Genomic DNA, 142,720 nt, shown 5'->3' with positions numbered 1-142,720 from the left:
CGGGGCAATGATGCCTCTAAGGAAGTGTAAGCATTTCTTAACTGGACTCAGGTTATGGGTCATGATATTGGAAGTATTGATTGAGTCCGGGTATGCTGAATAAAGAACCCCGCCTCCTTGTGGAAATCTGAAGACCTTATCTCTCACTGACAGGCGCTAATGATTCCCATGCAGCTAGGACACTTTAGTTCAAAGAGATGATTAGGGTTGTCAATTAGGCCTGGATGCATTGATTTTCTAATTAGCCTTTGGGGTGTGCTGTGGCCTCCTCTCTAGCTAGGCTCTGGAAGCACCCTGGCTGCCGACTGCACTGGGTGACATACTCCTTCCAGTGGGGACGCAGCCAAGCAATTTCCTGTGGGAAACGCTACTTTACGGCAAAAATTATAAATGGACATTTGCTAATTTTTTGATGTAGAACCGTGACCTTTTGTGTAAGTGTAGATCCACTCTTCTGTTCCTCCTCATCTTTCTTCCGTGGAGCACATCGTAAGTCAGCAGCAAGGATGTCTATCCTACCCAAGGACCTGAGAACAATTGTGTAGCAACCTGAACGCAGGGCCCTTGGGATTTTTAGAATTCCTCTTCCTAGACCCACTCTTGCTGATCTTCTAAAGATAAATCAGCCACATCTCAAAAGCTTTTCCCTCCCTTCCTTCCTTCCTTCCTTCCCTCCTTCCTTTCTTCCATCCCATCCAAGCTGTCTTTATGGGCTCTCCCCAAAGTATTGAAGTTAATTTTCATTGAAGCAACTTTTTTTTTTTTGGCTTATTATTTCATCAGTTTACATATTTTTTAAAAAGATTTTATTTATTGGGATGCCTGGGTAGCTCACTCGGTTAAGCATCTGCCTTCAGCTCAGGTTATGATCCCTGGGTCCTGGGAGCAAGTCCCACATCGGGTTCCTTGCTCAGTAGGGAGCCTGCTTCTCCCTCTGCTTTCTGCTCCCCCTGCTTGTGCTCACACACACTCTCTCTCTCTGACAAATAAATAAATAAAGTAAATATATAAATATATAAAATAAGTAGATTTTATTTATTAGAGAGAGACATCACAAGTGGGGGAAGGGCAGAAGGAGAGGCAGATTCCCTTGCTGAGCAGAGCCCAATGGGGGGGCATGACCTCGGGACCCTGAGATCATGACCTGAGCCAGAGGCAGACGCTTAACTGACTGAGCCATTCAGGAGCCCCAGTTTACATAATATTTAAGGAAAAGTATGTATTTACGAAAGAGTACAACTGGCATGAACAGACTGGACCAGACACAGCCGGCTGTAGGTACGCAGGCAGCACGAAGGGTGGGACAGGGTGACTGGCGAGAGGCCACCTCGGTGGGCAGAAGCAATGTCTTTTCCAAGGGAACTCAGGGTGGGTTAAGAGGTGGTGGGCTCAGGGGCCTTCCGCTAAATCCCCTTCCACAGCGGGGGAGCCTGCAGTCTCCCGGACAGAGCCAGACTGATGGCTGACCCCGCTGGAGTCTGGGCAGCACACCGTCCACGTGGATTCCTCGATACCACAGTCCTTTCCCCAGACTCGGAACTGTCCCTTCTCTTGACCATCTTTCGCACTACAGACTGGCCTTGGGAGAGGGAGGGGGCTTCATTACATCTCCGGGGTCTAGGGGGAGTGGGTCAGATTGTCTTTCTTCCTGACAGTGGTCTAGAAACACAGCCTCTCCTAACTGACCAGACTTTGTCCAGGTGCGCCCTCTGGAGGCCGCCATGAGCATGAAGCTGCCCCCGGGGCCGCTGAGGTGGACCTGGCTTCCCAGGCGTGGAGTCTGGGGCTCTGTGCCCACCACGGGAGGTCATAGGGCTCAGGGAGAAGGGCTTCCTGCCACCCTGGCCTCCACTGCTCTGCGGGAAAACGTGGGGGCAGGGAACCCGGGGAGTGTTGCATGAGTGGGTAAGAGACAATCAGCGCCTATCGCTGTTGGCCTTGACTGCTGCAGCTGCCAGGACCGGAGACCGAACTGACCGTGCTCTGCATGACCCCGGTAACCTGGTGTTATTAAAGGGAATTCCTGACATGGGAGTTCTGGATACACAGAGTGGGTGGATTCCTGACTCCCAATTCTAGGATTCTGGCAATGCAAATCTGCTAGGAGAGCGGGGAAAGCGGGCTTGAACATTGCTTTCCTGCAAAGGAAACTCAGACCTCTGGCTTCTCCATTTCTAAGAGCTCCATCCTTGCAGAGGACATTACGAAATGCCTAGAGATGATGGAGGCAGCAGGAAAGACGTAATTCTAGGGGCTGGAACATTTGGGATGTGGGAGAACGTTAGGATTGAGCAGACTGGCTTCGGAGTCAGCAGGCAGGGCTAGGATCACAGCAGCCGAGCGACCTTGGGCTACTTCTTCTACAGCATTAACCTTTGGGACCTGTGCCTCAGTTTCTTCATCAGTAAAATGGGGGAATCCGTACTTACCGTAGTGAGTTAGGAGAAGGATGTAGCAACATAAAAATGTTTAGCACACTGCTGGCTTGTGGGAAGTTTCCCATAAATGCTTGCTTCCTAGAGTGCCAGGAGGGAGATGCTACAGTGTAGAGAGGTGGGGTATACATGTGTAGACCTTTCTAGAATCCTCCCTGCCCATGCCTATATCTCACTAGGGGACAACCTCTTCTGGCCTCAGTTTCCCTTTCCATACCCCAGCAAGGCGCTTTCTGGTGAGGAGGAGGCTACAAACACTAACAGCAAGAGTGACTTGTAGTGTGGGACTCCCTGGGCATCAGTACTGCCTAAGGGAGGTGTTTCTGAGACAACGTCAGAGCCACCTGGCATCTGGGGCTTTCTGTCTTAGGTCACAGGATCCTCCAGTGACAACCTAATCCAACATAATTTTCCAATGTTACCTTCAGATTCCAGGAGGCTTGAGGATGAGACACACACTCTCCCTCCAATTCCTCTTCTGGCTTCCTTCAGCAAATGCGCTGATGCAGACAGAGTTTGCTCAGTGAAGGTGACCAGTAAGCTGGGTGCCCAGGGTCCTCACCAGACACACGAATTCCTCTTCTTCCTCTTCCTCTCCCCAGAGGATGGTGTTCTCCGGGATTCTATCTGCAACTGGGCGGTGATGGGGACGGAGTGTAGGCAAGCACATTCCTAAGGAAGGAGCTCTGTTCATTTTTCAAGGTAATATATTGCGTTGACGATTGCAGACTGATGGCAGTTGGTTAGAAGAGAAAGCAGCGTGAACACAGCACCGCGAGATGAGCTATGGAGAGACATTGGTCAAACGGTGCTACCTTTCCTACACCATCGCCTTTCACCTCCCCCAAACCCTGGGCAAGCACCACTGACGTCAGGGCCTGAATACCTCTCCTCACCTCTCATCTCCCCCTACCTCTGATACTAAGGGAGCTCAAACTCCCATTGCTCCAACGCTCTGTGTTCTGATGACTCCCAGAAGATATTCCCGAGCCCAGTTCCCCACTGTGATGCGGATCCCCTACATCCAACCAGCAACGGATACGTCGTTCAAGGCTGCCCACAGTTTGGTCTGAGCCTCATTCCCACAACCCAACCCCAACCCCTACGTTGGAGCGTGCCTGTTGGAGCTTCTCTGTTACTCCTTGAGGCAGACGCTGCAAGTGATAAGAGAAACAAAGGCAGAGGAAATGTAGATAAAATCACATATCCTTATAACCTGCAGCCCATCGACAAATACTTGGGATAGACAGATGATAGCATTCCTCCAGGATCCCGAGTCTTCTTTAGCATAGGAAGATCCTTTTAGAATTTCCCTTAGCCTTCCTTCTCCCAACCCCCAGGTATATGATCCCTCGCTCCTCACTGTCCCCTGGGTGGCAGGAGCAGCTCTATCTGCCCCCAGGTCCTGTCCCTGTGCTTTAATAAAACCACCACTCTGCACTGAAGACGGCTCAAGGATTCTTTCTCGGCCTTCATCTCTGAAGCCCACCAAGCTCAGCAACACCCCTTCACAAAAAGCGACACCACAAGCTGCTGATTAAAAGGGTTCTGGACCCTGGGGGGCTTGGGTGGCTCAGTGGGTTAAAGTTTCTACCTTTGGCTCAGATCATGATTCCACAGTCCTGGGATCGAGCCCCACGTCAGGCTCTTTGCTCTTCGGGGAGCCTGCTTTCTTCTCTCTCTCTCTCTCTCTCTGCCTCTCTGCCTGCTTGTGATCTCTGTCAAATAAATGATAAAATCTAAAAAAACAAAAATTGTTTAAAAAATGAAAATAAAAATAAAAGGGTTCTGGACCCAATTCCAGTGTGTGGGGGTGGGGGTGGGGGGTAGTTTTCCCACATCAGCAAGCAATGCTTCAACACCAGCGGGCTGTCCTACAATTCAAGTCAGTTTTGAAACTATTTGATCCCACAGGTTTAGGGTTTAGTCCTACAAGACTGCCTCCCACCCATCAGAGGCCAGTGAGAAGTCCAGGTGGTCACCGAAGTTCCAACAACCTCCAGCTTGGGTTCATTTAATTAGCTAGGGTGGCTCACAGAACTCACACACACAAAAAACCAAAAAACTGCATTTAACTTACTAGGTCTTTGGTTTATTATAAAAGGTTTTAACTGAGTAATAGCCAGATGGGAGAGATGCATATTGCAAGCTGTGTAAGAAGATGCAGAGCTTCCCTGCCCTCCCTGAGGATCCTACCCTCCCCAGATGTCCACGTGTGCACACACACACCTCTCCGAACCCAGTCCTGAGTTTTTATGGAGGTTCCTTACCTAGGCATGCTTGATTAAATGGTTGGCCATTACAGATTGCACTCAGTCTCCAGCCTTTCCTCCCTTTCTGGAAGCCACAGGGTGGGACTGAAGTTTCCGACCTTCTAATCAACTTCTAATCACAGGATTGGTTCTCTCCTCTCACCCCCTCACCCCTCCAATCAACCCTCAATCTTTGTTACCGAAGGGCATTCTGGGAATAGCTTCATTAACATAACAAAGACACCTTTACCATTCTTACCACAGGAAAGTCCAAGGATTTTAGGACCTCTGAAAAGGGCATCCAATGTATACTTCTTATCACAAATCACAATATCATATCAATCAAAATCCGTATCCCTTATCCTTTCTGTCTGATTAGAACCCGGCTAAAAGATCACGGTTCCAAACTTCCCTTGCAACTGTATGAGGCCAAGTGACTAAGTTCAGGCCAGTGACATAGAAGCACAAGTGCTGTGTTGGGAATTCCAGAAAGCTACTTAAAGAAAGCTGACCCAACTGGAGGGAGAGGCCTTTGCCCTCCTCCCTGTTCTTATTTCAGCTGCCTAGAACTGGGATGTGATGGCTGGAGCACCAGCAGCCATTCTGGACTGTGAGGTGACCTTGAGAATGAAAGCCAAGTGCTAAGGATGATGGGACAGAAAAATAGAATATTAAAATATATATGGCCTCATTATGTACCTGGTTCTGTTCAAAACACATTTCCAACTGAAATCATTTAATCCTCACAGCAATTCAGTGAGATGGGCCCTTTTATTATCCTCATTTTACAGCTGAGAAAACAGAGGAAAGACATAACCTCCTCCTGGTCTCTTTGCCTGAGAAAGAATTAAAACCCAGACAGTGTGACTCCGGAGTCCATGCTCTAAGCATCTGCCTTATACTGCCTGAGTTCCTGACGACTGTGGAGGGGCTGACATCAGTCAGCTCTGGGCTGCCGGGCTCTGCAGTGCTTTTATGTGAGAGAGAAATAAACCTCAAGCTTGCTTAAGCCCCTGCTATTTTGAGTTTTCTATTGTCAGCTGCCAAGCCGAGGCCTACCTGATACATTCTCCAAATTGATTTTCATGCCTCCAGGCACTTGTTCAAACTGTTCCTTCTGCCTGAAATGCCCTTTTCCTTGTTCACTCCTCTGTTAGCACACCTCTTATGCAGAAAAACATCAGCTACTTGTTTACCCATCTGTCTCCCAGGCTAGAGGGTCACCTCCCGCAGTGGAAGAGCACTGTCTTAGAAAGTCTACACCCATGAAACTTACCCTGGTCTGGCACATAATAAGTGTTCAATAAATGTTTCCAGAATTTAATCAATTGGGGAGTCAATGCCAGCCCTGTACAAAAGCAGGATAAAATAGGGTGACATCAGCTACGTTGGGGTTCCTTACCCTTTCCTCCTCCCCCGTGACCAAGACTGTGCCAAATCTTCTTACTTGCTTATTGACCCTTCAAAAAAGTTGGTCTTTTATTCCACAATGAAATGATACTGACTTTAACGAGCCTTATGTGCACGGTATATGGTATTTGAGTCTCTACAACCCTGAGTGGTTACAGATGACGAAGTTTTGCTCAGAGAGGTCAGGTGATGCTCCCAAGGTCACACAGCTGGTGAGAGGCAGATTCAGATGAACCCAGGACTATCCTCTGTCACACACTCATATTCTTTTTTTTTTTTTTTAAAGATTTTATTTATTTATTTGAGAGAGAGATACAGTGAGAGAGAGCATGAGCGAGGAGAAGGTCAGAGAGCGAAGCAGACTCCCCGTGGAGCTGGGAGCCTGATGTGGGACTCGATCCCGGGACTCCAGGATCACGCCCTGAGCCGGAGGCAGTCGTCCAACCAACTGCGCCACCCAGGCGTCCCGCACACTCATATTCTTATCAGTGACAGCCCATTGGTTAAAAGATGTCACAAGACAGTAAGAGGACTAACTGGGGGATTCCACAGACCTAGTTTCTAATCAAGCCTCTGATCTCTGGCCTCAGTTTCCTCAGCTTGTGGGTGATCTCCAAAGATCCTGCTGGCTCTCACAGTGAATGATTTTACGACTTAAAATCACAGCAATTTTGGGTGATCAAGAGGTTTTTTTCATGTAGGAAAGGCAAGAGGGCAAACAGGTACACCAAGGGAACATCTGGGAGGCTCTGCTTTATCGGCAACGCTGATGTTAATTCTGCCAGACGCTGACTCTGCCGGCCTGGATCACCGGAGTCATCACATCAAGCCCATCCCCCTCCTCCTATCCTATCGGACACAGTCGGCATTCTGAGCCAGTGAAATCACAGCAGGAAGGACATTTGATGGGAGAAGCCTGGGTCTATGAACAGATCGCTTCCATCAGACTCACCGAGGGCTGTGGGGGTGTCTACACCGGCAGGAGCGGGCTCCCAGGGACCTGTGCGTATTGACATTCACCAGGAGAGCTCCCACTGCATCAGGGATTCCAGGAAGGCTGTCACCTTGGGAGTCTGGGAGAGGGACAGTGAGTGTGAACAAATACAGTGTGTGCTCTTGGAGGAACCAGAGCGCCGGAGGAGTCCCAAGGGACTTCCAAGAGCCACAGAATGCTAAATGCACGCAGGCTGGAGGGCTGGCCGGCCACCGCTCTCTCGGACCCACAGCACTCTGCAAGACATCCCTTGGCCTCTGCGCCCCACTCGGGGGCACACCCCAGCCCGTGGTCCTTCCGCTCACAGTCCCAAGTTCCAATCCAGCTCTGACGCCACCTGTCATGTGAATTTGACATTTTAATTTGTTTCTTCCAATTGCTATTTATTATACAAGCAGAATTGCCTAAAGTGATCCTTCTACTCAAATACATTGAGCCTAAGTTGCCACACATACCAGATGCTAACCAACAGTGACTTTAGTGTGGCACTTCCGGCTTGTAAATCACTCTCACAGCCATTACCTCATCTGGGCATCCCCTTCAGCCCTAAGGTGTGAGAGTAATATTGAAGCATATGAAATCGCTGATATTCAATTGTTTTTGACCTACAAAAATGGCACTTTCCTGTCGCTGGGCTTTATATGTGCGCTGTCATCTTGATTTTGCCGACGAGCAAACCGAGACTTGCCCTCACCGTGCGACTTGTCCCGGGTTTCTTAGGGAACAGCAGAACGGGGTCCTCTGTCTCTGACTCCTGGACTTCTGATTCTGATTCCAGACATTGCTTTTTCATCCCATGAGTTTTTTTCTTTTTTAAGATTTTATTTATTTGAGAAAGAGAGCGAGTGTGCAAGCACGTGTGGGGGCCGGTGGGGGCGGTGCAGACGGAGAGGGAGATACTGTCGGGCAGACTTTCCACTGAACCCACGGCTGGCTGTGGGGCCTGATCCCACGACCCTGAGATCAAACCTGAGCTGAAACCCAGGGTCTGATACCTAACCCACTGCTCCACCCAGGAACCCCTCATCCCACCCCTCATCTCCCCTCTTGCTGGGTGCAAAGAGGGGAGAGCATCCTGGTCCTCTTGGCCTGGGCATATGCACATGGTACCAGGGAGCACAGGACCAAGAGCATCGAATTGCAGCAATTAATGAGCACCTACTGAACACCCACACTGCCGGGCACAATTCTAACTTTATCTTTCTGGTTCTATAATCTTATATATTTATGTTTTATTATTGATCAACATAAATGCCTTATTGTTACTAATCCTTGCATATTGATAAATCAAGCCTTGCCTGCTTTACAGGTGAGGAAGATTCACCTGTAACGTGGGCAAGGTGGAGTGACAGAGCGAGGACCGTGGCCCAAGCAGCGTGGTTCCAGAGTCGGTTATGGGAGCTGGCCTGAAACGGCCCCGGGGACAGCGGGGCAGGAGGTGACCTCTGAGCTGGGACCAGGCGGAGGACTAGAGCAGAGTCCTTCTGCAAAGGGAAAAACAGGGAAGCTGAGTTACAGAAAGCAGAGAAAGAAAAGCCTGCTTTGGGAGATCAGCCTGGAGAAACAAGTGTTAAGGAAGGAAAGGTCAGAGGTAGGCTAAACAAACAAGCAAGAAACCGGCTATGTGAAGAGTTTCTGTTTTATCCCATAAGCAATAGGGAGTGGTTAAAATTCTAGTCAGGTAAAGACGTGATCTGATCAGCTTGCTGCAAGATCACTGGGAAGACAAGGTGGGGGCCATATTGGAGATAAGAGGGTCTTGTTATTTGAGGGTAGGCGTCCACTCACAGACCCCTTCTCAAAACCCCTTTGTCACTAAATCTTCTATCTGGTTCTTTTCAAATCCCTGGCCATCGGGCCTGACCCTTCACTACACCTTGTGAATCACTTTAAACACTCACCTTAGACCATCACTTCTCTTGAGAGGAGGGGTCAAAAGATACAGCGGAATGTTCTAGATGGAGTTGAATCTGCCTACATCGGCTATCCTTCAAGGCTGGTTCTGAGGGCAGCTCTGATGCCACAGCCATCCCTTCCCATGCAAGGGCAGCATATCATACAGAGCTTCTTATAAATCAGGCCCCAACACCTCCCCCTGCAGACAGCACATCACAGGGACGTCTCTCTAAGGCTACAGGTGTGTGCTGAGGGTGGGGTGATGGGTAGAACAGAAGCAAGTGTGTTGGGAGCGTGAGCCAGTGAGCCACGTCCAACTTGCTTGTGTCTCCAGGCCCTGCCTGACCCAGGCTCAAATATGCTGCTCCCGCCTGATGGTGGGGTGGCAGTGGGGGCGTCCTTCTTGGCTTATTGATCCAATCCTACCCGGTTCACGATGGGCGATGTGGGCTGCATGGTCGTCTGGAATCCCACGCTCTGGTGTTCAGACTGTGAGGTCTAGTAGAAAGTCAAGAGCTGTTTCTCACATGAATAATTACTGAGCCGAAGAGATGAGATCATTGTTCCAAAACCTCAGAGGCCCTCGCTGTGCTTCTCCCATGGGTGCTCTCATGTCTCCATGCAGAATCCTGATCCACCACACACAGCGATCATCACTCCATCGGCTGGGTCATGGTGGGGGTGGGGGGCGTGCACAGGACCCAGACGCTTACCTTGCGACCTGGACCCACAACAGAACCTTCTCTTGCTCGTAGCTCCTGTCAAAACTGGAAGCTGTTGATGTCCGTATTAATCTCTGCAACTCCCTCATGGCAGTGGGAGGTCTCCAGAGACTCCCATTTGGCCCTTCTGACAGCAATAACCCTTTCTCCACAGATCAGGAGTGAGGGTAGGGATTCTGCCAGTTGCTAAGGTCATCTAGTAATTGTTTAGTCAGAAATTGAGAAAATAACCACGGGATAGGCTAAGAGACTTATTGGGTCTACTGTGAGATTGACTCAGGTAAAAATCCATTTATCAGCTGGGTCCCAAAAGCTTCATGTTGACCAATGGATAAAGTACTGCTTTGGGTCTCTAAGAGTTAATGTTACACCAGAGACAGTGTCCAGGATTCCTTGAAAGGTCTGTGTAATCCAGGTGCTTTGATCAACACATGATTACTCTGTAAGTGGCCACAGATCCTTTAGGCAAGCAGGTCATCAAGCCCTTTTTTAGGGCAGGCATCGAATGCTGGGCTCTGTGCCATATGTGAGCTGTGTGAGGGGCTGGGGAAAAGCGGACCCTGTGGGGACCCCAATGTACATTTCCCTGACCAGGAGATTGACTCTGGCTTACCTCATTTCCCCACCTCCCCTCAGCTCCTGCCAAATGAACTCAACATTGGGCCTCCCACTGCTGGGATGACCTTGGCGGGCCTGCAGTCCTTGGGTGGAGTCATTGACAACTCAAGACCAAGTCCCTTCTGATATGCCCAACCAACTCTTCAGAAAATCATGGATCTTTACCGTATGAAATGGTATGAGTATAGACTAACTGCCCTCTGTCCTCTCCCTCAATACACATACCTCACCCCCTGCCCTCTCCCCTTTGCCCAGGCTTTCTTCCGTTTGTTCAGGTTAGCTGAACAGACATCCAACTAGGACGTAAATGTCAGTCTTCTCTACTTCTTTCTTTACAGGTGATTCTCTGAGAGCACCTCCTCTCCTTACCTTGCCTATAAGAGTGTGAGGGAGGGAATAGCTTCTCATCATGAACATTGCACTGCATTCCTCTGCAAAAGGCTAGCAGATCTCCCTCAGGGATCACGGCACACTGTGGGAGCAGGTAGGGTGTTGGATGGTGACGGTGCCCCTTAGTATGTATGGAATAGAGGAGAGCTGATGACTCTGGATTTAGAATGTCACACTCAGGGACACCTGGGTGGCTCAGTCGGTTAAGCCGCTGCCTTCGGCTTGGGTGGTGATCCCAGGATTCTGGGATCGAGTCCCGCATTGGGCTCCTTGCTCAGCAGGGAGCCTGCTTCTCTTTCCGCCTCTGCCTGCCGCTCTGCTTACTTGTGCTCTCTATCTCTCAAATAAATAAATAAATGAAATGTTAAAAAAAAATGTCATACTTAGCACCTTATATTTTAAACTTTGCCCTTAACCATAATTCCAGGGCAACAAGACAGGTCCCATTAGACATCTTGGTAAATATATATTTCGTGAGACAATGGGAGAAAGTAAGTGACTCACAGAAAGTAAGTGTCTCTCTAAATCCATTTCCACACTTCCACATTTCTGTCCCCCAAATTCTATGCATTTTTTCCTATTGCCCCAAGAATTTCTGCCTCCTCAGCTCCATTTGGTGGGAACCAATGTGGAGTCTATGCCTCTGTCAGCCAAACACAGAATTAGAACTTAGAAGTAGTGGTTTAGGCTAGGACATCAGTCGAGGACTTTCAACTTCAGACAATCTCATACTGTATTCTTTTCTCTTTTGTCTTATTCTCTCATAATTCATTCTCATGTGAATGCTTCAAACTTTGGTGATTCAAATTAATAATAACTTGCCATACTTGGGATGCATATACTTTCTCCTCCAGAGTTTGGCTATGAAATTAACTGCCACCCAGCATGCTGGGGTCTGCCCCTGGTCATTTTTTTCAGTCTGGAGGTAATAAGGAGGGGGACTCCTCCCCTTGCAAAGGAACCACATAAAGTGGGTTCACATAGACAAGGCAGGAACAGGGCCCGGACAAAGCGGGAGGAGCTACTTTTCTGGCAAGAAAGACGCAGTAGGGGTGAGGGTTCAGGGTACTTGAGTTCCCCAAATATTCCTGGTATTCTCATTCCAGCTGTCGGGGCTCCATTATTTTCCTGGTCTGTACCCTATCTTTCCCACCAGAAAGGTAGAGAAGCTGTGATTCTTTTGTCAGAGAGGGAGAGCACCGGCACGAGCACAAGCAGGGGGAGTAGCGGGCAGAGGGAGAAGCAGGCTCCGTGCAGAGCAATGACCTGAGTCGAAGGCAGATGCTTAACCGTTTGAACTACCCAGGCACCCTGAGGAGCTGTGATTTTTTTTTCTTTTTTTAGAGCTGAATTTTTTTTTTAAAGATCTTATTTATTTATTTGACAGAGAGAGAGAGAACACCAGAAGGGGGAGCGGGGGAGGGAGAAGCAGGCTTCCCGCTGAGCAGGGAGCCCAATGTGGGGGTCGATCCCAGAACCCTAGGACCAGGACCCAGTCTGAAGGCAGATGCCTAATGACTGACCCAGGCACCCCAGAAGCTGTGAATTTTAACTAGATTTATTATTTGACCACCAACAGGACAAAGTGCTACTACTGGTCTTGCAACTGAGTTGGAAGAAAGAGTTTTCAGTGAGGTCATCAAAAGTCCCATGGGTCTCTGTCCATGCCTTGGGCTGAAATGAGTGGATGTGAGTTTTCATTCTCTCCTCAAGCTCCCAGGGCTGGCAGAAGCAACTACAGCCTCCTGCCACCCCTTCCCCCGCCCCCACTTCCGGTCTGTTCATTCCTTTCCTCTTCCCACGGTCCCGTCTGTTACTTTGCGCTCTCCTGAAACGCGCTGGAGACTGAGCCTCGCGTGCAGGTAGTTTATCTGGAATTTTCCATCAGGAAGCAGGGACAGTGAGACAGGAAGAGAGAAACGTCAACTGAGGGGGGCCAGGTGCAGCTGCTAAAGGTGAGGGCTCACTTCACAGGGCTTCTGAAGCATGCACACTGGCCCAGGCGCCTCTACATTGTCCTCGAAGGACAAGGAATGGGACTGCTTATCCACCAGTTCTCACCCCCTTTGGGATTTGCCTTCAGGGAGGTTCATTTTCTCCACGGGGGGGGGGGTGCCGGCTGCACTGGTGATGGCCGAATGCTCCTCCATGGCTTTGCAGAAAGCCTTGAGGAAGAGAACAGAGAGAAACTGGCACGTGCTTCAGTGTGGCTGTCCCCCAGCTGCACTGACATCAGGAGGGCAGGAAGCATGTGCCACAGACACCAAGAGCGCCTGCTAGGGGACTGCTGTATCCTTGCCTGGAGCGGGCGCTTCATTCCAGGGACCATGAGGCATCACTTAAGGAGCTGTTTCAGCCCTTGAGCCACAGGTCGCTAGAGTTCTTGGCTGGATTTCTGCTGCCTTCAGCTCCAACCAGGCAGATAACAAATCCTGACGCCCCCTTGTTTCTCTGAAGATCTGTTTCCTGCCACCGTTGAAGACACCAATGGCTGTATTTGTTAGGGGTCCTGATTATAAATATCAGGACTGACTTAAACTGAAATAATTTGAAAAGGGGATTTATTGGGGAAAAAAAACACTAGATAATTCATTTTAAAAATTTCTGAGGAAAAAAAAAAAGGAGACTCAAGCTCCAAAGAAGGCAACCAGACCTCAGTCAAGCCAGCTGTCCATTCCGAATTTATTAAGGGTCTCCCAGGTACTTGCCTGGGGGTGCGGTTCTGAGAGTTCAGGTGAACACATTCAGGAAGAGCTGAACGACACAACCATTGTGTAATACTGGTCTGGAGTCCTCAGGGAAGGAGTCATGCAAGCTTGCAAGCTAGTTAGGTAAGGCATGAGAAACCACCAAGGTCAAGGCCGCCAGAAGACATTCTGCACTCACCATAGCTGTGGATAATGGGAAGAGCTCCTCTTGCTTCTTGGACCTCAGGACATAAGCCCTTCCTTCTTGTGTTCTCATATACCTCTGTTCTAGAGAAGGTTATTAGAATTAATAAGCTCAGTCATTCAGACTGTAAATCTACTTTGCTATGGGGAAAGAAAATCTTTAAAACGTATACACATTAAATCCAGTGGAGTAATTTATAGGTACCCAGCCTGATCATTGAATCAGCTTGGCAACCACATAAGTCTGATTTGTGCAGGTTTAACTTTTAATGGCTCCTTGCTCCCTGTAGGCCTCCCTTCCCCACTCTTTAGTGGGAACTACAAGGTTCTCTAGACCCTAGACACTAGCACTTGAGTCCCATCTGTGTGCTCAACCCTGTCTCAATCTTGGGGTCTCATTTTGACCTCAGTCATGACGAGTTTAAAGAGTCCTACCTAGTTCAGAAGCTCAAGCATACATCACCCAGGTCTGCTCTAACCTAGCTCTCGAGCCTTATCTGGGCCCCAATACCTACCCAGAAAACTTGGCAAGGACCCAGGGCTTCCAAAGCCAAGGCCCAGCTTTACTCCCATCCATCTTCCCAGGATTTTTTATCCCATCATTCCTTCTAAAATCTTGCCCAAAGCCCAGCTTACTCAGAGCCCCCTGATGCTAACTATCTACTCATTTAGCTCTCTCATGGTTCCTGCTTGAAGCACCTCCCACCCCTTATCATAGTCCAGTACTGCTGAGGTTCTCTCTTTTTCCCTTTAAAGTCTTCCCTAAGACCACCATCCACACCATCACTGATGCCCATCCACATATGGTCAGAGTGCAATGCCTGCCTAGATTTCCCCTACAGCCTACAGTCAGACCTTCCCAATCTCCCCCAGTGAGCAGGACTGGTTTTCCTATTCTTTTTTTTTTTTTTTAACATTTATTTATTTAAGAGAGAGAGAATGAGAGGAGGGGCAGAGGGAGAGAATCCCAGGCAGAGTCCCTGCTAAACATGGCGCTCGACTTGGGGCTCCGTCCCACCACCCATGAGATCATGACCTGAGATGAAATCACATGTGAGGCTCTCAACCTTACCCCCAGGTGCCCTTGGTTTTTCTATTCCGACTACTCCTGATATGCCCCTTTCTACTGTTTCCTAAGTTCTATGCTACCATTTGTAACATATTTTCTTTCTTTCCTTGAGCCTGCCTGTTTATAATTTGTGCCAGCCCTAGATAATGGTTCTTTTGTGCTAGTCTCCAGGAATGAACAATCCATTGATTTCAGGTAAAAGCTGTTCTCTTCACAAGAGAATGGCTTCAATCAAGTTGTTTATTCCTATGAGAAAACATCCTTTCTCTTATCTGTATGTTATTACATTTTGTTCATTCACTTAACTCGTAGTTATTGAACAGTACTATATACCAGGTTGTATATTAAGTGATAAGAATCTAGAGGCAATTAAGGCATGGTTCTTACCCCCAAAGGGCTTATAGTCTAGAGGAATAAAAAGTCTTATATTTAAAAGAAAGTACAAAGCAACATAGCAAGTGCTATTTTATTTGAAACATAAGCAAGATCTGATTACTTTTTTAAAATTATTATTATTGTAGGGGATATTTGACTAGGATCACGCATGCAGAAAAGATGGGAACTAGGTCCTAGGAAGTCTTCAAAATGCCCAGGCCTCATGCTGTTGGACAGAAACCATAGGATAGGGGTGGTGAAGTAGCTAGTGGGTGAGAACAGGCATGCTGGGAAGGAAGCTAAGAAGGTTCCAGAAGTGAATGGAAATGAGACTATTAACTAAGTAAAAATAACCAGTCCATGGTGTGTATGTCAATCATCTCTGGTCAGCAAGTGAACTCTGACAGAGAATCACTCTATACCTTAGAAATGTGTTTTATATTATTAGAAACTAAACACAAGGGGGGAGCCCAAGGAGATAAGGGAAAAAAGCCAGTTAATTTCCCTATGTCTTAAAAGGGTATATGGGGTGACATAGGTTGCTGAGTCAGGCCAAGATGTGTACCATCTAACTTGATATGGACCTACAGAATTATGTCATATAGACCAGAAGAATTAACAAAGAGTCATGTGTAAAAGATGGGTTTCAATAAATACAAAAATTTAAAAACCAATCCACCTATTCCTTTTTTTTAGAATCAAGAATTTTTTTTTAATGAGATGAAATTCACATAACCTAAAACTAATCATTTTAAGTCAACAATTCAGTGGCATTTAGTACACTCAGAATGTTGTGCAACCACCACCTCTGGCTACTTCCAAACCATTTTCATTACTCCCAGAGGAGACCCTGTGCATGTAAGCAGTCACTCTCTACTCCACCCCCCTGCACCTTGACAGCCACTAATCTGCTTTCTATCTCTGTAGACTTCCCTAATGGGACATTTCACATAAATGGAATCATGCAATAGGTGACCTTTTTTGTCTGGTTTCTTTTACTTAACATAAGGTTTTGAAGCCCACCCACACTGTAATGGTATATAAGTATTTCATTCCTTTTTATGGCTAATACCCCATTGTATGTATACAGCACACTTTGTTTATCCATTCATTCTATCAATGGGTGTTTGTTTTTTCTACTTTTTGGCTCCTGAGAATAGTACTGCTATAATATACATGTATAAGTACTTGTTGGAGAACTGTTCTAAATGCTTTGGTCTATACCAAGGAGTAGAATTGGAGGGTCATATAATAATGCTATCTTTCACTTTTTGAAAAATCAGCCATGGGGCACGTGGGTGGCTCAGTAGGTTAAAGCCTCTCTGCCTTCGGCTCAGGTCATGATCCCAGGGTCCTGGGATTGAGCCCCGCATCGGTCTCTCTGCTCAGCGGGGAACCTGCTTCCCCCTCTCTCTCTGCCTGCCTCTCTGCCTATTTGTGATCTCTGTCAAATAAATAAATAAAATCTTAAAAAAAAACACAAAAAGAAAAATCAGCCATTTATTCTTAACCAGGAAATGCTGTATACCAGTCAAAAACAGTAGTGAAAAATGACAATGGGACTCTAAAGTCCTATACATGGGGGGATTAGGGCAGATACTCTTGGTTGATGATCAAATCCAATCTTTTGTCTTCCTTGATATACAGCTAGACTACAGTTCCCAGTCTCTCTTGGAGCCTGGTGAGGTCACGTGTCTGTGTTCCTCCCAGGAGAATATGACCAGAAGTAATGTGTGATGATTCCAGGTCTGGTCCATAAAAACCACCACATGCAATCCTCCATGTTCCTTGCTCTTCTTCAGGGTTGATATGGACAAGATGGCAGCTTTAGAAACCACATATCAAAGATGGAGGAACCATCAGATAGAAGGAGCCTAAATTCAGAATCACCACTTGGAGGAGAATTGCTACAAATCAGGAACACTTGTTTTAGACTTGAAGTGAGTGAAAAACAAACTTTTATTGTGTTAAGTCATGGGAGTTTATGAGTATTCCATTATGGCTATTAGCATTATCTTATCCTTACACTAAAGGCAAATGAGAAGATCATACCTTATTCAGACAGACCTGATGCTTGGGCCTAGTGTGTGGAACCAGAGATTAAGAAGAGCCCAGAAGGGGCACCTGGATGGCTCAGTTCATTAAGCAACTGTGTTTGGCTCAGGTCACGATCCTGGAGTCCTGGGATCGAGTCCCACATTAGGCTCCCAGCTCCACCGGGAGTCTGCTTCTCCCTCTGACCTTCTCGCCTCTCATGCTCTCTCTCACTCTCTCTCTCAAATAAATAAATAAATAAAATCTCGAAGAAGAAGAAGAAGAAGGAGGAGGAGGAGAGCCCAGAAGACCAGGGAAGCTTGAGACTGGAGTGGATTTGGACCCACCATTTGTCTGGGTCATACCCAGAGAGAGGTCCAGGAGCTGGCCTCTGAAAAGCTTTCATAGGACGAGGACCAGCCTGAATCATGAATGGCTGTGGCGTCCTTAGAATAGAGAAATGAGGCCTTTGTACCTAGAAAATTATTTCAATAAGAAAAAAATGTGAATTTTTTTAAAAAAGTGCTTCTGTGATTAGACTAAATAGATTTGATCTTCCTTAGATTCTGAAGTCTGTTGATGCTCATCTGTTTTTATGCTTTGTTGCTTTCTTTGATAATTTCCCATCTGTCTTCTCTTAGTTTCTTAAGAAAATTCCACTGGAAAATTCCAAATCAGACTCTGTCTGACAGGGGACTGCTGGCAATCAGGGCAAATTTAGTTCAGCCCAATGAGGAGAAAGAGCACCCCTACAGACCAGGTGAGACGGTGTAGGGATTAAAGTTTTTTAATCTGAGTGTCTTGGTTAATTGAATAGGTAAATCTTTCACGTGCAAGCCTATTCCAAAAACTTCAGAATTCTCAGCATTCTTGTCCCCTTCCATTAAATGACAGTAGGTTTCCAGATATTGTGACAATCAAACTCCCCCAGACACTTCCAAGCATCCCTGGGCTGGGCAGTACTCTAGTCCCCAAGTTGAGAACCATTGAAAGAAAGACTGGAAAACCAGATGAAAGGAGATTTACAAATCTAGGGGGGATTTATCAGGATCCCTGAAAATGTCCCTGACTTCTTCATAGCAGGATACTTCTCTAGAACCTTTGTAAAGACTCTCCCTCTTAAGTCTTTTTATTGACTATCTTTCCCCTGGACCTCTCTATCTGCCTTGTTTGCTCAGCCCCTCACCAGTTCCTTCCACTCTCTAGTGTGAGTCAACATTTTTCTAATTTTCATTGTCTCAAAGATGCTTTTCCCCCACCACTTCCAACCTCAGACCTCAGACCTTCCTGATATCCTGCTGGCTTGTTGTTAGGGCCACCACATAATTGAGTATGTGGATAAAGTCCAACCTTACCGCTCTGTTGACCAGGGGCATCCAAGACCCTTCAGGCTAGGAGAACAGCATCTATAAAAGCTGTTGTCAGGAGGAAGCCTGGAGTGATAGAGAGAGAGTAACACTTTGGCAGTAGATTTTGGAGTGTATTGGGAGAGAAGGTGCGAGAGACAGGCTGGAGGCAAATGGTAATCATCTCACTCAGTCCTCACCTGGAATGGTATTTGGGAAGAGAATGCCCAGCCCTTTTGGAGACAGTCCTGAGGTGTGGGCCTTTGAGGATGGGGACATCATAGGAGATCTGAATCCCTGAGGAACTGAGGGGAGGAACTGAGCTCAGAAGACAATGCCAGATGAAAGAGATAGGCTATCTTCTTGTTTTTAATCCTGGGAATCACCTACTTAGACTCAGATGCCTGTCATGACAGTAAATATGAGGAGTGACTCTTTGGAAGGGGCTCTTTGAGAACTGGCAAAGAATGGGGCATGATAATTGAACTCAAGGCTATTAGGTCATAGGCTAGGGTGCCCTCCCTCCCCCAACACACAAAAATTCCTCACCTAACAAGGTTCTCCCTCACAAAACAGACCAATAAATCATACTGACTGCATTTACTGATGAATTCAATCTGGCAATTTGTTTGACTATCTCCCCGTTATCATTTTCTCTTAATTGAAGTATGCACCTATTTCCCTACACACATTTGAACACTTCTGAAATAGAGATGTGTCTTAAAATAGATGTGCATGTTTATTGTAAAATTTCTTTCTTTTTTGAAGCAGCTATTAAATCAATGGTGCATCTTATAATCAATGGCATATTAGAATTGAGGAAATAGGGTAATTACCAGAATTGATCTCCCATTTTGATGTAGTATAGATAAGATTATTCACTGGGTATCTGGAAACACCTGTGCTTACTCTTACATGCAAAACTGTTTGTGGACAGCCTCAGCAGGGTGTACGCACACACGCGCAGGCGTGCGCGGGCATGCACTCCCTATGGTGCTGGCTGGCTATAGGTTTGGATGCCACTGTATCCTTAGGGACCCCAGAGAAATGCACAATATGTGCTAAATCCCACCCTCTCTTGTAAATGTCATGAAGAAATTGCTTTTGGCTTACTCTGCTCCTGACTGTGCTGCTGATTGGTCTCAGTGAGGGGCAAAGACTCTGTTCTTGGCAGGAGACAAGGCCTGGCCAATGAGATTCAGGCAGGCAGATTTGATGGTCGTTGCCAACACAGAAGTATCCCGAAAGCGGAGGTGCTCCCCATCTGGCACACCAGCCCTGGTCCCCTTGGGGGCTCAGCCCCTCTCCAGGAGCCCCCACTGCTTAACTGTCTGCTCTCAGTCCCTGACATGGCTTAGTTATCTTCCCTCTTCCTAGAAGAAAAGAGGGATGTGGGTGATCAAGGCTTGTCATGAGGAGAACAAGATGATGGATCACCGTTAAACCCCATCAGCTAGGCCAAGGCAGTGGAGAATGTGAGCAGGTGGTCCGACAAGGCAGCAGGCTGCTACTAGAGATTTCAAGAACTTTCCGTCAAGCTGAGTCAAGAGCTGTATGATTCCCATGCTAAAAGCGATGGGAAGTAACTGATGTCTCCAAACCTCTAAGTCCCTAAGCCCTAAATGGGCTTCAGAGTAGGTGCCCTGCCCCAGAGATGTCCTCCTTGGAAGAAGTGGTACCTTGTGGACAAGGACCCCCTCTTCTGAATCTGAAGCCTCTGGGATGCTAAAAGAACCTAGGATCAGGCTATGTGGAGATAAAGAAAGCCTCTCCTGGCACCATTCCACAGTGGCCTCTCTTCCCAGGACACTACTTCAACCCAAATTTTGTGGCCATGGAATTGTCTTAGACGGAGCCTTCTGCCTCTACGTGGCTCCCTTGGAGGGGTGGGTAGCTTTGTGCTATGGGGTGGAGTGGAGTGGGATGGTATAAAGAATTGGACCATGATCCAGACCTGCTTGTTTGGCTCTGTCCCTCCTGCCAGGAGAGGGGAAGACCAATGACGTGGCCCAAGTTCTGCAGCCGCTGGCAGAGAAACAGTGGCAGCCCCGCTGAGGGATCATCCCCACCCTCACTGCACCACTGCCTGCAGAAAAACCCCAAGGAGATTGATCAGCCGGTGTCTCTGCTTTGTAATTTCACTTAATGCTATTAAGGGGGCAGTTTGGGCCATTTGCTAGAGAAGGCTGGCAAGATTCCAGAATCCTTGGCTAATGAATCTCAAGTATTAATCCCATTAGTCTTCTACTGTCTGCCACTTCTAACTAGGTCCCTCCCTCTTCCCCCAATCTTCCTTTCCCTGGAGGAAGCTCCCTGATGCCCGAGGCTCATGGAATGCTCCTGTTAACAAGGACTGGGGTGGCCTTGCTCATCAGGCTAGTTTCAGCAGAAATTGAAAGAGCAGCATGGGCAGTCACTCATACAGGATGACTGGGGCGATTTCCTCAGGAGAATCATCGAGTCTCAGTTTGAAGAGCTCTGAGAGATCACAGAATTCTCCCTTTTTTTCTCTGTATCAGTGATTAACTTACAGGGGCACACGAGGGCGCGCGCGCGCACGCACACACACACACAAAATCACCTTGGTATCTGCATTTCTAACAGACACGTTGAACATTCTTATGCAGGTGGTCCATGGACCATCCCTTCAGAGACCCTGCGTGATAACATTGTTGATGGATGGTTTCTGCTCTCTGATTGGACAGCTCTGCAAGTCTAATCCTTATCTCATGCGACCACCCTTCTGATATTTGGACCTAGGCCACGTAGGCCTGTGTGGCCCAGGAGAAGAGTACCAGCTATGGAGTGACACAAATGTGAGATTAGATTCAGTCCTGCTCTTGACCTCCTGTGTGATTTGCGATCCTGTGGATGGCTGGGGCCCCCACTGCTGGCACTTACAGATTCTTGGGTAGGAGGTGAAGCTACATGGTAATTTTAGTCTGTGTTCTGCTCTGAATTTTGTGATTTTGGACACACGTAAATAAGTCTGTTTCCTCACTTATGAAATGGAAAATATAATGTATTGGGACTTCCACTTCTGGGATGATGGAACAGACATACTTTCCCCCGTTGTTCCTGCTAAATACATCTAAAAATGCTGAACATTGGGACACCTGGGTGGCTCAGTAGTTAAAGCTTCTGCCTTCGGCTTGCGTCATGATCTCAGGGTCCTGGGATTGAGCCCAGCGTCGGGCTCCCTGCTCGGCAGGGAACCTGCTCCCCCCCACCCCCTGTCTCTCTTTGCCTGCCTCTCTGCTCACTTGTGATCTTTGTCTGTCAAATAAATAAATAAAATCTTTTTTTTTAAATGCTGAACATTACATATAACACAAACCTAAGAAAATTCTGAGAGGGGGAGAGAGCTAAAGGCTAGGAATCAGCTAGGGACCTCAAGACATGTACAATGACAAGGTAGTGAGGTCCTTGGGTTTTCTTTTTGCCTCATTCATTCATCCCAGACTCAGAAGAAGCCAGCAGCCTGGAAAAACCAATAGGCACATTAAAAAAAAAACAAACAAACAAACAAACAAACAACAACAACACACCTTAGCAAAAGCCTAGTTCAGTTGAAGGGCCAGGGAAGGGCAAGTCTAGCAATACAGAAAATTTTAAGACAATAACTATTGCACTCCAGCTAATCCCCCACAGAGAAAACCATGGTCCCATTCCTACTCATACCAGCAAAGATTAAATGGGAAGCTGAAACTTCTACTCTCGCAGAACTATAATGAGATGTCTATATAAAATGAGGTTCAGGAGGTAGTCAGAGAAGGCCAGGTAGGGAGATGGGACTTTCATCCCTAACGGCTGGTAATAAGATACAACCTACCTTAGTGTTAGTGGAGATCCCATGGGAAGCCTGGACTGCCACATCTGCCCAGTTGCAATGACGTTCCCTTTCCCTCTACGCTGGAATGGTGTTGGAGACCTAGCGGAAACTCACCACCAGTGAATGATAACAAAATCTCACCACTGTACCAGAGGAGACTGATGTAATGTGGGGTCCAAGAGCCAATGGTCAAGAAAGAATTCTTCATATATTTTTGGTGCAAAAAGGCGGTTTTATTAAAGCATGGGAACAGGACCCGTGGGCAGAAAGAGCTGCACTGGGATTGCGAGGAGCGATTGATTATATACTTCTAAGTGGGTGGAGGTTAGGGATAGCATAAGTCTCTAAGGCTTCCAAGGCCTTGAGGGGCTGGTTGCTGTTAAGATAAGGTTATTTACTACTGTCTAGTAAAACATTAGTCATGAGACCTTTCAGATGTATATCAGTGGGCCATATGTTTGAAGGATGATTACTAACATATATCTTGGCAGGGGTAGAGATACAGGAGGTTTCCAAAGGGATTTTTATATATTAAAGAAGACTTGGTGGGGTTATGGACTTTGGGGAGGGTATGTGCTATGGTGAGCGCTGTGAAGTGTGTAAACCTGGCGATTCACAGACCTGTACCCCTGGGGCTAAAAATACATTATGTGTTTATAAAAATAAATAAATAAAAGAAGAAGACTTGCAGGATCCTGGAGGTCTGGCTAATGTCAGGCTAAGGCTGCTTTTTGCTTCTAGGAAAGCATTAACAATAAGGCAGATGTGAGTTTCTTGAGGAAGATCACTGCCCTTCTCAAGTACTTGTCAAAGGGATGCATGTTGTGCAGAAATTAAATCTACATTTCCTTTGCTTTGTTCTCCACATCAGAGCCCACGTGTGAAAGTGTAATTCCCACCCCTGACCAGTAGCAATGAGGAATCTTCCATCCTTACCTGTCAACAGCGGCTGAGTGGGGAGCCAGACTTTTACCCTCACCTTGCAATAACAAGGTGGTTACCCCATGCCTACCCCATTCCCCTGCCAGAGATTTGAGAAAGCCAGATAAAATAGAAGGTTTAAATAAGATGTGGAGTCTCATAACATAATAAAAAAAAAAAGTATCCAGGTTTCAATAAATCATTTGTCACATCAAAAATAGGAAGATTTCAAACTAAATGAAAATAAAAAGACAATCAATAGATGCCAAAACCAAGATGACAAAGATGTTACAATTATCTGACAAAGATTTGAAAGCACTCATGATAAGATGCTTCAACAAGCAATTATGGACACAGTTAAAACAAGTGAGGAGAAGCCTCAGCAAAGAAATAGAAGGTATAAAAGAGAGCCGAGTGGAAATTTTATAACATAATACAGGACTCAAAAAGCTCAGTGGATGGGTTCAACAACAAAATGAAGGAGACAGAAAAAAGAGTCAGTGTACTTGAAGATACAACAATGGAAATTACCAAATTTAAATAACTGAGGGAAATAGATTGAAAACAACTTAACAGAACCTCAAGAATATGTGGGTCTGTAACAAAGGATCTAGTATCCATGTCACCAAAGTTCCAGAAGAAGGAAAAAAAAGTGTGGGGCTGAAAAAGTACTGGAGGAATCAATGGCTGAAAAGTCCCCAAATTTGACAAAAGATATAAATCTACAGATTCAAGAATCAGAGAGAACCACAAACAAGGCAAGCCAAAAATATACATGTATATCCATACCCAAACACATCACAATTAAGCTTCTGAAAACTAAAGACAAAAAAAAAATCTAGATACAGTTCAGAGAAAAATGGCACTACCTATAGGAGAAAAATAATTTGAATGAGAGTGGATTCCTCATCAGAAGCTATATAGGCCAGAGTAAAGTGACATAATATTTTTCAAGAAATGAAAGAACTGCCAACCTTAGGATCTTATAGACAGTGAAAATATTCGCCAAGAATGAAGGGAAGTTGAGATATTCTCAGATGAAGAAAAACAGAGAATTTGTCCCTAGTGGGTCTACCCTAAAAGCATGGCTAAAGGACATTTTTGAAGCAGGAAGCAAATTATGAAAGAAAGAATCTTGGTATATCAGGAAGGAAAAAGAACAATAGAAAGAGTAAAAATATAATTAAATAAAATATGCTTTCCTTCTTGAGTTTTCTATTATATTTGACAGTTGGAAAAATTATGTCATAGTCTGATGTGGTTCTAAATGTTTGTAGAGGAAATATATAAGAAAATTATATTGTAAATAGGGAGGGTAAAGGGACATGAAATATAGTAAGCTTTCTCTACTATACTCTGATAATACGGTGACACCAATAGACTGTTTTAAGTTATTGTATATCATGCAATGCCTACAGCAATCACTGAAGATATTATGCAAAGGGATACACTCAAAAACACCATCACTACATCAAAAGTGACTTTCTGAAAAGTGTTTGAGTAGTACACAGAAAATCAGGAAAAAGAATACAAAGAAATAAAAACAGAGAGAGCACACAGAAAATGGAAATAAAATGTCAGGTTTAAACCCTTCCATAGCAATAATTACACTTAATGTAAATGGTCTAAATATACCAATTAAAAGACAGAGATTGGCAAAGTGGATTAAAAAACATGACCAGGGGTATCTGGCTGGCTCGGTTGGTAGACATGCAACTCTTGATCTTGGGGTTGTGAGTTCAAGCTCCACATGGCATTTAGAGACTGCTTAAGGAAATTTTTAAAAATTACAAAAAAAAAATGACCAACTATATGCTACCTACAAGAAATTCATTGCAAATTTAACAACATAGTCAGGTTGAAGTTAAAAGGATGGGAAAGGATATATCATGGAAACATTAATCATAAGAAAGTAGATATGGCTGTATTAATATCAGATAAAATTGAGGGACTTTACCTAATGACAAGAGTTCGGTCCATCAAGGAGACACAGCAATACTAAATGTTTGCACACCAAACAATAGAGTTGCAGAATATGTAAAGCAAAACTTGATAGAGCTGAGGAGCAAAATGTAATTATAGTTGAAGATGTTAATATTTCTCTCTCTCAACAACTGATAGAACAACAACACAAAAATCAGCCAGTATATGGGGCCTGGAGACTTTTTTTGGAAGAGTGTTTTAATTATGAATTCAACTTCTTTAACACAGACTTATTCAAATTATCTATTTCGTATTAGGTAAGTGATGGTAGTTTGTGTTTTCCAGAAAGTGGTCTGTTTTATCTAAGTTGTCAAATGTATGTGTACAGAGTTGTTTGCAGCATTCCCTTCTTATCCTTTTGATGTCTGCAGCATTTCCAGGGTTATCTTCTGTTTCATTCTTGATATTGATCATTTGTGTCTTCTCTCTTTTCTTGTCAGTCTTGCTAGAAGTTTTTAAGTTTTACTGTTCTTTTCAAAGAACCAGCTCATTGATTTTCTATATTGTTTTACAGTTTTCAATATTAATAATTTCTACTGTTATCTTTATTATTTCATCTGTCCTGCTTGTTTTGGGTTTATTTCACTTCTCTTTTTCTCAGTTTTTGAGATGAGATCTTTGATTAATGATTTGAGAATTATTTTGTTGGGAATCCAGAGTCTGTAAGAACTGATACTGGGAGCCCCAACTATCCACAGCATTGGGGGGCTGGGTAACTGACTGCATCTCAGTGAGCAGACTTCCAAAGGATGTGGAATCATCTTTTTTAAAAAGGAGGTAACAGTTTCCTTTAAAACATGACAGGTTGATTATACACACTTACCTGAACTTCCTTCCAATATCTGACTAAAGTTAGAGCAGAATAGTTTAAAGTCATAAACCCTCAAGTTCAAAGAGGATAAGAGTTAAAAATTAAAAATAAATGTTTAAAAATTTTTTAGAACTTGAAAAGTTGGTGTGCAAATGATTACTGATTTGGCAGACCAGAAAAACTGAACCTTAGGAAAGCCATTAAGAGGAAGCCAATTAGCACCCCAGAGCCTTGTAAAGATTTTAGCATTGGAGGCATCTGGAGTTTCTGAAGTGGGAGCTGTAGGGTGGGACTGAAATAGGAGGATTGGTTGAAGGTAATTATAAGAAGTATTTAGATTCTCCAGATCCAATCCTCTAGTCGGTTACTATGTACCTACCTCAATCCCACTCTGGCAAATGATGGAGGTTTATTCTCCTAAGAGACTGAACAAGTAGGGCTCTATACTCAGGAATACCAACATAGATGAGCCAAGGGTGAGTAAATTTATATGCCAAAATATGAGTTTCCTGCCTGCCTAGTCCTCCTCTTCCCCACTTGGCTCCTAGAACATTGGCAGACAATCCTAGACCTACTTCCCACCCCCTGGCAAGAGATTAAAGAATTGTTTGTGGTGGAAAAGAGAAAAAAAGAGAAATTTATATTTGATCTTCTTCTCCTTCCTCACAAAAAAGGCAGGATCCCTGTTTAATCATCACTGAAGCCATTAGTTAACAAGCCTAGCTGAGTTTCTAATCAGATTTAAGTCTCTCACTCTTAAATTCAAATGGCTTGTCAAGGATTCACAAACAGAAGGAAAACATCTAGACAAGTCACACTTTTCTCAAAGAAAAACACAGAGGAAAAAAGATAAGGAAGAACACAATGAAAAAAACAAAAGAACACTTAAAACATTTTTAAAAATAGAGATGTAGGAGGCAATATTACATTTTATATTATATTATATATAATTTATTATATTACATCATATATCATCATATAATTGTATAATATATTAATATTGTGATATATTATATTACATCATATTATATTACATTCATGAAGCAAAAGCTGGATTCTATAAAAAAGAACATTCAGAGAATAAGAAAAAGTTCTTAGAAATAGATATATAGCTATATTAAATATAAATATAAATATATATACACACACACACATACACATGCACATATATATATCTATGCCAGAAATTTCAAAATTCAAAAAAAATTTTGAAAAATTAGATTGAGGAGATCTCCTATGAGTCAGAATAAAAAGGGGGGGGGAAGGGGACAATAGAGGAAACATTTAAAAAAACTAGAAGATCAATTCATGAATAACAGGAGTTCAGCAAGGAGAGAACATCAAAATGGGAAATAAATTAGCAAAGAAATAATACTAAAAATTTCTTTCCAGAACTAAAGGAATATATATTTCTAGATTAAAAGTTTTCATATTGACAATTTCCTTAGTATAATAAAAAAAAAGACCTATACCAGAATACATCCTTGAGAAACTTCCATAAATCAGAGATAAATAGAATATAAATGTTTTCAGAGAAAAAGCAAAGCACAGAAAAAGATGACATAAAAGGAGGAGGAAAGAGACTGAAAGAGGATAGAAGAATGCCTTTGGAATGTTAAAACAGAGGTTGGCTGGCAATGGCCTGTGGGCCAAATCCAGGTTACAGCCTGTTCATCTGTGACCCCTGAACTAAGAACTGCTTTTAAATTTTTAAACAGTGTTAGAAACAAAAAACAAAATGAAAGCAAAGAAGAATATGTGCCAGAGACTATGTGTGGACCCTAAAATTCAAAATATTCATTATCTGCTCTTTTACATGTTTGCTAGTTAGCCCATATTCTAAAGAAAAACTCTTTCACCAATCTATTGAACAAGCATATGAAGACATAAAGCACACTTTCCAACTCATTCTATGAAACCAGTATTACCTTGATAGCAAAACCAAAGATTATCACAAGAAAAGAAAACAGGGGCACCTGGGTGGCTCAGTGGGTTAAGCCGCTGCCTTCGGCTCAGGTCATGATCTCGCATCCCGGGATCGAGTCCCGCATCGGGCTCTCTGCTCAGCGGGGAGCCTGCTTCCTCCTCTCTCTCTCTCTCTCTGCCTGCCTCTCTGCCTACTTGTGATCTCTCTCTGTCAAATAAATAAATAAAATCTTTAAAAAAAAAAAAAAAGAAAAGAAAAGGAAACAGACCAATATCTCCTATGGATATAAATGCAAAAATGCTCAACAAATACTAGAAACCAAATATAGCAATATATATGAAGGATTATATACTGTGAGCAAATAAAATTTATCCCAAGAATGCAAGGTTGATTTAGCCTACTAAATCAATCAGTGTAATACAACATAGTAAGAGACTAAAAGATGAAAAGCACATGATCATGTCAAAGAAATGATAAAGAAAAGGCATTGGATAAACTCAACACCCTTTCATGATAAAAACACTCAACAACCTAGGAATAGAAGGGGATTTCCTCAATTTGATAAAAAGCCCTTATGAACAACCGACAGCTGACATCAGACTCAATGGTGAAAGACTGAATGCTTTCTGATGGGGTCCGTGATCAAAGGAGCGAGACTGATACAAAGCGAAGGTCAAGCAAAGCTTTATTTTGCGCCAGCACGGAGAATCAAACTCACTGGCTGGGGCCATGTCTTACCGAGAGAGCAACCCCCCCACCCCAGCCTCACAGACTAGCTTTTATAGAGCAAAGGTCATGTGATTGAGCCTAACCAATGAGATTGTAACACATAGAGAAAGTTGCATAGTCATGCTAGGTCACACATGGGTGGCCAATTGAATTACAATTTACCCTATAGTAGCTGTTTGAACTAGCCTATCACTTTGGTCGGAATTGGCGCCCAAGTTTGGTGCCAAAAGGCGGGGTTTACATTCTTTGGTGGTTAGGGAGATAGTATGTGTGCTTTACTAATTGGATGTCTCCACCTGGCCTGACTCGTCCTTACATTCTGGGCTCTGTTATCTCCACCTGACCTGACACGTCCTTGTATTTGGGCTCTGTTATCAGGGACTGGTGGACCATATTTTATTGGTTTCCCAGACTTGTTTCCAAGTAAGTTCCTCTGCGGGGGCAGGGTCAATTTAAGTTTATTGCACAAACAACAAAATGGCTGTTTTACCAAGATGGAGTCACTCTGGCTAAGTAGGCCCTTACACTTTCCCCTCAAGATCAAGAATAAAACAAGGAAGTTTGCTCTCATTGCTTTTATTCAATATTATACTGAAAGGTCTAGCCAGATCAATTAGTCAACAGAAGGGACTGAAGTGATGTATATTAGAAAGGAAGAAATGAAAATATGCTGGCAGATAACATCATCTGGTATATAGGAAATTCTAAGGAATCCACTAAAAACTAGTAGAATTAAAAAGTGAGTTTATTAAGGTGGAAGGATGCAAGGTCAATATGTTTTAAAAAAACAATTAAATCTCTCTACACTGACAATGAACAGTCAAAATATTAAGACATTATGAAAACAATTCCATTCATAATCACAGCAAAAATAAGAAAATGCCTAGGAATAAACATAACTAAAGAAATGCAAGACTTGAACACCAAAAACTATAAAACATTTTTAAAGAAATTAAAGATCTAAATAAATAGAAAGGAATCCCATATTTATAGATTAGAAGACTTAACATTGTCAAGACAGCAATAGTCCCCAAATTGATCTATAGATTCAATGCAATTACTATCAAAATTCCAGATTCCTTTTGCAGAAATTGACAAGCTGTTCCTAAACTTCATGTGGAAATGCGAGAGATCCAGAGTAACTAAAACAATATTGAAAAAGAGCAAAGTTGGAGGACTTACACTTCTCAAGTCAAAACCTACTACAAAGCCACACTAATCAAGACAATGTAGTACTGGCAAAATGTTTGACATATAGATCAATGGAACAGAATTGAGAGTCCAGAAAATAAACCCTCTCATTTATGGTCAAGTGATTTTCAATAATGGTGCCAAGACAATTCAATGAGGGAAAAGACAGGGTTTTTTGTTTTTGTTTTTGTTTTTTCAACAAATGGTCAGAGAAAACTAAATATCTATATGCAAAAGAAAGAAGTAGACTTTTACCTCACACCATATACAAAATTAACTCAAATATAAGAGCTAGACTATAAATCTCCTAAAAGAAAAAAAAGGAGTAAATTTTTCTAATCTTTGAGTACTTAATGGATTCTTAGATACAACGCTAAAAACAAGTGACAAAAAGAAAAATAGATTAGACTTTATCAAATCTTAAAACCTTTGTGTACCAAAGGATACTAACAAGAAAACAAAAAGGTAATTGAAAGAATGATAAATATTTGCAAATCATATGTATTTAGGATACATAAAAAAAATTCTTAAATATCAAGAATAAAACTCAAATAAGTCATTTTAAAAATTGGCAAATGATGGACACCTGGGTGACTCAGTCAGTTGAGCAACTGACTCTTGATTTCAGCTCAGGATCATGATTGTGAGATTGAGGTTCTCATCTGGCTCCATGCTGGGTGTGGACCCTGCTTGGGATTCTCTCTTTCCCTCTCCCTCCGCCCCTCCCCACCCCCACTCTCTCTCTAAAAGATAAATAAATAAAATAAAAATTGGCAAATGATTTAAATAGACATTTCTCCAAAAAAGATAAATAAGTGATCAAGCAACACATGCAAAAATGTTCAGCATCATTAGTCATTAGGAAAAAGTATACTCAACCACAATGTGATACCACTTCACACTCACTAGGATGGCTAAAATAAAAAATGTCCAAAATGGGCAAATCCATAAGGACAGTTAGTAAATTAGTAGCTACCTAGAATTGGGGCAGGGATTTGGGGAAAGAGAGGTGAGCAGAAATAGTGAATGTCTGCTAATGTGTGCAGGATTTCTTTTTTGGATGTTAAAAATGTTTCAACATTAAATTGTGATGTTTGTACAATTCTGTGAAAATACTAAATACCATTGAACTGTACACTTAAGTGGGTGAATTTTATGGTTTATGAAATACATCTCAATAAAGCTGTAAAAAACACATAAAGACATTTATGTGCAAGTCTTCAAAAAATTAACTTCCCACTTACTATTCACAAGAAGCTACCTGCATGGGGAGGCTGGGTGGCTCAGGGGGTTAAAGCCTCTGCCTTCGGCTCAGGTCATGATCTCAGGGTCCTGGGATCGAGTCCCACATCGGGCTTTCTGCTCAGCAGGGAGCCTGCTTCCTCCTCTCTCTGCCTACTTGTGATCTCTGTCTGTCAAATAAATAAAAAACAAAACCTTAAAAAAAAAAAAGAAGAAGAAGAAGCTACCTGCAGAAGTATTCTGCCAAAAAGAGTGAATAAAGTAAGAAAGAGGAAAACATGAAATACAAAAAACAAGAAACTCAACTTGAGAGGCAGAAGGAATTCTCAGCTTATGATGAAGGGAAGCTCACTATGACAATTGTGCAGCAAGCTTAGAGAGCTACCAGTTAGATGTGACAGAGAGACAAAGAGCACCAGGAGGGGAATCTTTGAAAGGGAGAAAAGAAAAAGTAAGAAACAGACTTCCTAATATGTTAGTACATGTTAGGACAATTTTTATTATGTTACCAGGAATTTGAAATGAATTGGTGATAGATACATGGAAAAGTAAGCAAGCAAACAATGAGGCAACCATTAACTCCAGGTAAAACATAAAATTGTCCAAAAGATAAAATTGTTTTATTGTATCCTATAGGTCAGCATGAATTGCATTTCCATGACCATAACATAGTAAACACTGAACGTTGGTCTCACCTGCAAGGTGACAATACTATATTGGCAGGATGCAAAGAAAGGATTGAATAAATACATTGGGCAGTAGGAGTGTGGTAAAATTTGATGTAAGAGAACATAGTTCTCATCTTCTATTTGGGACCAAAATCTAAAACTGAAAAACCAAAAAAAGAGCGGTATAATCCTGCTATTTAGAAATAAATGGGGGTAGGGTGGGGGCGGCAGAAGAAACAGAGAAGGGAGTTGAAAGCAGTCTGTTCTAGGAAGCAGAAAGTGAAAAAGAGTAGTGCAGAGGACCACAGTTTTTCAATGTAGACTTAATGATACAATTTAATTTTATAAAAGCCATACCCATGCTTTGGTTCATTTAAAAAAAATAGTTTTCAAAATAAGGTAGATATGAGTGGTACTGCACCTTCCTCAAAGCAACCAGACTTTCCAGAAGAGTTCCTGAGCTGTAGCACTCCAACCTGGTCTTCCTTTACTCCAGCCCTCATCAGCTTCCCTCCTCAGTAATTGACCAGCTGTTCCTACTTGCTTCAGTATGGTTTGCTTTGGCTTTTCCACCTGGTATCTCTTGCAGACGTCCAGATCCAATCTCTATCTCTGTCGACCCTCCCTTCTGCTTTAGCATCTTGGAAATGAGCCTGGGCCAGCTTGACTCTGTCAGCCTCAGCCAATTAGTCTGCTCCAGTCTGGTTCTTTTGGTACCTGGCATAGCTGTTGGCCCCTGTGTTCTCCCTGAGCCGAGAGAAGGCACACTAAGCGCAGTTGGGCAGGAGTGGTTTGGCAAGCTGAGCATAAGGTCCTCTCCTGAAATCTGGATGCTGCATCTGCTAAGAAAGCCATGGACCATACAAGTTTATCAGCCACTAGGTCATTCCTCTCATTCATTCTGAGTCCACTAAACTCAGGGTTCTCTCTCAAGCTGTGATGCTAGGTGTCCCCACTTGCAGACTTTCATAATTCACTTTTTAAAAAAAGATTTTATTTATTTATGTATGTGACAGACAGAGATCACAAGTAGGCAGAGAGGCAGGCAGAGAGAGAGAGAGAGAGAGAGAGAGAGGAGGAAGCAGGCTCCCTGCTGAACAGAGAGCCTAATGCTGGGCTACATCCCAGGACCCTGGGATCATGACCTGAGCCGAAGGCAGAGGCTTTAACCCACTGAACCACCAAGGCGCCCCCATAATTCACTTTTTAACCTGCACACAGTCTATTCGCCTAGGTAACACTTTACCCTGTTTTGTTTCTTTAATCTTGTAGTTTTAACTCGTCCATGGAGCCAGGAACAAAAATAAACACTACAGATGACAAACCATGCAGATTCAAAGCAGAAGTCCTCAGGCACATGGCTGGCAAGACAGACAGAGTCCTGCCAGACACTTGCCATCCTATGAAGAGACATGCTTGGGCCACATTGCCTTAGATCTTAATAATGAAGATGGGAAAGTAAAATAAAAAATAAAAATGAAATAGTTTTATTGTATCTCCTAGTTCAGCAGTGAATTACATTTCCATGACTCGAGTGCCATAAAGGCTGAACACTGAAAGAGGAGATTGATCCTGAGCTTTGAAATTTGGGTTATAACCTTGTTGGCATAAGAAGTATCCTGTTCCCCAGTGCAAGTCATGTGAGGACTTTGCATGTCATCATCGGTTCCAATCTCAGTTCCCGGAGCCCTCCTCTAGAGCCCGCATTCTGCTGAGCTATCATCCAGCAGACAATCTAGTTTGGCTCTCCTCATCTAGTCTTTAGACATCTGGATTTGTCAATTTTTGTATTATTCTTTTCCTTTAAGCTTTGTGTCATTTAGTCTTGATCCATGCCACTGATTAAAACACTGGGAAAGTCAAGGTCAATGAAAGAGCCTATTGTATACGTCTGTGATGACAAAAATCAGCACTCCTTCTGACTGTTATATCAACAAGGCTTCCTTCTAATATACTATCATCCAACTTATTCTTCTAGTTTATTCACAAAGATAGTCACAGGAGACTATCCAGTTCCTGCTAAAACCAAGAAACCCCACATTTATCCAGTCCTATCTGTGTCTAGAACAGGACAGGAAAGGGCTGGCCTCAGAGGCAGGGATAAACAAGGGGTTCAGGAAGCCACACCAGGCTGTATGGAGATAGAACTTTCAATTGCCCCCAGGAGATGCTCCCAAGAAGGGAAGAAAACAGAGCTGTGAGGACAGCCTAGTTCACGAGCCCATTGGTATAAGTGTGTTGTTAATGTGCTAATCAGATCTTTCCCTCTAAGATTAGAGAGCACCCAGCACCCCCGCAGACATCCAGAAAGCCTTGACACCTGCAAATGGAGACAACTTGAAAGTGAAGAGGGGGCAGAGAGCTGGGAGGAGGGCTCTTCGCACATTCCGTCTGCTCCCCTCATGTAGTACCTGGTCTCCTCCACGTAGGAAGGTCAGCGCCTGAGTTGTGTGATGTGTTAGTAACTCTCTCGGGAATACCAATTATGTTCAAGCCATAGAAGAGGACAGTGCTTAACCCATATGTCTGAATTCCTCATCCCAGAATTTGGGAGCACTTCAAACCAGACCACAAGGTGACCCATGGCTCAACTTCTATTTCAACGCAGGTTCTGCTCCTGTGTGAGTCCTCCGCACACATTGCTCTTGGACTTATCACGGTGCATTTGCCAAGATTTGTTTACCTGTATCTCACATCTACTAGATTGTCAACAGCTTGATCGATGCCAGTACTGGGCTATTCATCTTTGCCTTCCCAGGGCCCAGCATGCACCAGTGTACTCTGCCCATTTGCATAGTGAAGGCTGGCCCTGGGGGGTCTTGGATAGGGCTAGGTGGCATCATCCCAACCTCCCCTCCCTTCTTCTGCACGCAACCTGACTCAGTAAGCTCAGTGATCGGCATAGGGGCCCACTAAATGTTTGTTGAACAAATGAAAGTAGAATATCTGCCTGCCTCTGAGCAAGATCTAAGGACACCCTTTTAGGGGAAATTTGCAGTATTCATCCCTGCCCACAACCGAGCAAAGCCAACGACAGAGCCCAGAATGTCAGCAATCAACGTGGGTCAGAAAGTTCCCATCAATCTAGGCAATGAAGAGCTGCTTTGCCAAGCTCTCCGGGAGTCTCTGGTGTGGAAGGCAACACGTCCTTGTCACACTTGCTAGCAGTTCTGACATTTGACACATACCGATGGGGCACCTACTAGGCACCAGGCTCTGGAGGTAGAGCTGTGAAGACACAGTTAAATATCCTGCCTTCATGAAGCTTATGTCCTTTCTTAGGGAGGCAGACCATGCAAACAAATATACAATATGCTGGCTGGGGTTGGGGGTTGGGTAGTGGTAAGGGATAGAGTGTTGGGGCCGGGGCTCCGTGCAGTGCAGTGATCATCCAGGAACGTCTCCAAGGGAGGACCATCTGACCTGAGGCTGATTCAGTCATTCATTCATGTGGAACAGGAGCTGCCCTGCTCACTGCTCCTCTCTGCTGCGTGCTCCCCTCTGCTGCGTGCTAGCCACTTCTCCCACAGGCCAGACCCTCCTACCTCAGAGACTTTGCTCTAGTTGTTTCCATGGCCTGTGAATCCTCCTCTTCCACTGTTTCAGGTTTTTGCTTCAATGTTGCCTTCCCAGAGAGGCCTGCCCTGAGCTCCCCATAGACAACTGCCTCACTCTCCCCTGCCTGTCCCCTTTGCTCGGCTCTGTTTTCCCTGCAACACTTAGCCCCTCTAGCAGACATCATTTACTTGTTTGTTTCGTTGGTTGCTTATTGCCCTTCCGCCCTCCCTCAAGCAGGTGCACTGATGCAGGACCTCCTGTGGCTTCGGTTCACTAACATTTCCCAAACCCCTGAAACCCCGGCTGGCACAAGGCAAGGGCACAGTACTTCAAACACCCCCCCGACGCCCATTCAATGCTGGAATGCCTGCCTAACCTGTGCCGGGTGCTGCACATTCTGGGCAACAGGACCCTTCATAATGGGGTGCAATGCGGGAAATACGCCCCCATGTCCTGGGGGCTGGTTTAGGCTGCGGGGGGTGAAGTGCTTGCCTTCTCTCTAGGCTCCACTTTCCTGGCACCTCGATGCCCCTTCCCGCCCTCTTTTTCTCCAGGGCACGTGGCATGGGAACTTTCCCAGATCAGGAACTGGAAATGGGACTGGGAGAGGGAGCGTATGGCCAGAGACCTGGGGCAGAGGATAGCTGGGAGCCCAGGGTGAGGGGCCAGCAGAGGGATGGGGCCTGCCAGGGTGGGCTGGAGTTGAGGCAGAAAGGCACGGAGCCCCCTGCAGAGGCCCAGCGAGGGGAAGCCTTGTCTTTATGGACTCTCTCCGGGATTCTGTAATGAGCCTTGCAACCTATCCCATTGTCAACTCGACAAGTTTCCTGGTGCTCTCGGCGGCGCGTCTGGGAGAATTAACTGCCTGAATGCTTAATGACAGACATGGGGTGCAGAGAGCTTGTGTGTGATGGTGGGAAGCAGCAATGCCTTCTTCTCTCCTCAGCATTGCTACGGTATTGCAGATTTCTGCTTTCCCAGCCTCCGCCTCCCAGCCCCTTGCCACCCCTCTCTGCACCACCACCACCATTCCTGAGTCTCTGCCCAGGGCCCTGGCCTCTCAGTTCTCCCAGGACAGCTTTTCAGAAGCCCTTTCCTCGAGCTTAGCACAAACGCCTGCCATGCCTGGTGGCTTGCTTGCTGGGGCCACTCCAGACCGATGCGGTCACTTTCTCCAAGGGTCCTAGTCACTCCACTGCCAACAAGTGTTCCCTGGGGCTGGTCCGAGCTCAGTCCAGAGCAGTGCATTTCTTCCTTGCTTCCTCCACTTCTGAGCTATGATATTATCCATTGAGCAAATCAATAATTCATCAGATTATCTACATTTAGTCTAAATTAGATCTCCTTCCCTCAGGCTGGACTTTGAAGTCTTGCTTTACCTGACTCCACTATGCAGCCTGCTGTCCAGTAGAGCGCAGCCCGCTCGGTCCCGTGCTGGACTCCTTCTCCCCACGCTGCTACCCCCTGCCCCCGATGTCTTAGCCCAGTCTGATCCCCTGTCCAGAAGCCCACCCTTCTCTCTCTCTCCCTCTCTCTCTTTTTTTAAAAAGATTTTATTTACTTATTTGACAGAGAGATCACAAGTAGGCAGAGAGGCAGGCAGAGAGAGAGAGGGGGAAGCAGGCTCCCTGCCGAGCAGAGAGCCCCATGTGGGGCTGGATCCCAGGACCTTGAGACCATGACCCAAGCCGAAGGCAGAGGCTTAACCCACTGAGACACCCAGGTGCCCCCCCGTTCTCTCTTAACTGTAATCCAGGCTGCTCCTCATGGTCCCGTCTTAACTCCAATCTTGGTCATGAGTTCCCCGGGCTTCTGCTGCAGACAGAAATATTTTGCAATCAGAAGCACACACCTTTGCATGTCATTGCCCTCTGTTTCATGTTTGCAAATTCTTGTCTTTCCCCACAGTTGTTAAGCAACGCAAGAGCGGGACACCACAACAGACCCCCTTATATCTATCCCCTCCCAACGCCAAGCAAGCACATTCAATGAGTACCTGTCGAATTGTATAAACCCATTTCCACCCTTCTTTCCAGCTCCTTTTCTCAACCTACCTTCAGCCCTTCAGCCCTCAATCCCGCTCTTCCCTTCTGTCCTCAGGGATTAGACAACCCAGGGCATAGGATCAGGCTTTGGCTTTGGAGGATCAATCGAGGTCCTCTGAGGAGCTGAGAAATGGGGCCCAAGTAGAGGCAGGCCAGCGGCTACTGCAGGAGGGATGGTGGGAGCTGCCAGGGGTGGAGAGAAGGAGATGGATCATAAAGATAGTCAGCAGGTCATAGGGCGATCTGTGTGTCTCACACCACACAGTTCCCAAAGCAGTCTACTACGTCCTTCATTCGTCTCCCTCGACAGCCATGATACTGAGTGGATGAGATTATCCTCTCAGCGTAGAGGATGGAGAGGAGGCTGCAAAGAGTGGGGTCCATCACCCAAGTGTGCACAGCAGGCTAGGCCAGGCTTGGGGGACTCCTATCCTGTCTCCAGTGTCTGGTGCCGGGGCTCACACTGGAGCTGCCACAGGGGTGGGGGGTGAGGGTGTTAAACTAAGGAATCCTGACTGGGCTACCTTCCTGAGGCTATTTACACAGCTTCAATTGATTTGTTGTAACCTGTAATTATTTTTGCTGAATTTTTTTCATGCTCCATTTGTTTTCTTACTCTCCAGAAGACACACTTCAGGAAAAGGCAGGCTGGTAGGTAAATGGGAGCAGAAGAAACTGCCTGCGGTTCTGGGATACAGGGTAAGTCATTCTAGGTGCCAGTTTTCTGGAGTGTTCTGCTCCCCACCCCCATAGCTCTTTCCCCAGGTTCTCGCCCTCCCCACGCATGGGAGGTGGAAACTCTTGAGCCATGTCTCCCCCCTCAGTGGCTCTTAGGTCTGTCTCTGACCAAAAACCTGCCAGAAGAGGAAAAAGCTCCCCAGAGCCCCTCACCCGCTCCCTGCCATGTGGCCAGCTCCTCCTGGGCACATCTCACAAGACACTGACGTTTGGTGGGGGGAAAAGGAGGGAGCATTGCAAGGGTGGATTGTTAATTTTTTTAATTAAATGTGACTGAGATGTCACCTTCCTAGCTAGCGGGACACCCCACTATGCTTGGAGTAACCCCTTCCCCTATTTGAGGCTGTTTGAGTGTTTGGGATAGTTGGTCAATTCTCCAAGCTTCCGAAAGCTTGGGGAAAGCCTTCTGCCCTTTGTTAAACCCTGTAGGGTTTCTTCAGGGAGGTGGGGGCGGCTCACAGAGTCCAGTCCTTCCATACCGACTTGGCCATAGACCCCGAGACCCCTAAGATGTCCACTCTTGTCCTGGGTAGCTTCATGGGTGTGGAGGGCTAGTCCCCACCACAAGGAGAACCTACCCCTTCCCTCAGTCCTCATTCTCCCCTGGGCTCAAACCACCCCCAGTTCCGTCCTGCCCAAGCAGCAGCCTCCCTGTGGACCCAACTCTTCCTCAGCAAAAGCTTTGCAAAAGTTGGTTTTCTTCCGTTTTGTTCTTCAAAATTAGGATGTGAACACAAAGAAGCTTTTAACACTTTCTAGGAGAGAGAAGAGCTTAAACCTCAGTGCTCAGGGCTTGGATGGCCTTCCTGGAGTAGAGCTGGGGTGAAGTCGGAAATGGCTCCCTGCTTCTGTGACATTCCTATAGTCAGCACAACGGACAGCTCATTTCTCCGTCTGTTTATCCTACCACACCATCATTCGCTAGGTAATTCACCCCTGCAATTTGAGATCCTCACCATGATTATCTCAAGACAGTTACTGTTAACCACATTTGCTATGTAAGGAGGCTCAAAGAAATTAAAAAACAAAAATTTGTCGGGGCGCCTGGGTGACTCAGCCGGTTAACGCCTGACACTTGATTCTAGCTCAGGTCACAATCTCAGGGTCATGAGATCAAGCCCCGCGAGGGGCTGCTTGAGATTTTCTCTCTCCCTCTGTCCCTCCCCTCATGCATGCTCTTTTTCTTTCTCTCTCACTCTCTCTCCAACAAAATGAATAAAAATAAAATCTTTTAAAAATTTTTGTCGAACAGCACACAGCTATGAAGTGATGGAATGGTGACTTAAACCCAGGCCTGACCAGAGGCTGTGTCCACTGCGCCAGTCACCACGGGTGGAACTGCGTTCTCTCCTCCAAAGGAATTTTCATTATCAAAGCTGTGGAAAGGCCAAAGAAAGAAATGCCCACATAAAGTCTTTAGGGGCCAGGGTCATGGGAAGCTATTTTCTGGAGGCACCTTCCAGAGCCTCTCAAATGTATACAAGGTCAAAAAATAAATAAATTAGAGGCATGAACCAATACGGGGCTCTGGTGAATGACAAGGGTTTAGAGGTTAATTGCATTGCTGTCCACAATTTATGCTGAAATGTGTAGAAAACTTAAGAATGGACTGATGGATGGATAGAGGGACAGATAGGCAATAAGGCAAATATAACCAAATGTTAGTTATGGAAATCTGGCTGGTGGACATAGGGAGTTCACCATGGACTTCTTTGAACTCCTCTGGATGCTTAAATTTTTCATAATAATGGAGGGAAAAGAAATCACACAGGTGAGTCACATCCACTTCCCAATTCCCACTGAGGGAGCTCAGACATTAGTCACTGCATTCTCCCCAAGGAAGAGTCCTGGACTAGACCCTTGGGAATATAGGATAATAAACAGAGAGGCAGTCCCTGCTACGTGAAAATTTAGGATACCAGGGGAAAAATAGGACAGAGTCATAAACTCAAGTCGTAAAGACAGTGGGCTCTTTATTTTCTGCCCTAGCGGAAGGGGAACAGGATTACAAATTGTTTGTAAGTACACCTTGTCAAAACGCCTCTCCTGTTTGACTTAGCTGCATAGCAAGGCCCTCTACAGTCAAAGAGCAAAAAATGGCCGGAGGGGAAGGGGACCCATCCGCCCCCGGGGAGTTCGGAGGATCCCACAATGGAGAGTTTACCTTTGAGCCCCTTGAGGTGTCTCCAAGAGCCGGAGGGGCTCCTTCTAGTGACAGGTTGATTTAGTGGAAGGCTTAGCAGACTAGGAGCCAACCCAGTCCCAATTCCATCCATTTAAATCAACCTGAGCAACTCATTGTTCTTCTTCTTTTTTTTAATATTTTATTTATTTATTGGACAGAGAGAGAGAGAGAGAGATCACAAGTAGGCAGAGAGGCAGGCGGGCGGGGGGGTGGGGAGCAGGCTCCCCGCTGAGCAGAGAGCCCCATGCAGGGCTTGATTCCAGGACCCTGAGATCATGACGCGAGCTGAAGGCAGAGGTTTAACCCACTGAGCCACCCAGGCACCCCACATTGTTCTTCTTTCTTGTTAAGATCACTAAATCATTGAGGCACCTGGGTGACTCAGTGGACGAAGTGTTGGACTCTTGATTTTGGCTTATGTCATGAGCTCAGGGTTGTGGATTGAACCCTGGGTCAGGCTCCGCTCCGGATGTGGGGCCTGCTTAAGATGCTCTCATCGGGGGACGCCTGGGTGGCGCAGTTGGTTGGACGACTGCCTTCGGCTCAGGGCGTGATCCTGGAGTACCGGGATCGAGTCCCACATCAGGCTCCCAGCTCCATGGGGAGTCTGCTTCGCTCTCTGACCTTCTCGCTCATGCTCTCTCTCACACTCTCTCTCTCTCAAATAAATAAATAAAATCTTTAAAAAAAAAAAAAAAAGATGCTCTCATCGGGAGGGAGACAAAGCGTAAGTGATTCTTCATCGCACAAAACAAACAGGGTTACCGGGGGTTGGGGGGTGGAAGGGAGGGATAGGGTGGCTGGTGATGGACATCGGGGAGGGTGTGTACTATGGTGAGTGCTGTGAACTGTGTGGGATTGATGATTCACAGACCTGTACCCCTGGGGCAAATACTACATTGTATGTTAATAAAAATATATATATATAAAAAAAAAGACACACACACGCTCTCTCTCCCCCTCCCCGCCCCTCCACCAATCACATTCACAAGCATATGCACGCTTCCTCTTAAAAAAAAAATCCCTAAACCATTGCCTGCAGTCAGAATCTGCCTGCAGCTTGTTTTTATATGTTGTGCAAGTTGAGAATGATTTTTACATTTTGAAATGGTTAAAAAAAATCACAGGAAGAATAATATTTTGTGACACGTGAAAATGATATGAAATTCAAATTTCATTGTCCCTGAGTCAAGTTTATGGGAACAGAGCTGCTCTCGGTCTCTGACGCCTTGTCTGTGGCTGCTCTTCACCTGCAGCCACAGAGTTGAGTGGCTGCCGGAGAGCCCCCGCGGCCTGTGAAGCCCTAACTCTTTTCCTCCCTAGCTCTTGACACAGAAAGTGTGCTGACCTGGGGTGAAGTGGCCCATCCGCTAACTTCACCGCTCCAGCGGCCCCCCTTCACAGAGCTAATATGAGAATCTAGGTTTAGTAAAGTGTACGGCTCCGTAAGATGCAAGCTGTTACCACTGCCTCGATCTTATTTCTCTCCATACATCCCTGCCATGGAGGGAGAATCTGGGTGGGATGTCTTCTATGATAGATGGCAAAACTGAGGTTTTTAAGGGGAGACAAGGGGCGCCTGGGTGGCTCAGTCAGGGACGCATCAGACTCTTGATCTCGCGTCAGGTCTTGATCTCAGGGTTGTGAGTTCGAGTCCTGCATTGGGCTCCATGCTCAGTGTGGCGCCTACTTAAAAAAATTTTAAATTAAAATAATAATAATAAATAAATAAAAAGGAAGACAAAACAGGCATGCAGAAATCAATGTCCCTACTTTAACCACAAGTCTCCCAGAGCAGGGGCCTCAACTATGTACCTCGGCAAATTCTGGCATGTATGGTCCTGTGTGAGAAGGACTGAATGGGGAGGACCATGCATTTTTCAGGAATTCCATGAGACAGTTGCTAAAATACAGCCATTATTATTTTTTTGATTTTATATTTAAATCCAATTTAGTTAACATACCATGTATTACTAGTTTCAGAGTTTGAATTTAATGTTTCATTAGTTGCATAGAATGCCCAGTGCTCATTGCATCATGTGCCCACCTTAATGCCCATCCCCCCATAACCCCATCCCCCTACCCAGCTCCCCTCCGGCAACCCTCAGTTTGTTCCCACAGTTAGGAGTCTCTTATGGTTTGTCTCCCTCTCTGTTTTTATCTAAACACAGCTATTATTGAAAAGAAAATTACACGGTTACAATTAAAGAAATGATAAAAGCAAAGGTGATAAATTCTCAAACTTCATCACTTCCTGATTATTTTACTATGTATTATTATTTCCTCTGTTCTGGCAGTTTTTTATGTCTGTTGTATCTGTGTGTTGGAAATACAATGGAACCGTGCCACTGTGGCTCTCCTCCTGGCTTTGCATTCAGCCACATCACGTTTGGTATCTTGAACTTGGCCATCGTGGGAGTTTACACCTTGGCAACTGGCAAGCCCTACGCATCAGGCGTTCCCCTCACCTTAAGGCTGGGACTTGAACATTTACCTGCACAGCACGGGGACCCGAGCTTCCAGTCACAGGACACTCACAGGACTAGAGGTTGAGCAAGTGAGGGAAGAATGACAGGACAGAGGGCAGACATCATGGGTACAGAAGAAAGGGACAGTCATGGCTGCATTTTTCTTGTTCCAAGAAGACTTTGAGCCAGGAGTATTTGGGGACAAAGGCTCCAATACTCTTCCTGAGGAACCCTAGAGCCTTGCTGTTTGCAACCTTTACTGTGATCCATACTTTTTTTTTGTTACACCCCAGAACAGGGAGGCCCAGAAGAACCTGGCCATGTGGGGGACACTGATGCTGAAAGAGGTGAATGCCTTGCCGGGAGTCAACCAGAGCCTCAGAACCCTGACTCCTTCTCTCGGACTAGCTCTTTGCAGAGCAATGACGCCTCTTGACTGCAAGCCTGCTGTCTTCCCATCACTGAGGACCTGGCTCCCTCCCCTTCTGTCGGCAGGCATCTGGAGGCTTCCCTCAGTCCCAGGAGAGCCTGACCCCCTGCACCCTCCCAAACCCTCTTCCTTTCCTCAAGGCCCCTCAGTCATCTCCCGGGGCTATTTTTTTTTTTTTTTTTTTTTGTCCTGAACACAGACTCATTAAGAACATGGAGATAGGGCGCCTGGGTGGCTCAGTTGGTTGAGCAACTGCCTTTGGCTCAGATCATGATCCCGGACTTCCAGGATCGAGTCATTATTAGGCTCCCAGCTCCGTGAGGAATCTGCTTCTCCCTCTGACCTTCTCCTGTCTCATGCTCTCTCTCACTCATTCTCCCTCAAATAAATAAATAAAATCTTAAAAAAAAAAAAAAAAAAAGAACATGGAGATATGGAGATGTTCAGCCCGTGAGTGTTTGGCACATGGGTGGGGTGACTGACTGTGGCTTTGAGAAGCTCCTGGTGGCTGTCTTGTCAGGCCAGCTGTCAAAGGGTGTCTGTTTTCCAACAAAAGGACTTGGCATATTCACTTCTTTCTTCTTCTTTTCCCATTTATTTGCTTATTTATTTTCTATGTTATAACCTTTTCATTGAGGTGTAACTGACACATAACATCATATTAGTATTGGCCGTACAAGGCCATAATGATCCAATATTTGTATGCATTGCAAAGGGATCACCACAAGGCTACTCACCTGTCATCCTACATAGGTAAGATTTTTTTCCCATTTTGACTTCTTATATATATAATATATATATTATATATATATAAAATAAGTAATATATAAAATTATATATATTATATATACATATATATTATATATATTTTATATATATATATATTCCTTATATTCCTTCAGGAGCAGCCCAGAAAAGAAGGTGCAGAGAAAGGGGCAGGGTGGTGTTCCTGAAGTCGCCTGGTTAGTAAGCCCATGAAATGATATTAGTCATCGCTTCCAGCGTGTAGCATATGACACGGTGGCCTCTTGGAAAGTCCCGGTTGGAAGGAACTCAAGAGATCATCTCATCAGGGACGTCAGATCACAGATGAGGAAACAAGAGCAAAGGTACATTGCTAGCAAGGGGTGGTGCTAGATTCAAACCCAGACCACTCTGAACTTGGTTCTTTTCTCAAAAAGGAGCTAGAACTTGGTCTCTGGACTCCAGACACAATTCAAAATCTATAGGAACCATTACTTTTTTTTTTTTTTAAAGTAATCTTTAGGGGTGCCTGAGTGGCTCAGTAGTTAAGCATCTGCCTTCTACTCAGATCATGATCCCAGGGTCCTGGAATTGAGTTCTGAGTTGGACTCCTGCTCAGTGGGGAAACTGCTTCCCCCTCTCCCTCTGCCTGCCACTCCCCCTGCTTGTGTGCTCTCTCTCTCTCTCTCTCTCTGTCAAATAAGTAAATATATTAAGTCTTTTTTAAAAAAGTAATCTTTATTTTCACTGAAGTATGCTGGGAACTATGAAATGAATTCAATAAATGCTGTTCCTGCAGTGTGTAGTCTGGCTTACACTTCAAGACTGAGAGATGAGGACGGCTGCCTGGGTGGCTCAGTCGGTTAAGCATCTGACTCCTGGTTTTGGCTCAGGTCATGATCTCAGGGTTGTGAGATCAAGCCCTGAACCAGGCTCCATGCTGAGAAGCGTGTCTTTTCGGGTTTCTCTCTCTCCCCCTCTCCCCTTCACCTCACTCATACTCTCTCTATGTCTCAAATAAATAAATAAATCTTTTAAAAAGAAGAAGAAGAAGAAGACTGAGAGATGGACATAGACAGAAAGGGGGTTCGGGCTCAGTGATGGCATATGAAGAGAATTTGCCTTCTCTGACTGGTGGCTGAGTGTCAGCTCGCTGTAGGGAAGACACAGGCTTGAGAAACAGACCTGAGTTGAAATCCTGTCTCCACTGTTCATGAGCTCTGGGATCTTGGGCAAATGACTCAATCTCTCAAAACCTCAGATTCTCTGACTGCAATAATATTTAACAAGGATGTTGTGGGGATTAAGTGAGACGTTTGTAAAGGACTTAGTATAGTACCCGAAGCCTACCAGATGTTCAAATAATGGCAACTTGTATTACGACCTAGAGCATTACAGAGAGCGCAAGGCGTCCCTAGTGGGTAGAGCCCGAAACACGGGAACTGGAGAGGAAAATGCTTTGCTCTCTGGTGTCGGTCACAGGAACCGCAAAAATTCCTCGTCTCTGCCTTTCTCCTCTCCATACACAGAGAGCCTAAGAGACAGAGCAGTGTTGGTCCGGTTTCCCAGGCTCACAGAAGTTAAGATGTGTAGTTCCAGACACGTTCTAGATTAGGGGCTACCGTGATGCACAAGCGAAGACTCATGGAAAATCCAGTCGCCCCAGACTCTGACTCTAAGCCTGGTGTCTCTTCCAGACCTCACTCCTGGGTTCTAGGAAAGGTCCGGAATACTAGAAATGTCCCTGATTTTGTGGAGGAGAAAGGAGGGATGAAGAGGCTGCCACGTGCTGACTCACTGTGTGGCTCTCCACAGCACAGGTGAGGAGCAGGGGTCCCCGACGGGGGCCTCTTCCCTTGATGGCCCTTCCAGAGTTGGCACACACCCATCGCGGGCTCAGGGAGGCTCGTTCCCTCAGGACAATTGCCGCTGGGCTGCTGGGCCGCTGCTCTGGGCTCTGTGCCAGCAGACTCTGGCATTCAACCCAGTCGAAGCCGAGCGCAGAGAACTACAGACAGGACAGGTGCTGCATGTCAATGGCAGCGGGGTGAGTGGGTGGAAAATGCTTCCTGCTCTCCCAGTCCGCGTGTGCCCTGGCCTGGCCTGGCGAGTGCTTGCCGCAGAGAGAGCGAGAGTACGTAGGTGTGCACACGTGGCGCGTGAGCAGACATCCGAGTGACCAGGTCCGGGCAGGAGCCCTCCTGCACGGGGAAAACGGAAGAGGCACGTATGTTTGTGTGCATGGGAATGTGTTTGTGGCATCGGCGTTTGAGTGCGCGCTGTGTGTTGTGAGAACGGTGGGTGGGTGTGAATGTGTGTGTGAGCTGTATACATCCAAGACGTAAATAGATGGCAGAGAGGCTGATGCCGTAAGCCACAGACAGAAACTTTGCAGATGAATGCTCTCAGCAGGAATCTGGGTGTGTGGTCTGTGCTTGCCATTGCTATAGAGGTCTGGTCTGGTCAATGTTCCGTGTGCCTCAGAGTGTGCCCGAGGACACGGGTGAGTGTTGTACGTATGTGTACGTGAGGTTCTACGTGTGAGTGCTCCATGGTATGTGTGCATTTGCATACGTCTGGTTTGGCCTCTGGCCAAGGTTGGGGACAGTCACAGGATTCCTATCTTCCTGTCGGCCTAGGATTCGCTCTCCCATGGTCTGTTACCATCTAGCCAGCCTGAGTGAAACCCTAAAGGTCTAAGGATATCGAATAAGGCTTTGACCCCCAACTGTATCTGCTCGCTGCTCACACCCAAGTCACCCAGGGACACCTCCCTGATGGGTCCCACTACCCGGAGGAGCCTCCGACCCACGGGCTGGGCAGTGCAGGAGGCTGTCTTTTTTAGCCTTCTCTTGTCTGTCCCTCAGTGAGCAGGGCCTGTGGCTGAAACTGAACAGCTTTGCGGTTTGTCGTCGCCAATGTCCCAGTTTCCCACTCAGGGCCTAGAGGGGCTGGTTGGAAGGCCCAGATAATTTCCTCACTACCTTGTCATCTCTTGAAGGCTGCTTGCTCTAACAGGCCCCCTCTGCTCTGGGGCTGACATTCCTTCTTTGCTCATTTCTCTCCGCTTTTGTTTAATGAGGTACAGGAGGTTGCTGAAACTGACAATAGAATTATCTGGGGTGCTAGATTCTGTCAATCTCCATTAGGAGTCCAGGGAGGGAGCAGTCAAAGCCGAGGGACACCTTGGTACTGTTACTGCAATGGGGCTTCTGCGAGGGCAGACAAAACAAACTTTCCCCCAGACACTCACCCTGGGCCAGTGAGTCAACCTGGCTTCCAGCCCAGGCTGCAGCATCTACCTCACCCATGCACGCCAGGCTGGGGAGCCGGAACATAGGAGAAAACTGCATATCCCTGCTGGGGGTGCCTGCAGGTCAGCGAGGCTCTCACCCTTTCCCAGAAGGGCTGCCTGAGCTTGGCTCAACAACCCTTCTGCACCATAATGACTTGTGCAAAGTCCAAAGCCTTTCTGTAATTTCCTGGGTGATGTTCTATAACTTCCAGTTGTATGAGCTGGCCCAGCAAATGAATGGAACCCCTGATTTATAGCCAGTCGGTCAAATGCACAGGTGATAGTCTGGGCTTGTGATTGGCACCTGCAGGGAGAGGGTAGGACGGTCTCGTGGGACTGAGTGAGCCCTTCATCTGTGGGATCTGATGCTATCTCCAGGTGGACAGTGTTATTATTGAGTTAATTACTTGGCGGTGTTGAAAAAAAAATTGGAATTCGTGTCAGAATTGGACGGTTTCAACCAATTGGGAAACTCGGTTTTTTCCTCAGTTGACTAAAAAAGACTACTCAAAAGTTAGTCTTTTCAACAATGGAGCTTAGAACAACGGAATAAACACACCCCAGAAAATGAATCGCAACCTATACTTCACACCTCATAAATAAGTTAACTCAAAATTTGTTTAAAGTGGATCATATAAGTCATTTTCCATTTGGATGGTACATAGAACATCAAACTGTAAAACTTCTAAAAGAAAGCATGGGAGAAAATCTTCATGACCTTGATTAAGTACAGAGTTTTTCAACATAATGCCAAAGGCACGATTCCTTAAAGAAAAAATGATAAATCAGATCTTCTCAAAATTCAAAACTTTGTCCTGCAAATGACACCAGTAAGAGAATAGAAATACAAGCCACAGGGGCACCTGGGTGGTTCAGTGGGTTAAGCTTCTGCCTTCAGCTCGAGTCATGGTCCCGGGGTCCCGGGATCGAGCCCTGCATCGGGCTCTCTGCTCGGCGGGGAGCCTGCTTCCCCCTCTCTCTCTGCCTGCCTCTCTGCCTACTTGTGATCTCACTCTGTGTCAAATAAATTTTAAAAAATCTTAAAAAAAGAAAAAGGTAATACAAGCCACAGATGGGGAGAGAATATTTGAACGTCACATTTTTAAAATTAACGTACAGTGTACTATTTGCCCCAGGAATACAAGTCTGTGAATCATCAGGCTTACACATTTCATAACCCTCACCACAGTACATACCCTCAACCAGTGTCCATCCCCAGCCACCATATCCCTCCTGCCCACCCCCGAGCAATCCTCCGTTTGTTTCGTGAGATTAAGAGTCGCTTATGGGGGGTGCCTGGGTGGCTCAGTGGGTTAAGCCGCTGCCTTCGGCTCAGGTCATGATCTCAGGGTCCTGGGATCGAGTCCCGCATCGGGCTCTCTGCTCAGCAGGGAGCCTGCTTCCCTCTCTCTCTCTCTGCCTGCCTCTCCGACTACTTGTGATTTCTCTCTGTCAAATAAATAAATAAAATCTTTAAAAAAAAAAAAAAAGAGTCGCTCATGGTTGGTCTCCCTCCCGATCCCATCTTGTTTCATTGCTTCCCTCCCCACCCCCCACAACCCCTCACCCTGCTTCCCAAAGTCCTCATAACAGAGAGATCATATGACAGTTGTCCCTCTCTGATGCACATCACGTTTTTGACAAAGGACTCGTATCCACACTACATGAAAAACCCTCAAAATATAATAAGAAGAAAGTAAACTCCTAGTAAGAAAACAGACAAAAAACTAGAAGAGGGAGTTTTCCAGAGAAGACACAGAGATGGCAAAGAGCAGATGGAGAAAGTTTCAACACCACTAGTCATTAGGGAAATGTTACCTTAAAACCACAATGAGGTATCACTTGGAACCTAGTAGAATGGATAAAAATGTTTTAAAAACTTTGACAAAACCGGGGCGCCTGGGTGGCTCAGTGGGTTAAAGCCTCTGCCTTCGGCTCAGGTCATGATCCCAGGGTCCTGGGATCGAGCCCCACATCAGGCTCTCTGCTCAGCGGGGAGCCTGCTTCCTCCTCTCTCTCTCTCTGCCTGCCTCTCTGCTTACTTGTGATCTCTGCCTGTCAAATAAATAAATAAAATCTTTTTAAAACAACAACAACAACAAAAAAAAAACTTTGACAAAACAAAGTGCTAGAAGCTCCTAGAACAACAGAAGCTCTTCCACCCTGCCAGTGAGACAACTGATGGAACGGCCACGTTGGAAAACAGTGGGACAGCTCCAGATAGAGTTAAACATGCATCTACTCTATGGCCCTTTAGTCCCACTTTTCTCTGCTTAGGAGAAGCAGAAACTCACGTTCACACAACAACCTGTTCATGAGTGTTTACAGCAGCTTTATTCAAGATCACCAAGAGCTGGAGCAACCCACGTGTTCTTTAACCAACAAATGGGTAAACTCTGCTCCCCAGAGTGGAGTACGCCTCAGCAGGGAACAGGAACAAAGTACGGATTGACGCACAGCGTGGATGGGTCTTAAATGCATCTGGAAAAGTGAAGGAAGTCGGATCTAGATGGCTCTTATTGTGCGATTCCACTTGTAAGACTTTCTGGAAAAGGCACAACTCTAGGGACAACAAGACTAGAGATGGGGAGAGGGGCCCACTGTAAAGGAGCAGGACACGGGGATTTGGGGAGTCATGGAATTGTTCTGTATCATGTCTGTGGTGGTGGAGACATGACTCTGCATTTTCAAGCCTTGTTACCTCGCGTGCCACCAAGAGTGCATGTCACTGTATGCAAATTAAAAAAAAATAATAACCAGAATGTTGGGGGGAAACCATCATGGACTAGAAACTAAGAGATCAACCAAACGAACGTTATGCGTGATTCAGATTACCCACACTGAAGGGGATGGGAAAGAAGAGAACCAAGAAACTTTGGAAAACAGTTTTGACCACACACTCTAAGGCCGAAGACAAAAGCAACTGTCCTCAGGTTCTGTACTCTAGTTAATAAATTGGCTTCTCACAGGGGTATGGGCTAGCCGTTCTGAAACTATGTCATGTCTGTGCATACTAGGGTTTAGCAAACAACTAAATATAATCGATTCTCCTTATTCACAGTAGTTACGGTCTATTAATCTCTGCAAACACTGAATTAGCAAATACCGAAGCACGGCTCCTGGGGAACTACAGGGTGAGGTTCCTGGGAGCCTCTGTTGCAATGCTTTCATCAATCAATCAATCAGTCCAGAACCTTGTTTTAGGTGTGTTTCTGCGTAAAGATGCCTAATTTAATACATATTGTTGACTCATTAGCATTGAACTCGCAGCCAGCAGCCCTATAACTCACGCCTGAACGAGGCTTATCTAAACACATATTTTCTTCATAAGACACATCCCAGCCTTCTTGAGGTTGGAAACACCAGACACTACTTTAGCACAACGCTTGGGGGCCATTTTAAACAGTGAAATCACCATCAAAAAGCACAAAGGTGTGGAAAATGTAGCACTAAATGGACCATGAAATGAGCATTTATTTACAGTCCGAGAGAGGAGAGAAGAAGGCAGAGGGCTCCTCCTTTGACCTCATCCAGGGCCACGTGCCTTGGGCAACTGAAACTCTTCACCGTTCTGCACGTTTCTGTGAACAACCACCCAAGTGCCCTGAGTGTTGATTTTAGTAGTATAAGCAAATTTTAATGAATAGACACATTTGCAAATACAGAATCCACAGATAACAAGGATCAACTCTATTGCAGATAACAGGGGACGGATAAACAAGGTGGCAACCCAAGTGTTCCCTGAGGTCAGTTCTGTTTCCTGAGTGCCCTAGACTTTCTGGAGGGGGCTGGAAGGGCCTCGGAGCCCAAGCATTGACCCCCTCTTTTACAGGGGAGCAAAGTGAGGCCTGGGGATGGTAAGGAACTCATCTGAGTTACCATTAGCTCTAGCCTGTCTCTGTTTCCCACAGTGACTCTGCTCACATCTCCCAGACCTGAGCCCTTAAGAGTTTTTCAGGAATGGGGGTGGAGGGGATTGGCTGCTTGAAACCTAGGCCTCAGTTTACCCCATTTGCCTCTCCTACTCCACCAATCTGCCAGCAAGACCCTCTAACCACTCTGCCTCGGGGTTCATTCCCAGACCTTTTCTCAACATGGGCAAGTGACCCCGAGGCATCTTCTGACATGATTCTCAAGACTCTTCAGTGCTATCTATCTGCTGATCTGTAGTTCCTGTCCAGAGCTCTTCTGAACTCCAGCCTCCAATTTCCAGCTTTCTTCTCGACATCTCTACCTGGAGACCTAACAGGCTTCGCAAACCTAACATTTCCAAAATGGAACTTTTATCTTTAGCCTGACTTTTATCTACATTCTTTCCCATCTGAGTCAAGGGTAGTTCCAATGGCTCAGGCTCAAACTTTGGCCACCATCCCTCAATCCTTTATCTCATCTTCTACCTCCAATCCAGCAACCAATTGTGTTGGCTCTGGTCGGTCTGCCAAATAGCAGGGGAATTGTCCTTATGTAAAATCGTGCCCTGCCAAACAACAGGGGAATTGTCCTTATGCAAAATCATGCCATATCACTGGTCGTCTCCAGCCCTCCAATGGACTCTCACTCAGAGTAAAATCCAAGAACCATAGACGATGCCCAAGGCCCCCCTGAGCTCTGATCTCTCCTTCCACCCTCCCCGTGGTCCCCCAGCTCCCGCCCCAGGACTCCTCGCTGTTCCTGACCACCCAGGTGTGTTCCCCCAGACCCTGTGCTTCTATCCTTCCCTTTGGGAAACTTTTTCCGGAGAACAGGTTTTTGAGTCTTGAGCACCTCCCCCACCCTGGATCCCGGGCAGATGAAGATCTGGGTGGGAAATCTTTACCTGCCGGCAGGGGGAGTCCTGGAGTCCAGTTAGTTTCCTGGTCTGGAGTCCCTCCCGGGCTGCCACCTGCTAGCCGTCCTCCTCTGCTCGTTCTTTTTCCATTTCAAGGTTGCATTTCCATCTCTTCTCTCCCCACTTTTTGGAAAGTGTCCCTAATCACCAGAGAATCTAATTACCACTCCTTCTAAGAGAGTTCTCAGTCTCTGTTATGCAAATGTGGCTCTAATTGTGTCAGGCAGGTTTTGTTGCCATTTCATCTTTCCTCCCCCCAAATCTCCCCTCACCCTCACTTCATACTGAAGTTTGCAGTTCCCGTTGGCCCCCCAACCCCTTCCCCGAGAAGGCCCCTAAGGTCCCCAGCTCCCTGAGCCATGGAAATCACCTTGATTACCCACTCCAGATCCCTCAAGCCACAATAGGCCTGCCTCCGGGCAAGCAGAAGGGAAAATAAACAGCATTTAGTGGAATTTATTTTATTTCTTTGGAGATGCAAATCAGAAGATTCCAGATGAGCTCTGGGAGTGTCAGGCGGGAGGAAGCTGGCTCTGGGAATGGGAGTGGAGACTGCAGGAGGACAGGCCCCTTTGCAGCCAGAGGGCTGCAGTGAGGTGATGCGGGGCTCTGAGGTGATGTGGGGTGTGGGTGGGGGAGGGAGGGAGAGAGAAGCAGCGCCTCGCCCCAAACCCCAAACTATTGCATTTGTTATCTTGTCTCTGAGCAGGGGCTGTTGGGAACTTCCTGTCCCTGACCTTGGCCTTGGACCTTGGCGGCTATGCTTCCCAGCTTCCTGGGAGGGGGCCAGGACTCTTTCCTCAGATGCCATCTCCTGGTGGCACTCAGTGTCTTCCCCAAAGTGGGCAAGAGCAGGAGGCAGGGAAACTTGTCTGAGCTTCCATTTTTTTCATTCATTCACTCACTCAAGCAAATTGAGCGCCCGCTGTATGCCAGGCGTTGTTCTAGGTACATCGAATGTAGCAGGGAACAAATGAGACATGAGCTTTTTCTTTCTTTTTTTTTATTTTTAAAGATTTTATTTATTTATTTATTTGACAGAAATTGCAAGTAGGCAGAGAGGCAGGCAGAGAGAGAGGGGGAAGCAGGCTCCCTGCTGAGCAGAGAGCCTGATGGGGCTTGATGCGGGGCTCGATCCCAGGACCTTGGGATCATGACCTGAGCCAAAGTTTGAGGTGTTAATCCACTGAGCCACCCAGGTGCCCCCGAAACATGAGCTTCTGATCTAATGAGGACATAGATGGCTCACAAACACACGGATAGATCAGATGAGGTGGCAAGGAGCATCGGGAAGAAAACCCAGGATGAAGGGGCTAGAGAGAGGTGGGAACGATGCAGTTTGGAGAAGGGAGGTGGGGAAGGGAAACTTGAGCACAGCTCTGCAAAAAGGGAGCTGGCCGCCCAGGCCTGACTCCCCCCAGCCCCTGGCCTCTTCCGCTTGTCCCAAACCAGGGCTGAACGGGTTGAGACTGTGGTCTCCGGATCTACCTCTCCAAGGCCCAGCAACGCACCCACAAAGTGGGATCGGGAGGGCTGGTACGAGCGCGTGCAGGTTACACGTGCGGGCAATAGGCTCAGCTGAAAGACATCTTCCCAGGGTGGTCATTCCAGCCACTATGTTGCTACCAGTAGGATAGGAGCTTGACTCCCTGCTCACGGAGGTAGCTTTTATGTAGTTGAAAAGGAGGCTTGCCCCCGGGGGCGGGGGGCTGAGAGGCAGTTTGAGCAAAGATGGAGGAGACGGAAGGCCTCGGGGTGTTAGGAACCCTGGTCTTAGATCCAGCAATCTCACCCTTTCCCTCCCAGTCCCCACTTTCCCCCCTGAAGAAAGCATGCATCATGGGGGTCACCTTGAAAGCACATTGGTGCATCTGTAAAACTCATTTGCAAATGTGGGTCCCTGATCGGTAGTAAGAGGTAATTTGTGTTCTACACCTCCCACTGCCTGGGTTATGAGCTCCTTGATGATGGGGACCAGATTTTTATTATGTTTATTATCATTTCTAATTCCTGGCATTTTGCACATAGTAGGCGATCAGGAAATGCTTAATGAATGGCTCACCATTTTTTTTTTAATATTTTATTTATTTATTTGACAGAGAGAAATCACAAGTAGACAGAGGCAGGCAGAGAGAGAGAGAGGGAAGCAGGCTCCCTGCTGAGCAGAGAGCCCGATGTGGGACTCGATCCCAGGACCCTGAGATCATGACCTGAGCCGAAGGCAGCGGCTTAACCCACTGAGCCACCCAGGCGCCCCAAGGCTCACCATTTTTGACTCTCTCTTCTTCCCTGCTGCTGTGGCATCGGCCAAAGGCAGGAGACTCTCTGAAACCAGAAATCTTAACTTAGGTCTACAACAGGCATGACTCAGCAAAGGATTAAGGGATTTGGGGGACATAATCCTCCATACGTGACTCCAGGGCAACAGTAGGGTGTTGGAACGAAGGCCTCCGGTTTCCGAGAAGAGAGTGCATGGCCCAGGGCTTCTCTAAGAGGGAACAAACTCATCTCAACCTCATGTCTCATCTGGACCCCAATATTAGAAACTAATTGCTCTGATTAGAGAAGACTGCATCAGCGATGGCTCTCCTTCCACAGGGTTATGTGTGTGTGTGTTTTCTTTTAAGTTGTGGTTATGGAAGTAGTTCTGCAAGTCAAGTATTAGCTGAAGCTAAGAGTTTGCGTTCAGCTGGTTGCCGTGGTAACCCCTCAGCTTCCTTGGCTTCGCTCTCTCCCCCTCCGTTACAGAGAGACTCCCTTTCTAACCAGGAGGGCCAAGATTAGGGACAGAAAGCGGCCATTGTCCCCACCAGCCTCATCTGCTCCCAGACATCGAGGCTGAAGAGGTGTTGCTCTAGACCCTTGCACCTGTCCGCCCGCAGCCAGGCTCAGGCTGGTACATGGACGGATGGGCTCCTCGCTCCAAGGTCACCCCCACCCCCATTCCGGTTCAGCCCCTGCCCCACCCTGAGAGCAGGCTGGCACAGCTGTGCCCAGGGACTTCATTACACACTTGGGATGCGGTTCTCTCCAAGACCAGGTATTAGTTTTTAAAATAGAAGGGCGGCAAGGGATTGGAAGGAAGACAGGAGCTGGTGAGAGGCAAAGGTATCTAGGAGGAATGACAGACAGACAGAGCTGGAAAAAGAGCACAGTCACCTTTTAATCTTTGGCTATTTTGAGCAAACAACAGTCCCCAGAGGTCACAGGTAAAGTAAGGGAAGCCAAGGTCAGGCTCAGAACCAACGTAGCCTTAGCCCAGACATTTGCCAGCGTGCAGGTTACCGCTTGATGGAAGAAAGCAGAAGAACCCACACCTCCCTCTCCCCTGCACTGTATAGGTAAAGGGCCCCACCCTTTCTCTGAATATTTTCCAGTATAGTTACCTTCTTAGAGCAAGGGGACAGATGCAAAGAATCATAGACTTGAGGTTCTGTTTAGACGAGATGACTGTGTCCCAGACACTGTTCTCGTGCTATCACAGGTATTGACTCATTTCATCCCTCCAGAAAGCCTTTGATGTCGATGTGATTAAAAGCCCCCTTTTCACAGAAAGGGACGGAGAAGCACAAAGTGGGTAAGGAAATTGTCCAAGGTCACACCCCAAGCATGTAGCCGAGCCAAGATTCAGGCTCCAGGGTTTATGTCTGCAACCTCTACACGAATGTGGCTCAAGAGAACTTATCTTCTTGTCCAACCATCTCACTTTACGCAGCGTCGGAAGTGACTCGCCCAAGGTCATCCAGCTTGTGACCGGCAGGTGCTCGGGCACATGCCCAGATAATGAATCCAGAGCTGATCCCTCCCCTCTGAGGAAGGTCGACAGGGACAAACTTCTTCAATCTTCCAATCCCAGTTGTCTCCCCTTCTAAAGGCTCATCGTCCTTGCTGCCTTGGAGGCGCCCCTCCCCAGATGGCCCCGCCAGCCCTGCGGAAGCCTCACCTCCTGGGTGAAAGGGAAGAGGCTCTGCCCAGCCGTCCTGCACAGAGTGACAGCACCGCCTACTGCCCTGTCATCTCTGCCTTGCTCGTCCCTGTCAGCCGCCTCCCAGCTCCCAGCTGTCTGTCAGCAGCTGCTCAGGGATATAAATAACCAGCCGTTGGCAGAGGCCCCCTGGCAGAGAAGGGCGGGGGCGGGGTGGGGGGAGGAGACAGAGCAGGGTGGCCACAGGCAGGGAAGAAACTCAGGGGTGTCCTTCAGGCTTGGGACTCAGGGCTCAGATACTCTGAGCTGCTGCTCAGAGGTGCTCGCTGAGGCCCCAGAGAGGAAGGGGAATTGGAGTTTTGCAGGAAGCCACAGAGCAGAGGACCGGAGCAGGCCGGCTCCGTCATGTGCCTGAGGCTTTCTGTCTGTTGGATGCCTGGTGCTACCACATCACCCCATTCTTCTCTCCATCACCCCATTCTTGAGGCAGTACACAGGGGGCTCCTCTCCACACCCCCCCCACAACTGACGGGTATAAAGAGGCTAATTCTATAGAGAGAGAGGAGGTCTCCTGAGGCCTGACTAAAGCACAGACTACAGTCGAAATAAGGAGAAAGAAAAGGTTTTGGCAAAACTGGGAGGACCAGAGAGTGATTTAAGAATCTGCAAACCTTGGGACGCCTGGGTGGCTCAGTTGGTTAAGCAGCTGCCTTCAGCTTAGGTCATGGTCCCAGCGTCCTAGGATCGAGTCCCACATCGGGCTCCTTGCTCGGCGGGGAGCCTGCTTCTCCCTCTCTCTGTCTGCCTGTGCTCACTCTCTCTCCCTCTTTCTCTGACAAATAAATAAATAAAAATCTTTAAAAAAAAAAAAAAAGAATCTGCAAACCTTTATCAGGCCCCGACCACATGTTGGGCGCTTCCCCCACCCATCATCCCATTTCCCCATCTGCGGGGTCCCAGGGGTGGGCATTATCTCTAGGTCGCAGCTGAGGACATGGAGGAGTGATAAGGAGAAGCCAGCGCAGGCAGGCCTGGAAGGAACTTTCCAGAGCATCAGGTTCCGTCCCCACATGCTGCTGAGGAGACAGGAAGAAGGGGGTGCTAAGGCCCAGAGACACACAGCAGGGAGTGGCCGAGCGGGCTGGAAGTGGCCAGGCGGCCCAGCTGTGTGGGTGACAGCCGCCGCTGACAGGGCTGATGGGGCTGACACTGATACCGGAGCAGCGTCAGGTGAACGGGCCTGCTTAGCTACTGCTGGGGGAAGGGCCTCCCTTGTGGAAACACCTAAGGGAACTATTCTCTGGGGGCCTTTCTAATACCTCTTGGTCTCTCTAGAGCGATGGTTCTCAGGCTTCTGGAAGCAGGCCGGAACCACCTGGAGAGGCCTTATAAATAGAGCGCTGAGAGCCCCTCCATGGACTTGCTGAGTCCATGGCTGTTTTGTTTCTATTTTTTATTTTCTGTATAGGATGCGTTGACATCTTTAAAACCTTCTGGAGGATGCCTGGGTGGCTCAGTTGGTTAAGCATCCAACTCTCGATTTCAGTTCAGGTCATGATCTCAGGGGCGTGGGATGGAGCCCTGCATCCCCCCCCTCCCTGCCCCCACTCCCGTGTGCTCAGCACAGAGTCCACCTGTCCCTCTCCCTCTGCTCCTCCCCCTGCTCACTTGCACACTCTCTCAAATGAATAAATAAAATCTTTAAAAACAAACAAACAAACAAAAAACCTTTCTAGCTGGGGAGAGAGCCCACCCCTTCAAGGTCGAACCAATTCTTAGAGCTGTCTGAGAGCTCAGGGAAGCATGTCTTTGAGATGCAAACTCACCCTGAGCACACATCCTCTGCCCGTCCTCTGCCCGACCCCATTCACTCCGGGAGGTAATATTCCTCTGCTTTCGCCATCCCAGGGCCAGGTCGCTGACAGTCCGGGACCACCCCTACCACTTAGAGACCCCCAAAATGATTCGAACTAGCCTATCATACCCTGTTTGCTTTTTGCTCTGCTCTGCTTTGCCTTTCCCTCAGAAACCCGGATAAAGGCTGTGGGCCAGGCTCCTCCCCAACCCCCCACCCCCGTTGTTCCTGCTCCCTCCGTCTCCTGACAACACTGTTGTGGCCCCACGTGGCTCTTCATGGTGTGCTTCTGTTTCTAGAAACTGTGAGTATAACAAACTGTTCTCTCGAGCTTCTCCTGCGTCTCTTTGTGTGGCTGCCTCTGACAGACCATCACATAAAAGAACACAGGATACCAGGTGTGGTGTTGGGGGAAGCCCAAGATTTTGAGTTTCTCACAAGTTCCCAGGTGATGCTTATGCTGCTGGTCCAGGAACCCTACTTTGAGAACTATTGGTAAAAGGGGCTCCCAAGTAGCCAGAGAAGGAATAGACACATTTGCATAGGGCCAAGGGAGCCTCTGGAGAGAAGGGCCAAGACGTTGACACCCTAATTACTCAGATTCAGTAAGTCCTGACGCACTGAGATGGGGACCTTAAATGGACACCAAGGAGAATTTAGACAAGACTCTGCACTATGGTCCCCGGACTGCAGCATCAGCACCGTTGGCGGGGAGGGGATTTGTACGAAACGCACCTTGTCAGCCCCCCTCCCAGCCCCTCATCCCAAGCCTGCTCAGTCACAATCTCTTAAAGCATGTCCCCCGTCTTTGCTCCGACAGGCTCTGCGGGACATTGTAATACACAGCACAATTTGGGACACTCTGATCTAGACTGTCTGGCCTTCATACTAGAATATCTTGGTGGCAGAGTGTCTGGTTCTATGGCTGGAAACTCTCCCCAACCCAGCTACTTAGCTGGCCATCTTTGGGAACAGTGGCTCAGCCTGTGATAGACACTCAGTTGCGGTATGTCAAGGGCCCAAGACTGGGACCCTGCAGTGTGCGGCTGTACAGGAATCCAATCACAAATAGAAAGTCCCGGGACTGCGTGAGCCCCATGCGGACCATTGTTTCATCAGCAGGGACAGAAGCATGGGTGGCTCGGGCCCTCCGATGACCTGCTCACAGGTCCCTTCCCACTGCACAGCCCGAGGACTTTCCTAACAAGTACAAGGGGCAAGAGCTGGGGAGCAAGACAGGAACATGGAGAAAGAGATCCTGGAGTTCTTGCTAAATCTGGCCAAAGGATGCTTAAAGGATTAACCCAAGTATCAAAAACATTCATGACCTGATTTATACCCTGTGTTGATAAAGCACATCATCCCAGTTTATCTTTCGATAATTTCCTATTTTATTTATGCTTCTGATAGACAGAGGTGGTTGCTGGGACTTGAGAAGATCGGTTCTGACCCATGGTAGCCTGAGGGCAAGGGCTAAGGAAGGTGATCCTGGCAGCTTGTGGGGCCTGGCATGTCTACCCTGCCTGTCCTGAAGGCCCGCACAGGCCAGCAGCTGAAGAGGCTTCCCTGAAGCTTGATGCCCCAAAGGGTCTGGGAGGGGAAGGATAGGGATGATGCCCTTGAGCGCCACGGCCAGGCTGGCCTCCCCCTCTTCTCCCACACCGTGCACTCCCCACAGCTCCCGAGCCCGAAGTCTTGGTCCCACCTCGCGTCTCTGCCTCGGCTGCTACTTCAGTCTGCAGTGTCCTTCTCCCTAGCCCTCACGACAAGCACCCAGGCCAGCCCTGTCCTCACGTGGTAGGTCAGTTCCCCTGATGCTGGACGCCCTGTATGCTTCTGTTGGAACCCGCACAAGCTCTGCCAGATCCCCAGGGGACAGAGATACCCCCGTTCCCCTCTACCTTCCCTTCTCTTGAAACTCAGCACATAGTTTGGTGAACAAGACAGGTGCTACCCAGGTGGAGTTTATACTCAGATGGCGTTTTTAGAAAGTTTTCCGAATAAGGAATTAAGCCCTGGATGACAAGCCTGAAATGCCCAATATTTTCCCAATTAAACGACCAAGACTTGGGTACCTCATTTGCTTCAGAAATACCCCTGCTCTGAGGAGCTCCCAATTGGATGGGGGAACCCAGCTCCCACCCCTGGAGAGCTCCAATCTGGTAGAGGGGACACATCCCTGGCCCTCAAGAAATTTCCTGGATGATGGGTAAATCTGTGAATCATGACACTGCTTCCTGCCGTTTACCCGTCCCTTTGCATGTGGTGGGAAAGGTGTCTCCGGAAGCCCACAGCTAAAGTGCCCCTCAGTTCACAGTCCGGAGGAGAAGTCCACGGCCTCATATCAGATTTCAGAGAAGGTACTCTGTGGCCTGGCCAGGTGCCCCCCACCTTGGAACAATGGAGCAGGGTGAAGAGGGGGGCTGGTTGGCTGGACCAGTCTGCACAGAGTAGGTTTGCCATAGGAAAGAGTGCTGGTATGGGGGTAGGGGGGAGGGTGGCAATTTGTGCTGGACACAAAGATACGGCCCCAGGCTGCCTCGGAGGCTGGACCCAGCCAGCCAGCCAGCCCAGAACATAGCTGCGGGCACAGAGAATGGAGGCCAGCGCAGATTTAATACCCTAGGGGCCACTTAGATGTGGGGGGATCCTGGCTGTTGGAGTCAGGTGGAATTAAGCAGGGAACACATACAGGGGTGGTGAATCTTGACTGCCAGTTGGAAATCGGAGGGCTACAGGTCTTAGGAGCACAGAGGAGACCGAGGACTCCTTTCAGAGGCCCCGGGGACAAGGATGGGAAAGCATGGGGTGCATTTCAGGGGTACTCAGAGACCTAAGGCTCTATCATCCCCAAAAACCTGGCCTAGGGCACTTTGCTCCTCTGCGAGGAGGTGGGGGGAAGGGAAACGGAGAAAAATGGAGAGACAGAGACAGAGAGAGGTTTTTAGCCTGTGAAAGGAGCAGAGTATGGGGTGGAGAGAGAACAGGGGCAGCCCTCACTGTTGTCATGGCAACACAGACAAATCCAGCTGTGCCCGTAAACACCACTGTGTGTGAGTCTTTTTCTAAGCCAAAGCCCCAGGACAGAAAGGAAGGGGGACAACAGAGCCCAGGGTATGGGGATCACCCATAAAGAACTTGGAACCAGCATGGCTGGGCCCGGCAGAGGGGCCCAGGGACCCCCCAACAGGGACAGAAATAGGGGGTCCCTCACAGAGGTCACCTCTCCCTGCGGAGCAGACAGAGGAAAACCCTGAATGCAAAGGGCCTTCATCTAATAGAAATGAACCTTAAGATTATGCACACGGTTTACACACTAAGGCCAGTGGGGCCCTGTAGGGCAGGGGACAGGGCTCCCATCAGGTTGGCCAGAAGGTGGCAAAGCTCTGCCCACACATACCCCACAAAGCCACAGGGGCTCATGGCCAGGACTGGGTCCCTGCCATATTCTCCTTGGTGGGCTCCAGATGGATCCCAGGAGGGTGGATCCCTCTGGTTGCTGGGGGAGGGGTGGCCTGGGAGGAGTCTCCAGCACCCCCAGGGAAGCCGGTTTGCTCCCCACCCTTGGCTCTCTCCCTTTTTATTCCCTGGCTCCCTTCTCCTCTGCTCAACTTCTTTTGTAGCTCTTTGCTTCTTTCCTGCCTGCCCTGCCTCTCTGCCTGCCCACCCTGCTTTTCTCTCCTCTTCCTCTTTCCTTCTCTGCTTCAGTCTGCCTCTTGTTCCCCAGGTCCTCTCGCCACTCGACCCCCCCCACCTGCCTTCTCTACTTAAATCGATACCAAAGCCAGAGGAGTAGGTGGAAAAATACCACGCTGGGGACAGCAGGGAGGGAGGCTTTAGCGGGAGGCTTTTTGCTTCCTGCCACAGTAGAAGGAGAGCAGAGATCCCAGAAGCATTACCATGGGAATGCAGGTCACCCACGCACCCCGGGCACTCACAGCCTGCACCCCAACTCAGCAGTGTCCCTCCCTGATGGCAGGAGACAAGGAGGGAGAGAGGGGCCCCACACCACTGTGCCACACTGCAGCTCATTGTGATTCTAGACCCATGGGGAAACTGGCATTTTCTGAAGTGTAGTTCATCTTGGGCCCAGCCCCACAGAAACCCTAGGTATCCTGCATTTGTTGAAGCCACCCAAAAGCCCCCGCATACAGAGTTGTGTACTGGTGTACCAAGGAAGCGGGGGGTGGGGGGCGGGCTGAGTCCCTGCTGTGTGGAGCTCTCGAAGTTGCTGGAACACCTATGCCAGGCCTGTGTGCTGGATGGTCCAAGACCTGGGGCTGGGAGCGAGGACATGGGCTGGCCTGAACATCGCTTGGGAAGACTTTCTCCAGAACCCAAACTCAAGTTCAATAATAAAAAAGGTCCTTTGATTCCCATTCTGCTAAACTAGAAATGCTCTTTAGTTATAAAGAGCTGTCAGCAACGGCCCATAAACAGATTCCCCAAGGCTTATAGACACTTATCTTTCGGGGGCAACTACCCACCAAGGAGCCCCCCCCCCAATCTGGAAATAGCTACACAAGGCACATGACATCACCCTGGGCCCTGCAAGGGAACTGTTGGCCCCAGAGATGCCCCAAATGGACCCAGATTAATATCCAGAGTCACCGAAGCATCTCCTGGATCCTAGAGAGTGGCCTGTGGGTGGTGAGGAGGGGGGCTGTCACCCCAAGAGCCTTTACTCCTGGTCCAGGGCCGCACACTGTGGGGAAATACGGATTCTGGGTCCAAGTGTCCCAGGGTAGAGCTGCACGTGTGAGTGTGTGAGTGTGTGAGTGTGTGTGTGTGAGTGATATTTCTGAAACACACAGGCACACACCACACAGAGAGAGAAGAGACAGGACCCAGCCAGCAAGCACGGGCGGCAGGTAAGCACACAGAGTCAGTAAGGCCTGGGCAGTTCGCTTCTCCTGGTACTCACCAGTTTACGCCTGCGGATCACAGCGGTTGTTGTGACATTCTAGAACACTTTGACTTTTCAGAGCTTTCTCATCTATTTTCTCCCTTGATCCTCGCAGCAGTTTCACAAGGATCACGGTCCCAACTCCCAAGATGAAAAGCTCTGAACTCAGAGAGGGTAAGTGACTTGCCTAAGACCACACAGCTTATTAGATTCAATGTTTGATGTTTCCCGTGGCTCAGAAACGTCTTCCTTTTCAAAAAGAGACAGTGCATTACGCTCTGTGGTTCCTTGGTCTCATACACATCAGCTCTAACATTGGTCCAATACAGCCCAGGAACTTGCCGCTGTAAGACTTTCCGGGCCTGGGCCAGGGTGGGATGTGTGGGCAGCCGCCTGACAAGATGAAGCAGTAAGTAAGTAAAAGACCAAAATGCCTGAAAAAGAGGCATTTTTTTCATAAGACGTGTGACTTGCTCCTCAATGCCGGTTTATGTGCACATGCTCACATCACCTGGGCGACCACTCCCTGGTTGCCCGGATGTCCTCTCCTTGTCTCTGGGCATCTGTGTGGCCAGGCCTGCTCCCTGAGCAGAACCCCCAGTCTAGAAGGGGGGACAGCCCTCCTTCCTGCTCTGCAAGCCCTGCTCCTGTGGGCGGGACACACACACACAGGGACTTGACACAAACAAATGCAGTGACCCCAGCCAGCTGTGGGAGCTTTGCGCAGCCATGCCAGGGGGTGGATGGAGGGAACAGAGAGCACCTCTGCTGCATGTTGGGGCTGAGCAGCTGTGTCCTGGGTTCAGGAACCAATGCTCAGGCTGAGCCCTGGTCAGTATGTAAGTCCTCAGGCCCATCCACATGCGGTTTGCAGTGAGCAGGGGGTGGGGGGCTGCTTAGACTCCACAGGCTCTGACCAAGGTCCTGAAGGTCCCTTTGGGTCTGGAGAAGGAAGGTGAAGTGGCAAGAGACCAGACATTGTCCCCAGCGAAGGGGTAGACAGGAGGTGCTTCCACCGTGGAGGGCTGGGCCAGCCACGTCCTGGGGCCAGAGAAGGGGGCCAGAAAGCCAGGCCCGTCCTGCCCAGCCACAGCGCCACGCCAGCGCCCCTCCTCCGTCCTGCGGGTCCTCCCTGACCGTAACGGGCCTTCTGAACAAGCTGGGAGGGAGAAGCCACTGCACAGAGGAGGAGACATAGAGGACACGGGCATCGGGTCCCCCTCAAATGACCGCCGGGCCTCCTTGCCTAAAGAGGAGCTCTTCCTCCCCCTGGCCTCATTGGAGATCTTCTGGAGGTTGATTTAAATCAAACTCTAAAAAAAATCCCTACCTTGTATCCCCGGGTTTATGTTCCCTTGGCTCCAGTTTCCTGCTTGTAATTTGGACCGCACCGAAAAGATATAAACATCTCTCCGTTTGAAGAGCCCCCTGAGGACCCGACAGCGGCTCCCCAGCCGGCCGCGATCAGGGAAAGCACTGGAGGTTAGAGACACCAGCCCGGGCCGTCCTGACTGCCCTGCAACCTGGCCTGGGGGTGCCGGCCTCCCCAGCAGGGTACGGCAGGGCTCGGCTCGGGGTGCCGCCCGGCTCGGCTCTGGGAGCGCGCAGGAAACGCGGAGGAGGGCTCTTCTGCTCCCTGCACCGCGGCTGTGTTTGCAGTTTACAGCCGGGCACCTAATTTATAAGCTGTTTTTACTGCTGTTGTCAAACAGCCACAAACCAAAGAAATAAAGTAGCCAAAGGAACAATGGCTCCTCCTCTGCCTGGGCCCTCCCAGCCTGTTTGCTGTGTCAGGGCCTCTGTCTCAGGGGCTGAGGAGCCAACGGCCTCTGTGACAGACACTCCACAGTGACTCCCTCTGGCCCGGTCAGAGCAGGAGACACACCGGAGGAGGTTGGTGGGGAAACCAAAGGTGGCTCGCCACCATATTGGAACACCTCAGAGGAGAGCCCCCTAGGCCCCTCCGGAGAGAACCGAAGCCCTGTCCCCGCCTCTCTGCCTCTTGGCTGAGCGTACCTGGAACCCACTCTCCGGCCCTTTATGTGGCTCCTCCTCCAGCTTCTCCGTGCTTGCCGAGAGGGTGAGGACCAAGGATGACATTTGGCAGAAAGAAGGCCGTGATGATGTCCTCACCCCAGGGCTGCATGCTACGCCCCAGGGGACAGCTCAGCCATCGCTCTGCAAGCCCACAGCCCTTGGGATCCATAATGGAAGGCCTCCAGACCCGCACTTGAGGGGACAGTGCTGGTCCTTCGTGGGGAATAGTGTCTTCTATAAAATGATACTTTGGACAGTGTTGGGCCCCCTTCTTGTCATTCCTGGGCAGGTCTCCTGGCAGGCAGGCAGTGGAGACATATGTGAGGGATGAAAGATGAGTCAGGGAAGGAAAGGGGGCACGAGCCCATGAAGGAGCGGGCTGAGTGATAAGGTAAGGAACCCCGGGGGAGGGAGAGGAGTTGGTAATCTCTCTGGACCTTCCCACTGGACTCCGGCGAGGGGTGGGGGAGCCACTATTTCCGCAGCCGCTCCCCTCCAGGAGGCCTCAAACACATCAAGTGTTCGGTTAGATGTTGAGGGCCTCCAATGGCCTCTTCTGCAGTGAGAACTGTCAAGGCAAGCCTCTCATTAATCACGCACAGGAGTGCAGAGAAGAGGGATTGCTTCTCCCGGGGCATCCGGGAGCCTGTCACAGAGCAGAGTTTCCTGGCTGGAGGAGTAGAGGCAGCTGTGGAGAGCCGGGTAGGTCATGGTAACAGCATTGTTGAATCCTGTTTGCTCTATTTCAGCGCAGATGACCACTGCAGTCACAGTTCAAGTCAAGGCCACCCTCTGTCCACAGCCACCCAAACCGCAAGCTCACCTAGACCCATTTAGCGAAAGTCCCTGCGCTAGAACTGCCAGCCTAAGCAACACCCCTGTCCATGTCCTTTAACCCACACAGAGACAGACCACAGAAGCCCTGCTCCTCGTCTCTCCTGCCCAGGCCAGGCCGCCCTCCACGGGTGCAACCCCATCACACCCCTCACTTGTAACCAACACCCCCTTCCCACTTACCCCCGCACTCAGCTAGTCTGTCATTCCACAAGCAGTGTGGGCCTCCTAGATGCAGGGAGCATGGGAGCCTGGACTGCGTTCTTGACTCTGCCCTTGAGTTGCTCACAGTCAGGCAGGGATTTCTGGCCTGAGAGTCAGGAGCAATGGCAAAGGCCAACCAGCCCAAACACCTCACGGGAAAGAAGCTGGGAAAGGTCACAGAGGAAGCCCGTTGCAGAGCGAGCGCTAGACTTTCATGCTTTCTCCAGAATTGCAAGGTAATACGTACGGATTTGGCGGTCAGACAGACCAGGGCTCAAGGTCTGGTTCTGCCATTTCCTGGCTGTGTGACCTTTGAAAAGTTACCTAATGAGTCTGAATCTTAGTTCATCAGTGTTTCAAACAAGGGGACCAATGCGTTGCTTACAGTGTTCTCATAAAGGTCAGAGTAAGATGAGGTAAAGCGCAGGTCCACAGAATGAATTCAGTAGATGGTCACGCACGTGAGCGCTTGTGTGTGTGTCTGTGTCTGTGTCTGTGTGTTGGGGGGGTGAGTCCAGAAGGAGGAAGAGCAGTAATGGTGGCTTAACGTGACTGTGGCAAGGACCCCACTTGTGCTCTCTCCCATCCACCCTCTGAATAAGCACGTTGGCTTTTGAGTACAGTTGAAGAAAATGAGTCACTTGCCCCAGGTTGCCTGGAGAGCGGGGTCCTGATCCTTCTACCTTGTTCGCAGCTCCTCTGACTCTCAGCCATACACATTTATTGAGCCCCTGAGGTTTACAAAATTACACTGAGGCTCTAGAGAGAAGAAGGTGAAATCCTTGCCATCTTGGAACGTAGAGTTTGGGCAGAGAGGACATAAATATAAAAAAGTAACCGACAGTTAAATCAATGCCATCTAATCCCATGTAAGTTCCAGACCAGGAGGGGGTCACAGCAGGTTGGAATAATCAGGGAAGGCTTCACGGAGGAGGCAGGGAGTCCAGCTGGGCCTTGAAGGATGGGAAGGTTCAAGAAAAAGGAAAGGTAAGGAGAGACATTCCAGAAGGCAGAAATGGAATGCACAAAGCCCCAGAGGTAGGATGGTCTAGGTATGAAGAGGGCATGTTGAGTTCCACCATTTTGTGTTGTCTTTGCATTCATTCATTAATCTCTTTACTCAGCCATTCACTTAACACATCTTTCTTGAGCACCTGCTATTTGCCAGGCATTGGGCTTAACCTTGGGCATTGGGACAGACAGACGGGCAAGGTGTGGACACTGCTGTCACACTCCATCTAATTAGCAAGACCGACTAGACAAGGTAAACATAATAACCTGCTAGAAGGGCCAGCGGAGGGGCCCTTCAACCATTCTTGTGGGGCCAGACAAGGTTTTTTCTAGGAAGCAGTGCCTAAGCTGAAACATGAGGGACGCAAATATGGAATGAATTAAAAACATTCATATTCACTATCAGCACGATCAGCATTATCAAAATAGCTTACATTTATCGAACCCTCACTAAGTACCAGTCACTAGACTGTGTACTTTACATGCGTTCTCTTCTAATACTTAGGACATTCCTGTAGGAGAGGGGCTGTTCATTACCCCTATTTAGAGATGAAGAGATGGAGTCTGAGAGTTATCTACAAGGTTCATCTGAGTCACATGGCCAAGAAGTGGCAGCGCTGAGATTCACACGATGTCAAATGGGTCTTAACCTTTGCGACCTCAATCATTCACCAAACTGGAAGTCAGGAAGAAGTAGGCTTAAATCCCCAGCTATGTGGGATTTGCATGGTTTGGGGGAGAGTGGTGGGAGGGTGTTTGTTTAACCAACTGATGGCTGCTGTCCCATCTGTCCACAGTGCTCCCCAGCATCACTCCACCTGCCCCTACCCTCTGACGCTCAGCCTTCCTGCCCTGGATGGGGCTGATCCTTCAGAGCATAAACCTGGTTTTCCAAAAAGCCGGAGAGCCAAAAAGCAAAGGAGCCCCCAGAAGAGCCAGAAGCATCTCATCCTTCTCATCTTTCCGTACCCCATCAGCACCTTTTGAAGATCTGGTCCCAGAGGAGATAGGGGCCAGGGGCACAGAGCAGGTCTGGCTCTGAGTTACTGCCAAGGCAGCTCAGATGAAGTCCCACATCTCTTGTCACCCAGACTCCCCCAGTTAACAAACCAGGGCTGCCAACCAGAAATAAATGTACGGGACTCATTCTCCAAGAGCGGCTGCGTGAGGTGCCACGGTGGGCCTTAAGATCAGCTCTGTCCAAGCGGGCCTAGTCTGTTTCTAAGGAGATAGGCAAGGGGGTGAGATCCATTCCCAGCTGATTGTCTACCATCCTGGGAGCCCCAGAAGATCAGGATGCAAAAGGTGGGGGGATCAGGTGTAACCAGGGCAGGAGATAGTCCTCTTTCCATTCCAGAGACTAGGAGGGGAGAGAGACCAATGAGGGAGGTTAAATGAATCAAGCCTTAGAATGGTTCTTTCAAACCCCTCCCCTGGTTGCCCCTGAGGGCAGGCACCACCAAGTCCCCCACGACAATGGCAGGATGGGGCCTCAGAACACCAGAAGCCCACCACGGGTTTAGAGACTTGGCCCCCAAATAAAGCAGCAGCACAACCAAGTCCTATGGTAATTGAATTCAGGATCCTCCTTAAACTTGAAGGTGAAGCTGATTAGGCTTAGGATAATCAAATAAACAAAATAAGTTTATAGGCCTACTTCACAGGGGAGATAATCCACTTAGAATACAATACCCCAAGAGGAGGCATAGGCTCCTAGAGCTCCCAGATGAGATTATAATGATTCTGGGGAAATGGATTCATTGTGGCTTAGAAGAACTGAAGTATTTTAGCGTTATTCCCGATATTGGAGAATGTAGAGAGAATCTAGTCCTTCTAAACCTATTCCGAGCGTCACACCTGAGATCAAAGGGAGACCAGAGGCTGATAAATGGCAGTACAAAAGCTGAAGTTTCTTTTTTTTGTAAAACAAAAAACAGAAACCAGGAGATGGACACTGGGACAAGCTACGGATCTTTTGCCGATTACACAAGCTTCACGTGCACTTGTACACGCGCCCATGCGTGTGGCTGTGTGCCATCCTATCACATGTGTGGATTCGTGTAACCAGCACCATAATCAAGATTCAGAACAAAGATCCCTCATGCTATCCCTTTATAGTAACGCCATGCCCCGCTTCTCCTTTTCCACCTCCCCTCCTCCCCAGACTCTGGCAATCACGAATCTGTCTCCATCTGTATGATTCTGTCACTTGGAGAATGTCACATAAATGGAATCATACAGTATGTGACCTTTTGAAATTGCCTTTTTTTCCCACTCCACATAATGCCCTGGGGATCCATCCAGATTGTTCCATGTATCAGTCTTTCGTTAATCTTTTTGTAGCTGGTTCGTACTCTGTGGCATGGACGTACCACAGTTTGTCTAACCCTTCATCTCCTGAAGGACATTTGGGCTGTCTCCAATTTGGGGGCTATTACAAATAAAACTACTGTGAGCATTTATGTACAAGATTTTATGTTGACGTAAGTTTTCATTTTGCTGGGATACATGCCTGGGAAGGAGAGGGCAGGATCACATAGTATTTGCTTCGTGTTTAAGATAAAGCAGCTGGCGGATGGGAGGAGAATGGACAGATAGACATGTGTGGGAACAGCAGGCTGGGAAAGGAACGTACGCTTAGTGCCCTGGAAAGACTGAGACCGCTGGGGGCATGCTGGGGATATGTCCAAAGGCAACTGGAAAGAAGAACTATCTGAGCTCCAAAGCTATTCAAAGCAGAAGTCAGAAACAAATTATGAACAGCAGAGTGATACCAGCCTCCCATGAACCCCTAACCATGCTAGAAAGATGGGCTGACCAGAATGATTTTCAAGCTGTGGTCATGTGCTGGTAAGTCAGGGCCCTCTACCCAAAAAGCACAAGCAGAGAGGCTTAATTATTCACCGAGGAGCTGTGTGGTCCAGCCCCAGCCTCCTCCGACCAGAGGGGCTACCAGGGGAGGGCCCCAAACCCTTCACTCTCTCCCTCCACAGACATTAGCTGAGGCCCTTCTATGTGCCTAGCACTGTGCTGGGCTTCTGTCTGCACCCAAAGAAGCTGGCATCTGGACAAGCAGCAACCACTTAGAGGTAACACATGAGTTCTGCAGAATAAGAGGATGTTGAGGGCTGTCCCAGGGCAGCTTAAGAGCATAAGCATCTCTTTGGGGTGCCTGAGTGGCTCAGTCTGTTGGGCGTCTGACTTTTGATTTCAGCATAGGTCATGATCTCAGGGTCATGGGATCAAGCCCCGCACTGGGCTCTGTGCTGTGTGTGGACCCTACCTAGGATTCTCTCTCTCCCTCTCCTTCTGCCTACCGCCAGTTGTGCTCTCTCTCACGAGCACGTGCTCTCTCTCTAAAAAAATTTTTTTAATTAAAAAAAATCAAGCATCTTTCTCTTAAAAATATATATATTTATATATATGCATATATATATTTATAAATAAATATATATATATATATATATATATATATATATATATATATGCATCTCTACAAACTGGAGCTTCTTAAAAATGGTGGACTCCAGGACCTGTGGATGAGAGACCTTAGGAACAATGGCAAACACTCCCTGAACACCTTGTCAGACACCAGGCCCATGCCAAGCACTTGATAAAAATTTAATACTGTAAGAGTCATGCAACAGGTACTTCCTGAATTTCCTACTATGTGCCAGAATGACCAAAGAGGACACTGATTTCACAGGACAGGGAGAGTGACAAGAGATGAAAGCCTCCTAGAATAGTCCCAGTCTAGCATAGTCCATGCTTTTCTGATCTCCTATGCTGGATATTTGAGTAATGATTCAGGGATTCTCAAACGTGGAGGGGTGGGGAGGCTTAACCTCTAGTTTGGAGCTTAAATAGAGATTGAAAAGCATATGTGAAATGATACTATAATTCTACATTTGGAAAATAAATGTTCTTTCACTTTTATAGTAAAAACTAGAGTAATTCAGGCTTGATAAGATGGTCTTAGCTTGGGGCAAATAATACATTATGTGTTAATAAAAATAATTTTTTAAAAAGTTGGTCTTAGCTAGTGCAGATCCACAGAAAAGCAAAATTCTCAAAAAGGGCAAAGTTCTGGGGCAAGACACAGCAGAATCTTTGAAGGGGTGTGTGCCCTTTTTATGCCTCTCACAAAGAGAGTTTGAGTGAAGAAAAAACCACCCCACAATGTCGTTCTAGGAGGTTCTCATATTCGTGCTGGCCCTATCCGCATGGTAGACACTCTCTCTCAACCGAAGTCAGAAAGCAAGAGCTTCAGGACACCAGTCGGGGGCCTTGGGTGCCTCCTGCACCATCGTTCTTTGATTAACACTGTCCCTTTCCTCCAAGAAGCCCTTTGTAGATGTTAGGTTGTTTCCTTTTTCTCAAGTCGTCCAAGGAAGAAAGCATCTCTCATTCTAGAAGCTGGGGCCAGCCCCGCAGGAAAAATCCAGTCTGTTGGTGAATTTGTCGGAGAGTCTGTCTGGGTGGTAAAGGTCCTGTGCGTCAAGCGTTCCTTTTGGGAAATCTGGCCGCTGGAAGGCAGGGAGTGGGAGACGATAGGGTCTCCAACCTGAAGACCTCTCTCAATGGCATCTGGCAGCCCCTAGAATGTTCCAAACCTCAATCCGTGGGAAAGGAGCAAGATCAGCTTCTTCTCTTTGTCCTTAAGAAAAAAAAAAAAAAAAAAGATACATTCCAGATAATTTCACCGTGATGAAGAACCGCTGAAGTAGCAAAGGAAATAAATTAGCGCCGTCTCAGCTAAAATCACACACAATTAAAACCTGGATCTGAATGTACTTTCCTGTGCAGAGGGAGCATCTTGACAATGACACGCATTAGTCATCCACTCAAGCCACCCAAGTCCGTGTGTGGGGAGACCATCCCCGGGATTGCAGGGGAGAGCCAGGAAGGAGAGGGGCTGGGTGCCTGACCCCATCCTCAGCTTTCCATTCTCCCACGTGGAAGCTGAACAATCTGCCTCTCTGGGACCCCAGCATCCAGGACGAGACCCACTGTGAAGGGATCTGGACCATGACCTGCTTATGCAGAAGTACACAGAAGTGGCCCCAGCTCCGGGATTCTCTGACAAGGGTCCCAGCCTATAAGGAGCTCGGCATCTGAGAGACCATGTCCCCCTCTCCCGTCTTCAGGCAGATTTGTCCCCCTCCACTCAGGGAGGCATCGCAAGAATTTATGTTCTCAGCTGACTTCTTCCCCCTGCTTTTCTTTTTCCTGTCCTTATAATTTTTCTTCTTCCGGAAAAGAGAAGAAAACCCGCAGCAAAGGAGATGAAAGAAAAAGAGCACAAAAAAGACTTTATGAACCAAAAGGCCCCGGGGATCCCCACCTAGAGAGGCTGGTGCCCAAGTGACAGGTGTTTGTCACCTCCCCTGGGGATAAAATGGGCAGGAACATGATTCATGACAGAAGGAGCAATAGGGATGAAACATAAAGATGAGATTTCCAAGGTGAAAATTTTAATCCCTTTGACAAGAGGCTCTCGGGGATTGTGGGATCTCTTTTCCACCAGAGGCAGGGGAGCTATGGAGGGAGAAGAAAGGAAAAAAAAGCCAGACCAATCAGGTGGGCTTCCACCAGAGGACCTGGGGCCTCCCCTTGGCTGGGAGCCCCGTCTCCCCACCAAGGACTGAGTGAGACAACACCCGGAGGCTCCTGGCACAGAATCAGGGGCTCAGTGTCAACTTCACCCACGCTGCTTATCATGCAGGACAGCTCTTCATGGCAGGAAAATGGACCAGGCTGACCTCTGCTTGACAAACCATTCATCCTCAGCCCTCTCTCCCTTGGTCCATCGTAAGGCCTGACAGTCAGGACTGAGGACCCAGGGCGCTTGCTTTAGGTGTACTTAGGCTGGGACTGGGCTGGGACTGGGGTGAGCCAAAATGTATAAAGGCACCCACACTCGGGGTCCTGCGTGGTCAGCCGAGAGCGACTGCTTCTGTAAAGGCTCTAGCTAGTCTCTTTATTTTTTTAGCCTTGCCGTTCAGCCCTCTGCCTTTGCTGTGTTTCTAGAACTGAAGAATATAACAGCCCTTGATGAAGCCACAATCCCGGGATGGGGGGGGTGTCATCTGGACTCCTTAGTTTTTACTGATTCACTTCTCCCTAAACCCACAGAGGTAAGATGAAAAGAACAAAGTCGGACAGAACCAAAATCACCCATCAATAGCGCTGTTTGATACAGGGAACAACTCAGTCGCTCACCCCTGGATGGGAACCCCCACCCAGAGGCTAGGGGCCTGGAGGGGCAGGGGGAGATGTGGGAGGACCCTGTCCTGTGCACAGAGAGCTTGTGGGAAGCCTGCCAGGAGCTGGGTCTTCTGCTGGGTGCTCTAGGGAAACAGGTATGAGTGATACAGTTCCTTGGGCGGAGTTTATAATTTAAGTAGGAAGGTGGGACACCCAGATAAGGTAAATTGGATGGCATTCAGAGGATTGCAAATAAACACAGAGTGACACACACCAAGACTATTCCTGCAGAGGGGTAACAGAGTGGTGTGATCAGAACCCGAAGTAAAGGGGGGACGGTGAGGGGATGAGGGAATCCTGGAAAGAGTGGAATTTTCTCCATGGTTTATTGATAGTGTTCTTCAAAGTGTGGTCCTCAGAACCACTTGGGAAAGCTAGTTTCAAATGCAATTCAGGAGCCCCCCCTTTAGCCCAACGAGGTGGGATCCAGGAAACTACGTTTTAATCAGTTCCCCAAGTAGTTCTTTCGCACAATCAGCTTCAGAAGCACGAGTTTAGAAAGCAAAAATAGGGGGTGCCTGGGTGGCTCAGTGGGTTAAGCCTCTGCCTTAGGCTCAGGTCATGATCCCAGGCTCCTGGGATTGAGGCAACCCCCCCCCTACTCCCGCATCGGGTTCTCTGCTCAGCAGGGAGCCTGCTTCCTCCTCTCTCTGCCTGTCTCTCTGCCTGCTTGTGATCTCTGTCTGTCAAATAAATAAATAAAATCTTAAAAAAAAAAAAAAGAAGAAGAAAGAAAGAAAGCAAAAATAGACCCAGGTGGTGGCTACTGGGACAGACCTTGGGAATGGTTTTTTGGAGAGCCCTGTGAGCTCTAAGATCTATGTTGGAATTAATCCAAATATTGGAAGTAAGACCATCAAGATTTCCTTCTCAGAGAGAAAATAAGAAGGAAAATAGAGGGGTCAGAGACAGTACAAAGAGAAAAGAGCAGGATCCGGATACATAGAGTCCCAGTTTCTCTGCCCCGTGAATGATTTCTGAAATGCAGTGTTCCAAAATGAATAGAGTCTGATTGGAAAAGAAGACAACCAACAAAAGTAATGCCAAGGAAAAAGGCCGGATTTGAGTAAATACTTTATTCTTCAAAAAAAAAAAGATTTTATGTATTTATTTTACAGAGAGAGAGAGATCACAACTAGGCAGAGAGGCAGTCGGAGAGAGCGAGCCTGATGAGGGGGAGCTGAGCAGAAAGCCTGATGCAGGGCTCGATCCCAAGACCCTGTGACCATGACTTGAGCTGAAAGCAGAGGCTTAACCCACTGAGCCACCCAGGCACCCTAAATACTTTATTCTTAACATAGGAGATACCCCATGTGTAACTCATCTGCGGGCTTCGAGAATAAATAACCAATGTTTGACAAAGACGCATGGTAAGAAACACGCAGAACACCGTGACTCAGTATACACATGTGTTCACATGAAACTGAATGAAAATACAAACAAAGTACGTTTTCTCCTATTCTGTTTAATTTTTTAAAACAAGTTTTTATTGTAACCTACCCATAGGTCTCCACCCGCCATTTGAGAAATATTGAAGTAGATGGAGGTGAGAAATAAACACTTAGGGACAAAGTCTTTTTGACAGCCTATGGGTGAAAGTCAAGTGAATATGTCTTGTGCACCCCTGGTGCTAATCTCTCAGGAAACCTAACCATTTTCCGCTCCTGCCTTCAAGGGTCTTCTCAAAAATGTACTCCTCCAGAAAGATCATTCCAGATCAGCCTCATCCAATGTCAAGCACCCCAAGCCTTCTTAAAGTTTTCCCATTCTGGTGTGTGTGTAGGCAGTGCTGACATGCACATCAGAATCAGCCAGGCATACCCACAAATGATGCTGCCTGGTTGGTTTCTTTTCAGGCGCACCATGGGGTACGAGACCTTGTCCGTCAGCTTCGGACCTCCGAGAATCTCCCTCTTGCCTCTACGGGTTCCGTATAGAGGGAAGGGGGAGTCTCTCTGATCCTCTCCACCACTCCCTCCGGCACCCCCTCCCCCAAATAGCAGTTCTCCTAGGAATCTTTTGAATACATTAAATTAAGCAGAACAGGATTTGGTTACCATATTGCCCAGTTTAACTGTTTTGGATACTCAGATTCAATTGAACAGAGCACAAGTGTATCATTTGCAGTTGATTAAATATGGTGTTTATGGTATGTACACTTATTCCTATAAAAGTTGGGCACCAGGACCTTGGTGAGGAATGTAATTTCCATTATCACATTGTTTCTGGGCAAAAACAGATTCAACCTCCATCATTTTTACCTGCAGTGCCTTTTCCAGGAATCCGAGGACTCCCTGCTGCTCCACACAGCTCTGCCATCTGCAATGTCCCCCTGCCCTCTGGTTCTCTGTGTTCCAAGGGTATCTGTGGATCCCGAGAGCTCCCTTAGGGCAGAAGCCAAGGAAGAGCCTGGTTTCGTGGAGTTCTCTCAAGAAAAGGAACCAATACAAAATTCAGTCCAGTGGTGATATTTCTTTAGAACCAGGAAGATCACAGCAATGTACACAAGCTTAGAAACTCAGATCCCTTTCTTCCAATGTCTTTTCATTTGGTTGACCAGAAATACTTACATAAAAATGCTTCCTGGGCACCTGGGTGGCTCAGTGGGTTGGGCCACTGCCTTCGGCTCAGGTCATGATCTCAGGGTCCTGGGATCGAGGCCCGCGTCGGGTTTTCTGCTCAGCGGGGAGCCTGTTTCCCTCTCTCTCTCTCTCTCTCTCTCTGCCTGCCTCTCTGCCTACTCGTGATCTCTCTCTGTCAAATAAAGAAATAAATAATCTTTTTTTAAAAAGTTTTAAAAAATAAAAAACAATAATAAAAATGCTTCCTATTTGCAAAAAGTCGTCCTCTCCCTACCGAAAACACTCTACAACTTCCCAGCTTTCTCTCCTCATCCCACAAGTGAGCAACCCCAAAGTTTAAGCTTCATCAACTTTCCCACGCACCCACTTCTACTAGGGACCCTGTGCTCAACTTTCACTGTTTCCCAACAGCCAAAAACAGGGCTCTGTACTCGCTGAGCCCAAACAGGGAGCGGTCAGAGAGCAACAGGCACCTTGGGGTAGCCTGTCTCAAAACAGGGTTCATCCACTGACCTGAATCAGAATCGCCCAGAGAGTTTGGCCAAATGCGGATTCCGAGAACTGCGGAATCTGACTCTTGGAGATCAGCGGGTCTGTATTGTTACACAGGTTCTGGATGAAGTTTAAGTCTAAGGACCACTGCTCTGAGCCACACTCTATCTACCAGGGGCACTGGTGGGACAACAGTCCTCAAGGACTCCAAAGGCCCCATCCAGGAGCCTCCTGGGGTGGGGGCTGGGCAGAGGCGGTCTCCAGCAGAGGAGCGCCCACAGAAGGAGGTGGCACCACACCCTCAGCCTTCCTTCCCTGACTCCGTTCATCTGCTGGGTTGCAGGAGGAACCCTCCTGTCCTCACTGCCCCGCCGCACAAACAGCATGCCGACTCGCTCTGTGTCTGACCCCTACTTTCAGAGCCCAGTGAGCTGCGCTGAAGATCACTTTATAGGGGCGTGTACCCAGCATCTTTCTCCAGAGACACTCTGGGGTCATGGAGTCCCAGCCTTCCTGGCAGGGAGTTATGCATGGCTAAGCCTAGAGATTAAACGTATGATGCAAAAGGTCAGTAAGAGGGCCATTAAGTCCTCTGCTAATTACCTAAGAGCTTCCAAAAGACTGAACGGAGTCCCCATCTTTTCCCAGCAAAGTATCTGGCTCGGAGCAGCTGCCATGGGAGCCAGGTTGAGAGAGAGAGAGAGAGAAAGAGGGAGAGAGACTCCCATTTACTGAGGCGTGCTACATTATGTACCAGACACAGTGCTCGCCACCAGATGTGCCCAAAACCCGTTACATCCCACTAAGGTCCTCTGAGTGGGAATGAATACCCTTGTTACTACCCTCCTCTTGAAGAAGTGTTGCAAGGTGGCAGCTCGGTGCTTGGACTTGGCCGTCAGATAGCCCTGCATTTAGATCTCAGCTCTATTATTACTAGTTACATCAATGTACAACATTTCTCCCCCCACCTCCAGAGTCCTGGGGCTGGTGGACTTCTCGATGAACAGATGCATGAAAGTGCTTAACATCATGCCTTCCTTGTTGGTATGCAACACGTGTTCACTGGGACCACTTGAATTCATATATTTACCTAGGAAAGAATTAGAACTCAAAGAAGTGAAGCTTTTTTTCCCAAAGCAACACAAAGTAAGTGATAAAAGTTTCAGACCTTTGGCTCGAAAAACGACACTCTTGCCTCCATCCCTCTGGGTTATGTGAAATGTAGTCAACTCAAGGGAGTGTTTCCTCATTCTGTCCCCACAGAAAATGTTGGGATTCCCTTATTCCTAACCCGCTGTGGGTCTTAGAGGGTCTGTCCCTGAGGACCCCACCGCTTGCTTTGGCCCCATCTCTTCTTCAGCAGCTGGTTATTGAGCATCTACTTACTGAAAGGTACTGGTCGTGACTTGGCGCTGTGTGGGACAGTCTCAGTCACCCCAGAGGTGCACCGTCTGGTTATCTGCGTGGGAGCTGAAACACACAGGGCACAGATACTGCAGGTGGGCAGGCCCTGGATTGGATCCTGGGGTCACAGAGAGAGTCAAGGACTGCTGACCTCCCCTCTTTTCCAGGATCAGGCTGTGAATATGCAGACCCCAGGAGGGCGAGATGGCTCCATGAAATTGACACAGGACCCAAACACTCAGGCTGTAATGCCTGGAGGCAAGTTTTGACCTCTTTCACTCAATTAGCCCGAATTAGAGTTCTGCCAGGTCTTTCTGACCAAGGCCCACGGCATTTACTCTCCATGCTCATAGCTCCCTCCCCATAGCTCCTACCACAGCTTCCTCTCTGGTCTCCCACCTTCCTGCCTCTCTCAGTCCAAATCTCCTGTGTGCTGGGCCACAGCTAAACTGCTCAGCCTGGCAATTCAGGCTCACTAGCTGCCCCCACTCTAATGTCTCCAGTACCATGTTATAGTAGGAACATCGTGTGTTTCTAGAAAAGGGATCAAATTCTGCCTGTAGATCTTAAACTAGCTGAGCCTCCATTCTCCTGTCTGTTCAATGGGGTAAGGACCAACTCAGAGGGGAAAATGAGAGAAATATGTGAAAAGCCCCGGCATCTAACTAGCTGCATACATTCCCTCTTGCCCCCTAGCCTCCACACAAGCCATTCTACTCTGCTTTTCTCCACTTTCCTGCCTTGGCTGCCCCCTGTTTTCTCTGTCACTTCAAATCCTATCCTACCATCTGGACTCAGCTTGAATCTCAACTCCTCCATAAAACCTTCCACGAATAAACCCTAGCCAATAATGGCTTTTTCATTCTGTATTTCTATGGCACTTCCATTGCCTCAAAATGTTAAAATTTGTTTCATATACCTCCAACTCATCCTCCTAAGCTCCTTGAGACCATTATGCCCCACGGCAGGAGTGGAGGTGGGGGGGGGGAGTAGAGGTGGTTTAGGAGGTACAATGGGAACTTAATACCTGCTTATTGGCAATACAAAAGTGAGAACCCCTTCTGTGCATAGAGAATACACAGACTTTCAAACTGACTTTATAAAAGCCTCCAGGCATGTAGTTACCACTGACTGTGCCCTTGGAAAAGAAAGAACCAGAATGCTCTGTCCGGAGCTCAGCTCACAGGAGGCACTGATCAAACTCAAGACCTAAAAGAAGGAAGGCAGACTAGATAGATGCCACTTCTGGCAGGACTCCCCGTACCTTGGGCTCCCCCTCACCCACTCCCCTATGGTTGGTTCTGCAGGCTCTGCTCAAAACCCATCCGCGGGGCGTGGCCTATCGTGCAGCTGAGCTTGCCTGTATTCTGAGTGATCCAGGCTGAAGGCCCCACCAAGGCAAGGGCCTCAAGCAGTGTCTTCCAGAAGACTCACCCTCAAAAAGCCCCAGTTCGTGATAGTGACCCAGCTTTTGGAAGGCATTGGCAGCAGCCCAGCACCCACCCTCAGCACCCATCAGCTCCTGCTCTCCTTTCCCAGTGTTCATAGCACAGCCAGCAGAACCGGCACCCCCAGAAGCCAAGCCCCTGAGCGGACTTGCCAGTTCCTGCCTAATGCCTATGGAGGTTGCCATCCTTCACTGAGGGCCATAATGGGAGCTTCTTCCAGAATGCCAGAGCTGCCAGCTCAGGGGGCAATGCTGGAAGGGCATGAGAGCTGGTGGGGGGTGGGGTGGGCATTCCACTCCCTTCTTTTAGGATGAGAGGTGCCTGTGCCCAGGAACAAGTTCTAACCCATTCACTGCATTCCTCAGTCTGCTGTTAACTTGGGAGGGCAACAGAAATGTTGTCTTAGGAGCACGCACTGCCCTGGAGATGCACCTGTCCTCTAAAAGCTGCTGAATTTCCTCTTCTGTCCTCCTGGCCTTTGCAAGAGGCTGAGGCAGTATCAGATACGCCATCCCTTTCCCCTCCGATCTGGGCTCCTCTCCCCTTTTTCTCAGCTAAGCCTAGCGTCCAAAGGCACAGGACCACCCCCGGCCCCAGCGACTCCGGCCTTAGCTTCGGCCCCACCCAACCCTTCCTCCCGGGTGCGTGTGCGCGTTAGGGAGAGGGGGGCCTCCGGCCACTCAGGAGTTAAACTGGCAGCGGGACCGAAGGAGGGGGGGTGGCGTGGCATGCAGACGGGGAGGAGGCGACCGGAGCGGGCCGCGGAGGTTGGGGGAGCAGCGGCGAAGCGGGCGGGCAGGTTGAGCGCGAAGCCGGGAGGAGGGGCGCGCGGAGGGGCGCGGGGCGCGCGAGGGCCTGCTCTGTGCACTTGCGGCCGCGCCGCGCGGAGGGAGCGCCCGGCTGTCGCCCGCCAGCCTCCGGCCACTACGCGCAGGGCGGCGCGGAGCCCGGGGCGCGGACGGCGCGGGCGGGGGCGGCGAGGACGGCGATTCTGCGGCCGCGCTCGCCCGGCCGGGGCCCAGGACCGCTCCCCGGACGACTCGGCGGCGCGGAAGGCGCCCGCGACCCTGCCCGGCCTGTGCCGGCGGCAGCGGCGCGGAAGGAGGGCGCGCCCCGGCCTCCCCCAGCCCAGCCCCGTGCTGAAGCCGGAGCCGAGCGGGGCGCGGCGGCGCGGGCGGCGGACGGCGGCCCCGGGAGCCCGGACGGCGCCCGCGGGTGAGTGTGCGGCCCCGGGCTGAGCCCCGGGCAGCGCGGGGGCCCGTCGGCGTGGCGGCGGGGGGACGCGGCGGGAGCGGCCGGGGGCTGGGGGAGGGGCGGGCCGCGGGCGGCCGCGGGGACGCCGGCCCGGGAGCCTGGGACTCGGGAAGGGAGGCGGTCGCCGGGGCGGACAGAGGCAGGGCTGGTTCAGAAGGTAAAGAAGGCGGCCGGCCGCGCGGGCTGCACCCGAGGCGGCGGGGGAGGGGGCGGCCGGGCCGTAATCCCCCCGGGGGAGGCCCGAGACGCCCCAAACTGTTGCTGGATAGAGCGGCGCCGGGAGATGTCGGGCAGCCGAGAGGTGGCCGAGGGGATAGGGAGGGCGGGACAGGGGCCGACTGGCGGGGTGGAAGCTCTCCGGGGCCGCTCGGAGATCCGGTGTCCGCGCGGAGGGACAAGGTGGCCTTGGTGTCTGTCCGAAGTATCTGGAACCAGGATCCAGGCTTCTCCCGGGCCAGCAGGGGTCTGTCCGCAGCCTGAGATGGGACATTTGGGGGTGGGGGATGGGCCGGCCTTGGTCCCAGCCGGGGGGTGGGGTGGGGGAGGCGCTCAGAGTAGGAAGCGGCTTCGGAAGGACAGCTCTGGGCCCACCACGGCACCCAGGAGACAGGAGGGGGCTGGCCAGCCACAGGTGGTCCGTCAGTCCTGCAGGCGAAGGGCCGCGCAAGCTCTGGCTGCCCAGCCAGCGAGGAACCGCTGGGTGAGGGGGGACTGACCTCCATTTAGGGCAGAGCTGAGAAGCTAAAGAGGTGCGGGAGACCTGGGCACTGGGGGGTTGGCCCTAGGGATGTTGCTGTGCACCCCCCACACCAGTCCCTGTTTTTCCTCCCCCGCCGAAAGAACAGGAAGGAAAATGTCAGCTGGGCTTTGTGCTCTGTTCCTCAGGCTGCCGCAGCTCCCATCTGTTGGAGCCAACGCAGCTTCTAATTGGGCGACCGGCAGGGTCGGGAGGGGGTGGGCTGGGCACAGCGTTCAGTTGCCAGAGAGGGGTCGGTCAGTGCGCAGTTTGAAGACCCCGGTGGTGGGGTGGTTGAGAGAACGACCTCCTCCCGGGGTCAGGGGAGTAGAAGAAGCTCCCCAGCAGCTTGGTGAGTATCACTGAGATTTGGGTCTTTCCATGTAGCAGGCCAACAGCAGACTCCCTCTTCCCCGCCAGCCTGGGATGGGCTTTGGCCCGAGGTCTTCTTCCTGAGTAAGAAGGCCAGGTTCCGTTCCCAAAGCCCACTGCTTCTTAAAGGTCCCACCAACAAAGATCACTGGGTATGGGGTAGGCAGGGGCTGTATCTGGGGCATTGAGCCCCTGCCCCTTGTAGTTATCAGGAAAAAAGTCAGCTGTAGGTGGCCTGACCCACTTTCCCAGCTGGCCAGGTGCCCTTCTGTGGAGAAGAGGCAAGAGAAGGGCACAGCTAGGGGTCTGAGCCTTCTAGGTCCTTTTCCTTCCCCCTGGGTTGCTTCTCACTGAGTGTCCTTCCTGCCTAGGGGGTCCCTCAGAACCTGGATGGGGCCCCATTCTTTGGCAGGAACTAAGGGCACAGTGCTTCAGGGACTAAGAACTGCCCAGTGCCTGGTGGACACCTAGTATCTAGGAGCATCCCCAGATGCACACCCTCCCGCTGGCACCCTCCTTCCCGAGGAGCCAGCAGAGGCAGTGGGAACTCAGGGGTCTGCTGGGATGAATTCCCCAGCAGGCTGTGACAGCAGCTTTCCTCTGTAACTGTCCAGGATTGCTTCCCACTTCTGTTCTTTTCTCCCTCTGCGTCTCTCCTTCTTCCTCTTTCTCTCCTCCCCTCACTCTCTTTCTTCTACGGGTATCTCCTTATCTCCCTTTTCCTCACACTGCTCTCCAAGACCTCTCCCTCCCTCCCTCCCTTCCTGATCTCTGTCTCCACCTTTACCCTCCTTCTGTTCTGAAAACTGCAGCATAAACCACAAGGCAGGCATGTGTGCTCGGTTACCAAACGTCCTAAGGTGGGGACACACGCACTGTTGGCTTTGCTGTACCCCTTTGCAGAGGAGGCTGGGTTGGTGGGCCTGGCAACTTCATTTCCCTGGCATGCCCCCTGGCCCCTGCCATTTATCCCTCCTAGCCCACCCCTATTCATCTTTTTATTTGAAAGAAAAAGAAAGTCCATTGCTTTAAAAAAAAAAAAAGTCAGCAATTTATTGAGCACCTACTATGTGCCTGGTACTATTTTAAGAACTGAGAATATAGCAGTTAAACAAACCTCCATGTCTCAGGGCAGAACTGAACTTGTATTTGGACTTCCCGGCTACGCCCACCAGCCTCTTTCAAAGACCCACTGCTTGGGAGCGGGGGAGGGTAGTGTGAACAATCCTAGTGAAAGATCATCATCATCATCACCATAGCAAGTGATCTCTAACAGGACGAGCCCAGCAGCTTACAGCATTACCACTTACCCCAGAGCTTACAGACCCAGGGTCATTCTGTCCTTAAGACATTTCTGATCTAAAGGCTGGTCCATTCGTATCTTACCATTTATCTGAGAGGTGGAGCAGACGGCCAGTGTTTCAGACGGAGGATGGAGAAAGAAATGTGTTATTTAGCACCTACTAAGCACCAGTCTGTCACCAGCTTTACAAAAATTATCCCATTTGATGCTCCTGACAACCCAAGAGCTAGATTGTCATCCCCTTCTTCAGAGCTAGGATACTGAGGACCAGAGAGCATAAACTACTTGCCCCAGGTCACACAGGTCTCTGTTTTGAAAGCACTAATTGTCTGCAGTTCCTTTAGCCTCTATGATGTCTGTGACATCTGGCCCCTCGTGCAGCTGTCTGGAGGTACATTGTACCCGTGTGTTTCAGAAGGCTGCCTCTTCTCAGCTGGAATGTTAGAATATATAAGGATCTGCTGAATGGTTGCATGATTACATTTTCTCAGGGGCTCGGCGGGGGCTTCTTGGAGGAGCTGGGACCCTGAGAGAGGAGGTGGAGAGGGTAGTGGCTCTTCCTCATCCCACACAGATTAGTGACAAGCTCTAGGCAGGCAACCACCCCCGACCCACACCCCCACTCTGCATCCAGGTAGAACTGATGGGAAATTGCTGTTTTCATTCAGGGTCAGGGTGTAGGAGCTTGGTCCATGGCCAGTGTAATGAGTCAATATCACTGGTGTTTCTCAGCCTCCTCGGGCGGGCCTGGGCTCTATAAAAGCTCCGAGGCCCAGAATGGGGGTAGGAGGCTTTGAAGGATGCAAGAGCTACCTGGAGGGACAATGGGCAGGACCTGGATGGGGCGGGGGAAGGGGGTCGTGATCAAAGAACAAAAGGAGAGGAGCACAAAGGCAGAAGAGAAACTGGGAAACAACAAACACAGAGCAAGAGACTAGACAGAAGCAGGGCAGTCGAGGTGTGCTGCGGTGGGATCCCTAAGACAGCGAATAAGAAGGGCACCTTTATCTCCTACTTCCCTGAGAAGCTTGGGTTTCTCCATCCTGCAGTTCAGAGGCTGGAATATTCACCAGGTTAGCCTCAAACAGGCATTGGCTTATGCAGTCAACCCATCCTTTCTAAGCACCTACTGTGTGCACAGCCCCGTGCTTGGGACAGAGGCTCATCAGATGTCACCCCTGCCTTCTAAGAGTTGACAGTAAGAGTGTAGAGTCTGGAGCTACGTACGCTGCGAGGGTTCAAATCCAGGCTCCACCTGGGCAGAGCTCCACTTCTAGCTGAGCCATGTTGGACGTGTCACTTAACCTCTCTGTGCCTCGGTTTCCTTGTGTCCAAATGGGATAACCATAGAACCTACTTCGGAGGGTCATTATGATGATTTAATGAGTGAACCCATGTAGCGAGCTCAGAACAGAGCCTGGCCCGGTAAGTGCTGTGGGACTACCACTATCATTAAGTAGGGGCAGGCTTACAGCAATGAAGAAGTGCTGTGATACAGGGTGCGCAGACAGGGGGACTGGCTCTGTCTGCGGGTTAGGAAATGGCTCTCAAAGGACATGACATCCGGGACAAGGCTTGAAAAGGAGTCAGCCGGGCACAGATGTTGGGTCTGGGGACCATGGTGCGGAGGAGCCTGGGGCCCCGGAGTTGTGGATGAAAAGGGGCCTGTTGTATGTGCGTCACCATCTGTGGATTTCAGGAACACCTTGAATGTGGCCCACCTTGGTCTCTTTGTCTCCAGTACCCGGAGACATTGTTGGCCTTTGGGCAAGGGATCTGGTGCGCCCTTGCTGGGACTGGTCTCATAACCATGTGCTCTCCAATGTTCCCATGGACTGAGGGAGCTGTTTTGTAGGAGGTGAGCAGAACCAGGTTTGGTTTAGAACTCAGTTTCTCCCTGGACATTTCTCCCCCCCGCTCCCCACTCCTTCCCTGCTGATCAGCATTTGATGGACTTGAGGTGGGTCTCGAACTGAAGAGGAGGCAGGGGGTTTCTGGGGCGACAGCTGTGTCTCAGCCTCCCCCTCTCACACTGAAATGGCACTCACGGTAGCCGCGGGTGTTTATTGAACACTTACTATGTGCCAGGTGCTGTGCCAAGTGCTTTACATCCGTTCGCCCATTAAATCCTCCAAAACACCCCGATGGGGTAGGTGCTTTTATGACTTCAAATTTAAATGCAAGGAAACCAAGACTCAGGTTCAGTAACCTGCTCAAGAAGCATAGCTGGAAAAAAACAGAGGAGTTAATGTTCTCTCTGACCCAAGGGCTCCTACTCTGGAACCACTCCCGAATCCAGTGCCCCCTGGACCTCCTAGAACATTCTCTGGGGGCATCCTGCCCGTTCCCTTCCCTCCCCCGGCTGAAAAGTTCCCGAGTCCTGTCCAAGCTAGGAACTGCCTGTCTCCTTTGGGGGACCTTCAGAGAAGGTCTCCCGTCTTCTTGCCCCTGTAGGTCACAGTTCTTCAAGAGCCAACATTGTTTCCTTCTGTTTTAGCTAAGTGCCTCTGGGGCTGCAGGAAGCCAGTGGCCTCAGAGAAGGGGGACCCTAAGAGCTAGTCCCCACAGCCACATAGTGGGAACCAATATGAAGGTGACGTCTGGGAGATGTGAGCATGGGACGCAGACCCCAGATTGGGCAGATTAGTGGGGTTGGTTTGGAATGAGCGCTGTCAGTGCGGTGTCTCTAACTAGGGAGGTTCATGTGTCTTGGGAGGAACAAGGACAAACCTTCATATTTACATGTCACAAGGTGGATCCTCCAGGAAAAAAAACATAAGCAAGAAGGGGCAGCAGAGTTAGACAGCCAGCCTGGGTCCTCCAGGAAAAGTGGGTCTGTCTTACCTGACCCTGTCTTTTTAAAGACAAAGGAGGAGAAGAGAAGAAAGGCAGAAAAGGTTTTGTCCCTCTTCAGAGTGTTCTCAGTATGAACATTCAAAGGCAGGTGATGAAGTGTCTGTCTTTGGCCTGGGAGGGCAGAGGTGCGACATCCAAGGGAGTGAGCGAGCACAGAGGGGCAGCTGCTGGGCAAGCCAGAAATTTAAAAGCTGTGTCTGGGCGTGGGGGGTGGACTTGACACAGGACCTTGCCGCCAGTGCCCCCGCCCCCGCCTTCTACTTTTGGACAGACCTCCCAGTGGGATGAAGGCAGCTGGGGCTCGCATAGCTCCAGGCCTCTGAACTTCGGAAGGTGCTTCCCCAGCATTGGTCCAGGAGTGGGATGCTGGAATGCCACTTCTGGAAGGGACTTCCAGAATGTTCCTGTCCATGGCCCATCTCTGGGCCATCTCAGATACAGGGTGGGACTGGGATCTCTTCATTCAGCAAGTATTAATTAAGCATCTGTGGTAGGCACTGGGGGAACAGGAGACAGTGAGCACCCAGACATCTCTGTCCTTGTGGAGCTGACACTTCATGGTCTGGGGAATACAGTAAAATGAATAGTATATTTGAGACTGGTGAGTGCTGGAAAAAAATAATAAAGCGGGGGTGGGGCAGTGGGAGAGTCTGTGTTAGGAAGAGGAGAGTTTGTAATTCTGTACATGGTGGCCTGGGGAGACCTTGCTGAGATGGGGACATATGAGTAAAGATGAAGAGGAGGCGAGATGGGAAGGGCACGTCAGGTGGAGGGAACAGCAGGTGCGGGGGCTCAGAGGCAGGGCTGTGCCTGGAGGGTTTGAGGGACATTCGGAGGCCAGATCTTGCAGAGCCTGGAGTGAAGAGTTTTCCTCAGAGCCAAATGGGGGCGCCTTTGCAGGGGTGAGAGTAGGGGTGACGGGAGCTGACCCTTTAAAACCTGAGGTTGCCGCTGTGTCCATGTCAGTGTTTCCCTGAGAGGCTAGTCAGGAAGTTCTCCAGCCATCGAAGCCACCGTGGTCCATCCGTCCTGACCCACTAAGTCCCCGTTTCCCAGGGACTGTCTCCCAGGCAGGGTGGGCCGTGGGGTAGGGGAGTAAGTAAAGAAGTGTAAGACACGGTCCTTGCTGGTAAGGAAACCCACCAGTCAGCTGGGGAGGCAAAACTCATACTCACAAGCAATAACGAGGGAATAATACCAGACAGTTATTTAAAACCAAGCGCTAAACTGTGTGATTTAGACTATAAATGTTATCAGAACTGCGAGCTCTGTGTGGGAGTTTATAGGAATGCTTCCTCGAGGAGGTGCGACTGACTTGGGCCTAGGGAAGGGGTGCCGTGTGGCTCTGCAGAGGGGAGGACTCTTCCATGGGGAATGTACAGCTGGGGGAGGGGGAGAAGGGTGACCGAGGTGAGGGCAAGCATGGGAGGGAGGTGTAAGCTCCTAGGGGCAGGCCCTCAGTCACGGGTCCCTCCTTACCCTGCCATCCTGGGACAGGAGAGCGGCCCTTTAGAGAATGAAAACCTACTCTCCCGTGCTCCTGCCCTCTCCTCTGGAGAGCCAGCCATCTCTGTCCTTTGAAGCCCTCTTGCTTTGAGAAGGCCCTGTTTTCCACTCTCTGGCTGTTTTCATGTATCCGCACTCTTTTGGTCTGCTGTCATCCACCAGCCTCCCCCCATTCCCCCTCCACCCCTGCCCCAACACCGCCCCCCAACCCCCCGCCTCCGGCTGGTTATCTGGAATTCCCAGGAGCTCCCATTTTTCTACCCAGTCTGCAAGCAGCTTCTTGTCTCCCTTCCCCTCACTGCCTGTGCTCCTTTGAGTAGGTTACCCCTAGACCATTCCAGTGGGTTTCACTTTGAGTTAACTGGAAATAAAGTTGTGCAGAAAGGAGCAAGCATCTCCCCCCATGGTGGGGCAGGATGGGGGGTGGTAAGTCTGTCCTTACCCTGGAGAGAGGCTGCCTGGGGCTTGGCAGGCAAGGGCTTAGGGCTTAGGCATACTCCTGTCACATGGAGAGAGATTGCTTTGGAGTGGAGTGGGGTCCACGGATAGTGCCTCACCCACCCGAGACCCAAGTGGACCCTCCCCTCCCGGGCCGTGCACCAAAGAGCGGGGGGCCAAGGGTCACATGGGCAAAGCCGTCTGCTGCACACTCTTTCCCCTCTGGGTGGTGGGCAGCCTGAGAAAGGAGAGCCCAACAGCTCTGCGCCAGAGGCTCTGGGCATAACCACCTAGAAGACACAGGCCTAAGCTCAGAGCTCCTCTGCGCATGGTTCGCAGCCCAGAGTGGCTGGCATCTAACCACAGGCCCTTGGGCGTTTGACCTAACCTCTCTGAGCCTCCGTTTCCTCCCCTATAAATCCGAGTTAAAGGCGCCCACCACTTGGGGCGGTTCATACCGAGAGCTGACAGCAGCGAGTGCTCAGGGTGTGCGGAAAGCTTTACCTCATTTACACAGAACGTTGTGAAGTAGATATGATTCTCCCCGATTTTGCAGTTGAGGAAACCAAACTGGGAAGCTGGGAGCCATTAAGTAACTTGCCAGAGGCCACGCACAGCCAGCAAGCGGCAGAGCCGAATTCAGCCCCAAACCTTCCTGACGCCAGAGCCCGGCTCCTCCAGCACCACATTAACCGAGCTAATCTGTGTAAAGTGCCAGCTACAAAGTAGAAGCTCAATAAATGTGAGTTCCTTTTCTCCTGCATGTCCCCAGGGCAACTCCTCCAAAGAAGAGCTTTCCCACTACATCCCGTTGCTTTTCCAGTGTCCCCGGGGACATATGACAGAGGGAGCAACGAGAACCAGCTGTCTGCTTATACCAAGGGTAAAAATAAGGCTGGGAGAGGGTGAGGAATTTGCATAAAATCTGAAGACACTTGGGCTGTGATTAATACCCAGGGCACCTTTCTTGTGAGAGTCACATTGTTTCGGATGGTCAGCAGAGGGGGGTCTCGAAGAGGTAGGAACGGAGGCCGCCATGTCCCCCAGGGACAAGTCGGGGCCTGTCCCACCTGCAAAGGCTAGAGTTGATCCTTACGGGTCCTGAAAGGCGCTAGCAGGAAGATCCTCAGACCTGTGCTTACTGAACTTGGGCACTGTTTCCGGAGTTTGTTATAAATAATCTGGGAAGTCCTCTGGATAAATCCAGGAAGAAGACAGACAGTATTGAAGGTCAGGGTGTGGGAAGGAAGGATGCTATCTCAGCTTTACGACCGTGAAATCAGTATCCCTTCTGTGAGCGATGGGGGTAGGTAGTGGGCTACAAAGAACAAGGTCATGGCCTCAGGGAACTTTCAGTCTGATGGGAGAGATCACATGCTGCATCCACATTTCCCTATGGCTGTCCCTGGAAATAAAAATAAGAACAGATGATGGCAGAGGCGTCTGAATACAAGGGTGCTCACGGAGTGGTGAGGAGAGAGCCGAGACGGGTGGGTTCCCCAAAACATCTCTCATGCTTTCCTCCCCGCAGCCCCTTTTTCTGGTGGACACAGAAACCCATCTCCCTGCACACCCCATCGGGGCAGCCCGAGCCTGCCAACATGCACACTCAAGGGGCAGTCGACAGGGTTCCTCCTGGTTTCTTCTCCAGGACCCCTCCGGGAGGAAAGAAGGTGTCCAGGTCATAGCACTTTAAAACTGGCAGCAATCGAGAGTCCTTTTTTATTTTATTTTATTTTTTTTTGCCAAAAACAAACTATACAGCTGACCCTCAAATAGCACAGGTTTGAACTATGCGGGTCCACTTAGACATGGATGGTTTCAATAAATACATCGGAAAACTATTTTGTAAATAAATGTGAATTTCTTTGTCATATCGTTCTCATTTTTTAAAATTATTTATTTATTTGACAGAGAGAGAGAGAGAGTACACAAGTAAGCAGAGAGGCAGGCAGAGAGAGGGGGAAGCAGGCTTCCTGCTGAGCAGAGAGCCTGATGTGGGGCTCGATCCCAGGAACTTGAGATCATGACCTGAGCTGAAGGCAGAGGCTTAACCCATGGAGCCTCCCAGGCACCCCTTATCGTTCTCATTTCGGAGGTCCAGCGTTGGTGACCTCGGTAGCATCTCCAGCACTTGTAGCACATAAGACGGCATCACAGATGGTACTGACGGACGATTCATCTTATAAACAAAGGACGTACATTTACGGTATGGATAAACACAGCACAGCGTTGTAAATGTGTTCTCTCTTCCTTTTGACTTTTTTTTTTTTTTTAAGTAGACTCCACACCCAGCATGGAGCCCAACTCAGGACTTGAACTCAAGACCTGAGCTGAGATCGAGAGTCGGGCACTTAACAGACGGAGCCACCCACGCTCAGTCTTGTGACGTTATTAACAACATCTTTTCTCTTAGCTCACTTTATTGTAATACAGTGTATAATACATATAATGTGCAAAACGCATGTTAGTCAGCAGTTTATGGTATCAGAGAGACTTCTGGAAGGTCAGCAGTAGGCTATTAGTCGTTCAGTTTTTGAGATTTGGGGGAGTTGAGACTACACATGGAGTTTTCACTGAGCGTGGTGGGGGTGGGTGGGTCGGTGTGTTGAACTTTCTGTTCTCCGAGGGTCAGTGGTATGTGTGTAGGGTAGGCAGACTCGTGGCCTCGCAAGGATGTCTGCCTGAGAATCTGCAGACCCTTCGAATATGTTACGTTGTGATACGGCGGAGGGTACTAAGGTTGCAGGTGGAATTAAGGTTGCTAATCAGCTGCTCTTCACATAAGGAGATTATCCTGCATTAACCAGGTAAGGCTAGTGTAATTAATCACAGGGTCCTTTACCTGCGGAGAAGGGAGGCAGAAGTCGTGAGAGCGATGAGATGTGAGGAAAGACTTGGTAAGACTTCCTTCTTGAGAAGACAGAAGGGGCCGTGAGCCGAGGCATGTGGGCAGCTCTAGAAGCTGGAAAAGGCGAGGGAGCAGGTTCTCCCCTCCGAGGCTCCAGAAGGAGCACAGCCCCACGTGATACTCCGGTGTTAGCCCTTTGAGACCCACTTTGGACTCCTGGCTGTAAGATAACAAATGGGTTATTTAGGCCTCCAGTGCTGTGGTTCTACATGACACCCGCAGCAGGAGACTAGAGGGGCAAAGCCGGAGGACCAGACCCCCACGGCCTTGGCCTCATCCTGACCCATGGCCGCAGAGGAGCCCCTCCTAACTCTGAAGCTCAGGAGAGCTCGGTTGGAAATACACCGTGTGGGAAACCCGATCGAGTTATTCTCAGTTAATGAAACTGAGGCCCCAGAAAAGGGCGTGTGCCAAGGCCACCCTGGGCTGGTGGAAGCAGGGGCTGCTCGCTCCTGTCTTGTCCGAAATTGCGGGTGCTTACACGCATTCGCGCGGCCCCGCGTCCATTTCCAACAAGCGTTACGTGTGTCTTCTTGCCGCCAAAGGCCCGGTGCTGTGCGTAGCATGGGGGAGAAGCAGAAGTGAGTTCCAAGCCTGAGACGATGAGGCAGTCCTGCCTGAGTGCTGGTCCTGCCCGCAGCCCCTTCCCCGGGCTCAGTTTCCTCCAAGCCCAGGGCAATCAGCACAGGCGCCCTTGGGCCCCAGGGCTGGCCTGAAGCTGGGTTAGCATAGCCACCTCCTCCAGGTGCAGGCGGGGCTCTGTGAGGGGTGGGGCTCGCTCCCCCCAACCCCTCCGCCACCACCCCCTGGAGCAACTGCAGGGTCACAGGGCCGGGCCCGGGGTGGGGGCCCAAGGCCCGGAATCAGCACCCTGAGAGCAGAGCGCCTTATCTCCCCTCTGCCAGGCGCGTTGGCCCTCCCAGCTCTCCCCACAGCACACCTGAGCCACAGGCCGGCCCCAGGGCTGCGGGCTCCTGGTATCGGTCTCCATGGCAACCCCGTATTTGCCGTTCTGGTTTCTAATGACTTATTGGCATGTGTGGTAATTTGCAGAGCTTGGCAAGCAGAGCTGGGGGAGCTAGGAGGAGGTGGGGGTTGGGGGGGGGCAGCGAGAGGGCCGTGGCAATGGCGAGGGGGTTGGGGTTTGGGATGGAGAGAGAGGCCCGCTCTCCATCCCACTCCACCCTTTCCCGGCCCCGCTGATTAATCTCTGGAGTAAGGGAGCTGCTTCAGGCCCAGGGCCCCCTCTCTCAGGAGCATCGGCTCTCTCCCGGGCCCCTGAGCGGGAGACAGGTGGATGGACAGATGCAGAGCACAGCTGCTCACCTGTCAGGCGGAGGCGGGGAGGCAGGGGCGGGTGCAGGGGGCTGTCAGCAGCAGTGTTCATTGCCGGCAGGTCAAAGCGCCTGTGTTTGCTGATGCTCACCTGCCTGCTCCTGGGGTCCACTAGTCGCTCTGCCTCGTGGAAAGGGAAGCTGGGAAGGTCTGTCGCCAGGACGAGTCCTCCCTGGCCTTTGCGGGACTCAGAGAACCAAGCCCAGCAGCACTGAATGAAATGCCAGGTTGCCTGGGTCATGGGCGAACCAGGGGAACAGTCAGAGGGGGCGAGATGAGTGAGGGCCTGACCCTCTTCACTTTTCTTCAGCAAAACTTAGCCAACCTTGGAAGCAGTTCCCCAGGGTAAGGCAGGAGGGAGTCCCCTGCTGGGTTGTTGCAGCCTTCCTGCACACTTCTCTGCCTCCCCCTTTGCGTCTGTCTCTCTCCACTCTGTTCTGTGTGCCCTTAGAGGTGGCCTGGTGTGCCGCGAAGATCGCGGTCTTTAAAGTGGGACACCTGTGGGTTAGGATCCTGCGGCCCCTGCTTACCAGCTCTATGACCTTGGACATGTTTCTTTACCTCTCTTTGAGCCTCGGTGTGCTCCTCTGTAAAATGGGGTTAAGGGGCCCATCTCACAGGTTGTGGAAATGAAACCAGCCCATACTTGTGAAATGCGTGGCACCCAGTAAGTGCCAGTAAATACCAAAGAGTTTTAAAAGTGTCTTTGATCGACACACATACACAGGAGCAAGGTGATCAATAATTCAAAAAATTCCAGTGGGCTTGAGTTTTCTTTTTTAAATATTTGAGAGTAGTCTTCGTCTATTCAGTAAATACTCATTGAGTATCTACTGTGTACCAAGTACTGGGTCAAGTGTTGGGTTGTTCCTGGTACAATTGGGCTGCAGGTGCATACCCAAGCATACCGCATCTGACGGGAGACGGAAGGAGAGGGAGGCCGAGGAGGGCCAGGAGCCGCAGGAGCATGGTCCAGGATTGGCCACAGAAGTGGATCTTCCGTGGATTTCTGAGAAGTGGCTGGCACCAAGAGAAGGGTTTGCATTGTGACGGCTCTGTCCCGGTCCTGTGCAGACACACCTGCTTCCTGACTCCTCAGAAGCAGTGAGTCTGTTCGTGGGACCGGACAGTGGGTGAAGTAGCCCGTGGGTGGCTGTTCCTCCACTTCCATAAGCCCCTGCTGAGGCTTGAGGGGACCTGTGCAGGGACCACCCAGCCACCAGACAGAAGAGGGGCAGACGCACCTCCCCTCCCCTGGGCACCTGAGCCGATCACAGCTCCTCCGCCGGTGCTGGGTGGGAGGCGGGAGGAGCAGTGGGGAGCTGGGAGACTTGGCTCCCGGCTCTGTCAGCAGATGGACTTCTGCCGGCAGCGGGAGTCTGTCTGTTCTTCCACAAGCCTCCCCACAGCCCCCTCCAAGACCAAGCAGCAGAGATGCGCACGACGGAACGTCACACGCGGCGGGGGCCCTGCAGAGTGTCTGGCCCATGCTTCCCCACTTGCTCATTCACATTAGAGCACACACGCACAGTGATGATGGCTCAGGGACTCCAACCCAAGGGCTGGGGGGTGGAGGGGTGGGGGGTGGAGATCAGCATCTCAGCATGCCTGAACCCATTCATGGCTCCTTAACGTCACTGGGGAAAGTCCAGCATAGCCAATCCCCCCAACCTATTTTTATTGATGAGAAATCTGAGACTCCAGGAGGGGAAAAGACCAGCCCAAGGTCACACAGCATGTCAGTCTCGTCAGAACTACCTATGAATCTCTTAACTTCTGAGCCTGTGCGCCATTTACTATCTCTTCTTATGATTCCCGTTTTCTTTCCTGAACTTTCGCTCTGGAGAATGTACTTGAGATGCAAGAGAATATAATTTCTCCAAGAGACTTATTCCCCAAATCTTAAAATCAGGCTGCATTCCCCTCCCCCATCACCAGCCGCTCTCCTCATGCAGGGAGGCCTTTGGCATCTGCCCATAGACACGCTCCCCTTTCCCAGGCTGCCCGTTGTCCTGGTTCAGACCAGCGACTCCGTGGACCGCTCTAACTACCTCAAACCATCAGCCCTTCCCGCCCCAGCCGGTCACCTGACAATCTGCCATCACCTGAGGGTCACCGGGTGGAGACACCCTGCTTTCTGGTCACCACCTCCTGGTCACTGAGCTTGCTTGTCCAGTGACTCTCGAACAAGCATTCTGAGGCCTCAGGGGATCTTTGGTCCACGGGTCCCCTCAGTCCCCCTCCTCTCTTGCCGCCTGTCACCTTCCTCTGCCATCCCTTCTCCGAGTCGAGATACATCCCATGTCCTCTCATTTTAAGAACCGCCCCCTCCAATATCCCAAACTCTCTTGACCCTCTGTCTTTCTATTGCCCCAGGCTGGCAAAGCCCCAGTTCTGGGCTAATCGCTTTCTGCTGCTTTCCACCTGCATCCAAATAACTCAACCCGCTTAGAAAAAGGCGCAAAATAAGGCAGATCGGTACCTCCAGAAATTCACCATCACTAACCCACCTTATTCTTCAGAACTGCCTGGTGCTCCCACCCCACTCCCCTGGCTGTCTCTCGCCTGACTCTCCACAAAGCCTGTTTCCCACATGCTTCCCCGGACCTCGACCTACGCCCGCACTCTCCACGGAGGACCTCACCTCCCACTTCCCAGAGAAATACGAGTCCTCAGGCAGGATCCCTCTACTCAACCCACCAACTGCCCCCGGCCCGACACGCACACACCTGTCTCTGGGCCAGTCCTCGCTCCCACCCTCCCGTTCCAGCAGAGCAGGCCACGTCCCACTCCCCTTCTCCCCAACCTGTGCTTTTTTTTCTTTTTTTTTTTAAGATTTTGTTTATTTATTTGACAGGCAGAGCTCACAAGTAGGCAGAGAGGCAGGCAGAGAGAGAGGGGAAAGCAGGCTCCCCGCTGAGCAGAGAGCCCGATGTGGGGCTCGATCCCAGGACTCTGGGATCGAGTCCTGAGCCGAGGGCAGAGGCTTTAACCCACTGAGCCACCCAGGTGCCCCCCAACCTGTGCTTTTGATCCTGCCCTCTGGTCTCTTCGGGAACATCCTCCCTGTCACGCCCACGCTTCCCCCATCTTCAACAGCAAAACCAAAAGCCTTCCTCAAGCGCAGCTCCACTTCTCCTTCCGAGCCGGGTCTCTTGGGAGAGCGGACTCTCGTAGCCCTCCTCACGTGGGCACCACCCCCAGCTTCGTCCTCTGCCCCACTTCGGCCTGGCTTCCTCCCCCCGCACTCTCCCGAAACAGCTCTCTGTGTCGCTATACCAGGGAGCATATTTTAGTTCTCAGAAGCATTTTTCACTCCTTTCTGACACTTCCCTTTCCCTTGGCTTCTCTGGTCCCCTATTCCTGGCTTCTCTGCTCGCTCCCAAGTCATCTTGCTGACTCATCCTTCCCGTCTCCATCTCTAAACGTTGGCGTTCCGTCTGGTCCGGTTCAAGGCATTCTCTTCCGACTAGACACTTGTCCCCAGGCCATCTCATGAAAGGCTTCTGTGATCAGCCCCGTGCAGGTGACACCCAGAAGCACACCTCCAGCCTGCATCTTTTCATCTTTGTTGGGCCCCTTACATGCCCCCCGCCTAGTTGAGTCGGTTGGATGTCTCGGGAAACCTGAGACTTGACATATCTAAAGACAGAGGCATGATTCCTCTCCTCACCCCTTCCCTGCCTTCTCCACCCCCTGCCAGATCCCCTTCCAGTGTCCCCTGGGTTTGCGAATGGCCCCCGCTCCAGCCAGTTGTGTGCGCTGAGAGTCAGGGTCCACACTTACCCTGCATCCGGTCCCTCACTGGTGCCTGTCTGATCCCTGGGCAGTACTGAGACCCAGACCCCATCCTGTCTCCACTTTACCCCAGCCTGTGCCCCTGGGGTCACCTTGTGACCGACATGTGAGCATCTCCCCTTGCCCTTCAAGTCCAGACTCCGAATAGCTGCCAGAATGACCTTCTAAAGACACAAGTCTGATCTGGTCACCCTCTATCATACCCTGAGAACACTTTGGTGGTTTCCAGGGCCCTCCCCGGCTCTGCACTCTGCACACGGGCTTCCTCCAGCTCTGTGACTGCTAGGCTCTTTCGGGGCTCGTGGCCTTTACTCATGCTGGTCCCTGGCCCTTGACCACTCTTTCCACCCATACTGGTCCTCCCTAAATTCTTGTGGCTGTTCAGATCTCCGCCCAAATAGCCCTTCCTTTGAAAAGCTTCCCTTGAGGGCCTCCAGAATCTTATCAGGCCCGTGGTAGACACTCTGGCAATGTCCTGGATTCTTCCTTCCCACAACATGCATCATGAGATCTAATTAGATAATTGGGTGTTTATTAGATAAACGTCTGTCTCTGCCAGTAGACTGTGACCCCATGAGAGCGAAGGCCCTATCTGTTGAGTTCACCAGGCACTGGCGCTTGGCACCTATTTGGCGTCCAAAAACTGTTTGGGGAGTGAATTCATTAGTGAAAGCTCTTTAGGCACAAAAAGGATCTCATGGGAAAAACTACCCCTTGAGTGTGGCATTGGTAGACCAGATAACCGCTGCCTGGCCCCTGCTCCTCTCTCTTTTCCTTTCCTTTCTCTGTCCTTGCGTCACTAAAGACTCTGCCCAGATTCAAAGGGGATTTACTCTGATTTTCCAACCAGAGGTGCAGGTTGAAGGAACCAATTTCGGGAGCAATAATAGTCATCAGTCTCATCTGAACACTTCCTCTCAACCCACAAGGCTCTTTCATGCACATCATGGCGTTTGACTTTCTGTGTCCCTGGAGCCACACCCAGCTTCTGGCATCTTCGGAACCCTTGTTGCACCATGGGGGAACCCACAGCTCAGGAAGGTTTGGTGGCTTTCCTAGCATCGGGGTTGGTCAGTGAGGAGGTGGACTTGAACCTGTTGTCTGTGGCCCCACTTTCCATGCGGTGTGCACCTCTCCGTGCACAGGCTTGTAGAAAAGAGCATGTGGATTATCCACCGTAGTGGAAGGAGTAGTGGTCCCCCAAAGCCCACCAAAGACAAAAGCCCACGCGGGGAGGGAAGAAGAGTGTGGGTCTGGAAGGTGACGCGTGGGTCGGTTTGCAGTAGGCTTACCAGCCGTGTATAAGGCCAGTCCAAGTTGGCTTTGCAGAGCCTGTGCCGCGCCTCTCACCTTCTCAGATACTTCCAGTCCTTCATTCAAGGCTGGGACAGAGGCACTGATTCGGCCCTCTCCGGGGTCCCGCCAGCAGGAGCGCCCAGGAAATCCACAGAGTCAAGAGCAGGGGTGGCTGAGGCCAGTGGAAGACAGTGGCTCCTTGCCCTTGCCTCCTGAAGGACAAAGTCTGGGCTCTTGAGACATTCACGGCCTCCTTGGCTTGGCTTATGCCTACTTTGCCAGCCTCTTCCCCTGTCACTCTTTGCCCCCCAGAGGCCCAAGTAGAGCCAGCTGCCCCTGGTTTCTCAGCCATCCCGTGCGGCTCATACCTCTCAGTTCTGCTCGGACTGTTCCTTCTGCCTGGTGCCCTTCATGGTCCCCTCACCTGGCTCACTCTTGCCGTGCTTCAATACTTGAGTCTAATGACATCTTTTCCAGGAAACCTTCCCCCAAACCCACAGGACTCCTCCCATGTACCAGGCACACTCAGCATATCCTATTAAAAACCTTTCTTTGCTGTGTCTTCCTCTTCTGCTAGATAGGAAGTTCCTCAAGGCCACAGACCGTGGTTTTCAGCTCTCCAGTGCCTGGTGTGTCGTAGTCACAACAGCAACATACAACAAAGGCTTACGATGCGCTAGATGCTGTGTGATGTGCTTGATACTAACTCATCAGACTTCAAAAATACCCTTATGCTCCAAGTACTATATCCCATTTTTTAAAAATTTTATTTTAAAATATGCATAGAAAAAAATTTAAAAATAAAATAAAATATGCATAGGTTTACTCAAACTGCAAAGAGATGTCCAAGGAGGTCCTGAGTACCCTTCACCCAGCCCTTCTATGTTAACAGCGTAACTACAGTACGATATCCAAACCGGGACACGGACACGGAACTTGTCCAGATTTCCCCAGTCACACACGCATTCATGCGTGTTCCTTCGTGTAACCGCCGCCACGGTCAAGGTTACTTACCTGGACCGTCTCTGGGCTCCCTGTGCCAAACTTCAGAGCCATACACCCCCTGTCCTAGCCCTTGGCAGCCCCTCGTCCACCCTCCATGGCTAGGATTATGTTGGTTCACATATGTTACATAAATGGAATCACACAACCTGTAATCTTTTGTTACTGGCGCTTTTTTTTTTTCCCCATCAGCATAACTCCCTGGGGTTCATCCAGGTTTTTGCTGTATCCACTGTTGGCTCCTTGTGTTACTGAGCAGATCCCGTGAGAGGGATGTCCTGCTCTTCATGCACTGGGGACACCTGGGTGGCTCCGACCGTTGAGCGTCTGACTTCCGCTCAGGTCATGACCCCGAGGTTCCTGCATCTGTATCAGGCTTCCTGCTCTGCGGGGAGCCTGCTTCTCCCTCTGCCTGCCGCTCCCCATGCTTGCGCTCATTCTCTCTCTCTCTGAAAAACAAACAAAATCTTAAAAACAAAACAAAACAAAAAAAACCTCTTCACGCACGGCAGCACTTTGGCATGACCCCCCTTCAAACGAGAAAACAAACTTGCCCAGGGTCGCCCAGCTAGTAAGTGGCACATAATACACATTCATAGGCACCCAATAGATTTTATGGTACCAAGTTCAATGCATCAAGGACACCTCACGCTCTGCTCTGGGGCTTTGCAGGGAGGAGCTGCTTGGTAGAGGCTTGCCGGTGAGCACAGGCAGGGGACGGGGTCTTACGTTTACATAGGTCGCAGCCGTGTCTAACGAGCCCTGTGCCTGGGCAATCTCGAGAGAGGGTGTATGTCCCTCAGTGTCTTGCAGAAGCGCGCTCTCCCTGTTCCTTGGAATATCAGAAAAGGCACATTGGGGCGGTAAACATGACCATATACGGGGTCGGCACCTCATGGCCTAAAACGCCCAAAGCTATTGGTTCCCAGTTACTATCAGCCATACTTGCACGGTATTTTGCATCTAATTTGCAGGTCGCTCATTTTTACACAATCCCAAGAAACCCTCGGGGCTCCTGCTACTTGTCGCCCCGCCCACTCAGCCCTCCAGGGTCGGGTGGTGCTGCATCAGGGTCAGGCAGAGCCAGGGGCAGCCTGCACAAACAGTGGGTTGGGTCCTGGATGTGCCCGCTTAAAGCTGAATGGCGCCCAGGCCGTGTGGGCCCGAGGAAGAGGAGCGGCCTGTTTGCCACTCGGCAGGGGCCTCCGGAGGCTTAATTAAGGAGGATTTGTGGAGCTGCTGGAAGTCCTCAACCTCAGGTGCAGAGAGCCAAATGCGATTAAGTGATTGGAAAGGAACCACAAGTCGGACGAGCCTCACTCGTGGGCACAGCGCCCAGGAGATAAGTTAGCTTAAGCACCCTGCCGTCCCCCCATTGGGAGAGGTGAGGTCACGGGGAGCCCGTCCCAGCCTCCAGCGATGCACTGGACATGAGTGGGGTGTCCAGATTGGGACCATCACAGAGGGCGTTGGGGGAATGTGTCCCAGGGCCTTCGAGGGAACCCGTTTGGCTTTATTCCAATCAAGGCCTTACCAAGGGCCATGCCTTAGAGGAACACATAAAGGGGGGTAGGTCCTGCCCTCAAGGAACTGCTAATGGGTTGACCTACCCTCAAAACAAATAAGAAATCATTAAACGCCAAGCTAAATCGTACCAGTCTTAAAGCCAGTGGTAGTTGGTAGAAAGGACAGACGGTGTTATCTGGAGAAGGTGTCCTAGAGGAGGTGGGAGGCGCGCCCAGGTATAGGATTGGCCTGGGAACAGGTTTTTCAGCGGTGCCAGCCCAGACTCGGACTTGGGGAGAAACTGCAAAGGCAGCGCCAGGGGGACGTTCACAAAGAGGCATAAAACCAGACTTCAAAGTAATTTTGACCTCCTGGCCTTGTGTCCTCAGAGTCCTGGGAATGCCCGACCACTGTTGTCAGACACACTTCAGAGGACGCGCCCAAGAAGGGTGGACCCGCCGTCGGGGTGGTTGGGGCGGTGGAGGGTCCGCTGGGTGAAAAAAAGGCAAGTGCAGGAGTGGGGCCAAGGTGCGCATAACTCAGGATAGGGGTGGAGGTTCTGTACTGTACCTGGAAGGGGAGACGTTCCCCCTGACGTGGTGACGGAGGAAGAGCTGCCAGGGGGATGGGAGGCCCCATGAGGCCATAAGGAGAGGTGGCCATGGAAGCGAAGGGGGGGGGAGGCGGGCCCCGGGGGCTGGGGGTGAGCGCTGGAGGCACAGGTGCAGGGGAGAGCACTCATAGAAGGAAGGGACGCAGCCCTGCGGAGTGATGCTGGCCAGAGCTCCAGAGCCCGCCGCCGAGAACCGCTGCTGGATGGAGCACAGCTGGGAGACCAAGAAGCCCTCACCGGGGTATCTGCAGATCTGCAGGAGGCTCTATGTGCAGAGGGACTGACAGAAGGGGCATTTCGATGGCGGTTTCCAAAGGTAGGAGACGATAAGAGGAGGAATAGGTTTCCTGAGGACGAGGGAGGGAAGAGGATGGTGTTTCCCGGGAGGAAACCTCCCTCCCAAGTCAGAGGGAAGAGGGAGTGGGCAGCCAGGAGGCGGGCAAAGGAGGCCCCGCCTGCCCGGTGCACCAGCCGCATGAGGCCACTGGGGTGATGTTTGCAGAGGGCAGAGTGCGGATGGGAGCACGGAGAGCAGCAGAGGAAGAACAGGGCTCTGAGTGTGCCAGGGCGGCTCCGGGAGAGGAGTGACCAGACCGCTGCGGAGGGCGGGTGAGACTAGAACCTGGAATCTGTGATAGGGCCGGGCTGTGGGCTTCCGTACTTACTCCCGCAGTGCCTGGAGCACCAGAGGCAAGTGGGGAGAACCACTAAGTTTCTCACGGAGGTGGGGCAGCCGTGGCCCGTTTCCCACACTGCCCAGCCCTCTGCACAGAGACCCTCCCGGCCCGGCCTCCTCCTGCTCACAGCCCAGGGAGGAAGGCTGCTCGCCCGGCCTCGCTGTCTGCAGAGCTCTCCGCTTCTCCGAGCTCGAGGCCATTTCTCCTTGGCCTGACTTATCAATGGGCCGGCTTCTAAAAGAGTCCCATTTGCCCTCCACGGCTCTCTCCGCACCGTTCTCATTTTTCTCCCCTCCTCGATCTTGCAGCCGGAGCTTAACAGCCTGCAAGAGGGTCAGACTGGGAAGATGAATGCGGGCCTGTGGGGGACCGCGTCCTGCCTCTCCATTAGGGAGGTGGTGGAAACAGAGAATGGATAATCCAAGCAGACAAGTGGGCGCAAGGAACAGCTTGCAGGATAATCCAGGGCGGCCATGCGGGCCTGGTGTGTGCCGTGAGGAGCTCACTGCCTCCCGAGTGGCTGGTCTAATTAGGTCTGACTTCGAGGGCGCTGGTTTCATATCCCAGGGCAGAGTAGGCAGTGAGAAGAAACCAGGGTGGGCCAAGAATGTTTGCTGGGAGGAAGCCACCAAGCGGACAGTCCTCTAGCACACACGTGAGCAGAGTGCAGGGTCCGTGTCGGCCGCCACTGTAAGACTTGGCACCCCGGAGCAGTCCAGATGCTGGCAGTTCAGCCCAGGACACAGCTCCCTGGGCAGCGTGTTCCTCGCATGTTGTGTGTTGACCCCTTAACGGCCACATGAACGGGGGAGAATGCCTGGGGGAATCCCTTAGCGATAGGGTCAGGGCAGCAAGCCCGTGTACATCCCGGTGCCCACCCGGACCTTGCTCCCATGCCCCGGGTCCATGGACTGATGCCAATGGGTGCTCTTTGTCAGAGGGACTGTGAAGACTCCCAGGGGCTACTGCCCTGCCCTCCCCCTCCCCCCAGCATTGGCTGATGCTTCCTTTGCGCCTTTGGCATCAGCTAGTTCACGGTCCAGATGAAGGAGGAAGGGGAGGCCCTCTGAGGCAAAGCACGTGAGATTGAAGAGATATCCCAAAAGGCCTCTGGAAATGGTCCAGTTGAGCAAACATGGGTTCTGCCCTCCCCTCTGGCCTCGACGTCCTGTAGGATCTTGAGCAGCCACTGAAGCTTCCAGGGCCTCCACGTCCCTGCTAAGGCCAACTTTCCGTCTCGATCCCTAGATGGTGAGGTTAGGAAAACCCGTTTCCAGTCATCATGAAACCAAGCTCTGCCCTAGGCAGTGGCATCTCCCAGCCCTCCCAGATGACTTCTGACAGGGCTGGGTGGTGTTTCTCAGGGTCCGGACAAGGGACGGTGGCAAATCTGGAGCCATCTGACCTGTGCTGAAGGCCTCGTTCCTGGCTGTTTGTCAGTTGTTTGACCTTGAGCAGGTTATCCTTTACCTGAAGGTGAATTTTTCATCCATAACACTCACACCTGTCTAACACAAGAGGTTTGGGGAAATCTAGTGAGATAATGTGTGAGAAAGCATTTGTGCGGATCCTTAACATGTGCTGTCACTCTGAGAGGTTGAGCGGGAGGGGTGGCAGGGGACAGGGAAAGAGGGAGGGGCTTGAGTCCCACTGACTAGAGTTCACAGTGCAGCCATTGGGGAGTCTGTGGCTTGGACCAGTGGGTGAGTGTGTCTTCGTCTTGGTTTCATCTTCCGTAAGGGGGACATGAGGAGGGCAGGTCAGGGGATTATTGTGAGGGTCAGGTGGCACCGTGTTTGTAAAGGGTCAGGCACATGGCAAGTCCTCCCCAAACGTGGCTCCCCTCCCTGTATCTCAGCCCTCCCAGGCCTTCCAGTCAAGGTCATCTCAGAAGACATCCTTTACGTCCACTTCCAGACATTCAGCCAGTCCTGGTGTTCAGCTGTGGAAATATCAGCCAGTCTACACCCTCCCCACTGTCTTCTCTTTAGCCCTGTGTCTTCAGGCTTGGGTTCCTTCTTCCCGTCCGGAAGCAGGTGCTTGCTGAGGAATGCGTGACGGGTCATACCCAGTCCCCAGTCCCCGTAGTCAGTGTCCCACTCCATGGTCCTCCACCTCTGCTTCCCTAGCCACAGCAGCACCAAGGGTACACGGGGACAGGAGTGCTGGAGAGGTCTCCTTGCTCAGAATAGTGCTTTTCCTTGATGAGGGAGCATACTCCCTGTCCTAATCCTTCTTTTTTTTTTTTTTTTAAAGACTTTATTTATTTATTTGGGAGAGAGTGAGCAAGCAAGAGAGAGAGAGAACGAGCAGAGGGAGAGGAAGCAGCAGAGTCTGCTGAGCAGAGTCCGATGTGGGCCTTGATCCCAGGACCCTAGGATCTTGACCTGAGCCGAAGGCAGACACTTCACTGACTGAGCTGCCCAGACAACCCTGTCCTGACCCTTCTTCGCCCAGAGAGCTGCCCCACTTTTCCCACGACTGCTTCCTCTATGCTGCAGCGTGGCCAACCTCTTACCCTCCCTGCCAAGGGCATCTGGGAGTCCTTAACCACCCAGCCGCCCCTCATGGCTGCCAGCAGGATGGCACTTAGGCCGTTTGACTGGGCAGATGCCCAAGCCCTTGTCATCTCATCTGTGAACCACGTGTCTCAGAAGTCCCCCTGGGAAGGATGCAGATGTCAACAATGCACATTCCCAGGCAGCGCTCCAGACCAATGAAACAGATTCCCGGGCTCCCAGCACTCTGCATGTTACATAAGCACCCGTGGGATGCTTACATGCAGTAAAATTTGAAAACCTTGGGTGTCTTTTTTTTTTCCTTCATTTTTATCAAGGTAGAACTTACCCAGCAAAGCATGTAAATTGTTAAGTGTGCAACTTGATGCATTCCTACATGGGGTTTGTAATAACCCCCCATGTGACCACAGCCCAGATGAGGACACAGAACCCCACCCCCCTGCAAGGGCTCCCTCATGCACCTTACACTCCAGAAACGCGTGGAGAGGTGGCCACTGTTCGCCGTTCCAGCAAATAGGTTGGCTTTGCTGTTTCTGAATTTTATACGATTGGAATACGTGGATTCCTTCACTGAGTACCATTTCATACTATCTACTCCTAAAAGCCCAAACAACTTCTCTTCCATTCCCTGCACTTGCCCTTCCCCCGGTAGGTAGGTAGATGGCTAGGTAGGCGGGCAGGTCTATAGGCCCTCACCTTAAACCCCACTTGTCACAGCTTCCCCTCTGTCCTCCCCTCCTCCAGCCTTGTGGAGATCACAAGGTCACGGGCCCTTAAGCAGGAGTGCTTCTAGAGGCCCCGCCCCCATCTCCTGAGGTCCCGGAGGACTGATCCCCTGTTTCCCTGCCAGTCTCTGTGTCAGCTGCCGGGGCCCCTCGTCTGTCCTGTGTGGACTGCCAGTGAGTCCAAGCACATTCCAGATGAAATTGGCCAATTGAAGGTACAAATGAAAAGACAAATGAGATGGAAATTGCCCAGAACAAGCCTACTTCTCTTCAGGAGGTACCAGTCCTGACACGCTGAGTGGAGCCCCCTATTCGGGCCTTTCCCGCAGCTGAGGTCAGACAGGCTTCCTGGCCATGGGGAACCCCGTCCCCTTCGCACCTGGCCGGGCAGAGCAGCAGCCCAAGAGGCTTTGGGGGGAAGCTAGCAGGGGGGCGGGGGCATAAGCGGGGACAGGCAGAGGACACAAAGCAGAACAGACACAGGACAATACAGAAAGAAGCTTCTGTCATTCCAAAGAGAAGAAAAAGGAATATTCTGAGCATCTACCATGTGCCAGGCCATGTGCTGGGTGTTCAGACCACAAAGACTGACAGAACTTGCCCTTGAGGGCCCCCCAGCCCAGGGAAACAGAGAGAGAGAAAAGGCGTGAGGAGGACAGAGAAGGTAGAAGAGATGGAGGGCAGTGGTGCACACAGCTGGAAACAGAAGCAAGGGCAAGCCCACCCCCCCCCGTCCCCTCCCCCAGCCAAGGCCATTTCAAGACCTGGGATGTGTTGGAGCAGTAGGTACAAAGCAGGGAGGAAGGAGTTGGAAGGAGGAGCAGCTTGGCCTGCCTCTCTCACCCCTGCACCAGGGAGGGACAACCATGAGGGCAGCCCAGAGAGAGACCTCACACACAGCTACCTGGTTCTTGGTAGCATGACAAGGAGTGAGCTCACCAGTCTAGTGAATGGGATGAACCAATAAGCAAAATATTTGTACAGAGATATACTCCGTATTATGTAAAAAGGAGTAAAAAAACAAAAAACAAAAAAAAAAAAACAGGAGTTTTTGATCCCTGAGTCTCGTGCATTTTCTGGGTCCAGGGAGTTGCAGAGAGGCAAGGCGTGCAAATTTGTTTTCATAGGGATCCAAGTGAAATACAATTTCTGTGATAATAGTAATAATAATACTAGCAAACACTTACAAAGCACTTAGCATGAACCAGGCAGTTCTAAGCACTTAACTTTTGTTAGTTCATTTACATACTAAATATTGGTGGGGGAGGCAGGGACACATACATTTCAAAGCCAAACACAAGTGACTTTCAAACTATCTCCTCCTCACCCTAGCCTAACTTGCACATGAAGAAAGCTGACCCCTAAAAGAGCTCTGAGCCCACCCTCCCTCGCTTGGGTGACTGCAAAGCAGAAGTCCCGGGGGCCTAGATTTGGAAGCAGCTCCAGGAGCACTCGAATGATTCCAGATCTTGGGCCAGAGGGTCACCCTCTCCCGCCCTGTCCTCGTCCTCATCGTCTGAGCTGAGGTGGTCCAAGAAGGCCCCATGCTAGGTGCTCAGGGAGAAAGGGAGCCAGGTGACATCCTGAAGGTGATGGGTGATGGCTGGTCGTAGGGGTGAACAAAATCCTCTCTCTAAGGACTACTCTGCCCATTACCAGAGCCAGAATCCACATGCATCACACCACTGTAGATGTCAGTGAGCCCGACTGTCACCAGGGAACTAGTTTCCATAGCGACAGAGGTACACCAGACCCTCGACATCTCCAGGAATCCATCACAGCCCTTCATGGGTCTATGACACGGAGATCGCCACGTAATTTTCCCCCATAAAATGCAGCCATGTAGGACTGAGAGCCGCAGCGAGGTTGGCTAGCGAGGGTGAAGTCCTCCAACTCAGCGGCCAGGACATTGCTCAGGATCAGGCTCCCAGCCCGTGCAGCTCAGCACAGCGCCCTGGCTCACGTCGGGTAGGGTTTGCCTGTTACAGGAGAAATCACCTTATGAGAAAACCAACCATGCTGACCATCTGCTGCTTTTCAAACCACAAAGCAAAGAAGGGACTTCAGTTAAACAGGGTGGACTAAACGCATCCATGGTCCCGTCTGCTGCCGCGCCCACATAAGAGCAAAGGGGTTAAAAAGACTCAGCCCACCAGGGCAAGGGAGAGGAGAACACAGCCCATCGGCAACCTAGCCATCTAGGGAGTCGAGAAGCTAACTGACTTGGGTTGATAGAGAAATACTGGAGACCCCCCATAGAGAAGCCAGTGAAAAAAGGGCAAATTCTTGCCCTAGAACCACAGAAAGGCTTGGAAATGGGTGACATTAGAAAACAGGCTCTAGACCAGGGCCCGACGCAGGAGAGTGATCCCCTAGAGGGATTCCTCACCCCATTTCATCACAGACTTATCCCTGCTTTACCCTAACAGCCTCCTGGAGAGAACTTGACTCATCAGGGACACTGAGCCCAACAAGTGCTGGCCTGGGGACATGGGGACAAGCATGGATGGAGATGAGACAATGTATTGAAAACTGGTGTGGGGGGGTGCATGCCTGGGTGGCTCAGTTGTTAAGCATCTGCCTTTGGCTCAGGTCATGATCCCAGGGTCCTGGGATTGAGTCCCTCCTCCAGCTCCCTGTTCAGTGGGGAGCCTCTTTCTCCCTCTCCTGCTCCCCCTGCTTATGTTCTTTCTCTGTCAAATAAATAAAATCTTTAAAAAAAAAAAAAGAAAGAAAGAAAAGAAAAGAGAATGAAGTTTGCTGCAAGTTTGCAAGCCAGTGGGCAAGCCCCTTGCCCATTTCCTCCTGCTGGCTTTGGAAATGCTGGCAGCTGGCCTGGCAAATGGACACTTCTGGGGGCTCTCCTGAACCCCCGACCCTGTGGCCAGATCAGCAGTTAACAGGTTCAACCTATGCAAGCAGAGCTTCCGGGCACCTTCGAAATGCCTCACTCGTCAATATGAACCGGTGGCTAAGGGTTACTAGATTTTTGCAGAAAGCATCAAATATTAAAAAAGAAGAAGAAGAAGAAGAAGAAGAAGAAGCATAAAGCCAAAGTAAACGGAAAACAACTTGAAGAAGCAAGTCCTATGCAAGGAGCCAAAGAAAACATACCCCACCACCACCACCAGCATCACCCTGGACATCCTCAGGGAGAGGAGAAGATTTGGTGCCCATGGAACATCTCCAGGGCCTTTTTAAAAACTTGAGAAATCATTCACATACCATAGAATTCACCCTTTTAGAATACATAGTTTAGCGGTTTTCCATCTATTTACAAGGCTGTGCACCTATCACCATTACCTAGTTCCAGAACATACTCATCATCCCCAAAAGAAACCTCATACCCATCAACAGTCACTCCCCATTCTTTCCTCCCCCAGCCCCTGGCAGCCACGAATCTACCCTCTGCCTCTGGACATTTGCCTGTTCTAGACATTTCGTAAGTGGAAACATACAACGCGCGGCTTTTGTGACACACTTTTTCACTCGGCATGTTCTCAGGTTGCGTTCGTGGCCCTTGCCCCTTCTCATGGCTGCACGATACTGCGCTGTATGTAGGACCGTTTCCTATGTTCTTCTTTCATGTATCACCTGATGGACATTTGGGTGATTTTTGCTTCTTAAGGAAAATGCAGAGAACAGGAATGAGCTCTTATAAATCGAACATATATATTCTGCTTCCTTAAGTGAAAATGATTATTTCCAAATTGCAAGTATCCACCAGGTGCCCAGCACTATAAGTGAAAATAGGCCCTCATGAAGACACATTTTGAAATTTCAAAACATCGGGGATAAAGAGAAGATTCTACAAGTATCTAGGAAGAAAGAGACAGGCCTTAGGGTAAGCAGCAGACTTCTCCCCAGTACACTAGAAGCAAGCAGATAGTGGGAAAATGCCTTCAAATCTGCAAGGGAAAGTTATCTTTAAAAAAAACCAAAACATTTTATTTATTTATCTGACAGAGAGAGATCACAAGTAGGCAGAGAGGCAGGCAGAGAGAGAGGAGGAAGCAGGCTCTCCATGAAGCAGAGAGCCTGATGCGGGGCTCGATCCCAGGACCCTGGGATCATGACCTGAGCGGAAGGCAGAGGCTTTAACCCACTGAGCCACCCAGGCATCCCCGGGAAAGTAACCTTTAATCTAAAATTGTATTTCTAGTCAACCTGTCAATTAATGAGAGAGATCAATTAAAGACATTTTCAAACATGCAGATTTCTAAGAACCTTACTTCTTTTTCAAAATAACTAAAGGGTATGCTGCTCCAAATTAAGAAAGATGACCTGAACCCCAGGGGGAGGGAGAGACAGAATGTTTACCACCATAGGAGAAAGCATGAAAGGATCCACCAGCATCACAGGGGTTAGCATGAGGTAGAAAAGGAGATTGTTGGGAGGAGAGCCTAGGTGGCTTGGTCGGCTGAGCATCCTGACCCTTGATTTCGGCTCAGGTCGCCATCTCAGGCTTGTGTGATCCAGCGCTGCATGAGGCTCCACACGGCGCACGGAGCCTGCTTAAGATTCTCTCTCTCTCCCTCTCCCTCTGCCACATGCCATCCCCTCCGCCCACCCCTGTACTCTCTCTTTCTCAAAAAACAAAACAAAACAAAAAAAACAACAAAAAAAAAGTTTACATTTTCTCCATATGTTTTTCCGTATTTCCTAATTTTTTAATAACAGTGCTGTACTGTACCCAAATTACTGTCTATTTGTTGGCAGAGAGGGATAGAGAGCCCCAGGCAGCAGCGGTGCAGGGGAAAGACATGCTGCTCTGAGGGCCAGCAAGCTGCTCTCACCACCGCTCCCCTGCCCTGCTGGCGCTCCTCGCAGCTCCCGGGCTGCATCAGATCTGAGTGTCTCTGCTCTGCTGGGCTGAGAGCGGCCCCAGGACAGAGCTGGGTCTTGTTCGTCTCATTTACCCCAGCGCCTGGCAGACAGCAAGAACAGAATCTGTGCTTCAGCAAATGGAGAGAGAGAGGGAAGGAGGGAGGAGGAGGAAAGAGAAAACCCCCACCAAAGGTAGACCATAAACTGAATGAGACCCTGGGGTTGAGATGCCGTGAGGTTTTTATAGACCTCCTGGATGGGAGATCAGGTTGGCTAGTGATCAAGGAAAGTGACCAGCCTTGGCCTTCCCTGAGGGTTCCCCAACCTGGGCCATAGGAGCCAAATCCTGGAGTCGATCACTCCCCCCAGCATAGAACTTCAGAGTTGAGAGGGACTAGCTCTCACATGGCCAAGTCCTTTCACCTTATGGATCAGAACCAGAAGCCCAGAGCTCCAGTGTGTGACCTTGTACAGGTCACTTCCCTGCTCTGGGCCTCAGTTTCTTCCCTTGTAAAACAAGGAAGAAAGATGAGGGGGATGTGCAGCTGTCCTCCAGCTCTGACCTTCCCAGGCTCTACAGCATCCCAGGAGAGGGAGGACCAACTCACCCAGCTTAGATGGGGAATCCGCTCAAGCACACACTCCCAGGAGAGGGTAGAGGTGGGGAGAAGCCTCCCCCTCCCAGCCAGCTCTTTCCGTTACTGCCAGCAGCTTCTGAAAGCAGCATACAGGTGCAGAACAGCCTGCGGCCCTTCTCTCCCCCCAGGAGGTGGACCCTAGCCTGGGACAGCAAGGGTGCCCCCGGCTGCCCGTGTCAGAGTCACCTGCTTGGGAGCAAGTTCAGCCTGCGGTTTCTGGGCTCAGGGACCAGAGGAGTGGGATGGGTATTGGCATGTTCCCAAGTGCTCCAGGGGATCCTGCGGCATGTTGATTTGAGAAATGTCCAATTAAGGGGGTTGGTGTTTGGGAGAGGAGGTTCAGTGCTCGTGATCGAAATAACTACCATTTATCCAGTACCTGCTCCACGTGGGGCACTTTTGACATCTCTAATCTTTACAACCACCACCCTGTAAAGTAGGTATTATTACTGTAATTGTACAGAGGAGAAAACTGAGACCCAGAGCAATTAACTTGCCAGACATCAAGCAGCTAACCAGACAAAGAGCCAAAAATTCTAACTCCGGTGCTTCTTCGCTCCTCCACGACACAACCCTGGCTCCTTGCTTTGCGCCTGAACAGCTGCTGCTTGCCCATCCCCAGCATTTGGAGGTGACTGGCTGAACTGGGGGCTAGGGGGCGGTTCACAGGAAGGCAGTGGGACTGAGGAGAAGCAGAGTGGATCGAACAGGATGCCCACTGCCCATCTCTGATTTCCCTGTCCCTCTAGCCCTAAGGCATTCTGCAGGCTCCTTGATGCCCTTTTGATAGGGTGTGAAGTGTCCACAGCCTCTGTCTTCCCTCCCATGATCTCCCTAATTAAAGACACCTGGAATCCTTCCCTCCCTGCTCCCCGCTGTGTGCAGCTGGCAATGCACCTGCAGCCCGCTGGGAAAGGTGGCCGTGGCACCTGGTACCCTAACACCCAGAGAACCTGCGAGAGTTCAACTGGGGAAGGGAGGCAGAGCAGGGGAGGCTGTCATTCATAAGGCCCTCCCTGGGGACGAGGTGGGTGCCAGGAGTTCTCACCCGCCCCCCCACACACAGCCTGCCCCCTATACATCTTAGTCCCAGGTCCCCCTTCTAAAGAGTATTCTAAGTGTCCCCTAACCCTAACCCTCCCCTGAGAGGTGCCCACCTCAGAGCCTTTGCCGGCTGTTCCCTCTGCCTTACAGTGACCAACCATTTAGCTTGCCCGAGACGAGGGGATTTTGGAGGGGACTCGGGATTTCAGTGCTAACGCCAGGAAGAGGGGAGGAATGGGTACCCGACCCTGCCTCCCCCTCAGTCAGGTCTCTATCCACACGTCCCCTCCTCAAGGAGGTCTTCCCTGGCCCCTCAGGGGAAAATGGTACCAAGTCACTCTACCGTAATTCCGCGTTTCGTTCCTGAACTTGTTTTCTATCGTTGCCATACATTTACTGTAAACTTAGCATCTTAGGAACAGCACCGACGCGGTGTCTCCCAGTTCTGTAGGTCAGAAGTCCGTCCGGGTTGGCTTGGCTGGTTTCTCTGCTCCAGATTTCAAAAGACCAAAATCCAGTGTCCGCTCTGGAGAGAATCTGCTTCCATGTTGGCTCCGAGGGCTGGTGGAATCTTGTTCCATGAGGTGATAGGACTGAGGTCCCTGTTTCCTGAGGGCTGTCAGCTCCTAGAGGCCGCTCTTTGACCTCCGTGTGTACATCTCAGAACCAGCAACACGACATGAAAGGCTTCAGTGCTCAGGACCCCGCTTCTGCTTCCCCGTGGAGAAGGGTCACTTTTCAGGGCTCGTGTGATTGGATTTCTCCCATCCAGATAATCCAGGGCACTCTCCCTAATCTTGAGGTCTTTAACCTTACTTGCCTCTGTGCTGTTCCTCTGGCTGTGTTAAGGCTAACACAGTACCAGGGAGGAGGGCATGGACATCTTTGGAGGGCCGTGCTGCTTCCCGTGTTCCTTCTTTGACCGCTGGAGGACAGTGGAGGACAACAGCGCCCTTGGCACTGTCTGGTGTCACACGTTGAGTCCATTGTCCATCCGGCTCCACTATCATGAACTCCATGAGAAAAGGGATTGTGTCTCTGTTCACTGCAGTGTCCCTAACCCTCCTTAAACAGTACCTACTGGCGCACAGTAGGCCATTGGTGTTTGTTGAATGAATGAATGCCGCCAGGGCTGTTGAATACTCAGTAGAAATGAGAACATCTGACAAGCAGAAGGGCGCTTCCCGGAGCCCACCCTTAAGCCGGTGGGATTGAGGGAGCTCGCTAGGGAGACGCCTACCTGAAGGCTAGGGCGCCCCCTCCTGGCAGCTGGAAGCCCTGAGCGCGGCCGGCTTCTGAGCCGCTGGACCTTCTGAACAACGCCTTCCACAGCCCTGCCTTTCTGACCTGTTCTCCCCTCCTCCCACCCGGGACCCCCAGACCCTCAGTCTCTCCCTGCCCTGAGGATCCCCAAGGGCAGAAACCTGAGGCTGGGTGGCTGCCCCGAGCACCATGAGGAGGTGGAGGACCAGCCCAAGGGGAGGCCGAGTTGCCACGCCTCAAACTGGGTTCAAAGCCAATCCACCTGGGACTTCAAACAATTAATTTCCCCAATCTGCAAAACGATCGGCTTCAGAGGGAAAACAATTAGCCCACTGCAAATTGTAATTGTCATCTCACTCCTGATTTTAATTTGGACTAATGAGGGCTAAGTGATTCTGGCTTCCTCCTCCCCCCTCTACACTGCCCTGTGGCTCTGGGTCCTCACCTGCCTGCCGGGGTGGGGGGGCACTTAACCCTTAGCTGCCCGCCTTGCACCAGTGGCTGAGGGACACTTTCGGGCTGGCATGGAGCTGTGGCTGGGCTGAGCAGGAGAAAGCAGGTGCTGGCAGGAGGGCCGGGAAAAAGAGAGTGCCTCTGGCCCACAGGGGAGCTGCCTGTTTACAAGGCTCCTAGGCAATCAAAGTTTTATTGAACAGAATTGACTACTGGCTCGCTCCTCTGTCACAGCCAGTTAATTCTGGCTACGTGGTCTCTGGGGACCCGCTTCCAGGAGCATCCGGCTGCCTCCCCTGGGCCAGGGTACCTCTGCCTGGTCTTGCCCTTCCCTTATCCACCCCACTGCTCTGGGGCATGGAGGCTGTGATTCTCTGCAGCTGGGGGGGCTCCCAGGCCCACCACCTGCTAGTCATGGGGGTCAGGTGGGTGGTCTAATGCCGACTCCCTCGAAGCAGACGAAGGCCTCAAGAGGGAAGGGACGTGCTCTAGGTCACACAGAGGTCTGTCGTGTTTTGTTATTACTGCCGAATTCCGTCCTCCCTCCCCAGACACTTCTTTCTTCTCATGCCCCAGGCTTGGCATCCAGCACAGTGCCTGGCCAACTGCAGATGCAGGAAAGGAGGAATACAAAGTCCTGAGTCCTAGTCTTTGTCCCCCTACCACACCTGTCGGCGCTCTGATACGGCTGGTTTGCTTCACTCATTCACACATCATCCGTTCTTGGCTGTCTGCGGTAGCAGTGTGCCGGGAGTCCTACCGGGTGCTGGGATCCAGAGACCAGCCTCCCCTCAAGGACCTCCCAGTCCAGCGGTTCAGCCCAGGGCCCCAAACCCTCAGAAGATCGCTCTTCAGGGAGAACTGATCCCAAGTTGTAAAGCAACCAACCCTAGCTCCTGACTTCTGCTCTGAGCTGGGGGGCAACCCTCAGCTCGCCCACATCTTTGAGTGGCTGCGGCTTATAGGTTTGGAACCAGGAACGCTGAGCTCTTGTCCCGGCTTTCTCGCTGATGTGCTCTGTGGCCTCACACATGTCCCTTCCCTGGGCACCGGGCTCTGCAGCGCTCATCTCTGGATCCTGTGACTATGGCAGAACCTTCTCCTGGCCTCGCGTGCCGGTGGAAATCCAGTCCAGGCCTGCCACCACTGCCAGGTAGCCTGGAACCCCTGGGCCTCCTGTTCCTCATCTGCTGAATGGGGACAGTGGTGACAAAAGTGTGTTGCATGGTGACAACCTCCATGCAGGGGAAAATGTTTACAAAACAGAGGACAAGCGCCAAGGGCGCACGTGAGCCTGTGAGGAAACCCTGCCATCACACAAAGGACAGTGGTGTTGGCGTGTCCTGATGGTCCCCACAGCCCCTCAGATGTCACCCCTTAGCCCAGTGGAGGCACATGGAGAGGGGGAGGCACACGGAACTGGGAACTGGGAGAAGAAGGGCTTTCCTGTCTGAGCCTCAGCCTCCTGAGGCCACGGGACTGGTCCTGTCTCAGGCAGCTACCCTGACACCCCAAGCCCCGCAGTGCAGACTCCTCTGATGTGAGAGCCACTGTGAGAGCTCGCAGCTCCTCTCTGCTGCCCGGGGTCCTCTTGCTGACCCCTGGGGGAAGGCTGCGCTACTCCAACCTTCTCCTCTTTACATTTTCTCCATCATCGACCCCCTCCCCTCGAACACCCCCAGGCCCCAACCCCTTCAGTTCCAGCCCTCTTGTCTCCCCTACGGTTTATCAGGCCTTTGGTGGCTTCAGCTGGGCTACCTGCCTCAAATTCCTGCCCTCCTCACGCTGCCCCCACCCCTGCCGCAGCACCACACCTTCCTCCTGCCCCTCCTTGGCGGGGCCCGAGGGGAGGGTGTCGGGAGGTCAGGTCCACAGCCTCAGTGCCTGTCCGCTCAGAGGAAGCTTGGAACCCATCATCATACGCCCGTCTCTTGTCACTGAAGGAGAGGAACCAGCCACTCCAGAGTGACTGCCTCCTCACGGTGGACATTCTCTCGGGAACCCCTCCTGCTGCAGCGTGAGCCGTGACCCCAAGTGTCCAGGTGTGCGGTCACCTGTGCACCCCTCCAGCTTTCCCTCCTTCGTAATGCATGCCTGGTCTTCCGCTTCTGCTCAAACATCTCACACCCAGCTGCTGAGGGGACTGTCGGAAAGGAGGCCGGCTCCCTGGAGAAGTGGGTGTCCCGCTGGGGATGGGAGGGGAGGATTCTGTCCTCCTCAGAGTCACTAGACTTGGGACCTCCCTCTGTGGCTATCAGACAACACCTCCAGAGTGCGTTAAGCAAGGAGGTTTCTGGGTCTCACCTCAGAGAGTCCAAAGCTGGGAGTCTGGGGTGGGTTCTAGGAATCTTCATGAGGAACAGGTGCTCTGGCTGCATTTACGGCTCAGGGGGACCATGGAACGCCTTGGGGAGACACTGTTCTGGATCCACCAAGAGGAGCTCTTGTCTCTTGCTCTTTTTTTTTTTTTTTAAGATTTTATTTATTTATTTATTTATTTATTTGACAGAGATCACAAGTAGGCAGAGAGGCAGGCGGTGGCGGGGGGTGGGGGGAAGCAGGCTCCCCTCTGAGCAGAGAGCCTGATGTGGGGCTCAGTCCCAGAACCCTGGGATCATGACCTGAGCCGAAGGCAGAGGCTTTAACCCACTGAGCCACCAGGCACCCCTTGTCTCTTGTTCTTTAAGGCCTTGGAGTTTAGGGTCAGAGAGAGAAGCCATTAGTTCCCCATCTGGCCTTGTTAGAGGCCTCGAGGCCAGGCTGACCCTAGGATTTCCTTGTGCTGCCTTGCTCGCCCTGGTCATCCTGACCTGCGTCCCCAGTGCACTGACTGAGAAGTGGGAGCCCCCAGAGAGGAGAGGGGCTGGTCGGGGGCGGCAGCTGGGAGCAGGGACGATCTCTTTGGGAAGGAGATTCCTTTCCCCAGGGATAAGGCAATGCTGTCGTGTCCCTAGCTAAAGGTTTTAGGCTCCTCTGTAGACATACCTGTGATCAGAGCACTTTGAATTCTTCGCCTGGGCTCCTCAGCTGGTCACAGCCCCAGGGGTCAGGTTCAGATGCTCTAGAAGCTTTGGCACAGCCCCTGGCTGGTTTTAGACCCCAACCCAGAGGGCAGTGTTGTCTTTGCAGGAAGGCACGAGCGCATCACATCACCCTAGGACACGCAGGAGCACCAGCGCTGCACCCCCTCCCCTCCCTGGGCCACTAGGGCTCCTTGCCCCTCAAAATGATGCAGATGAGGAAACAGGCTTCCGGAGATCAGGTGATTCATAGTAAGGGTCTGACTTTTGGGAGGACTCAAGGCACAGGCCCAATCCTTTGGTTTTACAGTAGAAATTGAGATCTACAAAGGGCTACCCCTTTGTAGATTTCGGATTCTCACGGAGAGCAGAAGAGCTAAGCGTACAGCTAATCAGTGATGAGGCTTGGAAGAACATTCAGCCCTGCCCCCAGGATGCGGGGCATGGGAAGGAGGGCCCCCCCACCCCCGCTGTGGAGCTGGTGTCAGGCCAAGCCTTTTCCACACATCACATGATGTGGTCCTTATACCTGCCTCCCAAGAACACACTACCACAGTTTCACATTTGACGAGATGAGAAGTCTTTTGGAGATGAGAAGACTCGGAGAGGTCAAACGAATCAACCAAGAATTCTTGAGTAAGGTGTGGAGGTGGGAGTTGAACCGAAGTCTTTCTGACCGAGTCCGTGCCAGCACGGTTGAGTAGAAGTATAAAGCAAATCACATGTATGGTTTGTTTTTTTTAAGATTTCACTTATTTATTTGACAGAGAGAAAGAGATCATAAGTAGACAGAGCAGCAAGTAGAGAGAGAGGAGGAAGTAGGCTTTCTGCTGAGCAGAGAGCCTGATGTGGGGCCCGATCCCAGGACCCCGAGACCATGACCTGAGCCGAAGGCAGAGGCTTAACCCACCGAGCCACCCATGTGCCCCCACATGTATGATTTTAACATGCCTGCAGCCACATCACAAAGTAGCATGTCACAGGTGAAGTTAATACTGCTATTTAACCTACTATATCCCCAAAATTCTCATTTCAGAATTTCATCAGGATATTAGTAATGAGGTATTTTGCATTCTTTGTCCACATTAAATCTTCTCAAGCTGGTGTGCATTTGCACGTAGAGTGTTGTGTCACTTTGGCCACGTCCCCAAAGCCGGATGACACACATGGGAGCTACCATATTGGACAGGGTGACTCAGCATAAAATTTGGAGCCATATCCCTTGGTGTCTGCTGCCCCTGACTTCCTGCTGGCCTCAGGGAGCAGCCCCGGCCCTTCCTCTGGGTTTTCTCCGGACTGTGCTCTTCTTCCTGTCCCTCTCACCCAGCGCACCTTCAGTCTCTCTCATCTGCTGTCCCTCCTTCAACTCTCCTGGAGAAGGCCTTGTTGTCAGACAAGAGACCTTTAAATAGGTGAGACAAAGGTGACAAATGTCCCTCATTTACATTCAGGTTCTCTCTGGCGTTTTTTGGCCCTGTTGAGTGACACCTCTATCCAAACATCTCATTTGGAAATGTCAGAGTGGCCTTTGATAAGTCATCCGTCACCCTGATGGCGGTTGACAGACGGGGGACCGTGCGGTAGCATCTAATACACTAGAACACGTCTTTTACAATTGCGTACTATTTTATTTATTTAACGTGGCATGAAATCTCTCTTGAAGGAAAGAAACCGTTAACCTTGCCACACCAGGCTCCTCAAGGGCTTCTTTTGCCATCGCTTCCCAGCCTCCTTTCCCAACTGGTGGTAGAATCTTCCAGATCCTGCAGGTCAAGCTCTTGGGCAGCTCCTCTCCCACTCCCGCAGGAGTCAAGCCAGCCACCCTCGAGGCACCCCTACAGGTCGCTGTCAGAGCTACTGGCCCCCTGCAGGGCCCTGGTTCTGAACCCAGGTGCTTGGGGTTGTCCGTGAACCTCACTTGGGTCCGGAAGCCGGGAGGAGATCGAGCCTCCTTCTCAGGCAGCCACCATCTTCCTGGATGCAAATGCTGGTCCCTCTTCCCTTCCCCTTCCCCCTCCTGCCCTGCCCCAGCTCCTGCAGCCCTCTGAGCCTGCCTGCAGCTGCTCTCCCCAAGGGGCTCTACTGCTCCCCCAGCTGTGCACTAACCCAAGCATCTATAGTCCCTACTTACTCTCAGTTTCAACAGGAACAAGTGTAGGTTTTTGGAAAGGAATGGTCACTAAAAACCAAAGAAAAACATTAACACACGAAAAAAGCGTAGAAATAAGACCCGAGTTTTTTTTCCGATCGCATATTTCTGATCAAAAATAAAGGCAACTCAAGTCCCTGATGAGATGGCTAGTTCAGTCCAAGCAGCCTGCTCCTGGTTCTTTCCCCCACTTCACCCTTGTGTCTGGAGTGGCCCCCCATTTCTCACTCTGGAGGGCTTCCTTCCCAACCCCCCTGCAACGTTTTCACCACCATTTGGGGGTTGAGGCTTTGGACAAATAGTGCAGGTAACCAAACATGGTGGGTTAGAAACAGGCAGAACATAGGTTCCCGAGTTGTCACTGAGTTAGAGGAAGAAATTGCTATGCTGGGTACCTGGGCGACTCAGTCCATTAAGTGTTGGACTCTTGCTTTCAGCTTGGGCCATGATCTCGGGTCATGAGATCGAGCCCTGCATGGGGCTCTGTACTCAGTGGGGAGTCTGCTGGAGATTCTCTCTCTCCTTTTTCCTCTGCCCCTACCCCTGCTTGTGCTCTCTCTCTCCAAAATAAATCAGTAAGTCTTTAAAAAAAAAAAGAAAATAAAAAGTTTTTCGTTGTGAGCCTTTCCCCCATTCCTGTTTTGTCTGGGTGCTGTGTGATAATTTCCACAGAAGATAGCATCTTGTAAAGAAAAGAACACTACTCCAGACCTGAACGAACTCGGCTCTCATTTTGGCTCCGTGCCACTTTGTGCACGGCTTTCTGCCAGGAAGCCACCGCTGAGCCTCAGTGTACCTCATCTGTGAGATGGGGCAAGGAAGCCAGTCTCGTAGAGCTAGACCTAACACTGCCAGTGCTCACGATTGTCAGCCCCCTTCCCCAGCCCCTCCTCAGCCTCTCCTTCTCCCGTGCAGGTATGAGGTGGAGAAGGTTCCAGGCTTCCTCTACCCTTGCCTCGTGGCTTGGAGCAGCCACGTGCGGAATCCAGATGGGATGCACATGTCAGCCTCTGTCACCTGCCTATGAGTCTAGTCGGGACACAGGGCTGGACCCCACGTCAGCAGGACGCAAGGAAGCGATCCTTGAGGAGGGACTGCCCCCTTCACAGGAAGCCTTCTGTTAAGGGGGACCCCACTGCCAGCCTCAAACAAGTGCACCATTTGTTATTTTACCCCAGCCCACATTTATTGACCACAGACCACTTGCCAGACTCTGTGCAAGGTTGAAGGGAGGCCTGGAGGGGCCAGGCCCAGCCCAGGCTCTGCAGAAGCCCAGACTAGGGAGGCAGAGGGCCTTTTCATGGTGCCCGCTAAGCCAGGGAAGGTGCTGTGGGAGCAAGCCGAGGGAGAGAATGTGTCCCAGGGGAGTTGACCATTGAGCTGGCGCTTGGACAAGCAGGGAATGGAAGGACATTCCAGAAAAACAAGTTCAAAGGCCTGAAAGCACAAAAGAGAGCAGCTTTTAGGGGAAGAGAATAGGAGGGAATGGCCTGGAGAGGTGGGCAGGGATGGGACTTGGGAGGGGGCAGGGAGGGGGGTTGGGTGGGCAGCTATGGCTGGAGGAACCTAGGGGTCTGCCCTTTGATCAAGGGGAGCAGTGACCTCTTGCATCACAGAGAAAGAGATGGAGTGGAGGCTGTGGGATCCTGACAAGATGGATAGATGGCAGTTGCGGAATGTCAGGACAGAGCACTATAAGGGACACTTCATGGAGGAGGAGGGGCCCCAGGCGAGCCAGGAAAAATCAAAGGATCAGAAAATTCTGGTTGATGTGGGGAAAGTGGCCTCTAATTGCCATTGACGTGTCACCCGTAACCACGCACCCAGGGCGCCCTTTCTTCTGATATTGTAGTGACGCAGCAGATGGATGGAGGCGTGCGGGTCCCCACGTGGGCCTGCCAGCGAGGCTCATCAGCTGAGCTCCTTCTGTGTACCTGCACTAGGCCAGATTGCCAGCATTGCCTCATTTAATCCTCAGGATAACCCCTGAGGTATTATTCCCATTCGACGGGTAGAGAAACTGACAGAGAGGCTGAGTAACTTGTTCAAGGTCACACAGCTAGGAAGACACAGAAGTGGGATATGAACTCAGCTGCCAAAAGGCTTTGTTCTTTCCACGCTGCCCTGAAGAATGTTGGGTTCCCAGCTTCCTCTACCTGATCTCCTCTTAGCCTTGGGGTTCTGGAGGAGGGTATATGACACTGACGCTGCCTTCATCATTAGAAGGCTGTCACTAGGGTGACAGGGAACAGTAGATACAGAGCTGTCACAGTGAGAAAAATGAGGTGAGGGGAAAGGCACTTCATCACTGCCTCTGTCTTCAACGTAGCCACGGCTCTGCCTGGCAAAAGACTCTGTTATCATTCTGCTGTAGCTGTGTCCCCAAAGTCATCCTAGCCCCCCTCTTCAAGCAGGTGGAATCCAGACCTCAGAATCCACCTCTGCATCAGGAAGATGAAATCACCTTGGCCAGCCCATCATCATCAGAACTGACCAAGGAAGAGGGCGATGCTTCTTAACATTTTGGGATCTATGACCCCATGAGAATCTGATGCAAGCGTTGGCCCTTCTCTCCAGGAAAACACACACACACGTGTGTGTGCACGATTGTAGGTACTTCCACACTCTTCAGTCCATCTGTGGACTCGAGATTCAGTAGGCTTTCTCCCTGGAGATTCTGGGGGTATACGCTCATGATAAACATAGTTCCTGACCTCGTCTACCCTCTTGACCCCCTCTTTGGCCTACAGTGTTTGGAGAAAGCAAAAGAAATGCTCAACTCAGGTCTAGTAATTGGTTTCAAGAGTGTGTGTGCAATGAGGTTGAAGACGCTGGCCTCAAGAGAGCCTTGTCTTCTCTGCGTGTTGAAATTGCTGGCCGTTCTTTATGTCCATCAGGGAGTGGGCATGTGCCTGGGGAATCTGTCGTGGGCTCTCTGTCTGAAACTCCATCTGCCTCCCCGCCACTCAGGACCCGGGGAGCTCCAGCTTGCACCACATTCACTGGAAAATGCTTTGGAGGAGAAGAGCCCATTGTGGCAAGGTCCCCCCAACCCTGGCCACCCCCAGAAGCTCCTGTCCCTCCCTGAGTGGAAGCACGTACCCTCTGAATAAAGCTGCCTTATCACCTGTTTAAACTAGACATTGGGTGTGTGATGATTCCTGGCTGGGACTAGAGAAAGCCATCAGCCATCCTCTGCAGGGACCGGGCCTGCCGGCTGTGTCCCCACTGGCTGCAGGAGCAGGGAGGCAGTCTCCCGAGGCAGAACTGGCTGTGTGGGGAAGACCAGAGGTTGGGGGGGCGGCTTTGGAGGTTGGGCAAGGACCGCTGACCCCTCGCTCCCTCCCTGACCCTCTCCAACTCCTGGGCACAAGGCCATCCCAGAAGGTGAGGGGGATGGAATGGGGAGGCCTGGGGTCAGTTCCCAGCCCTGCTGTGGCACTGAGAGGGCAGCTTCCAGCGCAGATCTGTCTCTCGTACACCTGCACTGGCCACCCAGCCCCAAGTGGGAAAGCATGGTGACACTAAGGCTTCCCGGGTCCCAAGGTGAGGCTGTAATGCCTGCAGGTTTGCTGTTGGCCCAGGGTTCTGAGGTCTGGCAAGAGACGCGCTGGAGAAATATAAGCTACAGCTGTGTTAATTATTATTATTTTTATCGTTATTGCAGAAGGGAATGTTCCCCTGTTAAGTCCCTGGGAAAACGACTCTAAAAACAAGTCGGCACCACCCAGGACTTGCATCCAGGAAAGCAAGCCCTGGCAAGGTCCGGCCTCCAAATCCGCCCCTCCCAGCTGGTTCACCTGGCTGGGCGCACACCTCCCTGCCCGCCGCCTCCCCCAACACACATACATGTTCGTGCAACATACGCACACGCTCACACGTGCACACATACACATGTACCCTGCCCACACCGCTCCGGCAGAAGGGAGGGTGATGAGTCCCTGGAACACTCTGGAAGAAAAGCTGGTGAGCCTGTAGGTAGCAGAGCCATGTGAGGGTCCGCAGGAAGACCCCCTGCTTTCGTTGTTCTGGAGATTTCTGTTTTGCACACATCATCCCGTAGGCTCCCTCCCAGCCTAGCAATTGAGGGCGTTAGCATCGCACAGGGCAGGACTTGAGGCACGGCTTCTACAGGTGCTAGCTGTGTGATCTTCAGCCAGTTGCTTAACTTCTCTGTGCTGTCACTTCCCTTTTACTCTCACAGGGGGTGGGGGGCGGATTGTGTGGACTAAATAAGAAATAAGCTTTGTAAAAGGCCCAGCACCTGGTAAGCATTCAATAAATGGTACCTATTGAAATTCAAGACAGACATTCTTGTCAGCATTTGGCAGATGAGAAGAAACGGGGCTCCGTGAGATTGTCGCAAAGTTGGTAAGTGGCAGAGCTGGGATTAGAACCTGCCAAGTTCCACCCAGACCAGTTCTCTTACTGCCAAACCCTTTGGAGGCAGATATTTCCTGGGAGACCTGGCGGCAGTGTGGAACTGAGGTCCCTTGAATTGGGCCTTTGGCCCTCCCCAGCAGCCAGCTCCGTCCTCCCTGATGTCCCTCCCCCCACAACTGCACACCCAGCTACCCCTCCAGGGACTTCTCCATGGGGTCAGCGGGGCTAGCACCACAGCTGTGGCTTGGTCGCTGCTAAGTGGAGTTAGTGGGGACAGGTAGGGGAGACCCTGGAGCCAGGTGGAAACCTGAGGGTCTGGCAGGGGCAGGGAGAGGATGGTGATGGATGAGGAGCAAGGTGGGGGAGGGGCAGAAGACACAGGCCTCCAGGAGGAGCGGGGTTTGCTACAGTTCCCCAGGGCTCCTTCCAGAACGACGCAGCCCACATTCGCAAAACCTGTGTCTTCCTATCAGACAAGAACACATCTTTAAGCCCGGTGGGAAATCCAACTATTAAATTTGCTTTTCAGATATAACACGATTGTGACTTTATGGTACATGAATTATATCTCAACACTGTTTTTGAAATATATAATCATGTAATACGTACGTGTAGATGCCCATGTACATGTCTTGTATGTGTTTTATATAGATATGCGTTGTCAAGAGCACTGGTTCTTGCCCTTGACTAGCTGTATGACCTTGGGAAAGAGGCTTCATTTCTTTTTAGCCTCAGCCTTGCCATGTGCCTAATGGCTGGGTGGCTGGAGTGGAACCCACTCTGCAGGGCGAAAGAGGAGAAGATCCCCAGGCTTGAAAGGTAGCAGGGGGTCATGCCTTGAGTCCTGGCCTCTGCGCTCGGCCTGTCTGCACTTACTGCTCCGCCACGCATTGTACTTATGAGATCTTGGGCAAGCTCTTTAGCATCATTAAGCCTCAGTTTCCCTTGCTCTAAAAGGGGAATGCCGGCAGTTCCTACTCCGAGGGTGTGGAAGGGTTCAGTGAGATAATGCCTGGGAAGCACAGAGCTTGGGGCGGGCAAGGTGAGGCGTGTGTAGTGGATCCTGCAGCGGGGTCGGAGGCCTGGGCCCAGAGGTACTGAGTGTGAAGGCGCTCTGCAAATGGCAACACACGGGGTCCGTGCTGCTGATCATGGTCCCCAGACTGCTGCCTGCAGACCTAGGCCAAGGCCCAAGCTGGGGGATGGGGGGGTGGCAGTCACAGCTGGGACCCCCTACGCTCAGTGATTGCTCTCATGAAGCAGAAGGGAGGCCAGAAAAAGCAAAGCAAAGAAAAGAAAACCCCAGCAAATTCTCTGTCCTCCCCCAGCTCTGCAGCTCCTGGGGGATCTGAGCTGCATAATACAATGGGATTTAATAAAATGCCTTTAACTCACAAAGTTTGTCTGCTGCCAGCTCCTTAATTAAATTGCCTAATGCTGCTTTGCAACGGCAGCAGAGACTCGCGTGTTTAAAGGGCACCGTGTTGCCATGGCGCTCCCCCAGCCGGGGCGGGCGGGCGGGCTGGGGGGGGGCATGCAGATGAGGCGCAGGGTAACCCTGCCTGCAGTGTCCTCCCCGCCACCTGCGTGCACACGCACACTCGCACACACACACGCACACGCTGCGATAGCCTCTGATCTGATTTTTCTGGGAAAGCATCAAATCCTTGCTAAGAATGCTGAGCCAGGGCTTTAGAAAGGGGATACTCGGGGGCATCTGAGCACAGTGGAGCCAGCTGCCGGGCAGGGCCACCATGGGTCCCAGGCAGAACCCTGGGAGCTCGGGGCCACCTCGTGAGGCCGGGGGTGGGGAGCAGCCTGACCCCTCCCTGGCCACTTGCTCCGGCCTCCCCAGGTGCAGTGTACAAATACACTTCCCAGCATGTGCCCCGACCTAAGAAGGGTGGGAAGTACTGGGCAAGATTCTGATTGGTTTAATGAGAACTGGAGGAGTGGGCGGGGGTGAGGGGGTGATGTTCTTTCACACAGGGAGGGTGAAGGAAAGAGAAACACACATCCGTGTGGGATTTTTCCGTCCGATGCAGTGGTTCTCAGTCCTGGCTTCCTATTAAACCACTTGGGAATTTCCCCCCAATATTTTACATGAAGCATTTGAAATATATGGCGAAGTTGAAGGGATTTGGCAACGAACAACCCTATACCACCATCCAGATTCTACCCTTAACCTTTTCCTAGACTTGTTCTCACCTCCCTCTCCCATCTACCCATAAATCCATTTTATTTTTGGTGCATTTCAAAGGAAATTGCAGACATCAGTACACTTTGCCCTACATACTTCAGCATCAACGACAACGGAGTTCAATTTCGGTTTACAGGGTTTTCTCTTTTGATATAAGATTTACATACAAGGAAATCCTGGAGAGGTTTTTTGGTTTTTGTTTTTAATACCATGCCTGCATCGTACCCCCAGAGAGCGATCTCACTGGACTGGAGCGGGATGTAGGCATCAGAGTATTTTAAGAGATCCCTGTATATACGGGGGGTGCGTGGGCAGCTCAGTCAGTTAAGTGTGTGACTCTTGGTCTCGGCTCAGGTCTTGATCTCAAGGTTGGGAGTCCCCCAGTGTGGAATTGCTTTAAAAAAGTAAAAGGGGCGCCTGGGTGGCTCAGTGGGTTAAGCCGCTGCCTTCGGCTCAGGTCATGATCTCAGGGTCCTGGGATCGAGTCCCGCATCAGGCTCTCTGCTCAGCAGGGAGTCTGCTTCCCTCTCTCTCTCTCTCTCTCTGCCTGCCTCTCCATCTACTTGTGATTTCTCTCTGTCAAATAAATAAATAAAATATTTTTAAAAAAGTAAAATAAAAATAAAAAAAATAAAAGAGTCCTCTCTGATTCAATGCTGCAGCCAGAGTTGAGAAACAGAGATAATAAGAAGCAAAAGACTTATTTTTATTTCCCCTAAGCAGAACATAGAGGTCCTCTGCCCGCTTCCCTTCCCCTGGTGCTCTCCATGTGTGCATTGTACAACCACGGCCATGCTTCGTTGGGGGAGGGGGGCCTCTGGGTCCATGTGAATCCACTCCTTCTTGTGTTAGCATTATATTATACACATCTAATGTGTCTTTCCAGTGGCAAAGGCCATACCTGTTTCAGATTCCGTACCTGTCACCGTGATGAAATCATACAAATTTTCATATGATGAGTAGGGTACTTATGAAATGGCAGTAGATGGAGGAGGTGATGGGTGTGGTGATGGCAGCCAGGGCGGCACGATGGGGCTGGTGGAGACGGCAGGCTGCAGGTGTGGCGCGGCGGTGAATCTGAGGGCACAGCGCTGTGGCGATCGTTATCCTGGTGATGCTGCTGGTGTCACCCATCCCGCGGGGACAGCGTGCAAAGAGGTGCTCCTTCTCCTTGCTAATACTGTCTGGGAAGAATGTTGGTTGTCCCAGAGCTGGGAATGTTGGTCCCTCTATCTGAGAACACCACTGCATTCAGAGAAGCTGCCTGAGAACCTTATCTGCCCCCAGAGACCTGGAAGAGGGCCCGACAGAGTGGCAGCAGCTCCACGCTCAGCCACCCCGTCCCACGGCACTTGAACAAGACCCAGCTCCCGTATAAGTACAAGCGGGTCATTAGGAACATGTATTTAAGACGAACAGTCCTGGGAGCCAGCCGGAGTGGGATGCCAGCCATCTCATGATCGATAGAGATTTTATTTGCTGCCTACGTGGTTTCCTGTTCCTTTCATGCCTGGTACGCTCGCAGGAAGACAGGAGAAGTGCTCTGGGTCCCTCTCCGTTAAACCAGGCAGGAGAAGCCGAGAGGCGCCAAGCCCCAGAACACTCCCGATCTCTCATTACGGCTGTTAGCTGGCGTCCCTCTGAACTGTCCTGGGCTGCTGGGTTTCAGAGAGATATGTTAAAGGATGAGAATGAGGTTGGGCTGCTAAGACATACTATCCTTTTAAAATATACACATAAATAAGCCCATAGAATGATGCCAGAAAATACGTATAAAATAATGTTGTCCAGGGGCGCCTGGGTGGCTCAGTGGGTTAAGCCTCTGCCTTTGGCTCAGATCATGATCCCAGGGTCCTGGGATTGAACCCCACATCGGGCTCTCTGCTCAGCGGGGAGCCTGCTTCCCTCTCTCTCTCTGTGCCTGCCTCTCTGCCTATTTGTGATCTCTGTCAAATAAATAAAGAAAAAATCTTTAAAAAATAATTTTAAATTAAAAAAAAATAAAAATAAATCTTAAAAAATGTCCAATCCTTTCATTTTACAGGTGAGAAAACCAAGGCCAAGTGGGCAGCAAATAAAAGAGTGTTAAGAACAACAGTAAAAATACCGCTCGTGGATATAACATCTCTAACGATGCAGATATCTCACACCTGGGATCTGACCGGGTTTTTAGACCAGGCCAACGAGCTGGCAACAACTTCCTGCCCATCTGACAGACGGTTCCTGGGCCCCTTCCCAGATTCTTGCCGCCAAGGATGAGCCCTTTGTGACATATTTGTAGCACTGACGGCTCAGAGTACACCCTTCACACTCATGTGCTCATCTCCGCCATGCCCTATCTCTGCATGAAGGACAGAAGGTACTAGTCTTATCCCTGTTCTTCAGAGGAGAAAACAGAGGTTCACGGAAGGGAAGCATCTCGCCAAGCTTGCACAGTTAGTAACTGGCAGAGCAGGAACCAGGATCCAAGTGTCCTGTGTCCGTGGGCCGGGGCTGCCATCGCAAAGTACCAGGAACCAGGGGAGTTAAGAACAGTAGAAATTTATTGTCTCCGTGCTGGAGGCCTGAAGCCTGGAGTCAAGGTGCAGCAGGGCCACACCCACTCTAGAAGCCCAGGGGAGACTCCTTGCTCCGCTCCCCCTAGCTCCCGGGGCCGGCCGTTGGCCTTTGGCTGTTGGCGGTCTTCAGCTCTCCGCTGTAGCCATCATGGATTTCTCCCAGTGCCTCTCTGCGTCCAGACTTTCCTCCTCTTATAAGGACACCAACCCCTGGAGGAGGACCCTCCTTAACGCAGTATGAACTCATCCTAACTTGATTACATCAGCAGAGGTCCGATTTCCAGATTAAGGTCACATTCACAGGTACTGGGAGTCGGGACTTAAATATATCTTTGGGGGGGGTGTTTAGAGTTCAACCCATAATGGTCCCTATCCCATGCCCATGTCCTTCTACAACATGCTATTTACATGCTGTGCTCCATCCCACCCCCCACTGTCCTCCCTGTGTGCCACCAAGGACAGGGTGCTCCCCTCTCCTGCAGTGCAGAAAGTGGGGGCTGGCTGGGCCCTGCTTCATCTTCTGCTCTTCCCAAAGTATTACAAGCTACTAAGGTAGAATCGTGAAATATAGGTGGGCTTTTTATCTTTTTTATTCTCAGACAGTAAAAATCATTGAGACTTGTCCTTAATTAGTTTAATTTTGAAGCTTCTAAATATTGATTTAACCTCCACTCCTTTGTACTTGCTGCAGTCACTGAATTATGCCTGTTATTGATTACAGAGGGAAGCATTTCCATCCGCCGGGCTGTGCGGCATCTGGGAGCCCTTGGTCCCCCAGCAGGTGCACTGGGCTCAGAAGGCACAGACAGGCTTGGAGGGGAGGGTGCCTCTGCCAGACTGGAAAGGGCCTTCCTTTTCCAAGGAAGGAGAGTTGCTCCTCATAGGCCATGGGCCAGTTTTTTTCTCTTGCGTTGGCCCACACCGAAGGAAGTTGAGTAAGAAGTCACTGGAAATCTCCCCCATTGCATTCTGGGTCCTAGGAGAACCGGGCAGTGGGGGGTGGTGGAGGAGAATGTGGGGCCAGGGTCTAGAGCACAGGTTTTGGAAAGCAACCTTTAGGCTTTGGCAACAGCCAGAACCTCGTCTGGGTCATGTCTCTACCAGCTAGACCTTCTTGAGCAAGGTCCCTGCCCTCTCACGTCTGGGAAACGGGGCTCTAACCCCCTCCCACAGTGTGCCTCTGAGCACTCAGCGCAGGCTCACGTCAGGCTGCTGGCCCGAGGCCGGGCTCACAATCAGTTTTCAATCCACAGTTGCCACTAGCAGCATTGCTGTCCCACCGGGAAAATCAGGACTAGCCTTGGAAGCACACTGTATCTTCAGGCCCTGACTCTAGGACTTGTTTGCTGTAGGACCTTGGGCAAGTCATTTACTACCCTTTCCAATAAAGTGGAGTAATGACCTGCGGCGCCTGGGTGGCCCAGTCAGTTAGGCAGCCGACTCTTGATTTTGGCTCAGGTCATGATCTCGGAGATGTGGGATTGAGCCTGGCATTGGGCTCAGGGCTCAGCGCGGAGTCTGCCTGGGATTCTGTCTCTCTCTCCTTCTGCCCCTCCCCTGCTCTTGCTCTCTCTTTCTCTCTCTCAAAATCAATCAATCAATAAAATCATTTTTTAAAATGGGGTGATGACATCTGCGACCTCCCTGGGCTGTCCTGAGGATCACGTAGGATCACAAACCCAGCAGAACTGAAGTGGCGAGGGGCATCCGGTCCTGACGGGTTATGACCGAAGGCCGTGGTAGCTGCCGCCTGGAGGCTCCTTTGGCCACACTCTGAGGGCAGTAGCCTGTCCAGACCATCCTGGCTCCGACCGGCTGCTCCAGCCTTTTTGCCACATCAGCCACATTCTCCAGCCCAAAGGTGGACCATGCGGTTCTTGGAACTCACTTCCTCTGTTTTTATTTTGTTTTGTTTTGTTTTCCGAGGACCTTTGCTCCTGGTGTTCCCAATAGGCGTAGAATGCCTCCCACCATCTGTGCGACACTTCCTCTGGGAATTTGTTTTAAGGAACTTTATCATGATACAACTTGCCTTGTACAATTCAGTGACTTTTAGTAAATTTGCCCAAATGTGTGGCAGAATCACATTCTCTCTGCTAGGCTGTGCCCCTGCTGCCCTCAGTATATGCTTCTGTGACCGCTCTTATCAGATGTTAGTAGATCAGGGTTTTTTTTTTTAAATCTGTGACTCTCAGCCTGCCCTTCCCATCGCCTGGCATCCCTACCCCCTCATGGTGCCAGCACACAGTCGGGGCTCTATTAATGCTCACTGGGTAAACCGTTTCCTTGTGGCACTGACAGAATGGGTGAGGGGATCTGGGATACCCGAGTCTTCATTGTCACTGTAGTGATGAGAAACTCATCATCCACGTGGCTGTCACTGAGTGCGCCCAGCAGGCACCGTCCTGGTTTGCAGAGTTTGGATCTCAGCAGGAGGGGCCTTACAGGGGACCCGGCCCGGCTAGCCTTGAGCAGGAGCATCGGTCAGAATCCCCCCGCAGAGGGCTTGTTCGGCCTCGGTTACCAGGGCCCACCCTCTGAGCACCTGACTCTGCAGCCATCCTTGGGCTGGGCTCAAGGACCCGCCCTTCCAACAAGTTCTCAGGTGACGCCAGCATGGCTGGTCTGGGGACCCCCGTGGGAGAGCTCCTGGTCCAGCCCAGCCACCCTGTTTTACAGATGAGAAGCCCGGTCCTGACACGTCCCAAGCTCTGCCCCCAGGCTGAGACTAGAACGCAGCCCGATAGTGTCCCGTGTCGTCTACCCTCGGGTCCGTGTCCTAACCTCCGCTCCCTGCTCTGGGCCTCAGGGAAGACGCGCGAGGGGCAGAGAAGCCTGGAGAGAACTTCTGAGAGACGCTCATCCCAGGCCTGACCCGGGCTGCAGACGGAGGGGCCAGCGGCACTGGGGAGGGGACCCGGAGGAGATGCTGAGGACTGACAGGCCATTCTCACTGCCATTAGGGGAGAAAACAACCCACCGGCAGGGCCTCCGCCACAGCCATTTATCCCGCAGGCTGCCCCGACAGCTGACAGAGGGAGAAGGCGGGAGCCCTGCGCCGGGACAGAGGCTCCTTCGCCGCGTGATTTATCTCTGAGCTTCATCTGGCAAACCTGCTGATGAAACGAGTCTCCTTTTCTCTCCGCCTCATCAATTTTCATTCTGATTTCATTTTCCTTTTCCGTTAGAAGAAGTTTGGCCTTTCTCCGTGTCTAACTGGTCTGCTCCCCATTCGCTCTGCCTCCCTTTCTCCTCCCTTTCTCTGGGTCCCAAACCCTCCCCCCACCCCTTGTCCCGGGCATCTCCCAGCGTGCTCGGGGTCCCTCCCTCCGCACCCCAACACTGTGGAAAGAGAAACCTCCTCATCTAGCTCCCCATTCACCTCGGACAATGCTGATTCCCTCTCTTCTTTCCAGGGCCACAGAGCCACAGAGCTGCTCTGGGACCGCTCACAGTCCAAGAGAGGAGGCATGGGTTCTCAGAGGATGAGGGAAGGAGCAAGGGATTGATTAATTTGTAGGAGAGGCCATGGTCAGGGAAGACTTTAGGGATGGGAAGGAAGTCCCAGGATATACAGGTGAGACCTCCTGAGCAAGGACCCTGCTTGTGCAAAGGCTCAGGGGCAGGAGAGAGCATGGATTGCACCCCTCCGAAGTCCCGCTCCCCCACCCCTTCCCCGTGCCCTCGCACCAAGATCCCAGGGATCTACTGTGTTTCAAGAGATATTCTGGGGGAAGCCTGGGTGGCTCAGTGGGTTAAGCCTCTGCCTTTGGCTCAGGTCCTTGTGATCCCTCTCTCTCTGTATCAAGTAAATAAATAAAATCTTAAAAAAAAAAAAAAAAAAAAAGATATTCTGGGGCCCCGGCGGAGGTGGGGGTAGGGCAGCCATTTCGGAGTAATGCAGGAACTGCCCAAAACCACCCCCTCACACACACACTGGATTGTAGGAGGGCCAAGGGGAGCGGCAGGGAGGGAGGCTGGAGAGGCCCATGGGTCGGCAGCTGGGCTTGGCTGCCCATCTGACTTGGGAGGATCCATAGCCCTTGTGGAATGACCATGGGCTGCCGTCAGGCTGGGCCCTGTAGAACTCTGCCCCCAGCCTCTCCCAGCTGCTAGGGAGCATCTAGGGGAAACAGAGGCACTGCTCACCTAAGCCAGGAGGAGCCATGTTGTTTATTGGGTGAGGGCTGTCGGACAGCAGTGACCTATAAACGAGCTGAGTCCCAGAACTGTCCTGGAGACTCGAGACAGGACCCCACTGGGAGGCCCCAGAGAGGGCAGCTAGCTGCACAGGGAAGGGGGGGCAGCCTGCCGGGGAAGGGTTCCTAGGAGAGGGTGCCCGTGCCTTGGAGGCCAGGCAGCCAGCGACGGGCCAGTCTGGTGCTGGCTTGCTGCAAAGATGGTCTAGAAGCCGGGGACCGGGCCTCAGACAGACTGAGGTGGATGAAACAGAAGGGGGCTCTACTAAGCATCAGGCATTTTACAGATGTGCTCTTCCTCCAGCTGCCCTGGGAGGTAGGCTCTCTCCCCAGACCCAGAGGAAGAACCCAAGAGAGTGAAGGTGCTCAAGGTCACCCAGCCAGCGCCAGGACTCAGGTGCAGAGCGCTTCTAGCGCCCACCCCTGAGCCACTAACCTCAGCTCTCAGAGGGGTCGGTGGAGTCCACAGGATTGCCAGAGGGGGCTTGGGACTACTCTAGAAGGGCGAGACTCATCATAGGATCATGTGGAATCCAGAGGCAGAGAAGCCTGAGTCAGAGAGCAGTGCCATCTCCGCCAGGGGCAGGCCCAAGCCAGGGGCAGGGGAGCCAGGGGCATACGTAAGAATACAGATACCAGGAGCAGCGTGTGTCTCCTTCCAGGGGGCGAGAAAGGAGGCAGAAGGGCGTGAGCGCAGACTCTGACCAGCCTGGTCTCCGAGAGCACCTGCACAAGCAGCCCCCCTCTCTCCCTGCTCTGCCTCACCTGCCCCTCCCTCTTGCTGTCCTTTTGCGGATACTTCCTAAGCTCCTACTGTGTGCCAGACTTTGGAAGGAGGGCCACACAGTCTGGTGGGAGACACAGACTGAAAGGAACCAGCAGCTCATTATGGAGGGATGCTGGGGCACCATGGGAGCCAGGAGAGGGGTTGAGGGGTCAGGGCAGGGGTCCTGCGAGTGGGCCGAGGGTCGGCAGAACCTGGCAGCACACGGCAGCTGCCGACTCAGCTCACACCGTTCCCCGCTCCCCACTCCCCTGCAGCCTCCTGCAGTGCAGCTACCTCCTGGCACCCTCCACGGCTAATTAAGAAAGAAAGAGGCAGGCTCCCTTCCAGACACCAGAATTCTAGCACCCTCTGCCCAGGCCAGCCAGGAGACAGGGAATGGAGAGACTTCGGCTTGGGACAAGGCCCTGTCCTCCAGGGCCAGGGAGGGGTTTTTCCTGGAGTGCTCTCTCTTGCACTACAGAGGAAGGGGGGGCAGGGTGGAGAAGGGAGCCCCTCATCCTTTCCCCAGGAGGTGCCCTCCCACTTTCCTCTCTACTCTCCTCCAGCCACCACCCCACCACCCACCCCTACCCACTCTCAGAAATCAGCTTCTGGCTCCAGAGCCATGGAAATAGAAAGGGAGAGCAGTGATACCCTGGACCCCAGTCTGGGCTTCCCATGTTCCAGCTGCGGGCCTTGGTCTGACCCCACAGCTCCACTGAGCTTGAGCTCTGGGTCTGTGAAGGACCCAGCTCTCTGCTAACAGTTGGGAATTAGCTAGAAATCCTGGCCCAGAGCAGGTGCTCAGGAAAGTCACACCTTTCTTCTGAGCCTCCGCCTTAGGTCATCCTTCCAGAGGCATCAATGGGAGCAGAAGGGACTCTGCCTCACGGAAGAGAGGTGCTCAGTGGAATAATGGTTTTCAGGGTTTTACCACAGTGACCCAAGTAAATGCACGGTTTTGCTGATATCACGTTCCTGACTATGCCCAAGTGTGGGTGTGTGCATGCAAAACAGAGCTAAACTTTCGCAAAACAGCGCTCGGTCTAGTTGTGTTCAGTATTATTTTCTATAGTATTTCATTTTTTAAAAATGCGGATTGTGACTCACTTTAAAAATTGTTTCCGTGCCCCACTGCATGGGCTGAGATCGACAGTGCACACCGTAGAACGCCTCCAAGCCCTACAGGGAGCGTGTGCCCTGCACGGGGCTCTGAGGACTCATGAACCAGTAACAAAGCGCCCTTGCCTCCAGGAGCTCACAGCCTGATTGGGAAGTCAGACTCCCGAACTCACCATAAGGAAGGGGCTCCTCGGGAGGAGGTCTGTTCCAAGAGTCTCGGGGGCTGGGATGCAGTGGGAGAGACCACCCTTCTTGGAGGGAGTCAGACCTGTGCAAAACGTCACTGAGAAGGTGGCATGGGGGACGACGAGCTTTTGTGGCTGAAGAAGACCTGACGGTTGGAGTTGGAGAAGGGCTTTGTGGGGTGAGGGGCCCCAGGTGTGGAAAGGACTGGCAAGTGTCCAGTTTTGCGGGAGTGTGGGGTGTCTGGGAACAAGATGGCTGTGGAGAGGTGAGCGGGAGGCCCTCCAAAAAGGCTGACGGACGTAAGGGTCACGGCAAGAAAGGAGAGGGGAGAGTAAGTGCAAGCACTGCGGCTGGGGTGGGAGAGGGACAGGTCGAGGTGGTGGAGAGCTCCCTTCTTGGAGACCGCTGGACGGCGGGGCTGGCGGACAGACGTGGGAGGGCAGAACCAAGAGCAGGCGTGGGGGGAGATGTGGGATGTTGGATGTGGGGCAAGTCGAGAGGAAGAGCCTCTGACCCAAGGGCTGTGGAGAGGGCCAGGGATGGCGAGCAGGGAGGCTGGGCTTCTCCTTCCTGGCCACCCCCACATTTGTCCTCATGCCTGGTGCCCCATTCTCTGTAAAGGGAAGACCTCCGTGTTCGGCGGTGAACAGGAGGCATCAGGAGGTGGCCAGGACCCGGCAGGGCTTTGGGGAAGGGAGGTTGGAGGAGAGGCACAGAGCAGCCAGGGGTGTGCGGGGAGGGAGGTCATCCTGCCATCTTCCTGCCTCAGGCACATGGCTGGATATTGACTGGGAGGGTGCCCTGGGATCCTTCTGGAGTGCTGGAAATCTTCACATCTTGTGTTGGTTGGTGTCCATCCGGGTACCTACTAATGGGGAAACTCGTGGAGCCGCGCACTTGGGATGGGTGCCATGTACGTACTCTGCTGTACATATGTTACACTTCAAAATATTTTTTCTAAGTTTATCACAAAAGGTGAGAGCTGAGACGTAGGTGGTAAGATGGAATGAGAGACAGCTGTGAGGGGGCCGAATGAAGGCCAAGAACAGCGCTCTGTACACCTGACCCCCGCACTCCCCCCACGGTGGTTCTGGGAGGAAGGTATTATCCCCACTTCCCAGCTCCAGCATCTGAGGCTCACAAGGTTGCCTGCTTGGCCCAAGGTCACACAGCAGGCAGCAGAGCCAGGCTGACTCTGATGCCAAAGCCCAGGCTCCTTCCGCTCCACCGCTCCTCCTTTGCATAAGTTATTTATGGAATTCACACTCTGCAAGGCTAGATAAACGCTCAGTTCCCCTCGGCTCGCTCCGAGGTCCTGCCTGTCTGTGATTCAATGAGAGGTGGGAGTGAGGAGCCCGGCTCACCTCCCAGGAGGAGCAGGAGGCCAGGTGCGCCGATGGAGGGCTGGCCTCTCTCCCCCTGCGCCCCTCCCACCCAGCGCTTATCTGCGGGTGAGGAGGCCGGAGTTTATCAACGCTACACTCAATTATGCTGCCCATCTGTCTCCGCAGCTCAGGGAGACCTGGCACTGAAGCGGCGAAGGCCAGGCCATCGATCACCACCACCGCTCCTCCCTCCGGACCCTTGACTCGGGCTCTGGGAGTCAGGGTGGAGGCTGCCGGGAAGGGGAGGGAAGGGAGGAGAGGATGAGGCTCCCTATCCACCAACCACCTGGAGGAGCGCACGGTCGCAGCGCACAGGAGCTCGGGGACCGAGCGGGGGCGGGGCGGGGCCGATCCGGGGGCGGGGCCGGGCCGGGCCCGGGGCGGGGAGGGGCGGGGCTGAGCCGGGGAGGGCCGGGACTGAGCCGGGGGCGGGGCAGAAGAAGGAGCAGCGTTTGACCAACAGCTTCTCCCAAACTCTTCGTTCAGAGCTTTGCCAAGGATCTGAGTTTAATAGGGAATGTAAGGGACCATTCCACACTTCATACCAAATCCAGAGCAGCTGCCTGGAGGAGGTAAGTCCCACATACCTTGCAGAGCCAGCTCTTGCAAGAGAAACTTTGCCCCTGGAGTAGACAGCCCTGCTTCCCTGACTGTGGCCCCAGGGCCTTCAGTCTCCCATCACTGAAGGCCAAGGCTGGCCAGCAGCCCCCAGCCCCCAGTCAGAAGGCAGGCTGAGGTCGTGTGCAGCCTGCTGGCTCTGTGTCCCCCTGGTGCCAGGGCCAGCCACGCTCACACAGGGACAGTGTCTTCCCTGTGCTGTCCAGGTGGAAAGGGGTGTCCCTCTAGCCTGAAATCAAGAAGTGGTGTCTGCAGAGGCCCATCAGGTGGCTCTGGGGGAGGAGGAGCTGAGGACCCAGGTCAGCTCTAAAGGGATTTGCATCTGAGGCAGGCGCTCTGGGCCAGCCCTGTGCTCTGCTCCTATAAGGCAGACTTGGATCCACCAGGCAACAAGCCTTGGCTGGGCTCGTGGCTCAAGTTCTGGAGTCCGAGACCTAGGTTCGAACTCTGGCCCAGCCATGTGGAAGCTGCATAACCTCTGAGAAGTTACATAAGCCCTCCAAGCCCTAGGTGCTTCCGCTGAAAGTCCAGACTGAATGATCCCTTCTCCGCCTGCATGCGGGGTCAATGGGAGGCTCATCTCTTTCACCGCTGGTGTCTTTCTCAAGCACCCTCTGTATGCGCAGCCCTGCACTCAGTGCTTTGGGGTTGCAAAAGGTTGTCAGACGTGGCCCCTGCTGCAAGGAGCTTGAAATCCAGTTGGGAAAAATGTCCACACAATCATTTGAACTCCTGCTCACCCCAGAGATTATAGATAAAAGGCAATTAGCTTTCTCTGCAGCTCCCGGCAGAGATCGCTAATCAGCCTGCATGAGTGGGCATGAGTGGGCGTGTGCAAGACGGCCTGAACCCCTGTTGGCAGGTGAGTAGGCAGCTCGAAGCTCCTCCCTGGAAGGGGCTGCGTGCTCAGCAGCGGGGCGGAGGACCTGTCTGGGCCATTGCCAAGCCTTGGGATCAGGGGTGTGGCCAAATGTGAGTCATCCAGCCACTGCCTCTCTCTGGGTGCTGAACCCCAGCCGAGGAGGAGGCCCTCTGCCTCCCCCACCTGCCTAGCCAGAGGGGCATGAGGAGGAGCATGCTGCCTGGGGTAGAGGGAAAGGCGACTCTTGGGAGGTTTTTAATTAAGTCTTAAGTGGCTCCTTCACCCCCTGCGCACATCTGAGCCCCTGTAGCACAAAGGTGTTAGAACAAAAGTGTTGGAGGAGAGACACCTGTGGCTCAGTCAGCAGCCAAAGCCAGGAGGATGCTGGGGCCTGGCAGAAGACCCCCTCCCCAGCCCCGCAGCCTTCTCTGCCCTTCAGAACTGTCCTGGGCTCTCCTAATGACTTGGCATTTTTCAGCCCTGCCAGAGGGTCACTCTGTAAAGGTGTGACAGTTTCTCTGTCTCTGCCATTGCTTCCCCATACCACCTGGCGGCCACACTGGGCCACCGTGGGCGAGTCAGTAGGGGCCTGTTGAGCAACAGGACCCAATTTCTGCTCTCCCACCCCCCGCAGAAGTCCTAGAGCTGCAGAGTCTCGCAAGCCCGGGGCATGACTGGAGCTGGACGAGAGCTTACGTTTATTGAGCTCCTTCTGTGTGTGCCCCACTCCGCTCCCTTAACCCTGATGATCACCTCATTTTAGACATAAGAAGCCGATGCTCTGAGAAGTCAGTCAGTAGTATGTCTTCCCAGCGTGCCCTGGTAGGAAGGGGTAAGTAATAGTAAGAGCTCTCTGCCGGTGGGTTCTGCTCCCTCGTGCCAGGCCTAGGCAGGAGGCAGGGGCCTCTGGTGTGTACGTGCAGGAGGACGACTGGCCTAGGTCCAGGCCCATGACTAGGTCATCCTGGGACTCAGCTGGTCCCTGTTGCCTCTCCACGCGCAGAGTAGACTGCAGAATCCCCTACCGTCTTCCTGCCCACCACTCCCTGGCTTGGGCGGCCAAGTCTCCCGGGCTCCCCTGCACACACATGTGCGGGCCTGCATGCGTGTGGACACGTGTGTTTGTTTGCTCTCAGTTTTATGTCAGGACGCACACACCCCCACGCAAAACCTCTGTGCATTTTAAGTCACGGTTGTTTTCCCAGCTTCAGAAATAGCTGCAGAGGAAGGTGGGAAGTAGTCAAATGTAAACAGGCATACCGCTCTCCTGCTCAGGGGAGGGCACCCCGCCTCCAACTGCTCCCCACCCCTCCCCAGCATCCTGGAAGCGGGCTGAGGTGGACATGGACACAGAGCCCCTCTGGCCGGCTGAGAGACACCTGCCTAGAAGGCAGTAGCACACATGGCCCCAGGGGACAAGAATGGGCAGCCAGCTTCCTGCAGCAGCGGCCTGGGGACGGAGAAGTCTGGTGTAAGTCGCCCAGCCTCTGGACTTGGGCGGACTCCCGTCTCCTGTCGCTTACCAGCTCTGTGTCTTGAGCCAAATTCTTTAACCTCTCATGAACCTCAATTTTGTCATCTGCAACGGTGTGGGAGGGGGGATTAATGCTTATCTTGTCGACTCATTATGATGTTATGACCGTTAAGTGAAATAAGATATTCAGAGTCTTTGAAGAGCCCGGGCACATCTCAGGTGCTGTAAGTGCTGGGTGATTCCCTGATACCCGCATTTGGAACACTACCTGAATGGGACCTCTGCTCAGGAAGGGACTGGGCCCAGCAAGGCCTGCTGCTTTTCCCCCATGTCGGTTGTAGGTCAAGGTTGGACTTGCCTCCAGAGCCATGGAGCCTGGCCTTGGGATCTGTGGGAGAGCCCGGATTACCCATACCTGGGAGGGGGAAGAGCAGTGGCTTTGATTCTACACTGGGGGTAGGGGGGCATCTCCAGGGGGATGGGGCCCTGGGGCCACAGAGATTGATTCACACAGTAAACATTCACTGGGCCCCTGCTGTGTGTTCCTAACACAGTCATGACTGAGACAGGTTCCCAGCTGGAGAGCCATTTCCATGAGATGGGGTCCAGGTAGGACAGAGGGGAACATGGGGCTCTCTAACAGCATGAGGAGGGCCCCTTAGGTGTGCCAGGGGTGGGGAGTTTGGAAGAAGCTTCCCTAGGAGGTGACTGACCTTGAGTCTCAAAGAACAGCTAGGCCTTGTCTGGGAGACAGAAGGAGACATGGGAAGGGGGCATGTAGCAGGATAACTTCAGCTTGAGAAGTCTGTGCACATCGGGTAAGGGGGAGGACAGGAAGAGAAGCCAGGAGGTTGGCTATGGCCAGGTCAGGTACCTCACTTGCCGTGCCAAGGAGCCCAGGCCCAGGCTTCTTCATCCCACCTTCTCCTTCTGGCGAGCTCGGCCAGGCTGCTGGACAGGTGGGAAAGTTGCTAAAAACTGAAGCTGTACATGAGGAGAATCCCAAGCAGACCCCGGACCGCACCAGCCACTTCCCCAGCCAGTCTGGGTGTGGGCTTGGGGACCACTGCCTTCCTACTGCCAGAATCCTGGGAGCCCCCTCACCCGGAATCTAGAATCTGTACTGTTTCCACCACCCCCTACCCACACTGCTCAGAGGGGTGCCTGGAAACTCTCACTGTATTTTCCATTTACCCAGTGAGCCAAGGAGGGAGGGGGGAGATGTAAGAAAGGTAGAAGAATCTGTTCCACCTGTCTCGGCTCAGAAGGACTGTGGAGATGACAGAACTCCGGCATCCTCTCTCCCCTCCAGACACTCACGCATGCATACTCCTTCCTGAGTTATCCTGGAAGCTTCTTGGTTCATTCTTGCCCTCCTCCCAGGAAGACTTACTCCCTCAGCAGATAATAGAAAAGGACACTAAAGCCCTAGAGTGGGACACCTGGGTGGCTCAGTGGGTTAAGAATCTGCCTTCGGCTCAGGTCATGCATGATCCCAGGGTCCTGGGATCAAGCCCCACATCCGGCTCCTTGCTCACCAGGAACCTACTTCTCCCTCTGCTGCTGCCCCTGCTTGTGCGAGCTCTCTGTATTCTATCTCTCTCTCTCTCTCTGACAAATACATTTTAAAAAATAAAGCCTGAGGGCTGTAGGAGAGAACCCAGGAGCCCTGAGTGTGGTCCAGCCCACCTCTCTCAGCAGCTTTGCCCTCCGCAGTCAAACAGGGGTGACACAGGCGGGGGGAAATGGATTCTGCTTCCCTGCCTCCCCCTTACTCTGCATCCTCTTCTTCCAGGGCTGCTGTGATGGGGCGTGGCGATGAATGAGCCAGCCCAGCCCCAGCCAACAAGGATGGAGAGCCGCACCCGGGAGGGTAAGAAGCGACGCCCACCCATCCCCACGTAGAATGACTGTCCTGGGAGGACCCTCAGCCTGTGAACTGGCAAGAGTGGAAGGACTCCAGACTCTTCTCGTGGATGGTCCCCTACCCTGCGGCTCCATCATGAGGCTCCTTGTGGCCCCCCTCGTGCTGGCCTGGGTGGCTGGTGCCACTGCCACCGTGCCCGTGGTACCCTGGCGCGTGCCCTGCCCCCCTCAATGCGCCTGCCAGATCCGGCCCTGGTACACACCCCGATCGTCCTACCGCGAGGCCAACACCGTGGACTGCAACGACCTGTTCCTAACAGCCGTGCCGCCCGGGCTCCCCGTGGGCACTCAGACCTTGCTTCTGCAGAGCAACAGCATCGTCCGTGTGGACCAGAGTGAGCTCAGCTATCTGGTCAACCTCACAGAGCTGGACCTGTCCCAGAACAGCTTTGCGGACGCCCGAGACTGTGACTTCCGGGCCCTGCCCCAGCTGCTGAGCCTGCACCTGGAGGAGAACCAGCTGACCCGGCTGGAGGACCAGAGCTTCTCGGGGCTGACTGGCCTGCAGGAGCTCTATCTCAACCACAACCAGCTCTACCGCATCGCCCCCAGGGCCTTCGCCGGCCTCGGCAACCTGCTGCGGCTGCACCTCAACTCCAACCTGCTGAGGGCCGTCGACAGCCGCTGGTTCGAGACGCTGCCCAACCTGGAGATCCTCATGATCGGGGGCAACAAGGTAGATGCCATCCTGGACATGAACTTCCGGCCACTGGCCAATTTGCGCAGCCTGGTGCTGGCAGGCATGAACCTTCGGGAGATCTCCGACTACGCCCTGGAGGGCTTGCAAAGCCTGGAGAGCCTCTCCTTCTATGACAACCAGCTGGCCCGGGTGCCCCGGCGGGCGCTGGAGCAGGTGCCCGGGCTCAAATTCTTGGACCTGAACAAGAACCCACTGCAGCGGGTAGGGCCCGGGGACTTCGCCAACATGCTGCACCTCAAGGAGCTAGGGCTAAACAACATGGAGGAGCTGGTTTCCATCGACAAGTTCGCTCTGGTCAACCTCCCCGAGCTGACCAAGCTGGACATCACCAACAACCCCCGGCTGTCCTTCATCCACCCCCGCGCCTTCCACCACCTGCCCCAGATGGAGACCCTCATGCTCAACAACAATGCTCTCAGTGCCTTGCACCAGCAGACGGTGGAGTCCCTGCCCAACCTGCAGGAAGTGGGTCTCCATGGCAACCCCATCCGCTGCGATTGCGTCATCCGCTGGGCCAACGCCACGGGCACCCGGGTCCGCTTCATTGAGCCGCAGTCCACCCTGTGCGCCGAGCCGCCAGACCTCCAGCGCCGCCCCGTCCGCGAGGTGCCCTTCCGGGAGATGACGGACCACTGCCTGCCCCTCATCTCCCCCCGCAGCTTCCCCACCAGCCTCCAGGTGGCCAGTGGAGACAGCCTGCTGCTGCACTGCCGGGCACTGGCCGAACCGGAACCCGAGATCTACTGGGTCACTCCGGCCGGGGTCCGACTGACGGCTGCCCGTGCGGGCAGGAAGTACCGGGTGTACCCCGAGGGGACTCTTGAGCTGCGGAGGGTGACGGCAGACGAGGCGGGGCTGTACACGTGTGTGGCCCAGAACCTGGTGGGGACTGACAGTAAGACGGTTAGTGTGGTGGTTGGCCGGGCTCCCCTGCAGCCAGGCCGGGACGAGGGATGGGGGCTGGAGCTCCGGGTGCAGGAGACCCACCCTTATCGCATCCTGCTGTCTTGGGTCCCCCCACCCAACACAGTCTCTACCAACCTCACCTGGTCCAGCGCCGCCTCCCCCCGGGGCCAGGGCTCCCCTGCTCTGGCCCGCCTGCCACGGGGCACTCACAGCTTCAACATCACCCGCCTCCTTCAGGCCACGGAGTACTGGGCCTGCCTGCAAGTGGCCTTTGCTGATGCCCACACCCAGTTGGCATGCGTATGGACCAGGACTAAGGAGGCCACTCCTTGCCACAGAGCCTTAGGGGACCGGCCTGGGCTCATAGCCATGCTGGCTCTCGCTGTCTTTTTGCTGGCAGTGGGGCTAGCCGCCCACCTGGGCACTGGTCGGCCCAGGCAGGGGTTGAGTGGGCGGCCTCTCCTTCCAGCCTGGGCTTTCTGGGGCTGGAGTGCCCCCTCGGTCCGAGTGGTGTCTGCGCCCCTTGTCCTGGCCTGGAATCCAGGAAGGAAGCTGTCCAGGTCTTTGGAAGGGGAAACACTGTCCCCACCATTGCTGCAAAATTCCTGAAGCTCAGCCTGCTCGCCGCAGTAGACAAGTACCTAGGACTCCTTTTTACCAAAAGGGAAGCGGTCTGGGCCAGATGCCCTGCCAGGAAAGTGACATGGACGCGCGTGCTGGAGGCCTGGCGGCTGGACCGAGACAGACGGGGCTTTGTCGCTCCAGGAGCTGCTCCTACTGCCTCCAGAAAGTCACCGTTACCTTCTGGGGGCCTGTCTGCTGACATCGTGAGGAGCATCTCTGAGGAACAGGAAGGACTCTGGCTGGAGCCTCCCATCTCCCTAGTTGTCTGTGTGCCCAGAGGCGCCTGGGCCCCTGCTTGGATGTCCCCTGCCTCTGTCCCCAGGCCCTTAGCCCAGGGGGAGAAGCCCCCTCCTCTTCTCTTTCTTTGTACAGTTTCAGTTGCTTGCTCTTTCCCCTCCTGGGCAAGGGCTGAGGGAGGCCTCTCCTCCACACCTTGGGGGACCACTCTCACAGTGGGTCCCCCACCAGATCTTGAAAGACGTTTGGGGAGAGGGATGCCCAGGAACACCTCATCTTGGCAAGCCCAGATTGGCACTGCAAGGTTGACTTTCTACAGGCAATTTTGTACCTTTGTGGAGAAATGTGTCACCTCCCCCCAACCCCATTCACTCTTTTCTCCTGTTTTGTAAAAAATAAAAATAAACAAGAATAACAATAATAAGGGGGAAAGGAAACAAAAGGAAAAATCATCTTTGACTACTACGTGTAACTCTAAAGTCCTCTTCTCAGGGATCTGCACACCCAGCGGCTGGCGTGGGGAAGGGCTGGGACAAAACAGGAGGGGAGAAGGAGAGGGTGATAGAGGGCACAGGTGTTCCCTGGAGGTCTGAATCTGGGCCTACTCCCCAGAGCCCCCGTCACTGTGAACGGGAGAGCTGGGGGCAGAAGGGCAGAGAGCAGGAGAGGCTGACGGGAGAGGGAGGAATCACAGGAGGAAAGGAGAGGGCGGGAGAGGAGAATGGAGAAAAGCTCAGAGAGATGGAGAGAGTGGAAATTTCCATCACCAAACATTGTCACCCCTTCTCTTTCCCTGATAAGCAATTAACATGCCAGTGCCTAGGAAGCACTTCCCGGCCTATTTCTAATTAAACAAACCCAAGAGGCAGAGTCATGCAGAGAATTGCAAATCATCAGGACAGCAAGAACTTTGGCTCACTGGGGCAGAAGGGGGTGTGGGGCGATAGAGGATTTGGGGAGGAGAGGACTGTGGGAGAAAGAAATTGCTGCATTGATCTTTCTGGTCCATTTCAGCATCATCTGCAATGAGCTTGGTTTGCTTTTGCAGTATTTTCTTTTTAAAAGACAGATTGACTTCTTAGGACCAAAGGCAAAGAAGAGCATCTGTCAGAAAGGCTGTAGAGCCCAGGGGAGGGGCTGCTGTGACGATCACGGGGCCACAGCCCTTGCTCCTGGAAGGGACTAGGAAAGCCACGGGTCTCCTGAGACCAAAGAAGCACCACGTGAAGCTAAGTACCCCCGCGCTCCAGACACAGATGGCAGACTTGTTGCGATTTGGCTCCAAGCCGCCACGGAGATGGCAAATGGACACACAGGTAGAGACGGAGCATCAAGCCCCAC

General features: G+C 51.1%; 1 protein-coding gene across 5 annotated transcripts; it reads left to right on the top strand.

Annotated features, from left to right (window-relative positions):
- The first annotated feature begins 80,170 nt into the window (after positions 1 to 80,170).
- LRRN2 (leucine rich repeat neuronal 2) lies at positions 80,171 to 141,785 on the top strand. Of its 5 annotated transcripts, none has more exons than XM_044267708.1 (2): positions 80,171 to 80,207; positions 138,782 to 141,785. In XM_044267708.1, the coding sequence occupies exon 2, from the start codon at positions 138,809 to 138,811 to the stop codon at positions 141,125 to 141,127; it is 2,319 nt and encodes a 772-aa protein (XP_044123643.1). In that variant the 5' UTR covers positions 80,171 to 80,207; positions 138,782 to 138,808; the 3' UTR covers positions 141,128 to 141,785. The 5 variants fall into 5 exon arrangements, with proteins under 5 accessions (XP_044123643.1, XP_044123641.1, XP_044123639.1 ...); XM_044267706.1 differs by lacking the exon at positions 80,171 to 80,207 and adding an exon at positions 88,162 to 88,199; XM_044267704.1 differs by lacking the exon at positions 80,171 to 80,207 and adding an exon at positions 88,312 to 88,340.
- Positions 141,786 to 142,720: the final 935 nt, after the last annotated feature.

This window comes from Neovison vison, chromosome 10, assembly GCF_020171115.1.
Source record: "Neovison vison isolate M4711 chromosome 10, ASM_NN_V1, whole genome shotgun sequence".
Lineage (NCBI taxonomy): Eukaryota > Metazoa > Chordata > Mammalia > Carnivora > Mustelidae > Neogale > Neogale vison.
This window is presented reverse-complemented; position numbering and strand designations above follow the sequence as displayed.

Coding starts and splice junctions, on each gene's coding strand:
- LRRN2 (XM_044267708.1), top strand. CDS start 138,809: ATGAGCCAGCCCAGCCCCAGCCAACAAGGATGGAGAGCCGCACCCGGG.